Below are 144179 nucleotides of genomic sequence, written 5' to 3'. Positions count from 1 at the left end.
TGATGTAAAGAGAGGGGTGCGACAAGGTGATATCATTTCACCGAAACTCTTCAGTGCTACCCTTGAGAACATCATGTGACAACTGGAATGGGAAGAAATGGGAGTGAAGATAGATGGTCAGCAATTACACCACCTCCGCTTTGCTGATGACATCATTCTCATAACACCAAACATTAACCAAGCAGCACAAATGGTGGCCGACTTCGACCATCAGTGTGGAAAGGTCAGATTGCAGCTGAATCTCAACAAGACAATGTTCACTAAAAACAAACTGGTCCCTGAAGCTTGATTTACTCTCAATGGAACGAACATCTCTGAATGCAGCAGCTATGTGTACCTGGGTTGAGAAATCAACATGAGGAATGACTTTGTGCCAGAACTCACAGGAGGAAGAGAGCATCTTGCAGTGCCTTCAAGAGCATGGAAGAAGTATTAAGAGAACGAAGAAACTCCAACCCCGGGCACATCTTTTTGATTCCACCATTCTTCCTGCACTAACATATGCCTCAGAGACCTGGGCCCTACGCAAACAGGATGAGAACGGTATTAGGTTATCCCAAAGAGGAATCAAAAGAGCTCTTTTAGGAGTATCACTTCTCACTCAAGTGAGAGAAGGAATCTGAAGTTCTGACTTCTGTCAACAGTCAAGAATCAGGGATGCTGTCTCATTTGCCAAGGCATCAAAAATCAGATGGGCCAGTCATATAATGCGATTCAGAGATGACCACTGGTCTAGAGCTGTTACCAACTGGATTCCACAGGACGTCAGAAGACCTTGTGGCCAACCACCAACTAGATGGTATAATTTCTTCGTCAAATCCTTGAATGAACGATTCGAGGCTCTTTCTGTGCCTGGAGCAAGCAGATATCATTGGGCTGCACTATAATGCCACAGGGACAAATGGAGATGTTACTGGCACCCACTCGAGGAAATCGAAAATCAATGAGGTGACAAGTTATACAAGTGATATCAGAAGTTTTGACAATTGGCAAATGTGGGAAAGCATTGATGTAAGAAAAAAAAGAACAATAAATTAGCATCTTTAATTATGATAACTTTTTAATGTATAAATGCCTTATTCCTTTAACAATATCATTGATATCTCCATTTTCAAGCCGAATTTTAGAATGCTTATCTTCCTTATGATCACAAGTTAAATTAGTAAGAACAGTTTTGCCTATAAAACTCACACTTTTAAGTTTCATCATTGTGTATATCTTACTCTTTAGGAAACTGATTATCTGTTAATCATTATCAACATTTCAGAAACAAAGCAACAGTGAACTTTTATTCTATTTTAATTCATTTTTTGGTTTGACAGTGGTTAAGACTTACTCCTTTCTCTGTGATTTGGGATCACTCCTGGCAGGGCTCACGGGATATATGGAATCAAACTCAGATCAGCTACATAGAAAGCAGATACACTACCCACTGTAATATCTCCTAAGTCCAATAATGAGATTTTAATTCAACAGATTTTCAATTTAACATAAGTCTGAAATGTCTTTTCAGAATACATCATTTTTGAGGGTTACTAATTTGGACCAAATCTTATTCTACCTTCTCAAATTCAAAAATCTTAATGCTAAGCTTTATATTATTAATATATGGGAAATTTCACTTGTACCTGTAATGACTTTATTCTATTAAAGTATTTTAATACCAGATAATATAAATACGTTTTAACTATTGAAAGCAATTTTCTGTATGCAAAATATTTGATGTTGTCACTATCCTGTTAACAATGGAACATGGGGGAAACTAAAAACATATGCAATATTCAGAACTATGAGAAGTGTTCACAAAGAAAATGTTTACCCCCGCCCAAACTAAAAACAAACAAAAAACCAAATCCACTCTTTATGTGTCAACACATCAGCAGAAGGAGAATTTACTGAAAGATCATGTAGAATATATGCAGTATATGAATAATACAGAGTGAACTGCATCTTAATATTTTATAAAACCAGAGTTTTGCATTTTAAAAAGAGCATACATTATTACTTCTTTATATCTATTTTAAATATGAAATATCATCTTTAAAATTAAATGTAAAATACTTAGTAAAATAAAGCAGAAGAAGTAAAATAAAGTAAAATAAAGCAAAGACCTTAAGGTGTCAAGTTATTTGTGTGCTTTTTTATGAGTTCCTTTGGTGTTTATTTTTAGTATACTCTAAAGCAAGAATGCTTCATTGTACCCTTAATTTACAAAACACACAGATAATATAAACAATTTATAAAAATACAAAGAATATTTTCTTTCAATATCTACAGGCTATTGAACTCTCAAAGGATACTTTGAGTCAGACCATACAGCTATTAATGAAATAACTTGTTAAAAATTATTGATTTTCTTGAGATCACAGCATTATTACCCCAATTCTAAATTTAAAAGAAAAAAAGCTTGTTGGTTCTCATTCAGGTCATTGTTTGTGCACTTAATACTGTGAGAGCATAGATCTAACTATCTGAAGTATAATTCCTAGTATATTAGTAGATATTTTTGAAAAAAACAGTGTATGAATTTATGTAAGTCTTAATTTTAGAACTAATAATTTGTCAGGGATTTTTCCACTTAGAGATGTTTAGATATAATTACTTGTGAAAAGCAGAGGCATAGCAATTATTAGTTATTATAACTTCTTGCCACAAATATAAGGAATTATCAGAAATTTCTATTAAAACTGTGAGAGGAATAGTTGTAGTCATAAATCTTTATAAGCCATTTAAATTTTACTAAGAACTGAACTATGCAGAAAGAATTGCACGCAAAAAGTTTTCAAGGCAAATACTTTGAGTAATGCAATTTTAGAATAATGTTTTAAAATTAAGTCTAAAACTGTCCTATTTCTAATATTTGTAAATTATTGTTTCATGGTAACATTGTGTTTATATTCATGTGTTTCTAATCTTTGTTCCCTTAGGCAGCATTCAATGATTTAAACAGTTACTTAAAATATATTATTCATAACATAGTGAGATTATTAATAATTGATTCTCATTTCTTACCGAGTAGCACTCCGTGGTATGTTTGTACTGAGTTCTTTTATCACTTAATATATTGAAAAATATGGGGGATCTTTCCAGATTGGGATTATCTGGAAGAAGTTGCTGTTATGAATATCATATCCAGGAAAACGAGTGAACATAAATAGAGATTTCTTGACAAGTTGTGCAAATGCTGCTCTATTTATAATTAGAATTTCAGTTTTATAGGAATCTGACAAAGACTTTTCTGAAAAGGCTGCATCTCTTTGCTTCCTGGCCAGTAATAAGACAGCGAGGAAGTTTTGTAGATCTTTCCCACCACTTGCTGCTTTCCGTCCTTTTTAAACATTTTGAGAGGCAGCAGTAAAGAATCCTGGCTGGCAGGTACCACACACCGGAGAATGATCCGGACCCCAAACCAAACAGATTACACCAGGGTGCCCCAGATGGAGCATGTAATGTCTCCTTGCCTTCTCCAGATGGATTTCCGGCGACACTGTCTACGAACACGGCTCTGGCATGTGGGGACCAGGACTATTTTTCCAAACCTTTCCTGATATGCAAAAGACTGCTCAAGAATGGCTCCTCCGCCCCTGAACAGCCATGATCCCAGAGGCACACAAACCAATCTTGGAATGCAGCGGATGCTGGCAGAAATGCTCCTGGACTGTGAACTAAGCTAAGGTCCCGTGTCGCCTGGGGAGGGGAAGGGTTTTTGTCCCTCGGCCTTTTCCCCTTTGTGGCAGCATGGCGACCACCACCTTTCAGAAGCAATTGGACAGAGAGGTAGGAGTTTGCAGTGAAGGGGCTCGAGGGAAATCTCGCGATGGCGGGGGGCAAACCTGGCCCTGCTTCCCAACCAAACGAGACTCCAAGAAGCCACCCACGAACAGCTCCTCTGCTCCTAACAGCTATGATCCCAGAGGCACACAAACCAATCTCAGAACGTAGTGGCTACAGGCAGACATACATCAGGACTTAATTACTAAAGTACCAGAATTCCAAAACCGTGCAGTTGCTGTTGCGGCCGTGTGACATCATATGCTCTTCATTTTCAGCAATAGAAAACAAAATGATCTAATGATATCTTTTCGGCAGGTCTGATTGTTCGGGGAAAAATTCCTAATAATAATAGTGGGTTTTCTGTTGAAAATTGAATGTAATCAAAGTAAAGAGAGAGTCAAGTGAAAATCATCTGCCACACAGAGAAGGTGGGGGTATACTGGGGTCCTCAGTGGTGAAACATGTGTACTGGTGAAGGGATGGGTGTTTGATCATTGTATGACTGAGACTTAATCCTGAAAGCTTTGTAACTGTTCTCACAGTGATTCAATAAAAAAAAAAAATGAGAGGCATGCTAATGTATCATTGTGCTATTATTTAGCTTATTTTCCATAATGTCTAATGATATTGGATATTTTTCATATTTTATATGTCATGTTTCTATTCATCAGTTGAATGGCTATTTATGCCATTTGCCCATTTTCCAATTGGAGTCGATATTATCCCACATGTTTTATTATTGCTTTTCTGTTCTGTTTTAACTTGTTTCTCTTATAGTTAAAGTGTGGGTTGGAGCCATATCACAGTGGGTAGGACATTTGGCTTGCATGTGGCCGACCTGGGTTCAATTCCTTCGTCCCCCTCAGAGAACCAAGCAAGCTACCAAGAGTATCCCGCCCACACGGCAGAGCCTGGCAAGCTACCTGTGGCATATTTGATATGCCGAAAACAGTAACAAGTCTCACAAAGGAGACATTACTGGTACTTGCATGTGCAAATCGATGAGCAACAAAATGACAGTGACAGTGATACAGTAATTGTTAAAGTGCACACTCTCTATACTCTTTTTTAGATGGAATACTTTTAAAGTACTTTAAATAAAATACTTTCCTTTTTACAGGATGAAGCGATAGTACTGTAGTTATGATTCTTGCCTTGCATCTACCTTGCACCAAGTTCAGTTTCTGGCATGATATATTGATTCCCATAGCTTTGCCAGGAGTAATCCATGAAAGCAGAGCCAGGAGTTAGCTTTGAGCACTGCAGGATGTGACCCCCAAATAAACAAAATTTGTTAAATTGTGTTCTATTATTCAAAAATTTGTACTATATTAAACCAACCTCTCATTTAGAAAAAAAGAAGTAAGCTCAATTCTTTTCAAATCTGATTTCATTCTCTTTAAAATGGCATTCTGGAAAATCTGGAACAACCCAAGTGCTTTTCAATAGATGACTGGATAAAGAAACTATGGTACGTGTACAATGGAATACTATGTGGCAACTAGAAGATATGAAATCATGCAGTTTGCTGATACATAAATGGATCTGGAGAGTATCAAGCTGAACCAAATGAGTCAGAAGGAGAAGGACAGACAGAATGATTTTGCTTATTTGTATGATATAAAGAAAAATAGTATGGGAGTAACTAATGTGCCATGATGATGAGTAGAGAGAGCAGGAGAATGGTTCCGTAGTAGGTAGTTTGCCCGGTAGGTAGAGGTAGGGGTGATAGTCAGATAAAGGACACTGAGACAGAGATAGAGGGAAGTGGCCACTCTGAATTAGGACTGGGTGCTAAAAGGAGGTAAAGTGATATGCATGTCACTGCTTCCCTACCAGTGACAGTACTGTATGCCCTGGTGTCCAAAGAGAAAACAAAAGAAAAAGAAAAAGTACCTCTCTTAGAGGCAAGCTGAGCTATGGAACGGACACTGGGGACATTGGCGGGGGAGAGGACTCTGGTAAAGGGACTGATGCCTGAACATTATTGTAACTCTGGAACTCAATCAAGAATACATTTGGTAACTTTGTATTCAGGGTGATTCAACAATTTATAAATATAAATAAATTAATGGTAGCAATTTATAAATATAAATAAATAAATGGTAGGCTGCCATTAAATAGTATATATTACCAGGAGTAACACACACACACCTGCTTAAACATTATAAATAAAAATCAACAAATTTTTAAAAAACACCCAATGCAAATTTTAATATCAAAAACAGAGGAATGTACACAGGATCAAAATTTACTGATATAACATATTTATACCTCCTACAGTTTCTCTTATGTTTTCCTCCTGCTTTGTCTTAGCTATGTGACATCTCACTTGCCTCAGATGTGCTCATTAATTCTTATCAGGTTCATAAGCATACTAACTTCTCATGATTTACAGACATAGCCTTTGGTAAGATGAAAGCCATTGAAATGATGTGTTGCTTTCTTGATTGATTGTGCAATGCCAAACTGCTTTTCTACTGCTGCTCCTAGGTCAGAATATCTGCACTTTCCATTAAACTAAATTCAAAGGGTTTCTGTGATTGTAGAAAGAGAAATATACCAAAATAGAGATAGGTAAAGAGTAGAAGACTTCCCAAAGATCATACTCTTGCATAGATCAATCAAATAAATTAAAAACAGTGGTATTTTATTTAAACGAGGGAAGAAAACTGTACTAACAAAATATAATAGTTGATGTAGCAAAGCTGTATAAATGAGTTTTTATGTATTACTTAGTGTGTTCATAAAAATGGGTACAAATCAACATTGGACAAATATAGACGTGATATGATATAAGTATGATTAATAAAAAAGTTAATATAAAAATTGATAGGTCTCTTGATTCAAAAAGTTTTATACTCAACCTTTTAAATCTGATCAAGGCGCCATCTTGCCACATTCAACAGAGAAGCGGCCAGGCATTCTGGTGAACAACGCGGCCCGGAAAATGCTCCGGACCCGAATTGGGGCCAGCAACACTGGGGAGCCGGAAGGAGGAGGTGCAGCCTGCACACCTTCTCCAGATGGAGCCTTGGTGACACTGAGCAGCAACTAACACGGCTCCGGGTTGCGGGACTGGGACACATCCAAGCCGCGTGGCCACATTAGCGGCCGCGCGACCTTTTCTAAAACCTGAAAACATACAATCTTTTAATGGAAAACTAATTATCAAATGCTTCCTTAGTAGGGTTATCTTGTTTTGGGGTATAGCTCCCACAATAATAGTGAGTTTTGTGTTGAAATATGGAACGTAATCAAGGTGAAGAGAAAATGAAGTGAAATTCATCAGTTATACAGTTGGGGTGGGGGGCGGGGGGTATACCAGGGATTTTGGTGGTGGAATATGGGCACTGGTGAAGGGATGGTGTTCGAATACGGTATAACTGAGACATAAACATGAGAAATTTGTAACTTTCCACATGGTGATAAAATAAAAAAAAAATCTGATCAAGTACAGCATTCTAATTTTCATCAATGAATGTGGTTTTGTGAAGTCACTGAAACATAATTATTGGGAGAAATAATAAGATGGCGATTTTTCGTGTCTTTGCATTCATATAATATATTTATATCTAATTACTTAATATGCTAAAATATATTCAACTCTTAAATACATTAAATTTACTAGGGTTATGTGTAACTATTCCATCCACTAATTAAATGAGACCCATTGGCTTCTTCCGTTTCTTCTTTGACTTTCACTATTAGTACCTAGAATAACTAAATGAAATTACACTTTTAGCTTGTGTGTCAGTCAGCAATACTAGGTTAGTATAGGAGGGATTGTTCAGTACTCACAGAAATCCCATCACTTACGTGCCATAGCACCATAGACTTTCATACAGTTGTGATTTTTGAGCAGAAATTGAACACTACAGTGGTCACAAACACAATGAGAGTTGCTAGATAGGTGAGACCATCTTAAGAGGTTCTTGTAACTGTATTTTTGCATCTTCTGAACATATATAAATTTGTGTATATCCAAATAAAATAGGCACAATTAATCTATAAAATGCAGTTTGCAGCTAAATTGCTCCTTTTCTATCCCAGTCATATTTTCATATGAGAGTCAATTAAACAGGAGTGAGACAGGGTAGCTGAAAAGATATCAAGAGGAATGAGTACAATTAGTGTTGGAGATATTATGCGTTCTAAGACCTGCACACCTTTGCAGATGACATAAATAGAAAAAAAAGATGTTTTAAATTATTTTAAAAATTTAAAAAACTATTAAGAATTCTCAGGTTTAATAAAATATATTAAAAATAAAATCACATGCAAAGGAAAATTAGAAATGAAAGAATTTGCAAAAATTAGAGTAATTACTTTAGAGTCAGTTGATGTTTAAAAGCACATGCATGTGGGCAGGTGAGATAACTCACAGGGTTGGAGTGCATATATGCATTCAGGAGCTACCAGTTCAGTCTCCAAGGCTGCAGGGTCCCCAGCTACCACTGAGGTGACCCCTAAGCACCTAACCAAGCATAGTTCCTGAGCAGTGATGAAATAGCCCCACACCTCCAAACCCCCTTAGGAAAAAATATGCACTCTAAATTTATTTTTATTGATTAAAATTATTGACATTATTGGTATTTCCCATGCATATAATTCCAATATCATATATGTCACCACTGTACCCACCTCCCTTCCCCAAAGGACCTCAACATCCATTCCTTTCAACTCATATTCCCACAAACTCATTTCTGAATGTATATTCTTCTTTTGTATTGCTTTTGGCCCTTTGTTTTAAATATTTACATCCCATGCATGACTGAGATCATTCTCAGAATGATACATATCTAAATGTCTGGAGATAGCTAATGTTGGCAGCGTTGCGGTGGGGATGCCATATGGTTCAACCTTTAAGAAAAGCAACACACATATCTAATAAAACATAGGAATAGAACTTACACACACAGCGATAGCACTTCTAAGCATCTCTCTGCAAAGCAGAAACTCATTAATTCAAAAGAATATATGGACACCTGAATTAATCATTGCACTCAGTACAATAGACAACGTATGGAAACAATTCAAATGCTAGACTACAGATAAATGGATTAAGGGTTGTAGAATATATACATAATGGAATACTATACAGCTCTGAAGAAAAAATTATGAAATTTGTAGCAACATGATGAAAATAGAGGATATCAGGCTGAGTGAAGCCAGTCATAAGAAAGAAAGAAATACATCAGTGTTTTTAGCAATGGCAACCAATGGCCTGTCAAACAGTAAGAAAAGGGGGTGAAGAGTTACAGGGAAAAACTCTACATCAAGATGGAATAATTAAGTTTATGCCATCAATAAAATGCTGACCTAGATAAATTATTCTTGCTGTCAAAAAAGTCTATTGAAAACATCTTTGTCTACGGAAAACCAAGAGGAACAAATGATCCTTGAACAAATTAGTGTCTGGTCTGTGCTAAGGAATTATTTTAGGTACTTATGATGCATTGTGACACACCCTCAGGCAAATACTTCTGACACTGTAATACTTTAATTTTGTACGGGTTGTAATATAAATAAGACTTACTAGAACTCTCATGAGGATCAAGTTACTTTCTGGGACTGACGGTTGCCTGTTGGCTGTTCATCTAGAGCAACATTATGTGCTGTCAGCCAAAGGCATGTAAGGCATGGCTCTACTTCTGGACAGCTTTCAGCAAGTGCATGAATCATCGCAGGGGTACAAAATTTAGCTTTGTCTCAGTTGGAACAAAGCTAAAGGACCATCTCCTGAAATGAGTGTGTCTACGTTGAAATCTACCTCAAAATTACATTTCTGCACTCACAAGTAAATCTCAGAAGAGAACCACAAGCTACAGCAATGTCTCCAGACCCCCCTCCAGGTTTAGTCTCCTCCGGGACACCTGGGAAGGACAGATAAACCACACCACCCACCCAAACCACGCCCTGGCCACCGAAACCCTCCAGAACCCAATCATTGCCATGCTCAGCCCTGATCTTTCCTGGCTTGGGAAGAGCCTCACCATGAGAATGAATCTGCTGAAAAACTCAGGTATGCGGGTTTTGTGACCAAAATCTTCAGACTTTTATAGAGTCAAGAATAGGTGACCTTCCCCCATCTCCCCATTCTTCTGGAAGCCTGGCAGTCATGTCCACGAACTGCCTCTGACATCTTATTAGCTCATCAATGACCATGATCCAGAGACTCAAAAATAAGTCTCAGAAGAGAGTCACAAGCTGAAGAGATGTCTCCAGACCCTAAAGTCACCATCCGGTGAAATTAACTCTAGCTGTATCATCCTGTTTAAAATTTTACAATTCTTGGGTGGTGATGGGAAATTTGAAATAATAGCAGTGGGAAAGTGTAATGGCAGTGGAATTGGTGTTGGAATATTGAATGAAATAAATTATTGTGAAGAACTTTATAAAACCAAAATAAATTTTTTTTAAAAATTACTTTTTGTTTTTTCCCTCCATTCTTCTTTTCTCTTTTTTGCATGCGTTTTTCTTCCTGGCGAATGAATACGACTTTTCATTTCAATTGAAACTCTTCATTTCAGTTTGTATCTTAGGAACTGTGTTCCTAACACAGTTCCTAAGATGTGTTAGGTTGTTTCCAATTGAGTATCAAAGGTTTGTTCACTTTTCAGTTCGAGGGCAATGGGAAGCCCTTCATGATGTTCCTTAAGTTTGCAACATTCACACACATAGTTTTAAATCAATATTTTAAGTCAGCATATTTATATGCTACATATAGTTTTGTATAAATTTAGTTCTGGAAATTCCTGAATGTGCAAGGGCACTCAGTGAACATAGTGCTGTAAGGCTGGGGTCACCATTGTTACTGTGGGCAGGGCAACATGACAGAGAGAAGCAGTGTCTGGGATTTGACACAGAACTCCCTGATGTGTGGCATGTGCTCTACCATGGAAAACTTATGCTGAACCCAGAGAAAACTTCTCATAGTAACACGCACAAAATAAATGAAATTAGGTATCAATAAAAGATGGAGGGGAACATTGCAAAATGACACTAGTTTTACTTCAACTGAAGAATTAGCATATTATATTTTCATCAGCTTATCATTTTAATGAAAAAATCACCACCATATTTAACTAAAATGTCTAATTCAAGTTGCAAAATTTTATTACTAGTTTCACTATTTTTAACATTTTGCGTTGTGAATACTTTACCTGGCTTCTGCTGCACTGGCCAACACTGCTGCTCTTCTCTCTTTGAGGTCTTCCTTTATCGCATCTCTGCACAGCTTTGTGAGCTCAGACGGTAGCTTGTGGTTGCCTGAGACTCGCGCCAAACCACGTTGACGAATGAGCTCGAGAGTTTCCAAAGACAGGCGTCTGTTTGTGGCTTTCTCACTCTCGGCATTCTTCGAACAGTCATGGAGGTGCTGAACCAGTGGATCTTATTCCTCATTGATGTTGTCAAGGAGGGCATCTTCCCACATTGCTGCAATAGTGCCAAAGAGCTCCCAGCTGGTGGTCATTCTGGGAGTTGCCTTATTAGACTTAAATTTTGCAGACCTTTCTCCCTGCTCTGTGAAGTAGAATTTTGCACAAAGGAGACGGTGATCTGATCTTGTTAGGAATTTTGGGACAACAGCGACATTGGTCAGGCAAAACCTTTGATTGAATATGATGTAGTCAATGTCATTGTGGAACTGTCCATGGGGAGTCTCCCATGTCCAGCGTTTAGATTTGGCCTTCTGGAACTGTGAGTTATGATGGATGGTCTTGGTCACATGATGAATTCAGACAGTCTCTGATCGTTTCATTCTAGGCCATGGATCCCAATGTGGAGTTCTCCGAACGACCTTTTTGGACCTATCTTGGCATTAAAATCACCAACAATGATCTTGTAGAAGTCTTCTTTATAGAACTTCTCTAGTTACATGTAGAACCTCTCAATTTCTTCTGCATTGTAATTGGATGTTGGTATGTAGACACCAAAGATAGAAACTGCAGGCAGTGAGCAGCATTTATTCAAGCATAATTGTCCAATTCAGGTTGTTAGGCATTCGAATGAATTAATGCTCATGGCCAAGTTTGTGTTGACAAGGACACTGAGACCACCAATGCCTCCATTGTTGCATGTTCCAAGGACCACTTATTCTCCAGTGTCGAAAATGGTGTGAAGTAATTGATGTCTTCTCGTTTCGGTCAGACCAATGATGTCATACTTGATCTTCTGCGCTTGCACCATTAGGTCCTCGATGGATGCTTCTGATGCCAGCATACGTGTATTAAAAATACAGACAATCATTTTAGTCTTTCTTCATTTTGGCAGTCTAGTCGAGTGTGGAAAGGTTGGATTGTGGCTGAATTTCAACAAGATGATGCTCATGAAAAATGTACTAGTCCCTGAAGCTCCATTTGCTCTCAATGGAACGAACATCTCTGAATGCAGCAGCTATGTGTACCTGGGTCGAGAAATCAACATGAAGAACAACTTGGCACCAGAACTGCACAGGAGTAAGAGAGCAGTGTGGAACACCTTCAAGAGCGGCAAAGAAGTGGTTAAGAGTATGAAGAACCTCAACTCCAGGCACATCTTTTCGATTCCACTGTTCTTCCTGCACTAATATACGCCTCGGAGACCTGGGCCCTATGCAAACAGGTTGAGAACGCTATTCAGGTATCCCAAAGAGGAATCAAAAGAGCTGTGCTAGGAGTATCACATCTCACTCAAGTGAGAGAAGGAATCTGGAGTTCTGACCTCCCTCGACGGTCAAGAATCAGGGACTCTGTCTAGCTTGCCAAGGCATCAAAAATCAGATGGGCTGGTCATGTAATATGATTCAGAGAGGACCACTGGACTAGAGCTATTACCAACTGGATTCCACAGGACATCAGAAGACTGCATGACCACCCACCAACTAGATGGTCAGATTTCTTCATCAAATCCCTGAATGAACAATTTGAGGCTCTTCCTGTTCCTGGAGCGAGCAGATATCATTGGGCTGCACTAGGACGAGACAGGGACAAATGGTGACGTTACTGGTGCCTGCTCGAGAAAATCGAAGATCAACTGGATGACAAGTGATACAGAGTGATAAAAGTGACATTTTGGATTCTCAGTAGATACATTCTTCGGGTATTTGTGATGCCACTGTTCTGGAATTTTGCCATTTTAACAGATGTCCAGTGCTATCTGATCATTGATCAAATGTTTACTTTCATGATGAGCTATGGTATAGAACATCTTTTCATTTACCTATTTATAATCCATATAACTTCATTGTTGATGCATCTGTTAATATTTTGGTCCATTAATAAATGATTTATTTGTTTTAATATATAGAGTTTTTGCAGTCACTTTTATTTTTTATATTTGGGATAACAGCCCCCTTTATTTGATGTGTCGTTTAAATGACTTTCACTTGTATGTTTTTGCTACACTCAGTACTACTCGGACCTATTTACAGCGCCACGCTGAGGGATCACTTCCAGCAGTGCTCAGGGACCAGGCAGTCTTGGGGATCAGACTTCTGTCTCTGGCATGAGAAGCATGACCAAGATCCCTTGCAATCAGCTCCTTACCCCCTCACATTAGTTAATCTTTTTGCAGTTTATATCCTGCAATTTAGTACCAGATATTGCTTGACAGAAAGTGCTCAGTCAATGCTGGCTATGAATCACCGTCACAGTTTAAGACACTGACTCTTTTTTTGACTCTGGTTTGTGGGTTGCTTCTTGTTCTGCACTCAGGAATTACTCCTGAAAGGCTCAGGGGAGCATATGGGCAACCAGAGATACAACCCAGGTCGGTAACATGCAGGTCGAACACCCTACCTACTGTGTTATCTCTCCTGTCCCAACACTCTCCTTACTATTGTTATTTAATGATAAGACATATTGATTTTGCACCCTACCGATGACATAATTTGGAATAAACTGTGTGTTCAACTGTGTATGTAAATAGATTCAAATCTTAATTATTATTACAAATATTTGTGACAAAACAGGATGCACTAGAAAGACATAAATCATGCATCTGAATACTTCTGAGATGATAGGGATGATGATAAGATTTCATTCAAATTAAAATAGGGAAACAAAAGATTTTATCAAATTGACTAGTTACTTCACCATTGTGTCTGAGTGTAATAATTTGCATATTAAACTCTGCCCTTCTATTCAGTTTCAGTTAGAACAAAACACAAAGGAAATCTCTGATTTTCATTTGTTTCAGCGCCCTTTTCATATAATAATGGGCAAAATGAAGAATTAGTTTTTCTTTTATTGCATAGAAAAGAAAATACATCTCAAATGCTTATCTCCCTCAATATATAATACTCTAAAGTTATATTTGGCAGTTGTATACATTAGAGTTAGTAATAGCATGAGCTTCATTGTTTCAGGACAAAATATATCATGTGAATTATCTTTTTTTATGTATTGCTATGCATACAGGAGAGTCTCTTAAGCGCATGCCTGGCTGTCTTCCCCGGGGCCCCTCAGAGGGGATGGGCTCCAGCTTCCCTCCCCACCTCGAGCAGAGCTCCTGGAGGCCAAAAACCACCGGAACCTAGCCACAGCCATGCTCGAGGCCCCTCTCCACACATTCAGACAGGCCTCATGCACGAAGGTACTGGCAGAGGAACCCAGGTGTGTGTAATTCCATCAATGGCCAAGATCCAGAGACTTAAAAGCAAGCTCCAGATATCTTAGAACCTACTTCTCCCTCTGGGAGAAAGTAGCAAGCTACTGAGAGTTTCTTGCCCACATGGGACAGCCTTGCAAGCTTCCCATGGTGTATTCATATGCTAAAGCCAGTAACAAGCCAGATCTCATTCTCCTGACCCTGAGTCTCCAATGCGGCACTGTTAGGAAGGTCGAATGGAGAGAGCTTCTAAAATCTCAGGGATAGGACAGGACGAATGGAGAAGTTACTGAGCCCACTCGAGAAATTGACGAACAATAGGATTTTTTGATGGTGATCATGATGTATTGCTATTAGAAATTAATCCTATTTTATTCAGGCATTTCAGTTAAGGGCCAAGGAATTTCCACAAAAACACTAATATATACCATGGGTTTTTAGAAATGAAATTTTGAATCCTTTTATTTCAGGTATCATCTATGTTGTTTCCTCCAGCTTACATATAAAAATAAAACAGTGTAAAAAATTTTCATGTGAAAATGAGAGCATAATATATACAGTGAAAAAAAGCAGTGTTTTTTTTGGTTTGTTCTTTTTTAGTCTTTTTTAGGTCGTACTGCAGCTGAATCTCACCAAGACAATGTTCATGAAAAATGAACTAGTCCCTGATATTCCATTTGCTCTCAACAGGAAAAAAAATCTCTGAATGCAGCAGCTATGTGTACCTGGGTCGAGAAATCAGCATGAGGAACAACTTGGCGCAAGAACTGCGCAGGAGGAAGAGAGCAGCGTGGAATGCCTTCCAGGGCGTCGAAGAAGTGGTTAATAGGACAAAGAAACTCCAGCTCTGGGTACATCTTTTTGATTCCACCATTCTTCCTGCACTAACATACACCTCAGAGACCTGGGCCCTATGAAAACAGGATGAGAACGCTATTCAGGTCTCCCAAAGAGGAATCAAAAGAGCTGTGCTTGGAGTATCACGTTTCATTCAAGTGAGAAAAGAAATTGGAGTTCAGACCTCCATTGATGGTCAAGAATCAGGGACACTGTCTCATTTGACAAGGCATCAAAAATCAGATGGGCCTGTCATGTAATGCGATTCAGAGACTACCACTGGACTGGAGCTGTTACCGACTGGATTTCATGGGACATCAAAAGACCGCAAGGCCACTCACTTATGAGATGGTTAGACTTCTTCGTCAAAACCATGAACAAACTGTTTGAGGCTCTTCCTGTTCCTGGAGCAAGCAGATATCATTGGGCTACACTAGCAGGAGACAGGAAGGAATGGAGACGTTGTTGGCGCCCGCTCAAGCAAATCAAATATCAACGGGATGACAGGTGATACAAGTGATGCAACTAGGTACTGAGTTGTTGATCAATAAAAATAGACAAACTGCTTACTCTCCACTGTCATTTTGAACACATATTTTACATTTATAAAGTACTGGTTTAGAGGTTGGGGATGTAAAGGAGAGAGTAAGGCTTTGCCTCTGCACAACTGGCATGGATGTTACTGTCCTGAGCACTACATTTGGTTTCTGGAGCACTGCAAAGCAGGCCTTCTTAGCGGAGAGCCAGGAGTAAGCAGAGAGCACTGTTGGGCGGGGTCCTCAAGCCAAATAAATGCTATTTTAGAATACATCAACTCAACAATGAAACAAAAAATATTAAGTATATGTCTTGATTGTTTCCTAATGCTTCAAAGATGATTCTTTTAAATGACAAGTTCTTAAAGACACTAAGTTTTGAAGTTCTGAGAAATGAAGACTGAAAAATATGTCAAATTGATTTCTGTTGTATTTATATTTTAATGGAGAATATATATGTATATATGAAATATTGATTAGCACATCAAAATTTTAGTGGGTATTTAGAAACATGGAGAAAATAGATACAGTTAATTATTAACTCAAAAAGGTTTCAGGGGCTGGAGAAATAGCAAAGTGCAGGTGGGGCATTTGCCTTGCACCGGCCAACCCGGGTTCTAATCCCAGCATCCCATATGGTCCCCTGAGCACCGCCAGGGGTGATTCCTGAGTGAAGATCCAGGAGTAACCCCTGTGCTTCGCCGGGTGTGACCCAAAAACCAAAAAAAAAATTAAAAAAAAACTCAAAAAGGTTTCAGTCTATACATAGTAGACTTAGTTCAGTAGTGGGTTTAAGACACATACTTATAAGCATTGTAACTCAAGTTTATTATTAAAATTATTAAGCATCATAACATGAAGCCTGCCATAGCCATGCCTCCAGACTCTGCACCAGGCTGTTTCACTCAGTGCACCCCAGAGGAGGTGGATGAGAGCCTCCCAGCCTCAAGGGTCCCAGCCCCGGCAGCTGACAATCTCCAGAACCCAACCTCCGCACACTTGGGCCAAGCCTCATGCATTACTGAACATATTCTTGGACCACGCAGCTGCAAATGTGGCCACACGACACATCATAAATTCCCTACTCATTCTCCATAAGTACCACACCACATTTGATAGTAGGCAACACATCATAGAAGAAAATATATATAATATACAAATATATAATATATAAAATATAAATATAAAAATATATTTATATGTATAAATATATGTGCATATATACATTTTTTCATATATATACATATATACAAAAGCTCACATCACTCTACCTTTAACATGTTAGTGATATCCTAAAGAGTGTCTCAATGGCCCCTGCCAAAATAAAACAATCTTCACACTGTTTCCTATATGAATACTTTTTTGTAAGCATTTTCAATGGTTTTTCACAACAGACAATACAAAATATATTATTTTAATTGTGCTTTGGGTCAGGGATTGGGGCTTGAGATGAAAACATCCAAAATTTGGTAGTGGGAAGGTTTAATGGTGGTGAGATTAGTGTTTGAATATTAAATGTAATCAAATATTTTGTGAACTACATCATCAAACAAAAAATTTTAAAAAATAAAATAAAATTATTAAGCATTTACTTTTAATAAATGTTTTTTTATTCACAGTATTCAAGAAGTTTTTTTTTTTAAAAAGGGAAAAAATTCTAAGAAGTTCACATCCAGATACTGTTTTCCCTTGAAGAAAAAGTGAAATACACAGCAACGTTAAAAGAAAAAGGCCCTCTTGGAACAAGACTAGATACTACCTTGTCCTTCTTTATTGAAGAAATAGACCCTTAAAATAATTGAGTTTTACCAAAGATGTCCAGAACTTCCTCTAAATAAACTGGAGTGTGGCTATTCTGACAATAACATATGCTGCAAACTGCCAACAGCTGTAAAATGTGCTGCAAGTAAAAATTGTTTTAAAAACAGAGTTGGGCAAGCATTCGGAGAAAAGAAATATTGAAGGGCAAACCTGATAAATCAAAAGGAAGGGATGGGTAATAAATGCCACCCTATTGAGTTCCTGTAAGATTCACTGCAAATCTTTCCTGTTCAGGAGCCTCTATTTTTTTTTTCCTGTGAGGAAATGAAGTTACTATAAAGTATAATGCCAAATCTTATGAAACATCACAACAAAATACTCAGAAATAGTCCCTGACAACGTGCAGCTTCGGATGGTTTTGTAAGTAGCTGTAGCATTAAACATCCCAATAACTATGGCTGCCTTTAGAAAAAATAACATTGTTGAACGCTTTTAATTTTATTTAATTTTTTAATCAAGGATGTTTTATCACTTTATATTTTAGATTGATATTTATTAATATGATTTTCTCTAAAATGTAAGTCTGTTGAAATTAATATTAAAATGAAGACTAAATTGATTCTTTCCAGGATGCAATGTGTAGTTAACTTTGTTTTTTCTCATAAGAAGCATTTTATTTCCAGAAACTCTCTCTTGATTTATGTATGATTATATATACTTATTTCTATTGAATGGCATTTGATATTTATTCAACAGAATTTAAAGTGATACATAAACCAATATGGTTCAAGGCAAAATTGTTGTAAATGTTATATTATTATTTGGCTAAGAATGTTCTGTAAAATTCTGTGGGTATAAGTCTTACTTCTCAAAACTAAGTGTACTGCCCTATCAAGATGCAGTCATTATTTCCTCAGTTCTCTTCAAACATTAACCCAGAATTTGTTTTCAAGTAATAAGTATTAGAATCAAACTTAGCTCAATCGCTATAAACACTATAAATAAACATCCTGATCTATGCATATAATAATTCCACATATGGATTTTGGTTTATCTGGTACATTTGCATTTTTATTACAAACTTTAATTTTGAAAATTAATCTAAGTGTACAATTTTCTATAGTATTTTTGTCTTTTAAAAATGCATTAAATAAAAAATGATACAAATAACATTATGCCTCATGTGATTTTAAAATTATGGTTCATGCTTCTTTTATAAAGAGATAACTTTGAATAAGATATTGCATTTATTAAGCTTTAATTGCATTTGAATGATTTTATTTTATTTGTATATTTATTTATATGTATATTTAGAACCTATATGTACTCATTTTGCACTCTACGCTTCTGAATATAAAAAGTATTTAGGACAAACTGAAATTTCACCACTTTATCCAATTATTTCAAGCACTTTTTTTTTTCTATCTTATCTTTAAATTAACTTTCAGGATCTAAATCAATGTTTTTCCCAGACTTTTGTTTCCTTATCTTGATTTGGTTTTCTCGAACTAATGATGAAATTGCAGTTTATATTGAAGGTTTATCTTTTCGATTTGAACCTACTCTAAGGCAAAAAATTAGTTCTTGAAATTATTACTCTCACATAAATATATTTAATTTTTGTTTTAATATAGCAAAATTGCTGCTGGTGGTATTCTGTGTTCTCTTTCCTTCTCTTTTCCCCCTTTTCTTCATCTTTTTTTCCCACTTCCTCCTTCCTCTCCCGTTTCATCTCCCAGCTGCCCCTACACCTCTTCCTCTTTCTTTCTCTTCTTTAGAAATTTAATTCACGTCATTTACAATAGTTTTCCAGACCTATTATCTCCTTTGTATATTCTCCATTCAGGACATAAACATTAAAAAACAAATATCCCATAAATAGTTGAGGAATCTATCCTCATATTCTGTGTAATTCTCAGTGATTGTTTACATTAGACTCAGAAAGAACAAGAGGATTTCTTTTCAATTAAAAATTGTGCACTATTTTATATTTCGTACTCATGCATAATTAATATTATGTGAACAGTTATATATTTAAAGAACAATTATATTTATTTCAATTTTTCTTTTATTTTTTAAAAATTTTGGTCCACATCCAGCGTTCATTGTTTACTACTGAGTGGAGAGTCACTCAGGTAGGTATCGGGGAACCAGATACCTACCAGAGATGGTGGGATAAAACCAGAGATGGTGGGATAAAACCCTGGTTGACTGCGTGCAGAGCAAGGGGCCTGCCACTGTCCTATCTCTCGGAAGAATTGATTATGTTTATTTTTCATTGAAGTCTTTGCATTTGGGGTTTTGGAAAACTTTGAATTCTATACTAAATTAAACATTCATTTGTAACTGTTCTCCACACATTATTTTATCACACTCTGTCCTCTCTGAATTATGTTTCTGATTCATACATGATTTTTTGTATGTTTTTCTTTGGTCTCAGGGAACCATATTTAGTGCTAAAGCACAGTGAGGTATGTGTTTTTGCCCCTGTGCCATCTCACAAGCATCAAATTACATTTATTTACATTTATCTAGACCAATAATAAAAAGTGTCATGCAGCCGAACATTATTTTTCTAATAATTTAATAGTACAGAGTTGCGATGGAATGACCATACGTTAGGTTTAAACTAATATAACTTAAAATGATATTGATATTTGAACAAGTCATACTGAAAACTTTCTCAACTGACTTGAGAAATATTTAAAATATTTCATGCTTTATTCAAATACTGATCATCTAACTACCTTCTCGGACTCCTGTGCATCACCATTTTTGGTAAGTCTTAATACTCCTGTAACTTCTTGGTATTTGAAACTGTGTTTATGACACATCAACATGAGTATTTACTTTGCTTATTATTCTTTTCGTTTAATTTAATTTATTCCAAAAATGCTTATAAAGAATTTCAATATTTTACCATTAAATTGAAGCTGTCTATCCATGTATGTGGGGACAATATGGTAAATGGAGTTCACTTTCTTTTCTGAGAAAAGAAAAAAATAAAGTAGCAGGCATCACAATTTCTCCTAGTATAAGTGTTTTTTTATAATCTTTATATGAAATAAGTAGAAGGAAATAAAATTATTGCATGAGCTATGTCAAATAGAATCAGCCCATAGTTATGGAACATAACAAAGGTGTGGCTCAAAAAAACTTATGAATCGACAGGGAACATAATTGCATGAGCCTTGTCAACTATCATTAATTTACAGTGAAGACATTTTACAAAATTACCACCCCCCAAAAATATAAATTTTAAAAGCTGTGAAAATTCTCAAGATGTCGTTACATAGCATGGAAACTTTAAAAAAAAGAAAGCTTCATTCCATATAAGTGTTTTATTTAAGTAAATACAAGAGGGGCTGGAGATATAGCACAGAAAGTAAGGCACATACCTAGCTGACTTTAGTTTTATCTTTAGCATCATGCATAGTCCTTTGAGATGTGCCATGAATGATGTATGAGAATCAGGAGTAGGTGAACTAGGTGTGGCCCAAACTATCCCCCTAAATAAATAAAATTTATTAAATACTTTTATTAAATACTTTTTAAAAATGTAGTGCAAGAATATTTAGGAAAGATTATAATTACTTGAAGAATTGAAGCATATTTATATTATTATATGTAAGTATAAATACAGAAAATATAAATATTGTTATATGTTTTCTAAAGTTTATTTAATTATATTTAAAAATTCACTAATATTTTTAATATATGAAGGATAATACTGGTGCTGGAGAAATATCACAGCAGCTAGGGCATTTGCCTTGACGTGGCTGACCCGGGTTCGATTACCAACATCTCATATGGTTCCCTGAGCACCGCCAGGAGTAATTCCTGAGTGCATGATCCAGGAGAAACCCCTGTGCAATGCCAGTTGTGACCCAAAAAACAAAAGGAAAAAAAAGATAGGTAATGCTTTAGTATCAAACATGTTGGTATGTTGGTTTGTGGGATAGTACAGCAGATAAGGCATTTGTCTTGCATGTGGTTGACCTGGATTTGATCCCCAGCACCCTATATGGTCACCAGAGACCACCAGGAATGATCTCTGAGCACAGAACCAGGAGTAAGCCCTAAATATATATTTATGTGGCCCAGATACCTGCCCCCCAACCAATAAGTAAATAAAATTTGGCACGTTGGGGCTGGGGAGATGACACCAGGATTGATGTTTGGGGGTGACCCCTGGTTATATGCCAGCATCCTGTGCCCTCGACCAGTATCTTGTGGTGTAGCCTTGGAAAACCCCAAATCCCGCTGTAGTGGTCCCAGTAGTGACCTGCACTGCAGGGCCCACGCAGCATCAAAATCTCTGGATTGATAATCAAACCTCTGGCATGACCCAAGGTCATAAGCACTGATAGGGAGTACCTTCTGAAAAGAACAAAAGCTAGTCCTAAAGATACCTTAAACTGAGTCTAATGATTTGTTATGAGTTAGTTAAAGATGCGGTTACTGATGCATATCATTAGGACAGCAGAGATACTACAACAGGTAAAGGCCACACAGGTGACCCATGGTCCCTGAACTCCACCAGGAAGATACCTGAGCATACGATGTCCCTATTCACATCAACTTTAGATTCAAATCTGGTAGCTCTTCATATGAGTTGTTTATGTCCTTTTATTTATTTGTTTTCTTAGGCCACCTCTGGTGATACTCACTTCTGGACAGAGGTTAATAGGGGTTGAGGGATGTGCTCAGGATATCATATATGGGGTGTTGTGGATGGAACCATCAAACCCAAGTAGACCACAGCCAAGGCTGCCACTCTCTCTGCTGTACTGTTACTCTGACCCAGGATTAAGAAGACTTTCATATGCTTACTGGCAACTCACAAATCCTCTTCAAGAATACTGTCTGTTCACCAGTTCTCCCCAGTTCTTAGTGGGATGATTAATATTGTTGTTATCGAACTTTGCGTGTGATTTACCTGCCTAGCATATTGACACTTTATCTGATGGGTGTTGTGCAATCTACCCCTCCCACTCAGTAACGTTCTGAGTTTTTGTTTTTCATTTTAGCCTGGCTTTTTTTTTTTTGCTATGAGAAATATTTTTAGTTTGATATCACCCATTCTTTATTTTTGAAATATTTGCAATGGATTCAAATCCATTTTACTTCAATTCTAGACTAATGCAAAAAATATGTAGTGCAGAAAAAAGTAATTTTCCTTCCCCTACTATTTTCTTCTATTTATTATCTCAAACCTCACACATGCAAGGCACATTTTTTTATGGACATACATATGAAATATTTTCTAAACAGATACAAGACATTCTGAAACTATATAGCACACATAATAAGCAATATATTTTCACAAGTTTTATGTACAATGGAACAAAAATGATGAGCATATAATCACTACACTTTTTTTTTTGCTTTTTTTGGTCACACTGGCGATGCACAGGGGTCACTCCTGGCTCTGCACTCAGGAATTACCCCTGGCGGTGCTTAGGGGACCATATGGGATGTTGGGAATCGAACCCGGGTTGGCCGCGTGAAAGGCAAACGCCCTACCCGCTATGCTATTGTTCCAGCCCCAATATAATCACTACACTTAAATCCCCCTTCTACCCTTTCAATCATTGTTCCTAAAAGACTTGGTATCCAGGGGCTGGAACAATACCACAGTGGGTAGGGCATTTGCCTTGTACTCGGCGGACCCGGGTTCAATTCCAAGCATCCCATATGGTCCTCTGAGCACGACCAGGGATAATTCCTGAGTGCAGAGTCAGGAGTAACCCCCTGTTCATATTGGGTGTGATTCCCCCCCAAAAAATACTTGGCATCCTGACTTCTATCATCATTGTTTATGTTTTACAGTTTTTATTCTGTCTAAAGTTAAACTGAACTTTGAAGAATATATCTAAGTATTTCACTGTAAAAAATCATTTTGCTGAAGTATATAATTAGATTGGCTTGTTAATATCTTTTCAAGTATTGCTATTCTCTGAGAATGAAACATGCTATATTGTCTTATGTGACTCTCTGTTTTGAAAAATAAATGTAAGTTGATGAGAGAAATGCTTAGTTCTAATAATTTGAAAAAGACTCAAGCAAAATTGAGCCATCAAAAATTTATATGTTCTGAAAATGAACTAGGCATTTTTACATGTTTAAATTATTAGAATGCTGAGTTGGACTAGCTTTCATGAAATAAATTATGTGTGAACTCAAACAATTTACAATTAAACACTGTAATATTTGTTAACTAAAGAGGAGTCATGTGTAAAACAAAGCCATTTTATAAGTAAGTTAAAATTCTATTAATCATGAGATGTAATTGATTTTTGGCAAAGTATTAAGCAATTTTTATAGTTTAAGCTTTGCATAAATTTATTCCTAATGTACCCATACGTTGGGCTAGGGATGGACCTAAATATTTCTACTGAAAATATTGTCTTCATATTTTATAGAAAAATTTAAATTAATTCAAGAGGAAAAAACTGAACTGTACCTGCTGTTTAAATTTGAATTTTACTTCAGACTATCATATATAGTACTGGACAAACTGTAGTATTTTTTGCTTTAACATTTTGAACAAAATTTCTCACTGGTATTTTAGCTCCCTCCTTCCTTCCTTCCTTCCTTCCTTCCTTCCTTCCTTCCTTCCTTCCTTCCTTCCTTCCTTCCTTCCTTCCTTCCTTCCTTCCTTCCTTCCTTCCTTCCTTCCTTCTTTCCTTCCTTCCTTCCTTCTCATTCCCTCCCTCTCCTCCTACACCCTCTCTCTCACTGGCCCTGCTCTTTCTCTCTCTTTCTCTTTTTCTTTCTCTCTTCTTCTCTCTCGTCCTCTCTCTCGTTCTCTCTCTCGTCCTCTCTCTCGTTCTCTCTCTCTTTCTCTCTTTCTTTCTTTCTTTCTTTCTTTCTTTCTTTCTTTCTTTCTTTCTTTCTTTCTTTCTTTCTTTCTTTCTTTCTTTCTTTCTTTCTTTCTTTCTTTCATGTGACTTTGAATGTTGACATTATTTAGGGGTACAATGTAACAAACAAATCCACAAAACATGTCAATATTCCTACAACACAGTCCAGTAAATCTTTTCAATCTGCCTGGCAACCTTCTAAGATTTTATTTCTGTTCGACATTGTCTCTTTCCTGATTTTATTTTATTGTTTATCACCAAAGAGTGAGAATCGATCGTGTTGTTTGTGGTTGTTGACCTTTGTGAAAAAAAATCTCTATATAATGTGAATATATATGTGTGTATATATATGTGTGTATATATATCTATATATATTTGATATGCAAACAAGTCTCAAAATGGAGACAGTACTGGTGCCCATATGAACAAATCAATGAACAACAGAACAATGCTACAGTGCTACGTGTATATGTATATATATATATGCATGTATATGTATATAAACATATATGTATAATCTCTTTGAAGATAAAGGGTATGTAGTACTTTCTCTCACACTGAAGGATGTATTTTTGTTTGAATAATGGTTTAGTTTAGTCCTTCTGATTTTGGAGAACTGCACCCCGCATTGTATAGAGCTTACTCCCGGCTCTACGTTCAAAGATCACACCTGACAGGCCCATGTATAGGGCTGGGAGAGCCATTCTCCCACCACACTCTCTTTCCTTGACCCTCATAACCGTTTCTTTCACTGTGCAGAGGGTTTTTTGTTTTGTTTTGTTTGCTTTTTGGGTTACACCCGGCAATGCACAGGGGTTACTCCTGGCTTAGGCACTCAGGAACTCAGAAATTACTCCTGTGGGTGCTCAGGGGACCATATGGGATGCTGGGAATTGAACCCCGGTCGGGGTCTGCTGTGTGCAAAGCAAACACCCTACCCACTGTGCTATCGCTCCAGCCCCTGTGCGGAGATTTTCCATTTGTCATAATTTCATATATTATATTTTAAGTTTTGCTTTTGTTTCTCCTGCCAATAAAGCCCAAGTACACACATACACCACTGAAATCAAGAGCGTAGAACATTTTTGTTTTACAGGGTGAGAATTCAGCTTTGCTTGAAAGTGTCCAGGGTCACTTCTGTCAATGCTCCCAGGAGGATATGGTGCTGGGAATTAAACCCAGTTCTCCTGAATGCAAACTCCGGCCTCACCTCTTTGAGTGGTCTCTCTTTGCTGTATTTTATGGTTATAACTTATAGCAGTGCAATTCTTTCATTCATTTTGCGTGGTGTGAGAACACATGGTGTACTTCAGTTATATTCTCTGCATGTGGCTATTCACTTTACTCAACACTGTTAGTAAGGAGACATTCCTTTAAAACTTTATGCCTTTGTCTCCTTATTTATAGATTAAAGGTCCATATATTGGCAGTTATCATGGGTTCTATTCTATTGGATCAGATGTATGCTTTTAATCCAATATCAAATTTTTTCAACATTATAGCATCACTGCCTTCTATATTTTTTCTTAGAATTTTGTTCGAGGTCTTTATAGTTTTATTCAATTTTTAGTAATGCTATGATTAATTTAAAGTTTTCATAGGGGTTTCACTGAAATTCTATAATATTTTTAGGAAAGATGGTTCTTTTAACAAAGTTCATTCTTCTGACATATGAGCATGGAGTAACTTTCTCTTCCCTTGTGGATTCTATTTCTGGTAACAGTGGTACAGCTTTAGTGCTTGTATCATTCACCTCATTAATTAAGGTATTTAATTGTTTCTGGTGCAATTTTAAGTAGGATTGTTGTCTTGATTTATCTATTTTAGATTGTTTTCAATTTTGCACACAAAATTGATCCTTTTCAATTTTTTACACAAAAATTCAATCAATTTTCCTATAAGTATTTTGTGACCTCTTCCCCACTGTTGATTTCCAATCATTTTGGTGGGTTTTAAGATTGCCTATGATGGTGTCATGCTGCCTGCAACATGTGATCTTTTTGGCTTCTTTCCAATTTGAATCCATTTTATTTCTTTATATGCCTAATTCTTATGGTTAGAACTCTCAATACTGTTATGTATGTGTTTTTTTTTCTTTATTTTCATTTAAATATATTTATTTTTAATGTTTTCTCCTTTAGGTAGCACCAATGAATATTCCAGTATTTTCAGTGATGTTTCATTTATATATACAGACTACTTTTTAAATTTTTAATATTTGTACATTAATTTGTTTTCCTCCTATGTCACAAAGCTTTTTCATTATACTCTCAACTATTATCATTATAATTTAATGTACATTTAGATTTCTGGTTCTCCCAAATGTTTTCTGAGTAAAAAGCTTTATTTATATTTTACTTTTCCAATACTATCTACTATCTTAGTACTTCTATTTTGTTCTTTACTAAAAATAAATTTATGTTTTAATTAAGGCATCATGATTTACCGTTATTCATAGTTGAATGTAGGCCTACTATGTGCCAGCACCAGTCCCACTACCAGTGTCCCCTTTGCTCCACCAATGCTGCAGGTTCTTGCCCACCTCATTCTCCATCCCCAAATCCCAATCTGCCTCCTCTCTTTTTCCCCTTTCACTGTTTTTAATTGAATCATCATGAGCTAGAACATTACAAAGCTTCTCATGACTGGGTTTCAGTCCTACAATGTTCCAACACCCATCCCCTCACCACTGTAACCCAATACCCAACTGATAAGGGGACAATATAAAAAAATATTCAAGGCACTGGTCGAAGTTTACATGAAAAAATAATCCAACCCCATCAAAAATTAGGGAGAAGAAATGACAGAAACTTCCTCAAAGAAGAAATTTGAGTAGCCAAAAGGCACAGAAAAAGTGCTCTACATCACTAATCATCGGGGAGATGCAAATCTAAACAAAAATGACATATCATCTCATGCCACAGAAACTGGCACACATAAAAATGAATAAGAACAACCAGTGCTGACACAGATGTGGAGAGAAAGAGACCCTTATTCATTATTGGTGGGGGATGGCAGCTGGTTCAGCTTTTTTGGAAAACAATACCGACATTCCTCAAAACCTAGGAATTGAGATCCTATTTGACCCAGCAATACCACTTCTGGGAATATACTCTGAGGATTCAAAAACACAGCAGAAAGACCATCTGTACATCTATGTTCATTGCAGCGTTATTCACAATACCCAGAAACTGGAAATAACCTGAGTGGCCGAGAAGAGACAACCAGATAAATACACTATGATACATATACAAAATGTAATTCTACCTAGCTGTTAGGAAAAATGAAGTCATGAAATGGAGATTATCCTGCTGAGTAAAATGAACAGCAGGATAGGGACAGATATAGAATGCCTGTATTCATTCGTGAGATAAGAAAAAATATAGCATGAGACTATGAGACCAGGGAAAAAAGGAGCCAGGATGACTGGTTCATGGTTGGAAATTATCACATGTGTGTGTGCAGGGTGGATGGTAGTTAAGATAAAGGAGATCCAGTATGACAAAAATAGTTGGAATATTCACTCCGGACAGGAGTGTTGAAAGTAGTTAAAGGGATATACATGATAACCTTTTATCATAGGTACTGTAAATCATAATGCCTAAAATGAGAGAGAGAGACAGAGACAGAGACAGAGAGGTGTCTGCCCTAAAGGCATGCTGGAGTGCGGGGAGTTTGGATAGATGAGAGGGAAACTGGGAACATTGGTGCTGAATATTTCTTTATCACTGACACATAAATCTACTTGTATGTTTAAGAAGTTTTTTCAAATATATCAGTTTATTGAGATTTTTTGTAACAGTGATCAAGTATTTTATATGTACTTGCTAATTTTAATAATCAGTCATTGTTAAACATCCTTATATGTCATGAGGTGTGTTCCTCCTTCTATGGTTTTTACTTTTTCATGAAAAAAAAGTATTATATGACTTTTTTTTTTTGATGAATGGCTTTAACCCCAACCTGTGGGAACACACAAACCCTTTATTCTTCTGAGGCATGCTTACTGTTGCTGAGTTTACACCACAGAAATTCTCAGGACTGATTGCAAAATGCTGGCATCAACTGGCTTCACATAATTAATAAGGTGAAAATCACATATATGGGTATTATGAATTAATCCAAAATCAGTAACATGAGTGTGTCTGAACAGAAAGAAATCCAAAGTGAGAAATCTTTAAAAGACAACCATGTCCCTAAGAACACAAGAATATCCATAAAAGTCCTTTCTCTGTGTACACTGTTACACAAAGTGTATAGAACATCCATTTTCACATGCGTTTCAAAAACAGCACTTTCCCAATATTATATGCCTCTTTTCAAATAAACATATTAATGACTGAAAGAGAAACAGTCTGACTAAGTTCTCCAAAATGGCAGCTAATTCTCATCAGGCATCTCTGAGCCAGATGGAAGGCACCCATTTATTTAAATATTGAGGTTTTAATAATATTTTCTTTGTTTTAATTGGTTTTGTGTTTCAATTTTTATCTTCATTATTGGCTCAGTCTTTTTTTTTTGTCTAACCCCAAATGTCCTCACCAAGGTCCTTCTAGCCATTTCTTCATTGGACTCATCCAGTTCCACTATTTCATCTTCAACGTCTTATTTGTTCTTAGACTTGATCTGATGCATTAATTTCTCATTTTCAGTATTGAATCCTCTGAATGACATTCTTGCATAGAGACGGTCTTCGTATGATGAGAAAGTGCTCTTCAATTATGAAACTCTCTTTCCCTTTAAGCTCATGCAAATACAGACACAGTGCTCTTCACTAATTCTTTTCTTTTCTTCTTATGGTTGTTTCTTGGTTTCTGAGACCAATCCCCCTTGTATGAATTTCAAGTGTAGCAGGTTCTTGTACAACTTCGTCTTTTTAAAAAATATATTTATTATTTTAGAGCAATACAAAGCTGTTTATGATTGGATTTCATTCATACAGTGTTCCAACACCCACCCCCTCCTCCGTGTGCATTTTCCAGTGTCCCCAGGTTCCTTCCCATCATGACCCCCCACCTCCTGCCAACTACTCATCAGCTTCTCTGATTAGTGATTGATTTCCTTCTTCTTCTTCTTCTTCTTCTTCTTCTTCTTCTTCTTCTTCTTCTTCTTCTTCTTCTTCTTCTTCTTCTTCTTCTTCTTCTTCTTCTTCTTCTTCTTCTTCTTCTTCTTCTTCTTCTTCTTCTTCTTCTTCTTCTTCTTCTTCTTCTTCTTCTTCTTCTTCTTCTTCTTCTTCTTCTTCTTCTTCTTTCTTCTTCCTCTTCTTCTTCTTCCTCTTCTTCTTCCTCTTCTTCTTCTCCTCTCTCTCCCTCCCTCTCTCTCTGTCTCTCTGTCTCTCTCTCTCATTTTGGGCATTGTGGTTTGCAATATTGATACTAAAAGGTTATCAAGAAAATCCCTTTACCTACTTTTAATCCTCAGATCTTGTTCAGCATGACCATTCCCAGCTATTATTGTCATAGTGGTCTCTTCTCTATCTTACCTACACTCAGCCACACACATACAGTTGTTCCAACCCTTGACCAGTCATCCTAATCCCTGTTTGCCCTTGTCTTGGATATCATTCTTCTAATATACATACATATATATGTATACATATATATATGAATGCATTCAACTTCAGCAAACCCAGATTGTTAAAAAATGGGGAATTACAAAAAACCTACATTTGTTTAAGCAATTAAATATCTGTTTATATTATAATTCCTTTAAAAACATGACCTTTCTGAAATCTCTCAGATCATTTTGTGTTTTACTCATTTTAACTGTTCTCAATGAAGAGTTTGCACTATTGATGTTGATTTATACTCCAGGCCAATTGTTCTAATTCAAATGGGAAATTTTATTTCTTAGCTTTTATAGCATTATATGAAAATGCTAGAGATTTGATCACATATTGTCAATATCACTAAATAACAGAATTCAACTACTATTACTTTAACCATACATGTCTTCAAATATTTGATCATGCCACCTGAAAATAATGAGAAAGTTATCATTACTTATCCTTACAGCTCCTTTTGTTTCTCCTGAAAATGTTGCCTGTGAGACTTAGAGAACTATTTTTTTAATTAATTGTCATATTAAAAGTAATTCCTCATTACTATTAAATCAAACATAGTTACTTTTAATTCCTGCTACACTCAATATAGTTTTTCTTTTTTGACTAGCCCTTGCAAGAGTACTTTCAAAATATATTTGTATGGCAAACATTCTGAGGTCTGATTGATTGAGAATATTATGATAATAAAAATGTTAATGATATTTTTGACGGACATAAAATTTCAATAGTTTGCTCTTTCATATTTTAAAATGTTCATCCATGTTATTCTGCCTCTGGAATCTTATTTCTCATTTCATTTCAGGTTATGTTTCTCTGTCTGTCTCTCTGTCTCTTTCTCCGTCTCTCTCTGTCTTTCTCTGTCTCTCTCTCTGTGTTTCTCTCTCGCCTTCCCCACCACTCTCTCTAGCTTACTGGCTTAGAATCTAACCCAGAGATTCACATATACAAGCTATGTGCTTTGTTATTGGGCCACATATCCAGCTGAATACACATTTTATTGTTGACTTGTTTCCAACTTATTTTTATGTAACATGCATAATTTTTTAATTAATTATGTTTGTGGGGGTTAAGTTTATTTTATGTTTTAGGTTTGTTATATATGCATTTCTCCATTGATAATGACTTTTATGTCCAATGTGTTATTAGAGTATTCTGTTAAAATAACAATTTTTTAAAACAGTGTGATTCAGGATGTTTTCTGTGTTTATATTATATTTTATCACCATTACCTTATAAAGATACCAGAATGTCATCAGTACATTCTGGATTGAGAACAAATGTGCACAGTGGTTATCAGGAATAAGTACAAATTTGTTTTGACATACTACCAGATAACTGCTCCAACATACAGCAGGCCATAAAAAAACATCTAAACATAAATCTTAAAATTTATATTTGAGTTAGAAAGAAAGAGCAATGCCAGGGTGAAAATTTCCAACTAAAATATATACAATGAAGAAAACACTGATTTTATTTTGAAGGACACATTCCCTGTTTATGTGCATTATTAAATTTTTTGAAATGCAAAATATGATTAGAAAACAGTCGCCTTAGATTGTAAATTAATATTCCTTAAAGAAAAATAAAGATGATGTGTTTTTGGAATAGGAACTCGAGTCAGTTTGACAAATCATGGGGGGAATTAAATGGTGGATCTCATTGCTCATCGATATGTTCGAGCGGGCACCAGTAACGTCTCTCATTGAGAGACTTATTATTACTGTTTTTGGCAAAATGGTGGATAACAGATAACACTGAATATTTTGCATCTGATTTTCAAAACACATTAGTAATGCTTAAGGGGTGCTCTTTGTTTGATGTTCAGGTGTCAGGCTTACTGGTGTGGGGAACTATGGGATCAAACTTTACCTGAACACTGGCCCTGTATCTCATGACAGAGAGTCAGAGGTAATGTTGAATTTAGCACATATATATTAATTTTCAATGATGTGCACTGAAATGTAAAATGCAGTTTTAATCTAACTACTAATTAATGCATGAATTAAATGATATAGTTTATTTCAATTATTCCAGGAGGAATTTTTCTCTGCCTGAGAGGTTCTTTAGGAGAAATCTGGATAGCTGTTTTCAATTTCTGTGGTGATAAAACAGGGAATATTTGGAAGACAGTTATAGTATTGGAAATGTAGAAGAAATCTTCAAAGATTTCCTTAGTCCCAAATATTTTTCTCTCCAGGATTTAGCCAAAATCTCTCTCCATGAATGCGCTCTCTCTTTCTCTCTCTCTCTCTCTTCTCTGCCTGTCTGTCTCTCAGACACACAGAATTCTAATTGCTTTCATTTCCATAGAACTGTTGAAGATTTCAAATATTTTGTACTGTCTTGCATGCTTCTTTCTCAAATATTTAAATAAAGCTGAAGAAGTGAGCGTATTTCCTTCTAAAAATGTCTCCCCAAGGCATTCTATAAATTACACTGCTGTTAATTGCACCATGACATGAACTTGGAGAAGAGTACAAGTGTGGCAATTCTAGATCAATTTTTCTATGATAATTGTTTTCTACTCTGTGCATATTATGAGTTTAAAATTCAAAGTATACATGAAGTTATATGCAATTTTATTTTTAGTTAGCATTTAGAGCATCAATAGTTTGACTGCCACAAGGAAGGATAACAGATATTTCTTTGTATCCTTTTCCCATTACTTGTATGCCCTAAATTGGCTTGTGTATTAAAAAGGGCTAATTTATTCTAGACTGATATATAAGCCAAGATAATTTACAACATTATTTTACTGGTAGCTTCTATGTGAAAATCCCTTTAGCAATTTAACTAGACATCTAGTGATGTACGACTACTGAGAATGACAAGTTTTTACAAAACTGAAACATATAAGGAAGATAATTATGAAGCTTATATGCATGAAGAATCACAGTTCATCTTTTACTTGAAGGACAATTTACTAGAACTTCAAAGAATCTTGAGACTAAGTGCTAACAGCGCATATCATTATATGCAAAGGTTAGAATTTGAGGAGAGTGACTGAAATTCCTTACAAATTTGAAAAAGGAATGTTATCTTTTCTGTGATAACAAAATGATTCATCTCCCTGAGTGCATTGTGTGTAGAACTGCTGAAATTAATACCTGTGCATATCAGGTTTCTTTTTAGATTTTGTGAACAAAAACTATTTTTTAACCTAGCATAAAACTTTATTTCTCCTAAATAGTAAAAAAACAATACTTACCATTTATTAAACTTTCATACATATAAATTATCAAGTGTTATGTAAAATGAAAATTCTATATAATTATAAAATCAAAAAAGGTGACAAGTAGTACAGCTGGTAGGGAGTTTACCTTGAATGTAGTCAACTTAAATTTGATCCTTGACAACCCATACAATCCTCTGAGCCCCACCAGAAGTCATCCCTAACCACAGAGACTGGAAAAAGGCCTGAGCACTGCTATGTGTCACCCTAAGCGGGGGAAAAAAGAACAAAGAAACTCAAAAACATGAAAAATGAGAACTGGTCTACAAACTGAGCTTATGATGGTGGGGGTGAGAGCAAAGGATAAGTAGTCTGGTGAAAGAAACAGTGGTGGAACTTTGTCTCATGAAATCTATTATTAACAGCACTGTAAATCACTGTGCTGAAAGGAAAACAAGATGTTAGAGTTCCTAAAGGTATGTTTGCAACCTTAGCTTTTATAGCCCCAGCACCAGTCACAAATCTCCATGGACCCAGTAAGGACTTTTATGATTAAGTGATACCATCACTGATGAAAACTATTCTCCCACTGTTATACTTAAATATAAATATGCCCTGTTTTTCTGCACAGAAAATGGCAGCAGCAGCAACATCCACGTGGCGAGAGCCACCTTCTAAGACCCCCAAACAAGAGGTAGGACTTTTCAGTGACGTAGCTTGTAGGCGGTCCTGGGAGGGGGGGGCGTTACTGGCACACCTTCCACCCAGATAAGATCTGGAGCAGCGGCATGAGAAACGGACCCTCTGCAACTAAAGACTATGATCCGAGAGGTCTTCTAACCCATTTTGGCACCCAGAGCGGCTTCTTAAAGAAATGCATCTAGACTGTGAACTGAGCTAAAATATCAGAACTCCAAAACTGCGCGACCACGACACTCAAAGCAATGAAAAGGAATTATTAAATGATGCATTTTCAGCAGGCCTGATTGTTGGGGGGAAATTCCAAACAGTAGTAGTGAGTCATCTGTTGAAATAGTGAATGTATTCAAAGTATAGAGAAAATAAAGTGAAGATCATTAGCTACTTAGGTGGGGAGTGGGTGGAGGAGGGTATATTGGGGTTCTTGGTGGTGGAACATGTGCACTGGTGAAGGGATGGGGTTTAATCAGTATATGACTAAGAGTTAAACCTGAAAGTTTTGCATTTTTTTTCACTGTGATTCAATTAAATAAATAAATAAATATAGCTGGTCAAATACTAGAATATCATAAGCTATAGACTAAAGTTGCATTTGTTAGCAGATACTAAGGGAATATTTATTATTAACAAATTGAAGCTGTTATCATGGAGAGATCATCATAGATAGCTTGTCTTTCTTTAAGCCACACCCGTGTCCTCAGGGGTTATTTCTGGCTCTCTGCTCAAAAGTTAGTCCTATGGGCTCAGAGAACCAAGTGGGATGCCAGAGATATAACCCAGGTTTGCAGACTGCAAAGCAAATGCTGAACCTGCTGGACTGTTGCTCTGGCCCCAGATACATTTTCTTTAAGCAAAAATACCCTTATATTTCCAAAACAAAACAATTCATTAATATGATTCTTATATCATGAAAAATTTAAAAAGTTGTCAAATCACTCATTTACAAATAGTTGTATATTTACACTGAATTTCCTTAAACACATCAATTTTCTAAACCATATATAATGGAAATTAGGCTATAGAAGTATATAATTCATAGTTTAAAGAAATAATTCTTTTGGTTCGACATTAATAGAACTTTAATCACTATTGACATATGTGTTTTATAATTTATTAATTTTCTAAAGTTTTTAAAGGCATCATTTTAGACTAAATTCAACTATTTTATCATCAGAAGTGATTTACATATCAATTTTTATTCTAATATATTTTCACAAATCTTAAGTGATTATGTTATCACTGACATCCCATTGTTCATTGATTTACTCAAGTTGGCACCAGTAACGTCTCTATTACACTGAACCCTGTGATTTTAGCAGCCTCTCCTTACTCATCTTTTCCAATGATTGGAGGCTCTTTCAGGGACAGGGGAATGAGACCTATCGTTACTGTTTTTGGCATATCAAATACTCCACAGGTAGCTTGCCAGGCTCTGCCATGTGGGCAGGATGCTCTCGGTACTTTGCTGGGCTCTCCGAGAGGTATGTATATATCTTTTATTGTAGTTGAATATGAACGTGATATGGGATATGAATGGAATATAAATATGCCATGGGAAGATTGCAAGGCTCTCCTGTGCAGGCAATAGACTCTTACATTTTACAGGTTCTCCAAGAGGGAGAACGAGAACAAGGCTATAAGATGTTGCTTGGAGCTTGGTCTTATAGTCTCTGGATGTTGGCCAAAGGTGGAATTGCAAGTACTGGGGGCAGTTTGTGACTGTGGCTGTCAGGCTACTGGAAAATGTGGGGTCTGGGAGGAGAAGGCCCAGTCCTAATATGAGCAGGCTTGGAGATCTCAGGCCCAGGTCCCACACACCTGGGTTCCTCTTCTGGTCCCTTCATGCGTGAGGCTCATCTGAACATATGGAGAGTGGCCTTGAGCATGGCTCTGGCTGGGTTCTGGAGGTCTTCAGCTGTCAAGGTTCTGCTTAGGGAGAGGAGGGAAAGGCAACCCATCCCCTCTGAGGGGGCCTGGTAAAGACAGCCAGGCACAGGGGGCAAGAGACTCCGCGTCACTCTCTTCCAAAAGCTTGGTCTTATAGTCTCTGGATGTTATGTTATCACCCTAACAAGTGATCGTGTTAGGATACAATGTTCTAAAGACCACACAAAGCAATGAGCTTTGTAGTACAAGATTTTATTTGGCACAAGTCAAGCAAGAATCGAGTTCTTAAAAGCAAAGGATTGAGTATAGAATGCTGACGGGTCAGGGCCATCCCCTCTAGTAGTAGAGCAAGTTCCCCTTTATTCTCACACCCTTTTTATCCCCATTTTCTGCAAGGTACTCAATTATTGGTGATATAGCTAACTTCCTTGGTTGGCCATCTCCAGCTGGTTTGTGATGGGCAAGGGGCTTGTGAAACTCCTATTTGTTGTTAACATCTCTTTCTTAGGACTGATCCACTGCAGCTTTCAACATCTGCTGTGCGTCAGGGTTTTTACCTAACTCTGTAATCCTGACACATGCCTCAAGGCCATGGTCATGGCTGTACAAATTTTACACTAGATAATTTTTGGATGCAAAATGACTGCTACTTAGAAATGGTGGTGTTTATGGTATGCTTAATAATACTTGTCTTATATGGCAGTAGTGGGGAGGGCACCACAATCATATCAGCCATATGCTGGCTAATACATTTGAAATTGCTCTAAGTAAGACCATGCTAAATAATCTGTATGAGAAACACTGGTTGCTCATGTGGTTTATTGTAAAAAACTAAAGCTCGCCGAGGGGTGCGTGCACTCGTGGGCTCTCCGGGCGGTTCTGTCTCACCGCCCATGTTCGGTGCCCCGGAACCACTGTGTGTGCTGTCGGTCAAGGGCAGGCGATGGAAGGAAGAAGGCCAAATTGGTTGCTCTATCAGTTTAATTCATTCTCTCTCTCTGCTTCTCTCCCAGCTCTGGGTCTCTCTCTGGATCTGTGGATCTGGCCCCCCAACTGACTCTTAAAGCCTAGTTAAATCTCCCCAGCACTAGGGGGTTGGGGTGTACACATAGGTGTGGTCACAATCAATAGGGTAAGGTTCCTTTCCCTTAGGGGATGCTTCTCCTAGGACTTAATTCTTTCAGCAGGAGGATCCACCCAAGGGCGGAGTCCCATGAGTGTGTTTCTCTTCTCCTCAGCCAGCAAACATATAAGAATTCATAATATTAATCATTTTGTATGGACACAATAAGAGATGCATTAAAGCTTATGGAATTGCTCTCCTGGGGCCATCACAATCTCAGACTACAGTGCTCAGGCCAGATCAGTCTTTCCTATCCTTAGCAGGGTCCTAGTCTCATCATTACTTTTGGATCATGACAGCATTTGTCTATGATCAAGCTCTTAACTTATAGTTAAGAATTAGGCACTTTGGCCAGGCCCATCTCGATGCCAGGGTAGCACATAACTCACTGCTTGCCCTGGATCCTTCCCGTCCCTCGTGGGAACCCTGCTTTTAGGGTGCTAGGAACTGAGGGCAACTGAGGCTTAAGTGGAGAAAGCAGATGTCCGGAAGGGAATAATATTCGGGGCCAACTAAATCCTAAGTTATAAAAGCATAATATTATCTCTCGTGTCCGTACAAAAAGGACATTGCTTTAAAGTAAATTATTCAAAAGGCACAAGAAGAGGATAAAGGCAATATTAACATATATAATATAAATTCAGCATCCTAAGAAGGTCTGACCTTACAAATTAGCAAGTCAGATTAAGGGAAAGCCTCAGATTAACTCTTTTGGGGAAGAGAGCATAGAGAAGCGATTATAGCTAAACAAAGGGATGGGAGAGATTCGGGAACACCTTGATGGGTGTGACTGGGGTAAGCCTAAACTCCGGGAAAAACCAGGACAAGCTACTCATGGCAAGGGGAGAGGACAAAGTAAAGTCATCCTACAGTTTATATTTATTTACTTTTGGGAATATTATTTGTTGGAACTATTGCAGCAACATGGGAAGATGCCATCCTTGACAACATCGACGAGGAATACATTCGACTGGTTCTGCACCTTTATGACTGTACGAAGAATACTGAGAGAGAGAAAAGCACAGACACCTGTCTTCTAAAACTCTCAAGCTCATTTGTCAACGTGGTTAGGCGCGAGCCTCAGGTAACCACAAGCTACCGTCCAAACTCACAAAGTTATGCAGAGATGCGATAAAGGAAGGCCTCAAAGAGAGTAGAGGAGCAGTGTTGGCCAATGCAGCAGAAGCCGGGAAAAGTATTCACAACACTTTCCTTTCCTTTGCCAACTGCAAGACCAAGATACCTGCCCTGTGACATCCTGATGGATCTATCACATCCTCCAGAGAGGCAATGGAGAGGATTATTCACGACTTCTACTTGGATCTCTTTGAGAGCCATATCCACCTGCTGACATATCAAATTCCACAGGAGGATATGTTGTTCCCAACATTCTCCCTTCTTAAATCCGACATGCCATTTTGTTGGTAAAGACGCGTAACAGCACCTGGTCCGGACAAAGTCAGACCCGAACACCTGAAGAATCTGCTGCCAGTATTCATCAATACACTGGCTCGGCTCTTTACAAGCTACTTCTCTTAATGCAAGGTTCCATCTCAGTGGAAAACCAGTAAGACCATTCTATTGTACAAGAAGGGAGACTATCCACGACATTGGCAACTATCGTCCAATCAGCCTGCTGTCTGTCGTCTACAAGTTGTTCACTCGAATCATCCTGAATAGAATAGGCAGAACACTAGACGAAGGACAACCATGTGAGCAAGCTGGGTTCTGAAGGGGATTCAGCACGATAGACCATATCCACACAGTGACCAAACTCATTGAAGTTTCGTGAGAGTTCAGGATGCCACTCTGCCTAACATTCATCGACTTAAAGAAGGCCTTCGATTCTGTTGAGACTGAGGCGGTCATCAAAGCCGTGGCCAAACAAGGCATTCAAACTCAGTATAAGAAAATCCTCCGTGAGCTGTATTGTGGATTCACCACCAGGATCTCACCATTCTACAAGGAAGTGATCATTGATGTAAAGAGAGGGGTATGGCAGGATGATACCATTTCACCAAAACTCTTCAGTGCCACCCTCGAGAACATCATGCAATGACTGGAATGGGAAGAAATGGGAGTGAAGATAGACAGTTGGCAATTACACCACCTCCCCTTTGCTAATGGCATAGTTCTCATAATGCTAAACATTAGCCAAGCGGCACAAATGCTGGTCAACTTCGACCATGAGTGTGGAAAGGTCAGATTACAGCTGAATTCAACAAGATGATGCTCATGAAAATTGAACTACTCTCTGAAGCTCCATTTGCTCTCAATGGAACGAACATTTCCGAATGCAGCAGCTATGTGTACCTGGGTCGATAAATCAACATGAGGAATGACTTGGCGCCAGAACTGCACAGGGGGAAGAGAGCAGAGTGGAACGCCTTCAAGAGCGTTGAAGAAGTGGTTAAGAGGACGAAGAACCTCCGACTCTGGGCACATCTTTTTGATTCCACCGTTCTTCCTGCACTAACATATGCCTCAAAGACCTGGGCCCTAAGCAAACAGAATAAGAGCAGTATTCGGGTATCCCAAAGATTAATCAAAAGAGCTATGCTAGGAGTACCACATCTCACTCAAGTGAGAGAGGACACTGTAGTTCTGACCTCCATAGACGGTCAAGATTCAGGGACACTGTCTTGTTTGCCAAGGTATCAAAAATCAGATGGGCTGATCATGAAATGTGATTCTGAGATGACAACTGGACTAGAGCTGTTATCGACTGGATTTCAGGGGACATCAGAAGACCTCATGGCCACCCACCAACTAGATGGTAATATTTCTTCATCAAATCCTTGAATGAACAATTTGAGGCTCTTCCTGTGCCTGGAGCAAGCAGATATCATTAAGGTGCACTACCACGCAACAGGGACAAATGGGGACATTACAGGCGCCTGCTTGAGCAAATCAAAGATCAATGGGATGACAAGTGACACAAGTGATAATTGTGGAGATAATACTCAGTGGTATTAGTGGATCCTGCAGTTCTTGGTAATGAGCCTATTGTTTTCTACATGTGAAGCACATTTGAGCCACACCTCAGGCAACCTCAAATTTATATTTAACATATAAAAAATTGCCAGAAATTCAAAATATCATAATTATATCAACAATTTTGGTCATGTTCTATATAAAATAATGTTTAGTTAAAATGTTAGTATTTTAAAACTCATCATCATCATCCCATTGATTGTTGATTTGCTCTAGTGTTCTCAAATAGTCCTAGCCCTGAGATTTTAGTAGCCTCTCTTTACTCGTCCTCCCCAATGGTGCTGCATTGGAGGCACTTTCATGGTCAGGGGAATGAGACCCATCTTTGTTACTGTTTTTGGCATATGAATATGTCTCGGGGAGCTTGTCAGGCTCTCCCATGTGGGCAGGAAATTCTTGGTAGCTTGCTAGGTTCTTTGAGAGGGAGAACTAGGCTATAAGATGTTGTGGCCGTGCGTGTTGGGGAGCTTGCTTTTATAGTCTCTGGATGTTGGCCATTGATGGGATTACATGACGCCTGGGGGCAGTTTGTGGGTGTGACTGCCTAGCTACTAGAGAATGGGGATCTGGGCGGAAGAGGCCCAGACCCGATCTGAGCAGGCTTGGAGAGCTGAGCCCCAGGTCCCGCACACCTGGGTTCCATTGCCACTTCCTTCATGCATGAGGCTCATGCATGAGGCCTCGTGTGTGAAGTTTATATGCACAGGAGGGCAAAAGTCAGTGATAATAAATATGCAAAGAAAAAAAACAATAAAAAAAGTCTAATTCCAGACACAAGGAAGGATAGATACCACCTTGGCCCATAGACAGGAAGGTTCAATCTAAGATTTAAATTTCCCCACCCTTTAAAGTCCCTGAAGGTTGCAGGTCCATGCAAATATCACATAAGGCATACAAACATCACTTAAAAGCTGTGTTTGTAAGTGCCATGTGCATATAGAGGAGATGGTCTGGCTGCTGTACCAAAGTGACTGTGGTCCCCAGGCTAGGGGTTGTTCCCTCTCACTCTGGCATCTTCAAACATGGTCACCATATCCAGGGATGCTACAGAGCCTAACTTTGAAAGTATTTCTCTAGAGTATTAATTAGAGAAAAATATTTCTGTTGGAATATCCACAGTGAGCATGGATGAAACTCAATTTCATTCCACTGAAAATGAGGAAATAATGCTTTTCATAAACTATTTGTTTATTTCATAAACAAAAAATCTTATTCAGTACAACATAAAATTAGTTTTTAGAGTTTTGTCCACCATAAACATACTTTTATTCCAATGAGTAGGACAAAATCAAATTAGTATCAACAACAACATTAACCTTTTCTAAGAAGAGTGCCCCAACTTTTTTCTCTCATAGAAGAGTTTATTATCAAATCCACAACTTCGTAAAAATGAACAATTTTCCAGAATGAGTAATATCCATAAAAATGAAAAATATATATTTTCTTTATACCTCCTTCTCCTTCATAGGAGAGATTCTATTCAGAATTTTTACATAATTAAGCCTTGAGAAATGACAAAAGTATAACATCTTTTTCCATTGTGACACATTATATTATTTTGAAGCTGGCCAAACATATGCAGCAGAATGAGGGGAAGTATCCTTGGGAAGAGGAAGCCCCCGCTTAGTAGCAGAAACACTAGTATTTTGATGAATGATACATATAAACAAATGATATGGAGACTTAGTCAAATGAATAAATATGGAAAAAGATCACCCAACTGTGTCAAAATTGTTTTGTTCTTTGTTAATATGCATATTGAAGCAGCCTGCCTTGGTTGCCATGAAAAATCCCTGTGTGTGAGCCCCAGTGTATATAAAAAAGGAAGGCCTCATGGAAACAACTAAATACGCCCCAAACTGCTCAATGCCAGCTGTACCACACACTTCCTCCCGTCTCTACCTCCCTAAATGTGGATGTGGTTCTCTCTGTGATTTCCACACCTGTTCTCCTTAGCTGGGACACTCAATCCCTGTTTCATTCAATCAAGGTCTCAAGGTTCTTGATCCATAAGAACAAGAGTATGTCTCACCTCACCTCACTGCCTATTGGCCCGTTAGAGGAGAGCTAAAGAAAATAAAGGTTCCCTAAGCCTGTGCTGGGCAGACCTGACTCTACAGCCCAGTCTCTGTTGTGTCTCTTTGACTGGTGTACACCAAAGTAAGTACTTTTTTTGTGTTTTTCCAGACATCTGGTAATTTGCTAAATTTTTTTGCCAGGCCTTCATTTTAGGCCTTCAGGGCCCAGGTCCGTATTATCCCCTTCACCTAATATCATTAATTTCCACTGTTCTAATGTTCTAAAAAAGCAAAGATAAAAATTGGTCAAAATAAAGTTCAGTTAAGGAGAGGCAAGTTTTACTTTAAAATTGAGGGCTCATAGGAAGAGTCATAGCATGATTGCTGTCAGTCACGACACAGTGATATTATCAAATTATTGGGCAAGTGCGCCATAGACAGAAGAATTATATTGTCAGTGCTACATGGTGTTAAATTGAAAGTTTCAGCTGGAATCTGTGATATAATAGAGATAAGAGATCAAGGTGAAATGGTAGTTTATAGAGGAAGTAAGGTGGAACTATGAAATAACTCTCGAATCCTCTAATGTCTTGTATCAAAGATACAGAGAACATTTAAAACACATTTCATGGGAGAAAAGCAATATAAAATGAAACTCTTGAAAGAGTACTACTTTATTATGCATTTAAACATTCCAAGAAGAGATAGATTAGTAGGTGCCCATCACGTCAAATTTAGTGAGAAAGGTATCACTGAGTCAGTTCAAAAGGAGTACTCCTTATCTCCTACATTTTGTTGGGGCACATATGGCTGTGCTCAGAACTTCTGGTTCTGTGCTCAAGAATCACTCCTGGTGGTTCTCAGGAAACCTTATGGGGTTCCAGAGATTGAATCCTGGTCAGAAGAATGCAAGACAAACACCCTGCTGTCTGTTCAATCTATCCAGCCCTCTTTTGTTCTATGTTTAAAGGGACTTTGTGATCATAATGATTTGTAAGTCTGATTTGTAAATATGGAAAATTGAAAACCAGACCCTACCGCTATTGAAATATATTGATAAAGTGTAAGCAGATAGGTATATAGAGAAAACAGAAAGGAAAGCAAAAGAGAAACAAGAGAGAAATGAGAGATAAATGCTTTAGGAAACAGTACTATCAACCATCCAGCAAATTGAATTTATTTTGGACAAAAATGAGTCATTTAATATTTCATATTTGATCCCTAAAGGTCGCAGACAATAAGGAAACATGAAAGCAGACGCTAGAAGAAAATAATATTTATTGCCCATGAAGCAGAATTGCAGTTGGAATTGAATAGCAGACAATTCTACAAATTCCCAAAATATCTTGCATGACAATCAAGTTGAAGCCCTTCCTTAAGCCATAATAAGCTCATTTTATATTACTATACATCAAAGAATCCTTTAAATCTCCTTATATTCTATCCATGTTCTTAAACTCAGCAAGGTCCAAATTCATGATAAGGAAGTGAAAGGACAATAAAACTGCTCATAGATTTTATCACATCTCACCAGAGCAGAAAATATGTTTTATACAAATATGGCTGGCCAGGGACAATAGAAAAGACTAAATTCTAATCCAAGATCATGGTTATGGTTAATTAATAAAATCATGAATATTAATACTTAATTGACCTATTTCATTTTTTAAGGGGAAATATAAGATTCATAATTCATCCCAAAGCTTTCATACACTTCATTAAAAAAATATTCTCAGACTGAGAGCTAGTGCAGGACTTAAGGCATTTGCCTTGCGTGTAGCCAACTGGATCCAACTCCAATACCTCACACAGCTCGCAAAGCACTGCTAGGAGGAGTCCCTGAGCATCGAGTCTGGATTAAGTCCTAAGCACAACTAGGGTTGAAAAAACTAAAATCTATCTACCACTTTTTTCTACCAAAAGGTTAGTGAGAAACAATGATAAAGTTGTTTTCTGTTTATAATCATACTTATAAGTCATGCTTGTCCAACGTGTTGATTGAAATGGAAAATAAAATTCCTCCAGGGCATTGAAATTCACATTTAACTTTGCAAGTAAGAAGAAAACAAAATACAAAAAAAACCACCACATTTTAATAACAAAATAGTTTTTCTCACCATGGTTGATCTCTGATCTTTTCTTTTTTTTTTTTTTAATAAAACCCTGACTGACAAACATTGATAACAGAAAATTTAAATTCTTCAAACAAAACAATCCAAAGTCTACCAAGTACAACCATGGTGTTTGCAAAATCTCTGGTCATCAGGGATATTTAATAGAGAAGGAAATAAACTTAGAACAGGGGAACAGAACCTCATAGAAGCCTTCAGAATAAAATATTGTTTTTAGCAGGTATGTATCTATTGTATGGTTTCATAGCAATCATAAAATTTTGAAAAATGGTAAAGAACAGGTTTCACATGTGATTGTTAAAATAAAACCTTTGAATACTGATTGAAGCTCAGCTAATCATTCCTTCATATCTTAGAGGTTATAAGAACCAACAAACTTTTTGGCATCTCATTTCAAAAATAACAAATGTGTCATTAAAGCAGTGCTATAAATTCAAGTTTATTGATGGTTCTACCATACAGTGGTAAGAAAAACTATAAATATTACTTACATTCATATTGCTAACTTCAAAGTCCCACTCAGAAGAAAATAAATCACTCAGTTTGTAGATGATAATCAAGAATGGACAAGAGAATTACATTTCCTCTGAAATAAAACTTTAACTTAAAAAAGTTCTTCCAGCCTTTTCTGTAATTTACCTCCAGACCACCTCACCTCACTCTCCTTGCTTTTGATCAACTATTTTTCCTTTTCTAATTAATTTGTCATATTATCTTCTTTCCTCTAATTGTTGCTGTGTCATATTTTCTATAATCAGTATACTATCCCTTTATATTTTTTCATCAGGAATCTCATTCATTACTTTCGATTTTAGTATCTTCTATACTTTATCATCATCATTATCCCCCTGATTGTCGATTTTCTCAAGCGGTCTTAGTAACGTCTCCATTCGTCCTAGCCCTGAGATTTTAGTAGCCTCTCTTTACTCGTCCTTTCCAATGGTGCCACATTGGAGGCTCTTTCAGGGTCAAGGGAATGAGACCCATCATTGTTACTGTTTTTGGCATATGAATACTCCACAGCGACCTTCCCAGGCTCTCCTATGTGGGCAGGAAACTGTCAGTAGCTTGCCAGGTTCTCTGAGAGGGAAAACTAGATTATCAGATGTCGAGTGGTCACTTCTGGGGGTTTGGTTTTATAGTCTCTGGATGTTGGCCATCAGTGGGATTACAGGTTGCTGGGGTCAGTCCCTGGGTGTGACTGCCTAGCTACTGTAAAATAGGAAATCTGGGCTGGAGAAGGCCCAGTCCCGATCCTGGCAGGCTTGGAAAATTCAGCCCCGGGTCCCAAACATCTGGGATCCTCTTATAGTTCCTTCATGCATGACGCTCATCTGAACCTGTGGAAAGGGGCCTTGAGCATGGCTGTGGCTGGGTTCCGGAGGTCTTCGGGTCTTTGGCTTGGGATGGGGAGAGAAACTCAACGCACTCCCTCTGAGGGGCCCCGGTGAAGACAGCCAGGCGCAGGGGCAAAAGACTATGCTATCTTCTATACTTATCACTGTCAATTAGTTTACATTTTTGGCTGTGCTTCTGAAATATTATATTATTTATCTCAGGAGGTGTTTGACATTCTCAGATGAAAAACAATTTTCCAAATAAACTAATAAGGGCAAATATGCCTCTCTCTCCCCAAATACAGCCTTTCTACCTGGTGTCTCCCCTTACATAAATGCTCACTTAAAGCTTCCTGTCATCCTTGAAGCATTTCTGTGCTTGCATCAAGTGCATCAGTACAGTCTCCTGCCTTCCTGTTACAAGTTCCAATGATGTTCATTTGTTACCTGGACTACAGCTATGAATTACCCACCACTTATTTCAAATCTTTACTAGATATCATCTTTCTCTACATGAAATCTAAATAACAAATGCTAGGTGATAGCACAGCAGTTGGGCATTCGACTTTCATGAGGCTGACCCGAGTTCGATTCCTCTGCCCCTCCCACAGAGCCTGGCAAGCTACTGAGAGTATCGAGCCTTCGTGGCAGAACCTGGCAAGCTACTCGTGCGTATTGGATATGTCAAAAACAGTAACAATAAGTCTCTCAATGAGAGACATTACTGGTGCCCGCTCGAACAAATTGATGCGCAATGGGATGACAGTGACAGTAAAATGTGCACAAGCTAGAAAATTTCATATATAATCAAAATAATCGTGAAGAAAAAATGATGGAAAGTGGAACTTTTTATCATATTTCCCAGTATTTTATAATATAATAATATTATATAATATAAAATTGCTATATTAAAAATCTATAGCAATCAAAACACTGTGGTGCTGGAATAAAAGTAGACTCTCAGACCAAGGAAACAGAACTCAAAGCATTGGTTTAAGTCCTTAAATGTACGAACATTTAGTAACAACAAAGGAACTAGGAGCTAGTGGATTAAGGACTATTTCTTCAACAGATGGTGTTGAGAAAACACTATGTATGTGAAGCTATATTGCTGATTTACATAATCCAAAAGTTAATTAAAATGGACAAATACCTTAAAATTAGTCCAGATTCATAAAATATTTAAAGAAAAACTCATGGAGAATTTTTTGTGATACTGACTACAGTTGTCTCCAATTATTAGACTCTAGTGAAAGAGAAAAGCAAAAAGAAATTAATGAGCCTATATGAAATTACAATGATTTTGACTTCAAGATAATATATAACTAAAATTTTAAAAACTACTGCCCTAATGGGATAAATTACTTGGAAACAACAGAATAAGAATCAAGAAATACAAAGTGCCTACAAAGCTCAACACCAACAAAACCACACCCTATCAAATAATGGGTAGAGTACTGAATGGAAACTTTTCAAAGATGACATGCAGATTATTAACAGAAGAATAAATAGTTTATGGTAACTATATATCAGGAAAATGTACATAAAATTATAATAAAATATCAGTCTCACCACTTAGAAAAGGTCTATATTAAAATGGACTGGAAACAATGAGTTTTAGTGAATTTTTTTTTTAATTGAACCATCGTGAGAACAGTTACAAAGCTTTCACGTTTAAGTCTGAGGCATACAATGATCAAATACCCATCTCTTCACCAATGCACATGTTCCACCACCAAGAACCCCAAGATAGCCCCATCCCACCCCACCCTGCCTGTATAACAGATGATTTTCACTTTACTCTCTCTTTACTTTGATTACATTCAATTTTCGACAGAAAACCCACTATTATTTTTTTGAATTTTCCCCTAACAATCAGACCTACCGAAAGGCATCATTAGATCATTTGTTTTGTTTTTTATGTCTTTTTTAAAGATTTTATTAACTTATTTATGAAAATTGTATTGAATCACCATGAGATAGTTACTAACTTTCATGTTTGTTTTCTATTGGTGATAATGAAGAGTATATGATGTCACAGAACTGTGACAGCAGTTGTGTGGTTTTGGGATTCTGGTATTTTAGTAATTAAATCCAGAGGTATTTCTGCCAGCAGCCTCTGTGTTCCGAGATTGGTTTGTGTGCCTCTGGGATCATGGCTGTTCAGGAGCAGAGGAGCCATTTGTGGGAGGCCACTCAGTGTCTCGTCTGGGCAAGGAGCAGGGCTGGTTCCAGCACCCCCCCCCCATCGCGAGATTCCCCATGTGTCCCATCACTGAAAGTGTATTCATATCCAAAATACAGTAACAGATGTATACATACTCCTCAAAGAGCCCAGCAAGCTATCGAGAGTATCCGTGAGTATCCCTCCCATGGCAAGCTACCCGTGGCATTTTCAATATGCAAAAAACAGTAACAATAGTTTTCATTCCCCTGACTATGAAAGAGCCTCCAATCGTTGGGAAAGATGAGTAAGAAGAAGCTGCTAAAATCTCAGGGCTGGAAGGAATAAAGATGTTACTGGTGCCCGCTCAAGTAAATGGACAAACAATGGGATGACATTGATACAGTGACAATGAATATATTTTATGCTAATGATATATTGTACATCAATATGTGTGGTACTAGATTGAAAATATAATATGCAGTAGGGGACTGACCTATTTTTACTAATTTTTAAAGACATAATTTTATTTTGTTGTTTTTCATTTCACTAAATTAGTAATATAAAATCTGAATATTTCAAGTGACCTTTGTCAGTTTTCATCTACTAAACACATACCATCATTGAGTATATAGCTTTTGTACTACACACATCATCATCATCATCATCATCCCATTGATCGTTAATTTTCTTGAGCAATTAATGTCTCCATTCATCCTAGCTCTGAGATTTTAGAAGCCTCTGTTTACTTATCCTTCCCAATGGTGCCACAATGGGTTCAGAGGTCTTTGGCTGCAGGGGCTCTGCTCAGGGTGGGGAGGGAAACTCAACCCTTCCCCTCTGAGGGGCCCCGATAAGGACAGCCAGGTGTGGGGGCAAGAGACTCTGCATCGCTTTCTTCATACATACATACATACATACATACATACATACATACATACGTGCAAACAAATGAGATGATCTATAGAAGTTGACAATATACTATAAAATTTATTTTATCTCTCAGAAAATTATGTTGATATAAGTCAGCAAGCATCAAAAATATGATGAAATTTTCTAGTCTATAAACAATAAAGTAACTCCAAACTGCAATTTTTAGGAGCCACTAAATGAAACAAAAAATATATATACTCAACAGTAAACAATTTTATAAAGAACATGGAATACTTACATAAATGATGGAAAATAACTATGATTGTTTGGTTGATTTGACTGTCATGTCATAGAATGATTCCATGGTAATTTTATATAATTTTTGTTACCTGTGTCAGTCACTCTCTAAATGATTCACAAATAAAGTAATGCTTCTTAAATATAAGTCAGAGTTTTCAAAATATTAGATATTTTTGCCAATATTTTTTTCTATGAAGTTATTGTTGCTACTGCTGTGGCAATAGGCACCATGGCTTCCTTGGGGACTACAAAGTGCCAGGAATAGAATCCTGGCACACACGGGACATTAGCTGTCCCCAGCATGATTAATTTTACATAATAGGACATTTCCAGTAGAACATAATGGTAAAAACATATTCCATGAAATGGAAATGTACAATTGTGTATTCACAAAATAAATAAGTGAGCATGGCAGCAGTGGCGACCTCACTTGCCTGCCACATGCGTTTGGTGGCAATAAGCTGTGTCTCTGCCCCACCTGCAGCCACCACCAACAGACACTTGAACGAGGGAACAGGGATGCCAGCTGGTTGGTGACCATTTCTGTTTATTCCATTCTCCCCATGCTCGTGTCCCAGTCTCACTAAGCTCCCCGTTACAGTCTCACAATGCCCCTCGTTCTTGTCTCCTCCTGTCCCCTATCTTGTCTCTTGGTGCAACTTGTCACAGCCTTGGTCTTGTGCCCAACCTCCAAGCATTGGGGAAGCAACTACACCAGGTGAGGTAGCACAGTCGACATAAGAAAGCCTTCCTTCTGAAGGAAGGAAGCTTTTAAGACAAAGATCTCCTACACCTAGGAAATCTGCTCAAAGACAAAATACCACCTAGTGGTGTGTTTCTCCTTTCCTTGGTCAACAACCATGTTAGATTTACTTACCTTTAAATAATCTTTCTAGTCATTTTGTATGGACACAGTAAGAGATACATTAAGCTTGTAGGGTGGCTTTTCTGGGGACTATAGACCCCAGAGTACAGTGCTCAGGCCAGATTAGGCTTTCCTAAACCTAGCAGGGTCCTTTTTTTCAAATACCAAGCAATTATTTGGTACTTCTCAATATTCATCACCTATATCCCTGATTATCATCTCAGAGGGCCTTAAAATACTTCCTAAATAAGTTCCTAGCTAATTCCAAATTTCAAAAACTACCAATGAATAAAAGCAGCTATTCAAGCCAAAGCTAACGGACCTCACTCTCAAAAAGTATTGCTTGAACTTGCAAATAAATAATAGAGGAACATCAGAGAGGGACATGTTCTAGAGGCAGTAGAGAAGAAATTGATCACCACTGACCAAGCCCATTCCGAATCCTTTTTCACAACCAGAAGTGAACTTCAAGGCCCCTTTCCCATACTACCACAGCAATATGAAGAAACAGCGAAAATCCCGGCCACAAGGGGAGGACGAAGAAAAGAGTCTTGATGCATCAGTAGACCTTACCTACAAACTGGAGCTCTCCAATAAAGAATTCAGAGCTGAAATCCTCAAGATGTTCAATCAACTCAATCGAAAGTTTGACAAGGTATTCGTTACATTAAAGGAGGAACTCACAGAAACGATACAACAGACAGCTGAAAAATTACGGGAAGAAATGAGAACAGAAAGAAAAAACCTACAGAAGGAAATGTCACAAATAAAGGATTCGGTAGATGAATTAAAAAACTCAGTGGGTGCCCTCAACAATAGAATGACTACAGCAGAAAACAGAATCAGTGAGCTTGAAGATCAGCTCCAGGCAGCCTAAGGGCAACAACAATCAATGGGGAGAGACCTCAAAATAGCTCTAAGGAGAATTAGAGTACTAGGGGATGAATTCAAGAAGAACAACATTAGAATCATTGGACTACCAGAAGGACAGGGAACCAACCCCAATGAAAAAGCCACAGTCAAAAAAAATCATTGCTGAAAAGTTCCTAGAGCTGGACAATGTAGACATCCAGATTCAAGGAGCCAGAAGGGTACCAGCTAAAAGAGACCCTAACAGAAAAAGTCCAAGACATATCATAGTTAGGATGATGGACGTAACAGATAGAGACACATTACTGCAAGCCGCAAGATCGAAGAAGGAAATCACATACAATGGAGCACCCCTTAGGTTCACAGCAGACCTATCAGAGGAAACCCTTCAAGCTCGAAGGCAGTGGTGGGATATAGTGAAAAAACTCAATGAAATGAATGCCTCACCAAGAATACTTTATTCGGCCAAACTCTCATTCAAAATCGAAGGAATTATACACTATTTTGGGGATAAACAACAACTCAGGAACTTCATAGACTCTAAACCAAACCTAAAAGAAGGTCTAAAGGGGCTACTATAAGACAAGAAAAACCCTTACAAGCACAACAAACATTTATAGAAAGATGGCACAAAACCCTATGACAATAATCTCTCTCAAAGTCAATGGTCTTAATAAACCAATTAAGAGAAACAGACTGGCAAAATGGATTCAGAGACTCAACCCAACATTCTGCTGCCTGCAAGAAACACATCTGAATAGCCAGAACAAACACAGACTCAAAGTCAAAGGATGGAAAACAATTCTGCAAGAAAACAACTCCCTCAAGAAAGCTAGGGTGGCTTTACTAGTATCAGACAACATAGACTTCAGGTTGAAAAAGATTAGAAGGAATAGTGAAGGCCACATTTTATTAATCAAGGGATATGTACAGCAGGAAGAAATCATACTCTTAAACGTGTATGCACCCAATGAGGGGCTAGCTAAATACCTACAACAGCTGCTAACAGACCTTAAGAAGGACATTGTGGGCAACACAATAGTAGTTGGAGACTTCAACACCGCCCTATCACCTCTGGACAAATCAAGAAGATTAAAACTCACAAAGGAAATAATGGCTTTGAAGGAAAAAATAGAAGAGAGAGGGCTAATAGATCTATACAGGGCTCTATATCCAAAAAAAAAAAAGGGGAATACACATTCTTTTCCAGTGCACATGGAACATTTTCCAGAATAGACCATGCGCTAGGCCACGCAACATACCTCAAGAGAATCAACAAAATAGACATTGTACCAGCTATTTTTTCAGACCATTATGTACTGAAAATAGAAGTTAATCATGGACAGATGCAGAAAAATAAATCAAACTCCTGGAAATTAAATAGCTAGATGTTGAACAATGAGAGGGTCAGGAAGGAAATCAAAAGGTACCTGGAAACAAATGAGAATGAAGACACGAGCTACCAGAACCTGTGGGACTCAGCTAAAGCCATTTTAAGGGGAAAATTTATAGCTCTGCAAGCATATCTCAGGAAGGTAGAAAGGGCCCGCATAAATAACTTGACTTCACAGCTCAAGACCTTAGAAAAGGACCAACAAAAGGAGCTTAAACTGGGCAGAAGGAAAGAGATAATAAAACTTAGAGCAGAAATTAACAACATGGAAACCCAAAAGACAATTCTAAAGATCAATGAAACCAAGAGCTGGTTCTTTGAGAAAATAAATAACATTGATAAACCACTAGCAAGACTCACAATGAAAGAGAGAGAGAGAACACTTATAAGTCGAATCAAAAATGAAAAGGGTGACATCGCAAGAGAAACCAATGAAATTCAAAAGATCATCAGAGACTACTTTGAAAATCTGTATGCCATGAAACAAGATAACCTAGAAGAAATGGATAAATTCTTGGATTTCTATAATCTCCCAAGGATGAACCAAGAAGACCTGGAGTTCCTGAATAGTCATATTAACATCAAGGAAATTGAAACGGTAATCAAAAGTCTTCCCAAAAACAAAAGCCCAGGCCCAGACAGATTCACTAGCGAATTCTTCCAAACATTTAAAGAGGACCTATTGCCAATTCTTCTCAAGCTTTTCCAGAAAATTGAAGAAACAGAAACCCTTCCAAACAGTTTCTATGAGGCTCACATCTCCCTAATACCAAAAGCAAGCAATGACACCACAAAAAAAGAAAACTACAGGGCAATATTCCTGATGAAAACAGATGCGAAGATTCTCAACAAAATATTAGCAATCAGAATTCAACAACTCATCAAAAAGATCATACACCACGACCAAGTGGGATTTATCCCGGGGATGGAAGAATGGTTTAACATTCGGAAATCAATCAACACAATCCATCATATCAACCAAGGAAAAGATAAAAATCATATAATCATATCACTAGATGCAGAGAAAGCATTTGACAAGATCCAGCACCCGTTTATGCTTGCCAAAATGGGTATAGAAGGGACCTTCCTCAATATAGTCAAAGCCATCTACCAAAAGCCTACGGCAAGCATCATCCTCAATGGGGAAAAAATAAGACCCTTCCCTCTGAGAACAGGGACAAGACAAGGAAGCCCACTCTCTCCTCTTCTGTTCAATATAGTACTGGAAGTACTTGCAATAGCGATTAGGCAAGAAAAAGATATTAAGGGCATTCAGGTAGGAAAGGAAGAAATCAAGCTCTCACTATTCGCTGATGATATGATACTAAAACTAGAGAACCCTAAAACCTCTATCAAGAAACTCCTAGAAACAATAGACTAGTATAGTAAAGTTGCCAGCTATAAAATCAATACCCAAAAGTCCATGGCTCTCCTATATGCAAATAGTGAGAGAGAAGAAAGCAACATGATAAAAGCTATCCCGTTCACAATTGTGCCTCAAAAAAATCAAATACCTCGGAATCAGCTTAACTAAGGAGGTAAAGGACTTGTATAATGAAAACTACAAAACGCTACTTCAGGAAATAAAAGAAGAGGAAATGGAAAAATATCCCCTGCTCATGGATTGGAAGAATTAATATTGTCAAAATGGCAATTCTCCCCAAAGCATTGTACAAATTCAATGCGATCCCTATAAGGATACCCTTGTCATTCTTCAAAGAAATGGAGCAAGCACTCCTGAAATTCATATGGAGCAATAAGCCCCCACAAACAGCTAAAGCAATTCTTGGGAAAAAGAAAATGGGAGGAATCAACCTCCCCAACTTCCAACTCTACTACAAAGCGGTAGTCGCTAAAACAGCTTGGTACTAGAACAAAGGCAGAGCGGCAGACCAATGGAATAGGGTTGAATACTCTGACACATCCCCCCAAATATATGACCATCTAATCTTTAATATGGGAGCCAAAAAGGGGAAGTGGAGCAAGGAAAGCATGTTTAACAAATTGTGCTGGCAAAACTGGACAGCTACATGCAAAAAAATGGGCTTAGACCTCCACCTATCACCATGTACAAAAGTCAGATCAAAATGGATTAAGGACCTCAACATAAGACCAGAATCCCTAAGGTACATTGAAGACAAGGTCGGCAAAACCCTCCACGACATTGAAGCCAAAGGTATCTTCAAAGCTGACACGCCACTGGCCAAACAAGTGAAAAGAGAGATAAATAAATGGGACTATCTCAAACTAAGAAGCTTCTGCAGCTCAAGAGAAACAGTGACCAAAGTACAAAGACAATCTACAGAATAGGAAAGGATATTTACGCAGTACCCATCCAATAAAGGTTTGATAACAAGAATATACAATGCACTGGTTGAACACCACAAGAAGAAAACTGCCAACCCGGTCAAAAAATGGGGTTATGAAATGAACAGAAACTTTCCTAAAGAAGAAATCCAAATGGCTCAGAGGCACATGAGAAAATGTTCCACATCATGAATCATCAGGGAAATGCAGATCAAAACAACCATGAGATATCATCTCACACCACAGAGACTGGCCCACATCCCAAAAAACATAAACAACCGGTGTTGGCGTGGATGCAGGGAGAAAGGGACTCTTCTTCACTGCTGGTGGGAATGCCGACTGGTTCAGCCCTTTTGGCAAACAATATGGAAGATTCTAAAAAAATTAGAAATTGAGCTTCCATTTGACCCAGTAATACCACTCCTGGGAATATATCCCAGAGAGGCAAAAAGGTATAGTACAGATGGCATCTGTATTTCTATGTTCATTGCAGCACTGTTTACAGTAGCCAGAATCTGGAAAAAAACAGAGTGCCCGAAAACAGATGACTGGTTAAAGAAACTCTGGTACATCTACACAATGGAATACTATGTAGCTGTCAGAAAACATGAAGTCATGAAATTTGCATACAAGTGGATCAACATGGAAAGTATCATGCTGAGTGAAATGAGTCAGAAAGAAAGAGACAGACAGAAAGATTGCACTCATATGTGGAATATAATGTAACTGAGAAGTACAAGTTGGCAACGATGCAACTTCTGGCAGATATTTCTCTGGACTTAGTTACTAAAATACTAAAATACAGAAACCCAAAACCGAGAGGCCACTAAGTGTGTTCACTCGACCTCATACCTCTTCATCCTCAGCAATGGAAAACAAATTGTCTAATGTTTCCTTTTCAGCAGGCCTGACTTTAGGGGAGAGGCTCTCCAAACAATAATAGTGAGTTTTGTTGAAATATTGAATGCAATCAAAGTGAAAGTAAAGTGAAATTTATGAGTTACACAGGCGGGGGGCTAAGGGTGGGGGATCTAGGGCCGTGGGGGGGTGAGGGGTGTGGGGGTGCGGGGTGGAGCTATACTGGGATTCTTGGTGGTGGAATATGTGCACTGGTGAAGGGATGGGTATTCAAGCATTGTATAACTGAGATTTAAACCTGAAAACTTTGTAACTTTCCACATGGTGACTCAATAAAAAAATTTAAAAAAATTAAAAGTAAAAAATAAATAAAAATTACATCCTTAAATTTGACAAAGATTAAGTATCATGGCATGATTAAAGGGTTAATGAGGACAACACTTGGACACCAGAGTTACTTTGTGTAAAGCTTGTTTTAAGTGGTGATTGGTTAGAAAATACTTTATTATTATAGTAATATACCAAAGACCATTAAAATTAATGCAAAATGTATGGTCAAAATAGCACTGAAGTTTAATGGAGAAAGTCTTGAAAATATACTAAGTAATGCAGAGGTGTTCAAGAAAAATTAGATGTCTAATTTGCATAGACTACAATTCTTCCCCAAATCACCAATTAAAATGAGGAAAATATAAAACTTAGAAAATTTTTTTTTCTTAACACAAAATAAAGCAAGATAAATGATGATATAAACGCTGATAAAATGCATTTGTAATACATAGACTATAGAGGATATGTATTTGTAAAATATGAACATTGTGTAGTTGCCCTTATATAACTTGGAATGTTGTAAACCAATATTACATCAAAATTATATAAACTGCACTGTAGCACTGTTGTAGCACTGTCTCGAGTGGGCACCAGTAACGTATCCATTGTGAGACTTGTTACTGTTTTTGGCATATCACATATGCCACAGGTAGCTTGCCAGGCTCTGCCGTTTTGGCGGGATACTCTTGGTAGCTTGCCGGGCTCTCTGAAAGGGACAGAGGAATCAAACCTGGGTTGGCCATGAGCAAGGCAAACATCCTACCCACTGTCCTATCGCTCCAGTCCTATATAAACAATTTAAAAAATAAATACGTTTCAAAAATAAATGATATATATGTACAAATGCTAATAGTAATGGAAATAAACAAAGAATCTAATAGAGATAAACAAATATTTTGAAAACAGTAAGAAATAGAAAATGAAATGCCAGTGACTAAAGAAAAGAACATGATCAGACTATAGACCAGGAAAAAAGTTTAAAGAATCTTAAGTTGTCATTTGACATCTATCATTACATATTTAACATAGTTGATAACAAATCCAACCATCTACATCAACTGTTGGTAAGAGCTCATAGGACACAGGTAGGTGTGGGAATAAAACAATTTGAAAACAGTGATCAATCATCCTCTATTAATATTTAACAAATTAAATCCCTAAAGCTATAACAACTCTAATTTTGATGTATTCTTAGGGGAAAGGCAAACCTATGAACCTAATGGCATTTTTACAATTATTTATAGAAAAACTTGACTAATGGTAATATTGGATTTTTTTTAATATCAGATTTTTTTTTGCATTTAAATTTTGGGGGGCTTGAGTGATAGCACAGTGGGTAGGGCATTTGCCTTGAATGACGCCGACTCAGGTTTAGTTCCTCCACCCCTCTCGGAAAGCCCAGCAAGCTACCGAGAGTATCTCACCCTCAAGTCAGAGCCTGGAGAGGTACCCGTGGCATATTCGATATGACAAAAACAGTAGCAACAAGTTTCACAGTGGAGATGTTACTGGTGCCCGCTGGAGCAAATTGATGAGCAATGGGATACCAGTGACAGTGAACTTATATTTGCATCTATTCAATGGCTGCAATATGGGAATAATATTCTTAAATTTTAATTATTTAATAACCTATTATTCAATCTATAAACTGGTCCACCTGGCATATGCACCTAAGAAAATTATTACCTCCCAAAGTATAGAGAGACTATTTATTGATTTTCTCATAAATGTTTTTCCATGTTGTAATTTACTTAAATTTCTGCCTTAAAGAATCTAAAATATTTTAAATTTTTAATCTTCTAAGCTTTACTCTTCCATTTGACAATATTTAAAATAGTTGTGTCATGCTTATTTAACAATCATTATTTTATAATATAATATCATGCTTACTTAACAATCATTACTTTATAGTATAATATAAAACATGTTAATCTAGAGAGCCAAAAAGAGCAAGGTAGAAATCAGGATAAGTTCAACTGGATCTCCTACTGGGAAATACTTTGCATCAAATCTAGTCTGAATAGATTTCAAATCTGAGTGTTCAAAGTAAAGCAATATAGTAACTGCAATAACTTTGGCATGCGTTTGGAGTGAGAAAATCAATGTTGAAGTGAGAAAATAAATTTTCTACTAAGTTCATCAATACACTGAACAATATTAAAGGATAAAACATGTTTAAGACATCATAATGAGAAAAGTCTCGCCCAGTGTTTATTCTTATTTTAAATTAGGTAACCATAAATGACACATAAAAGTCCTGCACAAAGAATAACAAAAGTTGAATAAAAAAAATACTGATTGTAGAAAGAAAAATAGTCTGGAAATTGTTCAGAACGAGCAACTTTCACTTACACTGAAATAACCTCTTTCCTAAGATATTTAACAAGATATAACAAGATATTTCATTTACTTCACTATCACTATCACTATCATCTCATTGATCATTCATTTGCTCTAGCAGGCCCAGTAATGTCTCCATTCGTCCTAGCCCTGAGATTTTAGCAGCCTCTCTTTACTCATCCTTCCCAACAGTGCCTCGTGGGAGGCTCTTTCAGGGTCAGGGGAATGAGACCCATCATTGTTACTGGTTTGGGCATATGAATACCCCCAGGAGCTTTCCAGGCTCTCCTATGCGGGCAGGAAACTCTCTGTAGCTTGCCAGGTTCTCTGAGAGGGAGAACTAGGCTATCAGTTGTCGAAAAGTCGTGTGTTTTCGGGAGTGTGGTTTTATGGTCTGTGGATCTTGGCTGTTGATGAGATTACACTGTGCCAGGGGCATTTTCTGGGTGTGACTGCCCAGCTACTGGAAAATTGGGATCTGAGTAGAAGAGACCCAGTCCCCATCCAAGCAGGCTTGGAGATCTCAGCCCCAGGTCCCGCACACCTGGGTTCCTCTGCCAGTTCCTTTTTGCGTGAGGCTCATCCAAGGATGTGGAGAGTGGCTAGGTTCCAGAGGTCTTTGACTGCTGGGGCTCTGCTCAGGACGGAGAGAGAAACTCAACCTACTCTTCCGAGGGGCCCGGTGAAGACAGGGGGCTAGAGACTCTGTGTCGCTCTCTTCCTGGAGCTTTGTTTTATAGTCTCTGGATGTGGCCCTTGATGGGATTACACGGGCGCCAGGCGCAGTTTGTGGCTGTGACTGCCTAACTACTGGAAAATGGGGGATCTGGGTGAAATTTTATGTACTTAGTTTTATTTATCTTGCAGTTTGAGGTCATACCCATTCATGCCCATGACTCTATCTTTGCTCTATGCTCAGAGACCATCGCTGGCGAGGCTCTGCGCACCATATGTAGTGCTGGGGGTGAACCTGGATTGGCCACGTATAAGCAAGTGCATTACCCACTGTACTACCTCCAAACAACAGAATATTTCTTACAGTGGGATCTGAAATTAGCAGGTGTCAGTCCAAATCTTCTGGGACGGACAGAGGAGGAAGACAACAGGGTGAAAACACCATTCATCAAACTGGGCAGGGATGATGTCCATGGCAGCCCAAATGCTCACATGGTCCAGACTAACTAGACTTGAAGCAATCGTATAGGACAACTCCCATCTTTTAAAATCGTAGCTATCATGACAGGACAAGTGACCAGACTTCTTTTCTTTTTCCCTGCAATATCCTTTCAGTAGTGACCTTTCTTCTTTGTCAATGAAACCTTGGGTCTGGTTAGTTTCCTGACCAGATTACTATTTGAATGATCTTTTCAAGTAGATATGAACCACTGTTGGGTTGAAAGTGGTATATCTTCCCCATGACAGAGGAACAGAAATGCTGATCTTCTACTGAACAAAGTGGCAAATTGTGTAATAAACACTCTGAAAAGTAGAGAAAAGTTTTCAAATCAAAGATCTACAGACTTTTACATTTTAGTCTCAAGTTCATACACAGCAGAAAAGGTGTGCGTCAAAGAGACACAAGAATATTCAGGAGCCAGAGAGATGCTAGTCTTGCATGGGGCTGATCCATTTTGCTATTTAGTACTATATATACTCCCTAAGCACCACCAGAAGTGATCTATGAGCACTACAAAATGTGTCTCCCCAAAACAAAAGGCAAATTAAAGATAAACTATACATTAATATATATTCAGGGTTGAATGGTACAGTACAGTAGGTAAGGCACTTGTCTTGAATGCAGTTGTTCTGATTTTGGTTCTGGCAGCACAGACATTCCCTTTTACCCCACAGGAAGGCAAGCCTGAGAATAGAGTCAGGAGTAAGTCCTGAATGATTCTAAGTGTGTCTCCAAATCCAAGACATAACACAATGAAATGAATGTTCAGGAAATGACATGATTCACATATTTTAATATCTTATAAATTTGTGCCTCATATAATATTTCTACTGTAACTCTCTTATCTTGTACTTTCTTTCTTGAAAGTTATACCAATAGTCCCCAAGTCAAACTAGATAGCTTTGTTAACACTCTGATATCTGAGGGATTTCCCCAGAATAATGTATTTCCTGGCATGCTGACTACCTAAGAAAGTTTAACAGGTAGTCAGCATGCCAGGAAGTACATGCTATATTGTGAACTCATGCAAGAGAAATTTGACTGGTAAATTCACCACTGCCTCCCCAATACTAGGTTTTGCTTGAAATACAATATGAGCACAAAGGGTGCTGAAATAATTGATTGCAAAATCTCCTGAAGTTCAATTAGTATCAAAATACACAGGACATAGGCCCAGATTCAGTATAGCCCTGGAAAAAGAGAACAAGTTCAAAATGAGCAAGGCTAATTTGGTGGCCACTGAAGAATTTATTAGGAAGAGATTATTTTTGAGTCCTAGTATCGCCTAATATGTCCTCTTAAACCCAAGGAATAAATTCAGGATGAGGAAAGAGAGGAGCATCTGAACCTCCTTTTAATTAATTGATTATAAATGCATCGAAATTGAACTACTCAACAGGGAAAGTCATTCAGGTCAGCACTACCTTCCAATCCTTCCAATGTTTAGGGAAGTCTCCTTGACCTGTGTGTGACATGTATAAATAAATGTCAAAGGGATTTAAAACTCAGACTTAATTCAATCTTAAATAAGTGCCTATCCATTTGGGACAGTAATGATCAGAAATAGTTTATGCAGTCTGGTCCTACTACTTTCTCCTTGGCTATATCATAGATATATAGTACTCTAATGATCTAGGCAGATGGAATTGTTACGTGCCTGGAAACAGTAATGAGCACACCACAAATAGGTGGTGATCACAGATATAGAGTAGCATCTCACTCTTGGAAATGTGGATCTAAGACTGGGGCTACCCAGACAAGAGCAATGCCCCGTTGACAAAGACTCAGTAATTTAACACATGGAACAGAGCAGGGATGAATGAAACTTAAAGGTGCAAACTAAAACAGCAGGTGATGGATACCATATGTTTTAAATGAGGTATAGCTCTGGGACATTTAATTGGATTACACTGAGATGGCTTTGGATTCTACATCAGGGTAAGTCTTCCTTCAACAAGGACTCCTGAGGGGATGTGCTCAGTGCAGACATTGTTGGAATGATGCCTCCATTAGCCAGGATAATCTTCCTCTGAAACATCCATCCTGGTCCTTTGTATTTCTCCTCCACTCTACTTGCCATTCAATTCTCTGCTAGCAATGATGGAGGGTACATCCTTCCCATAAAATAATGTAATTATATTACAGTTAGCTTCCTTTGTGAGAGTAGCATCACTGAAAACCAGGTGCTACTTATTGCACAGGACAAAGATTCTGCAGAAGGCTTTTTGTCCATCTTTTCTATGTTAAACCCTCTCCTGAGGCCTTCCTCCTAAGGTCTGCTATACCATACCTGGGATGCGCTCCCAGACAAATGCTCTCCACACCAGTTTCTTTTTTTTTTTACACACCAGTTTCTTATTATTATGTTTACACTCTGCCAAGTTTTCTACAAGGATAAAGAAAAATTCTAAAATATCTGAGTATTTGCAATAACTGGCCAGAGAAAGAGAGTGAGAGAGAAAGAGAGAGAGAGAGAGAGAGAGAGAGAGAGAGAGAGAGAGAGAGAGAGAGAGAGAGAGAACCATAACACATCTGATTGTACTCAGAGCTTATATCTGGCTCTTTACTCAGGGATCATGCTATGCAGTGTATGAGGGATCACGTGAGGTGCTGGGGATGGAACTCGAGTTTAGCACGTGCAAGGCAAGCACCCTGCCCACTTTACCATCTCACTGGCTCTGTATATTTTAGAAGTATTCTTCACATATAAGTAAAATTATTTTTCTTTTGCATGTATCAATGGTATAATGAGTGCTTGAAGTGTAGATTGCTAGTTATTTGTTTCTCTCATTTATTTGTTTCTCTGAAGAGTGAATGCACTTCACTTCTATATGGAATATTTAAAACAGTTGTTCTCTGTATGAATTGTATCTTTTTTTCTGTGATAAGAAGGCAAATACCATTGTTTCCCCAAATATATAGTTTTATTCCACCAGCTTTACAGATTTTTGTTTTCCTTAGTTTTTATCTCCATGACTGTAATGGGCCAACGTGTGCATTTTTATACTTTTGCAATAGCACAGCGTGTAGTGTGTTTGCCTTGCACACAGCCGACCGGGTTCGATTCCTCCGTCCCTCTCAGAGAGCCCGGCAAGCTACAGAGAGTATCCCGCCTGCCCGCATGGCAGAGCCTGGCAAGCTACCCGTGGCATATTTGATATGCCAAAAACAGTAACAAGTCTCACAATGGAGATGTTACTAGTGCCCGCTCGAACAAATCGATGTACAATGGGAGGACAGTATTATTCTCCTTTGGAGGAGGAGGCTCTGATCCTTGTGTTTATGTTTTAATTTATGTTTCCTTTTGTTTTGTTTTGCTCAACACACTTTGAACAATTTTTCATCATTTTTATTTAGCCTCCCTTAATCTAGATTTTTAAGTCTGAAACTCTGATTGCTTATACATTGATCATTTGATATTTTTCCTCATTGTGCTAAATCTCTGTTAATTTATTCCTATTCCTCTCTCCTTTGTTTTGTTGAACATAAAATATTAACAGAAATTTTCTTTCAACATATCTTTGAGCTTTATGGACTTTTTTTTAACTTCCGGTATAATCTGCAAAATTTACCCATGAACATTTCATTCTCTTACTCAGTTCTAGAATTTTCATTTAGTTTTATGAGTTTGTTCAAGAAACCATAAATTTAGTTGGGTTTGGATTTTGTCTTTTTTATGCTGCTTTTCTCCCTTGCCTGAGAGTTTTTCAATGCTTTTGTCATCTTGAACTTGAGACATTTGTTAGTTGTCTGGGAAGAGGTGTGAGTGGGGAGTGACCCAGAGTCAGCCTCCCTCTGGGATAAAGATTTGTTTCAAACATGTGGATTCAGGAAGTTTTTCTCTCTGTGCTCTAAGAAGATTCTCTCTGTGCTTGTGCTCTGTGTCCCAACCCCAGAAATAGGCTGACATCACTCAGTCCTTCCCCTTCCGGTGGTCCGATGCTGAGAGATAGGCCCACCCTAGGTGTGGGAATGCGCCGTGCTCCTGGATCTCCAAGTCAGTATTTCAGTTATCCTGCCCACTTGCAAGCCACAAGATACGGTTCATGGGCTCAGTCATGAAGTTTTTCTGTCTCTTCCCTAGGATAGGTTTTCTTTCTTCTGTTGTTTCTCAAACTAAAGCTAGCCTTATTTACCAATGCTATTATCCCCTCACCACAAATAAATCAAAGCCATCTCTAAGAACCACATAGTGTTATTATATGGGGTTTTGTTGGTTTGTTGAGGTGCAGTGATGGCATTGGAGGCTGGGTTAAGATAAGAACCTAACCCACAGTCTCATAAATGCAACACATGAGTTCCGTCTCTTTAACACATCCATTTTCCCTGCATGTAAGTTTCTTTATACAATAGATTTGGGCAGGGAACTGTTTATTTTCAAAGGTGGCTTCCTCGTACCTGACTTCTGTATGCATGAGCCTTGACTCCTCCTGAGTTATGTATCTGGAGAAGAGTCTGATAATGGACTTCCATTCCTCCATCACTCCTAGATAGTCTGTACTTTACAGTAACCATAAGCTTTCAGCCATGTACTAAGATATTGTCACCGGTTAGCTATTTTCCCACTGCCTACTCCAGGAAAAGGCTGCCCATTCTCACCTCGCCATGAAGGCATCTCTCTCCCACCCTCTCTCCCCCAACCTCCACCCACTCTCTCTCTCTCTCTCTCTCTCTCTCTCTCTCTCTCTCTCTCTCTCTCTCCATAAACCACAGATCAAATTGTTGACTTGTGATTAGTTCTCCGACATCTTAAACAAATTTATATTTTATAGACCGTATATAGTCACATAATATAAAGATAAAAGGAGAGTTCTTTTTAGAATTTTCAGCCTTATTTATCTTAATATGAGGCTGGGAATTTATTCTACTATTTATTTCACTAGTTTTAAGTTGTTAAATATATTTTAATTGTTAATACAGGTAATTCTTTAGTTATAAAGTAGCATGAAAGATGAACTGTTAAATATGTTTTCCCCACCCCCACCTCAAGGCTCGTTCTTTCCTCTTGCACATGAAGATGAAGCTAATCATAGACCAGTAGAGCTGGGGTTGGTTGAGACTTTATGTCAGTTCAACTTCAAATTGAATTCCCGCTGTGCCCTTGAACCTAAGCTTCCTATAATGCTGTGACATCTCTCTCTGTTTTCCACTCTATACCCACGGATGCTTACTTAGCACATTCTTAGGAGTTATAACTGTCTCATCAAAAGATTTATTTTTATACTGAGGCTGTAAAAAAAGCAAAGTTTACCTTGCTTCCACTCAGAAAAGTCTTTTCCCTAAATGAACCCCCAGTTTCGATTTGACTTAATTTCCATCACCAAGACATTCTTCATTTAAGACAAAAAATTATTTGCAATCCCTTCGTATATTGCTTCATCTCATTCATTAGAATGGCTTTAAAGGAATCTATAACTTTGTTTTTCTTATTTAAGTTCTCTTGGCATATGATAAATGCCATCTTCTATCCTGCTCTGAATACGATAAATCAAGCACTATTTTTTCACTTTATGAACATAGAGCTTAAGTTTTCCTATTCTACTTTTTTGTTTGTTTCTTATTTTACTTTATTATTTTGCTTTATTTTTGGGGGGGTCACACCCAGCGATGCTCAGGGGTTACTCCTCTCTTAGCACTCAGGAATTACTCCTGGCGGTGCTTGGGGGACCATATGGGATGCAGGGATCAAACCCGGGTCGGCCGTGTGCAAGGCAAACGCCCTATCCACTGTGCTATCGCTCCGGCCCCTACTTTACTATTTTGTTTTGCTTTTATTTTATTTTTTTTAAATTTGGGGGCAACATTCTGTGGTGCTCAGGGCTTACTGCTATTTTCACACTCAATAATTAATCCAGGCAGGGCTCAGGAGGCCATATATATGGTGCCAGGGATTGAATCTAGGTTGGCTGCATGCAACACTAATGTCCTACCCACCATACTATCTACCAAGCCCCAATTAAAATATTTCTCTTTTAATTATCTCATTCTAAGTAAGAGGTTCTCTGTCTGGATATAAGGAAAACATAAAATATTATTTATTTATTATTGGAGGAAGTTATTACCCCCACCTCCATTATGTATAATCTAAATGTTTACGAATCAATACATCTTCACACAAATGAAATTTCCTTTGTAGCAATCACATGTGGTTCAGTAGAGGAATAGATGATAACATACAAGATAATATGTATCACATCTAAGTTGGAAATTCGGTTATCTCTATAAAAATGCTACAGTGAAGAGAGGAGGGACACAGGATAACTTAGCTCTAATTAGTCCTTTTTAATTGGTGGTTTTAAATCTCACCTTTATGATGGGCATCCAGTCCAAAAGATGATGGAAATAGCTACAGACTGGAATACTATCATTCAAATATCCAACATACGCAGGTAATTCTCTTCTTGGACGCCTTGCTTGCTCCCTGACTGATGACAGGATAGTCAGTGGCTAGAGAACAAAGAGAAGTCACCCGAGCATGAGAGCAATAAGAACGATCAAGGAGAAAGTGCAGCAGAGATGGCTCGCAGGTTTTCAGGGATGCTGTGATCATGGACAAAAAGTGACAACCAAGGGGAGGACCCCTGGGCACCAAGGAGCAAAACCACTGAAAGACCAGAATGAACCACTTACCGCACACATGGATTCAGCGAGGGACCAGGACAAAACCCAGACATAAAACAAGAGAAATGAAACTATCTTCTTAAAACTGTTTAAAAAAAGAACAATAAGCTAATAAAAATCTGGAGGCTTCTATGCTAATTTTATATGCAATATCTCAAGGGCTAACTCAGTAATTAGCTAGATTTGCAGCAATGAAAGGAAATGGAAGCATGTTTGCCAGGAGTCCCGAGGCTTCCCCAAGCAGTATTTGACCCACTAGGTGATAGCGTTTAATGATCAGGGTCTAGAGACCTTTACTCCTTAGGGCCTGAAGCCCTTGGTGGTCATCAGAACTATATTTTTCAATGCTATGGATAATTCTTGGTGGACCATGAGGTGCCTGGGACGAATCTCAGGCCTTTCACTTAAAAGGCATTCACTCCAGCCTATTAACGTACCTCTCTGAGATCACTAAAAAAATAAAAATAATAATGTTGACTTTATAAACAAAGTTTGGAAGAAGTAGCATGCGATAACAATGAGTCTTTTCTCTCTACATCACAGAAAACATAATAATCAAAAATCTTCCTAACCACCATCAAAGAACAATTAACATTTGTAATTAAAATTATACTATCCCTAAAATAAATACTCAGGTACTGATCTAGCGTAATAAGAGTTCCAGAAAAGATAGTAAAGAAGCTGGTCTTTCCTCCTTACCACAGATATAAACACCAAAAGGGTAAAACGTCTACGCAGAGCTCAGTTTAGCAGAGAAGAAGGGGAGGGGAAACGAAATTTTGAAAAGGACCATGGTGGCATGTGGTGTGGTGAGACACTCATGTTTATATACTTTATAGAAGGCTGATTGTTATTCAGCATTTTCTATTTCTTTTCAGTGGAATGGTAAAGCATTTCAACCAAAGTCTTTAATGTGGACAGAGAATATGGTTTACACCCATGTTGTTGCCTGTTAAACATTTTGGTCATGATGTCTTTTTCATTTGTTTGGGTGTTTGTTCTAACCCACACCCATATGTTCCTTAGGGATTTTTCCCAGCTCTGTGCTCAGGGTTTATTCATAGCTCTGAACTCAGGAATCACACCGATAGTGCTTGAAAGACTACATGTGGTGCTGAGGATAGAATCTGGGCGGCCAAAAGCAAGACTAGCACTTGCATCCAGTGCTATCACTTCTACTAACTAGAAGTAATAAGAGTAAGATAAGATTCTTAATCTTATCACAAGATAAGAAGTGATATTCCTTATATCTTATAAAAGGTAAAATAAACATGTAATCTGATTACAAATAAATGTGTCAATTGGATATATGTAATTTGGTTACTGTCACTGTCACTGTCATCCCAACACTCATTGATTTGCTGGAGTGGGTACCAGTAACATCTCCATAAAATTAGATTACAATAGCTTCTGTAAAAGCGTTGACTGAGGAGCAATATTCTCACCAGGAAAATGACAGAAAACATCAGAATATTGTGAGTGTTGTGACATAATTTTGCTAGGAATGCTGTCAGGGCACTGGCTGCAGAAAGAGGGAGGGTTGTGATATGATACAGAGCCAGTTTTGGTGTCTCAAGTACCCATGGTGGAATACACATAGCCCAATCTACACTAGGTGAGGAGAGAACCTTGCAGCTGTGGAAACAGCGCTTCCCCTGGGGAGCAGAGAGGCACAGGTAAAGGGCGACTGAGTAATGAACAAACACGTCCTCCCTGACAAGGAGGAGGGTGTGTAAAACACAAAAAGAAAGAAAAGGCAAAGGTGACACCGCACCGGACCGCGCCGGGCACTGGGCACAGAGCAGCCACTTCCCACACCCCAGGGAGGTTGATGGCGATGACGAGGCAGGTGAAGGAAGGAACGGAGCCAAGATGGTTGGTCTCACTTGCAGTTTATTCGTATCTTCCCTCTATACACTCTCTCCCTCTCTCCTTCTCTTGGAACCCCTTTTATTGATCATGGCACTTCCAAAGGGCGCAATACATTGACGTCACCAAAGGCACCGAAAGATGTTACAGGAAGAACATTGAGACAACATTATTCTCTTGTATCCGCAGGCCAGTAATCTAGCCCCCCACACCCCCTGGAAAGAAGATACAAAACCAAAACCGAAGCCTTCCTTGGGCTGAAAGCACTTGGATTTACATCCCAAAGATCAGGCTGGGCTGCCACAGGAAATCTACATGTCAATTACAAACTAGGCAGCACCTGAAATCTACATCCCAAAGACTAGGCTGGGCCAGAGCCTGGAATCTACAATGTCAAGTCAGGCCTGGCTAGCACCTAAGATCTGCATGTCAAAGACCAGCCAGGCTTCTGTGAGAAAAGGAAAACTGCCTCTGAAATTATTTCCAGAAGGCAGCTGAAAAAGGGAAAATATTCCTGTCTGCTGTACAGTGTCTCCAACATCTCCCCCCTTTCTGTTTAGGACAGAATTTAACCATCATTACAATTCAAGCTTAAAATAAAATGCTAGGCACAAAAAGTTCAATAACAACAGCAGAACACCTATTCTCTAGGACAGATACTCTATCAGCAGGACCCATCCAACGATGAAATCCCATGGTTGTGTTTCTCCTCTCCTTGTCCAACAAACATATAAGCATTCATAATATTAATCATTTTGTATGGGCATAGCAAGAGATGCATTAAGCTTTTAGAATTGCTCTCTGGGGGTCACCTCGATCTCAGACTACAGTGCTCAGGCCAGATTAGTCTTTCCTAGCCCTATCAGGGCCCTAGTATCGTCGTTGCTTTTGGATCATGAAATGACAGCCCATGACCAAGCTCTTAACATATAGTTAAGCATTAGGCGCTTTGGCCAGGCCCATCTCAATGCCAGGGTAGCACACAACTCACCACTTGCCCTGGGTCCGTCTCGTCCCCCGTTGGGACCCTGCTTTTGAGGGTGCTAGGAAGTAAGGCCAGCTGAGGCTTAAGTCAAGAAAGCAGATGCCCAGGAATGAATAATATTTGAAGCCAATTAAATCCCGTGTTACCAAAGCATATTAATAAATATCTTTCTTTGTCCATACAAAAAGGATATTGTTTAAGGTAAACTATTCAAAAGACATAAGAGAGGAAAAAGACAATATTAACTTACAATACACTTGTCCTAGCAAGGTCTGACCTTACAAATTAAGAGTTTGATTAGAGGAAGAGCAGATAAACTGGTAGAAGTGGTTACAGATAAACAAAGGAATGGGAGTGACTCGTGAGCACTTTGATGGGTGTGACTGATAAACCTAAGCTCCTAGTGGCAAGGGGGAAAGGACAAACCAATGATATCCAACAGGAGGGGTTTGTAAAATCTCTGTGAGACGACTTCAAAGAACCTTCCTTGAACCTTCAGAGCATTGGCCTTATCAAGACCTTCATTTTAGACTTAGACTTTAGAACTGCCCATTTTATGTTGTTTTAATCTACCCAATTGTAGTAAGTTATTATGGCAATCTTAGTAAGTAAATATGGTATCTATTATTCTTCAAAGAACCAAGATGGCCTATGTGTATACAGGAATTGTTCTACTAGAGTTTTTTCTCAAATGTCCTGTATCTTAATAAATAATTATGTGAAATGATTTAAAAAACAAACCAATAGAATTAAAATTAAATTTGAATGAATTGCATTTTAAAATATAAAATGGATATATTAAGGGCTGGAGTGATAGCACAGTGGGTAGAGTGTTTGCCTTGCATGCGGCCAACCTGGGTTCAATTCCCAGCATTCCCTGAGCACTGCCAGGGGTTAATTCCTGAGTGCATGAGCCAGAAGTAACCCCTGTGCAACACCGGGTGTGACCCAGAAAGCCAAAAGAAAAAAAAAGGATATTAAATTAAGCCTTATAATATAAATTGGCTATTGCACCTAATACTAAAGACATAAGATTTGAGCAAGAAGTCACACATTTACTCTTTTGTCACATATGATCCTCTCAGAGTTGTAATTTTCATGTCAAATGAAAATAGTGACCCATTGTATATTAGAATTTTCTTTCTATTATTTTGGTCAAATTAAAGACTTTACTTTGACTTCTCAAGATGTGATTATTAAAGCTCTTTATTTAAACAAATTTAAGGATGCTATGATAATGGCTAATTAGCTAATAAGCTTATATGATCAACTAATCCTTATAAAATGGTTATTTTACTAAATGCAATCATTTCACATATACGATCAAAATAGTGGATTTCGATATCATTGGTGTAAAGGAAGTTCTTAAACAATATTACATTTAAAGATTCTTATTAAAATGTTTTGGTATTTCACATGATTAATTAGACTACATTATTGCTGATGTTTTATCCCTTCAATTATTTAGGTAGCTGCTTTAATTGTGCTAGATTAGCTAGTGATTCTGAACCTAGCACATCATCTGTAATTTTTTTTGGCTTTTTTTGGGGGGGTCACACCTGGCGATGCACAGCGGTTTCTCATGGTTCTGCACTCAGAAATTACTCATGGCGGTGCTCAGGGGGCCATAGGAGATGCTGGGAATCAAAACCCAGGTTGTCCTCGTGCAAGGAAAAGGCCCTACCCACTGTATTATCACTCCAGCCCCTTATCTGTGATTCTTGATGAGTAAATACTGGGGTCATACATGCTGAAATGCTAAATATAGGAATAATAGAAAATTTACAAGCAGAGGCAAGAATTAAAAATCCTCACAACTTGAATAGATGGTATTGATAGTTAACCAGAATAAAAACAAATTCTGACTGATAATTTTCCAGAAATATGTTCAAAAAAGTATTTTCCCCCCTCTTGTACAGGGTACTCACCAAGAAGTGCTCACGATGCCAAAGGGTCAACTTCCAGCAATTCCCACTAATCAGGCCATTTGCCTAAATGCAAAGGCTGGAGGAGGCTGCACTGCTCTGGCCTCAAAATGGATTCCGTGCACGTCAAGTGAAGCACACTGACGCCAGTATTATTGACCTACCCCTCTATAGTTTAGCAAAATTATTTACAAAATATGGATTTATTTTATTTTATTCATTTATTTTTTTATTGAATCACCTTGAGAATAGCTACAAAGCTTTCAAGTTTAAGTCTCAGTCATATAATGATCAAACACTTCACCAGTGCACATGTTCCACAACCAAGAACCTCAGTATAGCTCCCCCCCGCCACCTTGCCTGTGTGGCAGATTATTTTCACTTTACTCTCTCTTTACTTTGATACATTCAATGTTTAGACAGAAAACCCACTATTGTTATTTGGAATTTCCCTCCAACAATCAGACCTGCCAAAAAGGCATCATTAGATCACTTGTTTTCTATTGCTGAGAATGAAGAGCATATGATGTAGCATGGCTGTGACAGCGGCCATGTGGTTTTGGATTTCTGGTATTTTAGTAATTAAGTCCAGAGGGATTTCTGCCAGAAACTGCTGGGTTCAGAAGTTGGTTTGTGTGCCTCTGGGATCATGGTGATTCAGCAGTGGAGGAAGCGTTCGTGGGCGCCTGCTTGGGGTCTTGATCAGGCAGGGATCAGCAAAAATATGGATTTATTTTAATAAATAATTGATGTACTTCAGTATTATCTGAACATTTTCATCTATATTTCCATAGTATATTCACATATGATTCTTACACCTGAAATGCTTAAACAGAAAATAATTTCCCAATGATTGAGTACAAGGAATAAAATACATCAAAATGGGTTATGAATTTAGTAACCTGTTTTGCTCTGATATATTCAATTATCAGTCTAATATAGCTAAATGATGTGCTTCATGTTAATTATTCATCAGTATTAGCATATTAGTCCAGTACAGACTTGAAAGACTACATGTAATATCAAAAGTAGCAAAGATAATCAAATTACATGTCTTATAACACAAACAGTACTTCTATACCTAATTATTTGTGGTCTGGTATAAATGGCAATTAAAATAAAAAATCAATGGAGTAGAGAAAGAGTAAAGGGGTAATAAGGAATTTTCCTTGCATTAGCTGACACGTGTTTTATCCCTAGTACCTCTGTGACCTCTCTTGTCTGTCAGGTGTGATCCCTGGACACAGACTCCGGAGTTATGACATAAAACCACTGTTTCCCAGAACCAAAAATACAAAATAAATCAATTTACTTCTTAGTCTCACTTTCCAGGAGATTGCTCTTTTTGTAATCATTCACAGTGTATTATTATTTCACTGAGAAATTTCTAAAACAGAAATTAAATATGGTCAGTAACAACCTTCCCAATGCCAGAATTTTTTTTTAAATGTTGATATGAAACATGAACAGTCACAGGCTGGAGACATAGTACATGGGTGGGGTGCTGATCTTGCACACAGCCAGCCCAGTTTGGATCCCTAGTAGTTGAAACGGTCTCTGGAACCCAATAGGATAAATCCCTGATTATTCATGGTATGACCACAAATGAAAAGCAAACTAACTAACAAAATGAACAAACATTTAATATACCTAGAATTTTTAAAGGTAAATAGGAATATAAATGTATATGACTATATACTGTATTTCAAATTAACTGCTAATTAAAAATATTAAGAAGAAAGGATAAGAAAACAATATACTTTAGAATTTTTATTTTACTAAAAAATCTAAAGTAAAATAGTAAACTTATAGTTTTTAAAAATCAATCCTGAATTAGAAGAAATTCTCTCCTATTGAAAAGAGCTTAAAATAGCCTCTAAATTCCCTTTGCTTCTTTAAAGGAAACACTTTAGATGTCAGTGTTAGAAGCTGAGGAAATAATATTTTGTTCACCTTGGCATGTGCAATTTGATTAATCGATGGCTACAGCTTATAAATTACTGTTGGTGAAGCACAGTGAAAAGAAAATTGGTCTACAAATATCTATTTAGCTACTCAGGTAGTAAATACCTGCTGTCATCTATCTATATTTCAAGAACACTGTCTTCCATTATCTTGCTTGAGACTTAGACAAGCCTGAAGTTCATTTCAGAAAGCAATGAACCCAAACATCTACCTCAAAAAATTTTGAATATGACAATTCTGAGTCTTCAAAACATCATTAGCTTTCACTTATTATGCCATGTTTTAAGAGTAAGTTAAACTAGATAGGAAAAGCAACAAAGGTTGAAACATTTGTTCAATAAAAGTGATGCTTTTTCTCTTTGAACCAATTTGAGCCACATAACTCAATTTGGTCTCCACTGAGTCAGATAATAATCCTCGTTTAATCTTTCCTTTGTAATTATAGTAACTGAGCTTACCGGTATCACCAAATGAACTGAACCAATAAATTGAATTGCCACCACAATATTTTATTCTTAGAGAAATATCTACTACTATTTGGCAATTTTATCAAAGATAGCATAAGCTGAAAAAGTTTCATATTACAGACGAAAGACTGAATTTAAAAGCTTCATTTTTTCGGATTTTTACAACATTTATTATATGTAGTTTTCCTAATACTACCATGAAAAGTCCTCTTGTCGTGTAAGCTCAGCGTGTGCATCACGAAAAGAATTGTGAATAGGAGTGTGAGAAATGTTGTTACTCTTTACTGCACTCCAAACCAAATACAAAAAGAAGGCATATTTAGTGCACCTTTTTCATTTTAATTTTTGTTTGGTGGCCATAACCAGCTTTGCTCAGCACAGCACTATACTTGGGGTCTCCCCTGGGTCTATTGGAAACCGCACATGGTCCTAGAGATCAAGCCAGGGCCAGCCATGTGCAAGGCAAGCACCCTCCCTGCTACACTATCTCTCCAACCCACATTTATGTAGGTTTTAAAACTGTTTTTTTTTGCTAAAAATAGTAATACGTATTTAGACTTCTTTAATATTTTGCATGTATTGATAAACTCATTTGTAATATAAAATAGTTTTTATAAATTACAAATATATTTTATCATATTTAGTTTAGGTACAAATTTGTATCAAAGTCCATATATATTTATGTGAATTTATAGGTTTTTGTTTTTGCTTACATTTGTAAAACCATCAGCATAATTTAATTCATCATCTCTAAAAGGTTTTCTTTAATGTTCATTTCTTTGCTTTGTATTTTAAAAAAAATATTTAACTTGAAAATTATCCTGTTGTTTCTTTCTTTTTTATACTAAAGTTATCAAGTGAAAGCTCTATGTCCATGTTGATTACATTGTTACTCACCCTGGCAAACATAAGGAAGTGACATCAATGAAATATATCAAGAAAAGTAGTCTGTACATACAATAGATTATTCTTTGGCTTTAAAAACTAATTTCTCCATGTTGGTAATAGAAACAGCAACAAGGACTAGAAATTTTTTTTTTATTTGAGTCCAATCTCTTGTCAAATATTACATAATTCCATAGACGATGCATCTAAAATAATCAAACTCATAGAAACTAAGACTTTAAACAAACTTTTCAGAGACTTATGGCTGATGGCGGGATTAGGGAGTTGTTCAAACTTTATAACATTTAAGTGATAAGGTTATGCTAATTTTATAATGACCAGCCAAAAAATTGCAATTTTTGAATGCATACTTTCTATTTTTCTCTTTGTAAGTCAAATTAATAATGCTTTAAATTTTAGTCTTGAAGTCTTGACAATACATTCTTTAATCATAGTTCTTACCTGATATCCACAGTTTTATAGAACAATATCCATGGAGAGATGCTTGTGAATGAACAAATACACATCCGAGAAGTAAAACACCTTATTTCAATTTTGTGAATTATCTTATTTAATAAAAATTAAATGTAACTCTACACAAATACAAAAACATTTAGTAAATTTCAGAAAAATGCTGTTCTATGCCTCCTCTTAAAAAATATTTACAAGTAGAGATCTATAAAACGATACAGATAAGATGAAAACTCTGTGAATGAGACTAATTATAATTCAATTTTCTTGCTTGCAAGTAACCCTAGAACCCAAGTTATGATATTGTAATGGGGAAGTAGGGAATATTTCTTAAGGGTGAATTTTGGGGGTGGTCTGTACACAATATTCAGGATTTTCAAATTTTTAAAGACTACAATTCAATTTAATGTGAAAGTGTATCCTGTAAGGCAAATTAATTAAATCTATATTTAATGATATTATAGTATAGTAAAGTTTCCCCCTCGAAGAAATTCCACAATTGAAGTTTCTTCTCACTATAGTCCTGCTCTCCTTTCCATTCTTAGATGTTCTCAGAGGCAGGATTCAGTAGTTCTGCAAGTTTATAAATATCCTGCCCAGAGCTGAATCTCGTTACTGTGCTTTAACCTTCACCAGGACCTAAGTTAACCTCACCCAATGCCCTTGTGAAACGTTAGAGCATGGAGAAGTAGAGATGAGGAAAACACCCCGAATTCAGGTGGGGTTCTTCCAACCTTGTGACCTCCAAATCCAAGACAAGCAATTTCCCCTGTAGCTTCAGTGGCCTCCCCTGCAAGACTAGAATAACAGTATCTATTGCAAGACTGGAATGATAGCACAGGGGGTAGGGTTTGATATCATTGGCTTATCCTGCTCCCCTTGCCACTAGGAGCTTAGGTTTATCAGTCACACCCATCAAAGTGCTCCCGAGTCACTGAGTCACTCCCATTCCTTTGTTTATCTGTAACCACTTCTATCAGTTTATCTGCTCTTCCTCTTATCAAACTCTCTTAATTTGTAAGGTCAGACCTTGCTAGGACAAGTGTATTGTAAGTTAATATTGTCTTTCTCCTCTCTTATGTCTTTTGAATAGTTTACTTTAAAACAATATCCTTTTTGTATGGACAAAGGAAGACATTTATTAATATGCTTTGGTATTCCCGGGCATCTGCCTTCTTGACTTAAGCCTCAACTGGCCTTACTTCCTAGCACCCTCAAAAGCAGTGTCCCAACGAGGGACAGGATGGACCCAGGGCAAGCGGTGAGTTATGTGCTACCCTGGCATCAAGATGGGCCTGGCCAAAGCGCCTAATGCTTAACTATATGTTAAGAGCTTGGTCATGGGCTTGTCATGTCATGATCCAAAAGCAACGACGAGACTAGTCCCTGATAGGGCTAGGAAAGACTAATCTGGCCTGAGCGCTGTAGTCTGAGATCGAGGTGACCCCCAGAAAGCAATTCTATAAGCTTAATGCGTCTCTTGCTATGTCCATACAAAATTATTTATAATATGAATACTTATATGCTAGTCAGACAAAGAGAGGAGAAACACACCCATGGGATTCCGATCTTGGGCGGATGCCCCGCTGAGAGAGATTCTGTCCTAGTGAAAGCATCCCCTAAGGGATAGAACTTTACCCCCTATGGATTGTAACCACACCTACGCATAGGCCCTGGCCCGCAGCATCCAGAGCAGATGTGGGGGATTTAAGGTAGCTGGATGAGGGGGCTGGGAGGGAATTCGAGAGGAGCAGAGAGAGAGAATGAAGTAGGCTGGGGGAGGAAGAAGCAGGAGGAGAATCAGAGGAGAATGGAGAAAGAAGTTTGGAATAAAATGGTTGCTGAGACCAATCATCTTGGCTCCGTTCCTTCCTTCGCCTGCCTCATCATTGCCATCAACCTCCCCGGGGTGGGGGAAGTGGCCGGAGACTACTGAACATGGGTGGCGGGAGAGGCAGCGCTGCTGCCCTAGGCCCTATGCCTGGCTCGGTGTGGTGTCGCCTTTGCCCTTTTCTTTTTATTTTTGTGTGATTTTACACACTCGGCCACCCAGGTTCGATTCCTCCATCCCTCTCGGACAGCCCAGCAAGTTACTGAGAATATCCCGCCTGAACGGCAGAGCCTGGCAAGCTCCCCGTGGCATATTCGATATGCCATAAACAGTAACAAGTCTCACAATGGAGACATTACTGGTTCCTGCTCGAGCAAATCAATGGACAATGGGATGACAGTGCTATAGTGCATAGTAAAGGGTAAAATTCTAGTGAATCTCTTTTCTCCCTCTTCATTGCCTATGCATTCTCTTTTACTTAAGTCTATTTATTTATAATGATTTCATTTCTTATCTTTTACAGCAACCATGGAGAATAAGCTTAGCATGTAAGACACATTAAATACTCATAGGTTTAGGAGCATTTCAGTGTATGTAAAGTCTTGAAAGAGGTCCTGCAAGTACAATTATTCTATCATCTTCACATTTTGAGTGGTATGTCATTGCTTAGGTATTCATTTTAAGAACAGGGAATAGAACTGCCTGAGTGACATTTGTGGAGGGCTTGGGGCATCTTAGTGGTGGGCTGTAGCATTTGCAAGGCAAAACCATAGCTGCTAATAGTTTTCTAATAATATTACCAAACTATGATAAAAATTAGAATAAGTCTCTATAAACAGTTATATCATATCATTTGCTGCTTATGCTGCATTATTTTTCACACTACAAAATTTAACAGAAATAGAACAAAATCATGTATTTACTTAAGATAATAATAGATCTCTGATGCAAACCTTTACCCCTTTTCATCTTGTGCATCTATCAAAAAGGATTGCCAAAAGCCCTAGAGTGAAAGACACTTGGAGCAAAGATCAGAAATGCAACATGATGGGGTTACATCAACAGACTAGTTTTACTGCTTCTTATTTCTCCACTGGTGACTAAGAAATCATAAAAATGTAATATATTCACCAAACCTTTACTGGAGAATATGAATCAGGACCCGAGCCTATGAGCAAGGTGCAGACCTCAAGTGAATTTTAACACAGCAGAATTTTTTTTTTTTTTTGCTTTATTTGGGTCACACCTGGTGATGCACAGGGGTTACTCCTGGATCTGCACTCAGAAATTACCCCTGGTGGTGCTCAGGGGACCATATGGGATGCTGGGAATTGAACCCGGGTCGCCCGCGTGCAAGGCAAATGTCCTACCCGCTGTGCTAAAGTTTGAAGAAGACTAGTGATCTTATTCCTGAATCCGAGTTTGGTCTTTTGCTGGAATATCAATCTCCAAGGACCAAAGATTGATGTGATAAAAGCATGTTTAGTTCGATTCCTCTGCCCCTCTCGGAGAGCCTGGCAAGCTACCAAGAATATCCAGTCCGCTCGGCAGAGCCTGGCAACCTACTCATGTGTATTGGATATGCCAAAAACAGTAACAATAAGTCTCTCAATGAGAGATGTTACTGGTACCCGCTTAAACAAATCAATGAGCAACAGGATGACAGACATTAAGAGAAGAGGTAGACTCATGCCCTCTTGCCACCCCACCCCGCCACACACACACACACACACACACACACACACACACACATCTTGTTTGTATAGTCACAGGAAGCAGTTTTTATAGAGAATTTGGAAGCACATTTTTAGGAGGGATGGATTACAGATTGGTAGCATCAATAAAAGGCGAGGGGTCAGTGCATTTCCTCATGAGCTGGCTAATCTCCTGGAACATGCTTCTAATGTAAATACAAATCAAGATTTCTGGTTAAGGTTCCTGCCTTCTACTCTTCTAGGAAAACAGAAGGGAGAAACGCTGAATGTTCCTGACCATCCCGCCCAGACAAGTGTTTGGGTGTCAATATTGACTTCAACTTTCCATTGCTTTGGGCTGGCTTCAGCTTAGGTTACATGCTCAGAAATATTTGGAATAGGGTCTCAAGTTCATTTGTCTTTTAATAATTGGTTGACAAGAATCTTGGGGCAGAAGGATTTGAAACGTGGCCTTTTGTCAAAAACAGCAGATGGTCTCTTTCACAGTGGGATATAATGAGTAAACAGAATTGCTGAGTCAGGCTATGTTCAACATATCTCTCTCCATGCTAAACATGGCGGTGACAAAGTAGAGTTGATTCAATTCACAAAAGATTCATCAGCACATTTATAACTTTAATTTCTTAAAAATGAACTGTAATTTGATGGGACAAAAATATCTGCTTTCACAGCATGAAATACTTTCACTTTTTCTCATTTAAAACTGAAAAAACCTAAATTATTTCTCTGTCTTATCATTTCTAATGGAACTGTAGTTATCTCTGAAATGTAATTTGTAAAGTAATCTTATAAGTACACTCTTGTTATTTCTGAGGCTCGTGTTAAATCTCCATCCCTAGATGAAGAGAAGAAAGCTAAAGGTCAGCACATACACAATTTATTGAAAGCCTGTTTAGACAAGTGAAGAACTCAACACAAATTCCTGATGTGTTGCTTTGACTTACTAGATGGAATTTTTAGGAGGCATTATCTTGGGAAGTAACTTCAGGAAGATTTCAAATCAGCCATCTGGAAAAAAAGATGTTTGTCCAAAGTAGTTGAAAAAAGGGGTTTATGAATATGAAACTAAGGAAACTAAAACTAAATGTCACACCAGAAAAAAAGCCTAACAAAATATTAATATAGTAGACAGGATTTCAAAATGACTTAAACAATATCCTTGCTCCCTCCCTCCTTCCCTCCTCCCTTCCTTCCTTCCCTCCCTCCCTCCCTCCCTTCCTCCCTCCCTCCCTTCCTCCCTCCCTCCCTTCCTCCCTCCCTCCTTTCCTCCCTCCCTCCCTCCCTCCCTCCCTCCCTCCCTCCTTTCCTCCCTCCCTCCCTCCCTCCCTCCCTCCCTTCCTCCCTCCCTCCCTCCCTCCCTCCCTTCCTCCCTCCCTCCCTCCCTTCCTCCCTCCCTCCCTTCCTCCCTCCCTCCCTTCCTTCCTTCCTCCCTCCCTCCCTTCCTTCCTTCCTCCCTCCCTCCCTTCCTTCCTTCCTCCCTCCCTCCCTTCCTTCCTTCCTTCCTCCCTCCCTCCCTTCCTTCCTTCCTTCCTTCCTCCCTTCCTTCCTTCCTTCCTCCCTCCCTCCCTTCCTTCCTTCCTTCCTTCCTTCCTTCCTTCCTTCCTTCCTTCCTTCCTTCCTTCCTTCCTTCCTTCCTTCCTTCCTTCCTTCCACCAAGGTGATCTATCAATCTAATAGTATTACAAACATTCTCTTTTATGTTATGTGTGAACATGCAAACTCACACACACATACACACATGCAAACATATAGAGTTGAATCTACACTGTGAGGAGTCAGAATTATAAGCTCTATGTGATTGAAAAATCAAAGAAAAGAAAAAGGTGGTATCCCTTATATTCTTATATAAGAGATAAGCACAGATAGATGGCAAGAATGAGACTGGGATGCTCTGGGAAAAACAGTTATTTTTTAGAGGAGAACTCTGCTCTGAGATGAACTGGGAAGCATCAGTAGGGGAAGAAGTGAAAGAGAGAAGCATTTTTGGAAATATTTTTCTTTTAGTATTGTGATTATAAGAATGTTTTATCATAAGAAAAAGCCCACAACATATATATTCTCTAATTTTTTTTTTAATTTTTATTAAATCACCATGTGGAAAGTTACAAAGTTCTCAGGTTTATATGTCAGTTATACAATATTCAAACACCCATCCCTTCACCAGTGCCCATATTCCACCACCAGAAACCCCAGTATACCCCCCGCCCCCACCCCCTACCCCCTACTGTATAACTAATGAATTTCACTTCATTTTTTCTTTACCTTGATTACATTCCATAATTCAACACAAAACTCACTATAGTTGACATAACTCTCTCTCTCTCTCTTTTTTTTTTCTCTTTTTCCTTTTCCCTTTTTTTTTTTTCTTTTTCCCCCTCATCCCCCTTCCTGCGCCTCATAGTATGGTGTACGCCACGCCACGTCGGCCAGCGTGGGGCTTTTGCTTAGTTCACAGTCCAGAGGTGGCTGCTACATTAAAAACCTTCAATATTTTCAACAAAAACTTACTGTTATTATTTGGAGTTTCCCCCCCAAGTCAGACCTGTTCAAATGGAACCAATTCACATTGCTGAACAATTATAAATGTTAAGTCGCGCAGACGCTGCCGCGTCCGCGCGGTTTTGGATTTCTGTATAAAGTCCAGGGAGAATTCTGCCAGAAATTACATAGCCCAGCTCACAGTTCCAGTGCATTGCTGTAAGAAGTCTCTGAATTCAAAGTCTTTAGGCGCAGAGGGTCCGATTCGCGCTCAGCGGCTCCGGGTTTATCTGGCCGAGGGCGTGCTGGTTACGCCCCCTTCCCATGAGTTCCTGGGAGCCCCCAAAGTAAAATCCGAATACCTGTGGGTCTGAAATCAGAAGATGGCGCCTGCCACATGGTGCCGCCAGCCCGCCGCTTTCCATGCAGGAAGACAGGGTGGGGAGGAAAAAAAAAATCCACCCCCAGCAGTACCGAGTTGTAGCCCAGTTTGGTGTCCCAATGCATTGCTCTCGGGTGCTGCGCTGGATGCCCGAATGTGTTACATCTTTGGAGTCAAAGTCTTTAAGCGCCGCAGAGGGTCCTATATTCTCTAATTTTTAAAGAATCCATTTCCACTGATAAACTCTGTAATGGAAAACAAAAGATAACTGTTAGATATTCTAAAAGTAATTGAAGAAGTGCTGATAAGACAGCGGCATGCAGTGAAGTAAACATGGCTCTTCCTTTACATTGTGGATATGAAAAGGGAGGGTCACACTGGATGACAGTCCAGGGAATTAGAGGTATAGAAGTTATAGAGGCACTTCTGATAGCTTGTTAATTACCAACAGTTTATTTGGACAGGTAGCGAGGAGCTGGCACCTTCCTGGACAAATCCATAAAATTTCCTCTCCTGTTATAAGACATGGCAAATAAATATCTTCTATAAATGTTGTTCCCTTTTTACAGGTGTTGTAAATAGTATGTTTTCATTTTCAATGTATTTTTCAACCATAGTATAAACAGCTTTTGCACTGAGACTTGTTTTTATACTCCACTCATTTATTTTCTCTCTTTTTCTAGTGTGTATAAATTCTATAGTTCTCTTGCATTTTTCCTTCTTTAAAATAAAAAAAAACAAGTCAATATTCACATGAATAAAAGTTGATTTATTTAAATAATAGCTTACAATCAAAATGAAGAGATAACACTGCCAAAGAGTTTTCCAATAAAAACTTCTTCATTTCTGTGGTCCTTTTCCTTACCTATGTAATTTACAGTCTTCAATTTTCATTTACAAATTACATTTTTTTTCTTCAAAAACAAAGAGAGAAAAATACATGTAAATAGCACTCTGTTGCTGATCGACCATGATCCGGAGGCCAGCTAGACTACTTTTGGTACCAGCAGCTGCTTGCAGAAATGTCTCTAGACTGTAAATAAGCCATAGCCCCATGCCAGCCGAGGAGGGGAAAGGTCTTTCTTTCTCGGCTTTTATTCCCTTTTCAGGGAAAGATAGCGTGGCGTCCGCCATTTTATAAGGACCATTAAGGAAGTACGAACTTGGAGGCTCCAAAGGAAAAAAAAAAGGTAGGAACTTGCCACAGCAGGACTTGTGAGTGATCTTGGGACGGGGGCGATACCAGCGCGATCTCTGCCGAGATGCGACCTGGGTGGCCGCACACTCTGCTGCTGATCGACCATGATCCAGAGGCCAACTAGACTACTTTTGGTACCAGAAGCTGCTTGCAGAAATTTCTCTAGACTGTGAAATAAGCCATAACCCCATGCTGCCCCAGGAAGGGAAATGATGCAATGTCTAACATAAATGTCTCTGGACATAGTTACTAAAATACTAAAATAAAGAAATCCCAAGTCATAGCGGCCACGTGACTTCATATCTCTTCATTCTCAGCAATGGAAAACTAATTATCAAATGCTTCCTTTTCAGCAGGGCTGTTTTTTAGGTGGAAACTCCAACAACAATAGTGAGTTTTGTGTTGAAATATGGAATGCAATCAATGTAAAGAGAAACTGAAGTGAAATTTATCAGCTACACAGGTGGGGGTGGGGAGTGGGGGGATGGGAGGCATACTGGGGTTTTTGGTGGTGGAATATATGCACTGGTGAAGGGACGGGTGTTCAAGCATTGTATAACTGAGACATAAGTCTGAAAGCTTTGTAACTTTCCACATGGTGATTCAATAAAATAAATAAATAAAAACAAAAACAAAAACAAAGAGCTTTACACCTAAACTCCTTGTGCTGGAAATGAAGTGTTTGTGCACCCCTTAGGATATTTTCATTCTTGATTGCCATCCTATCTGTCCAATTGTTCCACTATTAAGCTGTTGATTAGCATAATTGCCTTTCTGGAACTAGAGTTTGTTATTGTTTTGTAGAATAGAAGAGAATTAGAGTCTCTGTTAGGTTTCCAAGTTGCTGTAACCAACTTGGTGACTTAGTAGAGATATGCATTGCCTTGTGATTCTGGAGGCTAACCATCTGAAATAAAAGAATTATAAAAATAGCACTCCTTATCCAATATATAGAGGAATCCTCTACTTTATTCGACTCTCATTAATAGAGATGGTTTTGGCATTTCTTATTTTATTGCCTCACACCAATCTGTCTACAATTCCAGGAAAGGACTGTTTCTTTTCCCATGTGACTCTCTCTCCATGTCCTTTATGCTATGAAAGGCACTGTCATATTGTATTAGGGCCCACCAGTTTCCAATGTGAGCTCATCTTAGCTAACCATCTGCTAATGCCCTATTTCAAATAGGGTCTGACCCTGAGGTACCTCAGGGTAGGACTTCAACATCTAATTTATTTAGGCTGTAAACAACTCATCCTTATAGGATCTGCTCTCCGGCCCCCAAAAGTTCATTTTTTATGTCCCATGAAGAATGCATTCATTCTGTGCAGTGTCCCCCAAAGTTTTGGTCCATTTCAGCATCAACCCTAAACTCTATCTAAATATCAACCACGTCAGCTATGGATGAGATTCACCATCTATGTTCTATTCTGAGGCAAAATTCCACTCCACCTGTGATTCTGTGAAATCAGAAAACAAATAGTGTGCATCAACTAGATATTTCCTTTGCAAAAAGAAGAGATTAGAAGGGGCCAAAAAAAAAGTTACTAGTCTAAGTGGATAATGGACCAAACATGATAACGTCTCAGTGTCTGTATTGCAAGTCATAAAGCCCAAAATTAGAGAGAGTATGGGGCATATTGTCTGCCATAGAGGCAGGGGGAGGGTGGGAAAGGGGGTTATACCGGGGATATTGATGGTGGGGAATGTGCACTGGTGGAGGGATGGGTGTTAATCATTGTGTGATTGTGACCCAAACATGAAAGCTTGTAACTGTCTCATGGTGATTCAATACAATTAAAAAAAAAGTTACTATTCTAAAAGAAGTCTGAAATGCTGCAGGACAAAAAATCATTTAGTTTTCAGGCTTAAACTTATGCTGTGGATAGTATTTTAATAATCAAGAGCATAAAGTTATTTAAAAATGGGGCTGGAGTACTGTACTATCAGTACAGCGGGTAGGGCATTTGCCTTGCACGAGGCCAACACGGGTTCGATTCCTAGCATCTCATATGGTCCCCCAAGCACCACCAGGAGTAATTTCTGAGTGCAGCACCAGGAGTAACCCCTGTGCATCGCCAGGTGTGACCCAAAAAGAAAAAAAAATACTTAAAAATGCAATAATGAAGACATGAAGCAGCTCATATTCTGTACTCTAGTAGATCCAGATAGCCCAGGCTTCTGACTCTGCCTTGGATTTTATTCTTCCTTCATTTCTTCCCATCCTGTTTCTACCAGTCCTGACTAGCAGTGTTTCTGTTGGTGAAATGATTTCAAATTCTTCTGCCCAATTCTTTGTAGTTTAAGCCATCTCCCAGTGTTTTTCTTTTTTAAATAAGACAATTTAGTCGCTGCGGGTTACATAGGCATTCATGATTGGGTTTCAGATGCTCCAACACCAATCCCTTCACCAATGTCCCAAGTTTTCCTGCTGCCCACAAACCTGCCTCTATGATAGATATTTTTTTAATTTAATTTTAATTTGATTTTTAATTGATTCACCATGAGATACACAGTCACAAGTTGTTCATGACTGGATTTCAATCATGTAATATCTTAATACCTGTCCCTGCACCAATGTCCCCAGTGTACCTTCCACAGCCCCCCTCCCCCCCTTATCACCACCACCACCACTCACTCAGCTCTTTCTTTCCTTTTGGACATTATGGTTTGCAATGAACATTCTGCATGATTACACTTTTCAGTAACACATTGGACTGTGGTTTGAAGTACTGTAACTGACAGGGTTTCATGCATAACACTTCGCCAACTCTCAGCACCCCATCCTCCTCCCGTGGATCACTTCTCTCCACCATGTCTGTAGGTCGTATTCTCTTTTCTCCTTCCTGCATTCTTCCTACTGAAGACCAGATTTCATGCTCTTCATTTCTATTGCCCTTAGGAATCTGTTCCCTTGCTATGTTTTATATCCCACACCTGAGAGAGATCATGCTAAGTTGATTTCCCTCTGACTAATGTCTCTCATAGTTTTTGTATAACCAGAACTAATGTCCTTGACTTGAGTTGAGACGGATGACGGGTATGTAAGTTATCTTACTAGTGTCTTAAGGAAATTGCAACCCAGGCACACTATACTGTTTGCTGAGCGCACTCTCTGGATACAAAAAGAATTTTTTCTATCAGCAAGCACTGCTTTACTCTTGCTTAGCAGAATCTTCTTCAGCTTATCTTTACTTTTTTTTTTTGGCCCTTTCTTTCTTTTTTTATTTTTTAATTAGTGAGTCACAGTGAGGGTACAGTTACAGATTCAAACATTTCATGCTTATTTTTCCCTCATGCAGTGTTCGGGAGCCCATCCTTCCACCAGTGTCCATTCTCTACCACCAATGAGCCCAGTATCACTCCCACCCCCCAATCCCATCCCCCCACCCCACCCCACCTCTGTGGCAGGGCATTCCAATTTGTTCTCTCTCTCACTGTGGGTGTTGTGGTCTGCAATAAGCTATTGAGTGGCCATCATGTTAGGTCACTAGTTCACTTTCAGCGTACATAGCCCTTACCACGCGGGATCTCCACTCACAATTTACTTGGTGTTCCATTCTCCATTTGGTATGACTTTCCCGCAGCATGTGAGGTCAAGTTTCAAGCTATGGAGTCAACCTCCTGGTATTGTATATTACTATTCTTGGGTATTAGTCTCCTACTCTGTTATTTTATATTCCACAGATGAGTGCAATCTTTCTATGTCTCTCCCTCTATTTCTGTCTAATTTCACTTAGCATGATACTTTCCATGTTGATCCACTTATATACAAAGTTCATGACTTCATCTTTTCTAACAGCTGCATAGTATTCCATTGTATAAATGTACCAGAGTTTCTTTAACCAGTCATCTGTTCTTGAGCACTCGGGTTTTTTCAAGTTTCTGACTATTGTAAACAGTGCTGCGATGAACATATAATTGCAGATGTTCTTTTGACTATACTTCTTTGTTTCTCCAGAGTATATTCCCCTAAGTGGTATTGCTGGATCAAATGGAAGCTCAATTTCTAATTTTTTGAGAAGCGTCCATATTATTTTCCAAAGGGGCTGGACCAGTCGGCATTCCCACCATCAGAGCAGGAGGGTCCCTTTCTCCCCACATCCTCTCCAACAGCGGTTGCTTTTGTTCTTTCGGATGTATACCATTCTCTGTGGTGTGACGTGGTATCTCATAGTTGTTTTGATCTGCATCTCTCTGATGATTAATGATGAAGAGCATTTTTTCATGTGCCGTTGGCCATTGGTATCTCTTCCTTAGAAAAGTTTCTGTTCATTTCTTCGCCCCATTTTTTGATGGGGTTGGATGTTTTCTTCTTGTAGAGTTCAACCAGTGCTTTATATACCCTTGATATCAACCCCTTATTGGATGGGTATTGGGTGAATATCCTTTCCCATTCTGTAGATTGTCTTAGTATTTTGGTCACTATATCTTTTGCAGTGCAGAAGCTTCTTAGTTAAATATAGTACAATTTGTTTATTTCTGTATCCACTTGGTTAGTCAGTTGCATATCATCTTTGAAGATACCTTTAGCTTCAATATTGTGGAGGGTTTTGCTGACTTTGTCTTCAGTGTACCAAATGGATTGTGGTCTGATGTTGAGGTCTTTAATCCATTTTGATCTGATTTTTGTGCATGATGTCTAAGCCCATTCTTTTGCATGTGGTTGTCCAGTTATGCCAGCACCATTTGTTGAAGAGGCTTTCCTTGCTCCAATTACATTTCTTGCCCCCTTATCAAATATTAAGTGATCATACATTTGGTGTTGTTTGTAGAGATATTCCACTCTATTCCACTGTTCTGCGGTTCTGCCTTTTTTCCAGTAACATGCTGTTTTAATTGTTACCGCTTTGTAGTAAAGTTTAAGGTTGGGGAGGTTGATGCCTCCCATCATCTTTTTGCCAAGAATTGTTTTAGCTATCCGTGGGTGTTTGTTGTTCCATATGAATTTCAGGATTGCTTGATCCATTTTTTTGAAGAATGTCATGGGTATCCTTATAGGGATCACGCTATATCTGTATAATGCTTTGGGGAGTATTGCCATTTTGACAAAGTTGATTCTCCCTATCCATGAGCAGGGGATGTTTCCATTTCTTCATGTCCTCTTTTATTTCATGCAGTAGAGTTTTATAGTTTTCTTTGTAGAGGTCATTTACTTCTTTAGTTAAGCTGATTCTGAGGAATTTGATTTTCTGGGGCACGACTGTAAACAGGATTGCTTTTTTCATGTCCCTTTCCTCTGTCTCATTGTTTTCATATAGGAAGACCATGGTTTTGTGGGTATTGATTTTATAGCCTGCGACTTTACTGTACAGGTCAATTGTTTCTAAGAGTTTCTTAGTAGAGCTCTTAGGCTTCTTTTGATATAGTATCATATCGTCTGCGAATAGTGAGAGTTTAAATTCTTCCTTTTCTATCTGAATGCCCTTAATATTTTTTTCTTGTCTAATGGCTATTGCTAGTACTTCCAGTACTAAATTGAAGAGAAGAGTGCGCATCCTTGTCTTGTCCCCGATCTTAGAGGAAAGGCTCTTAGTTTTTTCCCCAGTGATGATAATGCTTGCCATATGTTCGTGGTAGATGTCTTTTACTATCTTGAGGAAAGTTCCGCTAAAACCCATTTTGGTGAGAGTTTTCATTATGAATGGATGATGGATCTTGTCAAATGCTTTCTTTGCATCTATTGATATGATCGTATGGTTTTTATCTTTGCTTTTGTTGATATGATGGATTATGTTGATTGATTTCCGAGTGTTAATCCATCTTTGCTTCCCTGGAGGAATACAACTTGATGATGGTGTATGATCTTTCTGATGAGTTGTTGGATTCTATTTGCTAGTATTTTGTTGAGGATCTTTGCATTGGTGTTCATCAGGGATATTGGTCTATAGTTTTCTTTCTTAGTGGTGTCTTTGTTTGCTTTTTGTATTACGGAGATATGTGCCTCATTTTTTTTCAATTTCCTGGAAAAGCTTGAAGAGAACTGGCAACAAGTCTTCTTTAAATGTTTGGAAGAATTCACAAATGAATCCGTCTGGACCTGGGCTTTTGTTTTTGGGGAGACTTTTGATTGCAGTTTTGATTTCTTTGATATTTATGGGCCTATTCAGGTACTTCAAGTCTTCTTGATTCAGTCTTGGGAGATTGTAAGAATCAAGGAAATCGTCCATTTCTTTTAGGTTCTCTTGTTTTGTGGCATACAGGCTTTCAAAGTACTTTCTGATGATCTTTTGAATCGCCTCCATTTCTCCTGTGATGTCCCCCTTTTCACATCTGATTCTGTTTATTAGGGTTCTCTCTCTCTTTCTTTGTGAGTCTTGCTAGTGGTTTATCGATCTTATTTATTTTCTCAATGAATCAGCTCTTTGTTTCATTGATCTTTTGGATGTTTTTTGGGATTCCATGTCATTAATTTCTGCTCTAAGTTTTATTATTTCTTTCCTTCGTTCTTGTTTGGGTTCCTTTTGCTGGTCCTCTTCTAAGATCTTGAGCTGCGAAGTCAAGCTATCTATATAGGCCCTTTCTTCCTTCCTGAGGAAAGCTTGCAGAGCTATAAATTTTCCCCTTAATACAACTTTAGTTGTGTCCCATAGGTTCTGGTACCTTCTGTCTTCATTCTCATTTGTTTCAAGGTATTTTTTAATTTCTTCCTTGATTTCCTTAGTGAGCCACTCATTGTTCAACAGTGAGGTGTTTAATTTCCAGGTGTTTGATTTGGTTCTCCACATCTGTGTGTGATTAACTTCTATCTTCAGTGCATCATGGTCTGAAAAGACAGTTGACACGATTTCTACCTTCCTGATTCTATTAACGTACAATTTGTGGCCCAGAATTTGGGCTATTTTGGAAAACGTTCCATGTGCGCTGGAAAAGAATCTATATTCTTTCTTTTAGGGTGTGTAGCCTTGTATAGGTCTATTAGCCCGGTCTCCTCCATTTCTTCCTTCAGAGTCATTTTTCCATTGCTGAGTGTTGTTCTTGTCGACCTTTCCAGAGGTTATAAGGTACTGTTGATATCTACAACTACTATCATGGTGCTAGTTATGTTCCCCTTAAATTTTGTTAGGAGTTCTTTTGAGTATTTTGCTGGTCATTCACTAGGTGCGTATATGTGTAAGCCTGTAATTACTTCCTGTTGTACATATCCCTTGATGTACAGAAAATGGCCTTCGTTGTCTCTTCTGATCTTTTTCAGCTTGAAATCTATGTTGTGGTATACTAGTATGGCCACCCCAGCTTTTTTGAGGGAGTTGTTTGCTTGCAGGATTGTTTTCCATCCTTTGACTTTGAGTCCATGTTTGTTCTGGCTAATCAGATGTGTTTCTTGTAGGCAGCAGAAAGTTGGGTTTAGTTTTCGAATCCATTTTGCCACTCTGTGCCATTTGTTTGGTGCATTTAAACTGTTAACATTGAGAGATATTATTGTCATGGGATTTTGTGCCATCTTTCTGTAGTGTTTGTTGTTCTTGTAGGGATTTTCCTTGTCTTATAATCGCCCTTTTAGTCCTTCTTTTAAGTTTGGTCTTGAGTCTATGAAGTTCCTGAGCTGTTGTTTCTCCATGAAATAGTGTATGATTCCTTCAATTTTAACTGAGAATTTAGCCGGGTAATGTATTCTTGGTGAGTGTTCATTTTGTTAAATTTTTACACTCTATCCCACCATTGTCTTTGGACTTAGAAGGTTTCTTCTGATAGGTCCGCCGTGAATCTAAGGGGTGCTCCTTTGTATGTGATTTCCTTCTTTGATCTTGCTGCTTGCAGTATTGTGTCTCTATCCACAGCATCCATCATTCTGACTATGATATGCCTTGGGGACTTTTTATTTCTGTCTCTTTTAGCTGGCACCCTTCAGACTCCTTGGATCTAGATGTCCGCATTCTCTGTCTCTGGGAATTTCTTAGCAATGATGTATCTAATTGTGTTTTTTTCGTTGGGATTGGATCCTTGTGCTTCTGGTACTCCAATGATTATTATGTTGTTTCTCTTGAGGTCATCCTTTAAGACTTTAATTTGTTCTAGAGCCATTTTGAGGTCTTTGCCAGTATTTGTTGTTGCCTATATGCTTTCTGCAGCTCATCTTCAAGATCACTGATTCTGTCTTCGACTGTAGTCAATCTACTATTGAGGGCTCCTACTGAGTTTTTTATTTCATCTACCAATTCTTTTTATTTTGTCACTTCTGTTCATAGCTTTGAAATTTCTGCTCTCAAATTTTGCTAGATTATCTTGGTAGACCATTCTAAAGCTGCATCCATATCCTCCCTTAATTTATTGGATGTTCGTTCCATAGTTGCTTTGAGTTCATCAACCATCTTAATGATTTCCTTTCTGAATCCTTTATCTGTGAGGAGGTTGTATTTCTGGGAAGTCCCTGTTGAGGTTTCTGAGATCCTCTCTTCCATTTCTCCTGGTGGTAGGGATTTACGCTGTTTCTTCATGTTGTAATGGGCTTTACTGTCAGGCAAACTTCTTTAGCTTGTGAGGAGACTCAGTTGAAGACATGGAGCTATGGTCTCTTTACAAAGGACTTTTTGTGCATCTTGATGTGTTCGCTGACTGTTTTTGTGACATTAGGCTAGGCTAGGCTAGTTGACTATTAACATGTAGTGACTAAGATGACCAGCGTATTCTTGACAGGAATAGGTTATACAGATTGTGGTCTAAGCGCGATGTATGGAATGGTAATAATAACTGCGGCCGCATAAGCAGCCACTGCTCCAATAGAAGGCCATGCCTCCTTTTGAGACCACACCCCCTAAAGTGAGGATACGGCCCCAACTACCAGAGGAAGAGGCGGGACTCAGGAAGGCTCCAAGAGGTGACTGAGAGCAGCGAGGCCGGGCTGGGGAGCATAAGCGCCCCAGACCCAGGCTGTGGGGGGTGGGCGATAGGAGAGCTCTTCTTTGTTGGGCAGGGTGGGAAGGGTCACCAAAGGGAAATCCTAATTGATTACCTGGGGGAAGAGGCGGGGCTCAGAATGATGCCAAGAGGTGATGGAGAGCAGTGAGGCAGGGCAGGGTAGAGTCAGAGCCCTATATCCAGGCGGGGGTGGGGCGCGATAGGAGAGCTCTTCTTTGTTGGGCAGGGTGGGGAGACTGAGAGCAGCAAAGCCGGGCTGGATTCAGCTTATCTTTTCATTTTTTTTTAAATTTTACTACAAGTAACATAAAAAAGCAGAACCTTCCGCACCTTGTTTGCAACCCCTTTATGAATTCATTTTTGTTTGTTTGATTTTTATAGACTTTACCAGTTTTGTATAAACAAGGATTAGGATAAGATCAAGGATCTTTTTGATTCCACAAACATTATCTTGATTTTTCTTAAACCTGACACTTGTCTTATTCAGAAATTATTCCTGGTAGATCAGAGAAATAGTCCAGCAGATAAGGCACTGATACCGAGTAGGGTTCAATTCCCAGCACCACATATGGTCCACTGATCCCTGCCAGAAGTGATCTGAGCATAGAGCCAGGAGTAAGCCCTAAGCACCACTGTGTGTGGCCCCAAAAGAAACAAAAATCAAAAAAGAAGAAGAAAATATATTATTCCCGTTAGTACTTTCCTGCATGCAAGGCACAAGAATGACCCCTGTACTCTCTCTCAGGTTCTCACGTTTATGTTTCTTTTCTGGTATCTTTAAGGATGTGCTCTATATCTTGTGATCAAAAGAGATTTAGATGATGGAATCTATATATATTCAGCAAGAAATGCACCAACAATTCCCCATGTTTATACATATACGTATTCATTTATATTCCAGTTCTAGTTAATTTTCATCACTAAGTAACCGCAAATACTAAATTTAATTTCAATTTCAGTTATGCTAATGAACATGAACATAATGTTCATGAAATGTTCATATGTTCATGAAAAACAAACTAGTCCCTGACATTCCATTTGCTCTCAATGGAACGAACATCCCCGAATGTAGCCGCTATGTGTACCTGGGTCTAGAACTCAACATGAGGAATGACTTGGCGCCAGAACTGCACAGGAGGAAGAGAGCAGCGTGGAATGCCTTCAAGAGCGTCGAAGAAGTGGCTAAGAGAATGAAGAACCTCCAGCTCCGGGCACATCATTTTGACTCCACTGTTCTTCCTGCACTAACATAGGCCTCAGAGACCTGGACCCTATGCAAACAGGATGAGAATGCTATTCGGGTCTCCCAAAGAGGAATCGAAAGAGCTATGCTTGGAGTATTATGTCTCATTCAAGTGAGAGAAAGAATCCAGAGTTCCAAGCTCTGTCGAAGATTAAGAATCAGGGATGCTGTCCTTTTGCTAAGGCATCAAAAATCAGATGGGCCGGACATGTAATGCGATTCAGAGACGATCACTGGACTAGAGCTTACTGGATCCCATGGGACATCAGAAGACCGCATGGCCGCCCACCAACGAGATGGTCAGACCTCTTCATTAAAACCCTAAATGAGAGTCTCGGACTGGGGACGGTGCCGGCTCCAGCTCCGCCGAGATTCGACCCGAGTGGCCATGCCTTTGCATAGCCGCTTTGATGCTGAACAAGCAGGATCCAAAGCCAGCTATATGACTTGGGGTCCCAGAGAGTGTTTGCAGCCATGTCTCCTGACTGTGAACTAAGCCTTTGCTCCATGCTGGTCAGGAAGGGAAATGATTCAATTTCCAACTTAAATCTCCCTGGATTTAATTACTAAAATACAGAAATCCTAAACTGTGTGGCCACTACTGCGGCCGCGCTACTTTATATCTCTTTATTCTCATCAGTGGAAAACTAATTATCAAATGTTTCCCTGTCAATAGGGCCATATTCTTGGGGGATAAATTCCAACAAGAATAGTGAGTTCTGTGTTGAAACTCCAACAATAATAGTGAGTTTTGTGTTGAAATATGGAATGTAATCAAGGTAAAGAGAAAAGGAGGTGAAATTTATCAGTTATGTGGGGGTGGTTGGGTGGTGGGTGGTGGGAGGTATACTTTTTTTTTTTGGTAGTGGAATATGGGCACTGGTGAAAGGATGGGTGTTTGAGCATTGTATAACTGAGACATAAGCCTGAGACATTTGTAACTTTCCACATGGTGATTCAATAAAATAAATTTTAAAAAATAAATAAATAAAATAAAACCTTAAATGAACGGTTTGAGGCTCTTCCTGTTCCTGGGGCGAGCAGATATCATTGGACTACACTAGCACGTGACAGGGTCAAATGGAGCGGAGTCGTTACTGGTGCCTGCTCGAGCAAATTGAAGATCAATGAGAAGGCAAGTGATTCAAGTGAAGTCATATGCTAATATGTTAAAAATGTAAGCACTGTTCCAAAAAGTATCTGCTTTAGGGAAATGTATATATGGCCTTCAGATTAAATCAATTAAGAAAACTTGAGTACAATTATGTTAATAGAAGAATTATAATAAACATATAGGTATTTTCTTACTCTAGAATTCCTCTAGAGATACTCGGTATCAGTTTTTTAAATGAGCATTTCGCTTTTCTAGTTAACATAAAATGTTTAAATTGCAAAAACAGGAATATATATATTTCACTGTAATGGAGAGTTTTAAATGTGAAACAAATCATGGAATTATATATTTGATTAGAATATATATATTAAAATCAGAACTATTTGACTTTTTTAATATCAGCAGCAATGAATACATTAATAAGTTCTGCTTCATGAACAATTTAACTTGTGGAAATATTCGTTGAATATATAATTATGATCAGTTTTATCAGAATCATTTCATTTTCTCACCAGCATTTTCTTTCTTGCTGTGATCATTATTACTGCACTTTCTGTGTTAGTTTTCCTCATGACCAAATATACTGATGGTCAATTAACATCAAGAATAATACTAAATTCGAGATGCTTCTTACGCCGACTTGCATATCCCATAATACAAACAAAATAGATCAGAAAGCAGTGAAAATGTAAAGTAATTAAAATTTAAGAACAGCTAAACTTGGGGAAATTACAACATTCTTGCATCCTTTACTCCAAAGAATATATCATTAAAATATATGGTTGAGGCACCTATTCGATTAAAATAAATAAGGACATTGAAGTATAAGTTCCTTTTATATTTCAAGGTATCAACTACTGAAATAACAATTCCAGGAGACATTAAATTAGACAGAGTCACTCTCCCATCCAGGCTCTGCTTTTGTTGATACTCTCCTTGAATCAACTACTTGCATTTTATCTACATACTCTTTACATAGACTCAACCAGAATCCCTTTGATTGTGCAGCAGGCGTGTTGGCTGAGAGCCTCCCCACCTAGCCCTTCGTGCTCTATCACCGCGGAATGTCCATGCTAGGCTGCCCTCGGGGGTCACCACTACACAGACTTTTGCCTTAAACCATCCCTCACAAATTGAAACAAATTTTGTCCAGCATATTTCTGACTTAATAAAAGTCTGTGTAAATTCTTCCAACTGCACTCATGTTAAAAAAAATGGAAGATTTCATTTTTATGTTTTACAGTAGCTCACTGGATGTGTGTGTGTTAAAATGTTGTTTCATTTTATCATAAACAAGTCAAGAAAACCACATCCTGACCATTTGTAGCTTATCAAATCAAAGTGTACTAGAATGTAACACTTGTCAAAGATATATTCAGTTCCTATAAGTTTGATTTGCGGCTGTGTGACACATCATAAGACACTCCCTACCCATTTTCCATAATTACCACACCATATTTGATGGTGTTCAGACAGTAAGCAAATAATCATAGAGGGAAACATATATATATATGTGTATATATACATATATATGTGTATATATACACATATATATATATATATGCCTCTCGGAGAGCCTGGCAGCTACCAAGAGTATCTCGCCTGCACGCCAGAGCCTGGCAAGCTCCCCGTGGTGTATTCGATATGCCAAAAACAGTAACAATAACAGTTCTCATTCATCTGACCCTGAAAGAGCTGGAGAAGCTTCTAAAATCTCAGGTCTGTGATTAATGAAGACGTTACTGGCCCGCTCGAGTGAATTGATACAGAACGGGATGACAGTGATATTGTGATACAAGTTCCTGTGAGATGTAGCAGCTTCATATCCTGGACAAGGGATTGGGCACTGCATATGTTACTCATATCAATTAGAAGATTCTGATGTCCTTTTAACAAATAACACAATTAATGCGATTAATGAGATTCAAGATTAGTCTCTACACAATGGGAGAACAAGCATCTAACTGTATTGTGCCTGATTAAGATGTCACCTCCTTTCTCAAGTACTGATTTTCCTGCACATCATTTGAATTCGTAAGCACTCTGTAGAAAAAAAGATTTTTCCGTTTAAAAACCGAAAATCTTGACAGTAAAAGAAAATATATAGTATAATTCAGACTGCAATAGTAATCTAACACTTTCTGCAAAATAGGAAAGGAAATAACTGAAGTCATAATTTCTAAGATCTCATAATATGATACAAAAAGTTTATTATCACTTCCCCTAAAAATAAATGTGCATTTATCTTAATAAATCAATTGTATTATTTTTGTAAGTCCAAAGTTTTTTAATATTGGCAGCTGTATACAACTTAATAAAAATAGGTTAATCACTTTTATTTTTACTGAGGGACAGCAATATCTTCAAAATACATTATACACTTAATTTATAACTTGTCAATGCTTTATATAATATACTAGGAAATATCACATACCCCATAGAAAATGAAAAAGTGAGTAAGATTTTTCACAGTCAAGTTTTAAATAAATATTTATCTTTTTTCTCAGAGGAATTTGTCATTTTTATCTATACTTGTTTCTTCATGTAAACTAATGATTTAAAAATACTACAAGTCAAGTGATATTTAGGGAGAATATTCAGGGATTTTCAACAGGAACGTAGTATTAGGTAATAATATGCAATGCAAAATGCAACATGCAATAAAATCATGTTGATTATTTTTCTACAAGTTGCTTTAATATATTATAATATTTCCTGTGATAAATGGAAATTTAAACATTATCAGTATTATGTTAAAAATGTGAATCTTAATAACAAAAATTATTACTAGTATATATATGACTCAAATTGTTGTGCTTACAAGGTTGTTGATCCTTCTATAAAAGCAGGCTAACATATATGTCACTGTCACTGTCACTGTCATTCTGTTGCTCATCTGTTTGCTCGAGCAGGCACCAGTAGTGTCTCCATTGTGAGACTTGTTAGTGTTTTTGGCATATTGAATAACCACGGGTAGCTTGCCAGACTCTACGGTGCTGGCGGGATACTCTCATTAGCTTGCCGGGCTCTTCGAGAGGGACAAAGGAATCCAACCCGGCATGTGCAAGGCAAACGCCCTACCCAATATGGTATCACTCCACCCCAACATGTATGTAGCATGGTTAAATAATTTTTGTTAGTGATCACAATGATGTTCATAGTAGTAGCACCAACATTAGTGTCATTGATTAAGGAATAAAGGAATAAATTCATTATTCAGTTTAATCTAGTTTGTTTAATATTAAAGGACAGTGAAAATTATACCTAAATTTATTGCACATTACACAAACTGAAGATATAAGCATTCTCTGGGGCACTCCATCCCATAGATTGATAATTTCTTCTGGCAGCAGAAAATTAGTTAGATTCTCCTAGAAATTGACCTCTCAATTCTGCCAGCAGGAACGCTATACATAGAAATGGCAAGGAATTAGAGATGTAAGCAGTCTATTTGTATTAGCTCTCCTTAATCAATGTGAAATTGAATTCTTCTGCACTCTTTCTCTCATAAGACTATTGTCATTCTCAAGAGTCTGGTGATTGCAGGAGGAACATCTCTGTCCCTAGTAAGTAATCAAGTGCTCGAAGATGGGACTGTAGTTGGGCTGACTCCCTTGAACTCCCTGAAAATCATTCTGTCACTTGTGGTTAAGATTCTCAGTTTAGCTATTGATTTTGAAATGCAGCAAAGCCTAAGTTAGGTGTGAATTTAGTCATACTTTCCCTTTATACTGATACATGAATTTGCCAGAGATGAAACTTAGACATTTGATTATAGATATTTATAAAGAAACAATGAAAATTCATACAATTTTATCTTGGTATCCTTATTTGTTAATTGGGGTATTTATGTTAAGATGATTCTGTGCATCAGAATCATTTGATTTTTCTCATTACATACACTGGCAAACTGATATGTATCAGTTGAATCTTGTAAATTATTTACAAGTTGAATCTTGTAAATTAAAATATGTATAACAGATTCATATTTGCCAAAGGACATACTCATTTCATTCTTCCTCACAGCTTTTCTATTGGGGGAGTGGGGGATGAACACTCAGCAGTGTTCAAGGGCTGTTCCTGCTCTATGCACAAGAAAGAACCCTGGGGAAGCTCAGAGAACCCTGTGTGGTCGCCAGGATTTGACCCAGGCAAAGTCAAAGCAAGTGATGTAAAGCAAGTGACTTAACCTCCATACTGTATATCCATTTACAAGTTTTTCATTCTTTTTTTTTTTAGTGTTTTTTTTAAATTTATTTTTTTTTTAATTTTTTATTGTGGAAAGTTACAAAGTTACAAAGTTTTCAGGTTTAAATCTCAGTTATACAATGCTCGAATACCCATCCCTTCACCAGTGCTCATATTCCACCACCAAGAATCCCAGTATAGCTCCACCCCGCCCCCTCACACCCCAAACCCCCCCACGTTCCTAGCCCCCCCACCCTAAGCCCCCCCACCTGTGTAACTAATAAATTTCACTTTACTTTCACTTTGATTGCATACAATATTTCAACAAAATTCACTATTATTGTTTGGAGAGTCTCTCCCCTAAAGTCAGACCTGCTGAAAAGGAAGCATTAGATAATTTGTTTTCCATTGCTGAGGATGAAGAAGTATGAGGTCGAGTGACCACACTTAGCGGCCTCTCAGTTTTGGGTTTCTGTAATTTAGTATTTTAGTAACTAAGTCCAGAGAGATATCTGCCAGAAGTTGCATCGTTGCCAACTTGTACTTCTCAGTTACATTATATTCCACATATGAGTGCAATCTTTCTATGTCTGTCTCTTTCTTTCTGACTCATTTCACTCAACATGATACTTTCCATGTTGATCCACTTGTATGCAAATTTCATGACTTCATGTTTCCTGACAGCTACATAGTATTCCATTGTGTAAATATACCAGAGTTTCTTTTAGACATTCTCAATGTCTAAAGACCATGTAACTTATTATACTCTTGATGTCTCCATTCAAGTGTTTCTTGGAAGCTCAAGGCCAGGAAATTAGCCTTGTAAACTCCACATGTCTGTTTAACAAAATGCATGTCAGCAAGTTAAATCCTTCAGTCAATGATGCAATGAGTGAAAAATCAAATATGAGATAAATAGCCAATTTAGGATGGAATAGCATGAGTTTGATATGTATCCTATAAATTGATAGGCCATTCCTAACATGAAGATGAAATGATATCAATGAGCTATTTCTTCACCTTTACTGAATGGAGAAAATAGAAAACAGGCTAATTTTTTATTTTCTGTAGTTGATGTTATTTAGAACTTTACATTTTATCCCAAAAGATGAGTCAGAAGGAGAAGGAGAAACATAGAATGATTGCCCTCATTTGTGGGATATAGAAGCAAACAAAATCATGGTATAAGACTTACACCCAAGGACAGTAAAAACCAGAGCTGGAAGCTTTCCTAAATGGTGGGGGGAGAGGACAGTTATGACAGAGAAGGAGCCTCTTTGACAGTAATCACTATCATCACTGTCTTCCCATTGCTCACTGATTTACTTGAGCGGGCACCAGTAATGTCTCCATTCATCCCAGCCTTTGACAATAATCACTGTCACTGTCACTTTCATCCCCTTGCTCATTGATTTGTTCAAGCGGGCACCAGTAACATCTTTCATTGAGAGACTAATTGTTACTGTTTTTGGCATATCCAATATGCACGGGTAGCTTACCAGGCTCTGCTGAGGAGGCTCCATACTCTCAGTAGCTTGCCAGGCTCTCCAAGAGGGGCAGAGGAATCGAACACAGGTTGGCCACATGAAAGGCGAAAGTTCAACCACTGTGTTATCACTCCAGCCCTTGACAATAATAGTTGGAAATATTCATTCTGGATAAGCACTGCATGCTGAAAGGAAAGGAACAAACATGATAACGTTTCAGTAACTATTTCAAACCATAATGCCCAAAAGGAAAGAGAGAGAGAGTGTGAGAATGAGAATAAAGAAAAGTCCTTGAGATAGAGACAGACTGAGGGTAGAGGGACAGTAACTGGTCGAGGGACGGATGTTGAAACATTGTATGACAGAAAACCAATCATGAACAGCTTTGAAAAAGATGTAGTCAAATATCGATGCTTATATAGCTATGTATATACATATATAGTCAAATATAAATGCATATATATACATATATGTTTGCCTCAAAATGTCAGTTAAGAATTTAAAGGAAATTAAAAGAAGTAAAATAATAATTAGTAATAAGATTCAATGGTTCTAAGCAAGAACTTAGAAGTTACATCAAAATTCCTGTTGACAAAATTATTCATTAGTTTATCATGATACCAACTAATTAAACATGGAGCTTTTAATTAATTGGGCTTATGTAATTATAAACATATGCATCTAATTTAAATAATAATTCAGCAAATATTCATGAAATAATAGTCACAACTTTCAGTATTAATTCAGCTGGAGTTTGTAGAAGTCTGAGGAGAACAAAAATAATCCAAAAATCTCTATTTCAAAAAATGCAGATAATTTTTAATTTTTTTCTATACATGTACAAATATGATTACTAACTAAATGAATAGTCAAGCAATAATCTAATTGGTAGGCAAAAATATTAGGCATAAAACTATGTTTAAATTAAGTAGCCAGAGAGATGCTACAGGGAATAGGCTCGTTGCCTTGCCTGCAACGGATCCCAGTTCAGTCCCCTGAGCACCACTCAAAGTGATCCCTGAGCACAGAGCAAAGAATATCCCTGAGTACAGAGAGGTGTGTCATAATACCTCAAGCCCTAAATATACATCAGATATTTACTTCAATGCATACTCATTATCCATTTGAGCATTCACGAGTAATATATTGAGTATCTGCCCTACTGTTTAATCAATATGGGAATGTAGAGAATAATTCTGAAGCTCGTAAGCCCTAAGTGTGATGGCAAGCAACCAAGACATTACATTTCAGAGGAAGTAGCTTAGTTGTTATCATGCATGGAGTGTTTTAAGACTCAGAGCCTGCTCATCAAATTCAGTTTGAGAAAGAACTTATTCTAGTATTTTACACTAATCTTAAACAAGAATAAGACCCGGGGTCCCTGAGTGGTCGTACAGTGGGCAGTGAGCTGCCCTTACAAGCACTCCATGCATTACCTTGAGCCCTGCCTGGTGATCCATGCGTGCAGCGCCAGGATTAAGCCAGGAGTACTGCTGGGTTTCAAAAGGTAAAAACAGAAAAACTTTCAAATATTGAAAAATAAGATCTGAGTGAAAAGGCAATACTTTTAATAGAAATAAGAATCTGCAATAAAGTTGTTCAAATTTTTATTCTTCCTTAGTTGAAAATTATCACTTGTATCACTTGTAGTCCCGTTGATCTTCGATTTGTTTGAGCGGGCACCAGTAAAGTCTCCATTTGTCCCTGTCTAGAGCTAGTGCAGCCCAATGATATCTGCTCCCTCCAGGAACAAGAAGAGCCTCAAATCGTTCATTCAGAGATTTGACGAAGAAATCTGACCATCTAGTTGTGGGCGGCCACGAGTTCTTTTGACATCCCATGGAATCCAGTCCATAACAGCTCTAGTAACTCTAGTAACTCTAATACCTCTAGTCCAGCAGTCATCTCTGAATCACATTACATGACCAGCCCATCTGATTTTTGATGCCTTGGCAAACGAGACAGCATCCCTGATTTTTGACCGTCTAAACGGAGGTCAGAAGATTTTTGACCGTCAACGGAGGTCAGAACTCCGGATTCCTTCTCTCACTTGAGTGAGACATGATATTCCCGGCATAGCTCTTTAGATTCTTTGTTGGGATACCCTAATAGCATTCTCATCCTGGTTGCTTAGGGCCCAGGTTTCTGAGGCATATGTTAGTGCAGGAAGAACGGTGCAGGAAGAATGGTGGAATCGAAAAGATGTGCCCAGAGTCAGAGGTTCTTCTTTCTCTTAACCACCTCTTCGACGCTCTTGAACACATTCCACGCTGCTCTCTTCCTCCTGGGCAATTCTGGTACCAAGTCATTCATCATGTTGATTTCTCAACCCAGGTACACACAGCTGCTGCATTCGGAGATGTTCATTCCATTGAGAGCAAATGGAGCTTCAGGGACCAGTTCGTTTTTCATGAACATTGCCTTGTTGAGATTCAGCTACAATCTGACCTTTCCACTCTCGTGGTTGAAGTTGGTCAGCATTTCTGCCGCTTGGCTAATGTTTGGTGTTATGAGAACAATGTCATCAGAGAAGCGAGGTGGTGTAATTGCCAACTGTCTATCTTCACTCCCATTCCTTCCCATTCCAGTCATCGCATGATGTTTTCAAGGGCAGCACTGAAAAGTTTCGGTGAAATAGTATCAACCTGCCACACCCCTCTCTTTACATCAATGATCACTTCCTTGTAAAATGGTGAGATCCTGGTGGTGAATCCATAATACAGATCATGGAGGATTTTGATATACTGAGTTTGAACACCCTGATTGGCCAGGGCTTCGATGACCGCCACAGTTTCAACAGAATCAAAGGCCTTCTTTAAGCTGATGAACGTTAGACTGAGCGGCATCTTGAACTCTCATGAAACTTCAATGAGTTTGGTCACTTGTGGATATGGTCTACCATGCTGAATCCCCTTCGGAACCCGGCTTGTTCACATGGTTGTCCTTCATCTAGTGTTCTGTCTATTCTATTCGGGATGACACGAGTGAACAACTTGTAGACGACAGACAGTAGGCAGATTGGGCGATTGTTGCCGATGTTGTGGATGTCTTCCTTCTTGTACAACAGAACGGTCCTACTGGTTTTCCACTGGGATGAAACCTTGCATTCAGACAGGTAGTGTGTGAAGAGTTCAGCCAGTGTATTGATGAGTACTGGTGGCAGATTCTTCAGGTGTTCAGGTCTGATCTTGTCCAGACCAGGTGCTGTAAACATCTTTACCAGTGAAATGGCATGTTGGATTTCAGAAGGGAGAATGTTGGGAATGACATATCCATCCTGAGGAATTTGGTATGTGGGCAGGTGGACATGGCTGTCAAAGAGATCCAAGTAGAAGTCGTGAATAATTTTCTCCATTGTCTTTCTGGAGGATGTGATAGATCCATAGGGATATCGGAGGGCAGTCATCTTGTAGTTGGAGAAGGACAGGCGAGCATTGCGAATACTTTACCTGGCTTCTGCTGCACTGGCCAACACTGCTGCTCTTCTCTCTTTGAGGTCTTCTTTTATCGCATCTCTGCACAGCTTTGTGAGCTTGGAGGTTGTGGTTGTTCAAAACCACGTTGATGAGTGAGCTTGAGAGTTCCGAAGACAGACGTCTGTTTGTGGCTTTCTCACTCTCGGCATTCTTCGCACAATCAGGGTGAGAGACTGTCTGAATTCATCATATCGACCAAGACCATCCATGGTAACTCACAGTTCCAGAAGGCCTAATTTAAACGCTGGACATGGGAGTCTCCCGGTGGACAGTTCCACAATGAAAATGACCACATCATATTCAATGGAAGGTTTTGCCTGACTGATGTTACTGTTGTCCCAAAATTCCAAACAGGCTCAGACCATGGTCTCCTTCGTGCAAAATTCTACTTCACAGAGCAGAGCGAAAAGTCTGCAAAATTTAAGTTTAAGAAGACAACTCCCAGAATGACCACCAACCGGGAGTTCTTTGGCACTATTGCAGCATCGTGGGAAGATGCCATCCTTGACAACATCGACAAAGAATACAATCGACTGGTTCAGCACCTCCATGTCTGTATGAAGAAATGTTAAAAATTAAGGTAATATTTTTGTCTTTTGACTTTTAATTTTGACTTTGGAGAATTATCATGAGTTGATATTTGATCAATACTATTAAATTAATTGGCATTAATACATTATTTTGATTTTTTTTTGCTTTTTTGGGTCACACCCAGAGATGCTCAAGGGTCACTCCTGACTCTGCACTCAGGAATTATTCTTGGCTGTGCTCAGGGAACCATATGGGATGCTGGGAATCAAACCCGGGTCGTCCACGTGCAAGACTAACGCCCTACGCGCTGTGCTATCACTCCAGCCCCACATTATTTTGATTTATTTGTCACTGAATGCAAGTACCAAGCACAGTTTCAATAAGGACATAATTAAATACAGGTGTGTTTTAAACCAAGCTAGTTAGTTGATGACTGGAAAGAAAGAATGTCCAGACTGATCATTTCTAACTATCTTTGTCATAATGTTCTGTAAAAAACTAAGGCACGGGAGGCTCTGTCTCACCGCCCGCGTTCGGTGCTCTGGAACCACTGTGTATGGGATGGATTGGGAAGGCCGTTGGCTGAGAACAGGCGAAGGAAGAACAAGGACCAAGCTGGATGCTGATTAGTTACGTTTATTCAATCTTCCATCTTTCTCCTATCCCGCACTCCCAGCTCAGTCCTCTCTGGATCTACCACAGCCTCTCTCATCTCTCTCCTCCCTTTTTCCTCTCTCACCCTTGCCCCTAGGTTACACACTGCCAGGTAGCAAAATCAACATAAGAAAGCCCTTCCTGAGGGCTGTCAGGTTCAAAGGGAACACAACCTGGGGGCATTCCAAAGCCCTTCCTGACTGCCAGTAGGCAAGATACCTCTTAAGGGGTTTTTCTCCTCTCCTCATTCCAAATACTCATTAACATCTTAATACTAGTTATTTTTGCATGGACATAGCAAGAGATACATTGAGGTTTGCAAGGCAGCTCTCCTGGCAACATCTTGCCACAGACTCAGACTACAGCACTCAGGCCAGATTCATCATTCCTCACCCTAGCAGGGTCCGAATCTAGTTATCACTGTTTGGATCATGACAACATTTGTCCACGATCAAGCTCTTAACTTAGAGTTAAGCATTAGACACTTTGGCCAGGCCCATCTCGATGTCAGGGTAGCACACAACTCACCACTTGCCCTGGGTCCATCTCCTCCCTCATCGAGACCCTGCTTTTGGGGGTGCTAGGAAGTAAGGGCAGCTGAGGCTTAGGTCAAGAGAACAGATGCCCTGGAGGAAAATATCATGTAGAGTCAAATGACTCCCAGGTCACAAAAGCATAGCATTTGCTAAGTGTTCCTGTGTCCATACAAAAAGAACATTGCTCTGAATAAACTATGCAAAGGACTCAAGGAGAAGAGAAAAACATTTACAAGTCAACAGAACACTAAGAAAGAAGTTACAAATAAGTACAGAGGAATGGGAGCACCATAACCGGAGTAACCCAATAAACCTAAACTACCTGAGGCTATGTTATCCTACAATGGTTCCTTCTCTATCTTAATTGCCTTTTCCCCCTAGCACTTGAGGCAGATTTCCAACTGTGGACCAATCATCTTTGCCCTTGTTTCTACTATCCTCGGGTAGCACTGTAACACTGTCATCCCTTTGGTCATTGATTGGCTCTAGCAGGCACCAGTAATGTCTCCATTGTGAGACTTGTTGCTACCGTTTTTGACAAATTGAATGCACTACGGGGAGCTTGCCAGGCTCTGCCATGAGGACGGGATACTCCCAGTAGCTTGCTGGGCTCTCCGAGAGAGAGACAGAGGAATCGAACTTGGGTCGGCTGCATGCAAGGCAAACGCCCCTTCCCGCTGTGTTATTACTCCAGTTCATCCTTGGGTAGTAGTCTCATATTATGTACTTTTATATTCCAAAATTGAGTTCAATCATTCTATGTCTGTTTTTCTCTTGACTCATTTCACCCAGCAAGATATTCTCCATGTCCATCCATTTATAAGCAAATTTCATTACTACCTTTTTCCTAACTGATACATAGTATTCTGTATGTAGTATTGTGTAGATATACACAACATGCTGAAAGTATGTAAAGGAACAAAAATAATAACCTCTCAGTATCTGTATTGCAAACTCTAATCTCCAAAAGAGAGAAACAGAGAAACAGAGAGAGAGAGAGAGAGAGAGAGAGAGAGAGAGAGAGAGAGAGAGCCTGTCATAGAGATAGGCTGGGGGAGGAGGATGGTGAGAGAGAAATTAAGGTCCCTGAACACTGGAGGAGAAATGGGTGTTGCATCATTGTAAGACTGAAACCCAATCATAAATAGCTTTTTGACTGCGTATCTCATGGTGGCTATATAAAAAGTAAATAAACAAAAATAAATAAAGAAAAAATGAAAGAATGTTAATATTTGGGAAGCTAAGTGAAATTAACTTATTAGTAAATATGTTTGCATATATTAGAAACAGAAATTTGGAGAATGCTGAAGAGCACTTGATTTGAGGGCAAATGAGAAAGGAAAGGAGAAGCAATATCACAATGCAGAGTTATACTTGATCTTCTAAATGTTATATAGATGCTATTGGTGAGGCCCTAAGTGAGAGAAAATGTCTTTTCAAGAAATAGAGAGAAGGATAGCTAAGTTCAAAAAAGCAAAACAGGATCATTATCATATGCAATGTACAAAATTTGACTACATGGATTGAAGATTTGGATCCAAGAACATAGAATAGATCCAAAACACAGAATGCATTATTAGATCCAAAACCATAGAGTACATTGAAGTTAGGCAAACCACTGCATGATGCCATTTCATCACGTTAGGGAATTCTACTCAAATGGTAAAGGGAAAATCCCGAAAAACAAATGGGAAGTGCCCCCATGGATAGTGATGAGGAGACATTAACAAATTGGTTGTGACCACAGTTTAGTGACATTGCACCCCAAATATAAATATATATACTCTTGTAAAACAGTTATCTCAGAAAATTTAAAATGTAAAAATAATATTACTTCAAAAGAAAAAATACAGAGAAAGACACTATCACTAAAATAGAGACATCGTACTAAACAGAAGTAAAAACTTGCACACCATAGATAAGAAAAGTAATAGCCATGATAGATGAAGGATTTAAACAACTCAGCAGACAAGACCAACCAAGGAATAGAAAAGAGGATTGAACAGCCACTTTACTAAAGAAGCCAATGGCCAACACAAATATGAAAAGCTGGTCTTTATCACCACTCTCAGGGCCAAACAAATCAAAAGGACACTGAGCCATCACCACACTTCTTTGAGAATATCTTATATCAAAAACTAGAGAACAGAAGATAGTACAGTGATTAAGATATTCACCTCAGTTTGCCTAATCCAAACTCAATTCCTGGCACCACTTTGTCCCCTCCAACATGACAAGGTGCAGCCATAAATTCCCCCATGCACAGCCCGGAATCTGGCTGGCCACGCTCGAACACTGCCCAAGTGAGAAATCCAAGCCACCACACTGCCCAAAGCAGCAACTCATCCTTTTAGTCAAGCACCCGCCCTTTTTATTGTGAATCTAGGTTGGACCCCAGGTCTTCTTAGCATCATCTATGAGCACTTCACCAAAATCAGACACTGCTAGGACAACATGTGGCAGAGGGCATTGAGAATAAAGAACCCTCATTCAATCTGGGACTGAAAGTCAATGTCAGTCACCTGGTGAATATAGATAAGTGAAACAAGAAGCAAACAAAGTCAAAAGAAAACAGGCACTCGTACTTAGGCTATCCAGTTGAGACGACCCAAGAAAGAAAGAACGGGGAGAAAGAGGGAAGGCAATGTGACAGAGGAACACTTCTACTTTCATCACTGGTGCAGTGCAGAGACATGAGTTTTAAAGGTGCGAAAATCACCCTACAAGATACAGTGGTGATAATTGTGTAAACCAAGATATCGATGAATTTTTGGTGAAGGACTTAAAAGTCAGTTTGGTTTTATCAGGTGGCCATGAAAACCAAATTTACTCTTTCAGTTTTTTTTTTCTTCTCTTCTCAGCATAACCATGTCCGTTGATGGCTTTCTGTGAGCAAGTATTAAATGTGTTCTTATAGAACAGAATTGTAATTTCTATAAAGAAACACATTGAAGTTGAGTCTATTCACTGGCAGCTCTATTTAGTTAAAGAAGAGATAACAGTAAAACGGACTGTTTTCTATGTACATGTCCAGAAAGAGACACTATACTGGGAAATAAATAAAACTTTCCTAATAGAGTTACTTGGTTGCTGTTTGCAATTTAGCCTGAAGAGAAGAGTCTGCAGTGGGGACCAGAAGCATCCTTAATTATGCAGAAACACTCCCTTGCTACAATGTTGCTTCTTGCCTTTTTTCTGGTGGACTTCTCCCAGGAGGTGCTTGGCCCACCCAGGAACTCCCACCCCCATTAATTCTCAGCCGGCTGGTCCGGTGGCTCAATAGCAGAGTTGGAGGTGGGAAGCCATAAGGAGGCATGGATCGAACCAGGTAAAGTTTCTTTGGTTCATTTGGAATTGATGATCCTTCATTGAACAATTCCTACAGAAGTCAGACTACGTATTGATCATGCATTCTCATGACTACCATAATTATTATTTGTGTTTATTTGGGAGTCTCAACAGTGCTGGGGCGGGATCTGGCAACGTCTCTCGGTCGCGCTCAGTGCTATACTAGAATCTGAGGGTGCAGATTTGCTGCAGTTCTGATGCAAGGGCGACGTCACGTGCTGCCAGGGTTCAAACCCAGCCTAGGTTACCCCTAGTCTGAGCTATCTTCCAGCCCCAATTGGTAGTGTTTTCGCAATAGTCTCAGGGTCAGGTGTCGTAGTCCTCTGAACATAACACTCTCAGTATCATTGCCCCTTCTTAGTCACTTGGTAGGAGAGTTATCTGTACAGAACCCTGAAAGTAAGAAGAATAACTCATGGTGTTTTTTTAAAAAAAAACTATTAAAAGTCAAATTAGATGTATATGGTCCAGAAAAGTGTAATCAGGAAACCAAATACTTGTCTCTAATGTTTAAATTATTGATTATAAAAGCAATGAGTGGTTGCTGGTCTTTCCTATACAATGGCTTTAAACAATAGAAACGGTGTGCACTAGAAGAAGCAAATACTTAGATTCTTATTAATTTATAAGGACCAGATAGACTGCAGGGAAACTTCTGAAAGTTTCATCACAGGGAATCCTTTATGAGAGTACAGTAGCTCTTCTGAATGTTTTAGAGAAAGTCACCTCACTACCCATGGCCCAAGCAGTGAACTGTTGTGTTTATCTTGATCCTACAGTATTTGAAAATTCTGCCCTATTATAATAGTTTCAGTTTCCTGGTGTTATTGGAATAGCTAATCCATTGACAAATAGAACTTGTTATAGTTGGATTTTAATGTTGATGGTTCTTTATTACTTATTTTCTATTAAGATCATTAGACTTTTTTCTTAAACATAGATATATAAATGGTGGGTCATTTTAATTAATCATTATGTGTTCATTTTATTATTTTCTACTAAGAATTTTATGCTATTTTTGATTTCAGTTATTAAAAGGTATTAATAATGTTTTCAAGAATAAAAAAGTATTGTTTGCTTATCACTAAATACCATAAAAGACAACTGGAAATATTTACTCAAGATAGTATCTTTATGAAGTAAGTAGGTTGACAGAAAAAAATGTAAATTGTTAAAAAGATTTTATAATTTTTCATTTTATTAAATGTGTTTGTTTATTATATATTTTTCTGTTTTATTTTTATCAAGATAAAAACATGCGTTTATTCCAATTGGACTTACTCAGCTTATAAAAAAATTGTTTAGAACAATGGAGGCATGACATAACAGCTTCATGATTCAGGCTTTCATTTTTTTATTTCAAAAATTTAACTATGAGAACTAAAAACTTAAATTGGCTATTCTATTTGGTTCTCTTCAGAATAAGTCATAGATCACTAATTAGCAACTACAGCTTACATAACATGTCACCAGGAGCTGCAGGAAAAGTGAGATCAGGAAACTTATCCTGCCACATTCCTGCCTTCTCCCGAAAATTTGTTCGTGTTAATAAGAAAAAATAAAATAAAAATCTCTGTGAATAATCACCTGTCATAAAATTGAAAAACTCGGCATTTCAAGGAAGGCAAGAGTTTGTAGCATTAGAATTTAGACTAGAAAGGAAAAGAACTAGAACCGTCTCAGATCTAATTCAGCTGTCAACTACTTCCTGCTTCATAATATTTTCTCAGCTAGAAACAATTGAGAAATATTAGTTGATTACCAATTATGAACAAAAAGTTTTTTAGAAAGATTGTTTGAAAATGTTCATTGATCAGGCAAAGCATCATTTATAGATGAATACAATAAATAAATTATACAAAATCCTTGACGTTAAAAAGTTGACCGCCAAGGGAAAAAAAAATTGTGTAACTAAGAACATGCTGACAGTATAAAAAAATGTACAAATTTTTATTTTAATTTAAATTAACAATTATTTTATAATTGACCTGGGGTGTGAGTTTGAATATATTCAGTAACATGAGGACCAAAGAGCATAAGAATTTCATAGAGATATCAAAGCTTTGCAAATTAATTAATAGAAATAATTTTCTAAAGAATATATATAGACATTAATTGCAAATTTTAAAAATAAATTCTAAGAGAATAATTTAAACAAATAGACTTTATGTTTGCATTTCATGGATCCGTTAAATCTAAATGTTTTCAATTTCCCACGTCCTAATCATAATTATAAATAAAAGAAATTTCTGTAAATTTATAGAAATTACAAGAGCACTAAAAATAACCCTATGGAGGAGATTCTAGCTTAAGGCTAGCTGACTGTCGAAGAATTGTGAACTGTGTTGAACGGTTTGTCCATTTTATATTGAAAGACTAATGATACTAAGTAAACCTGAAGGAGCATATAAAATCGCTAGATTATTTCCTTTACATGCACCCTATATCTTAGGGTCTCTGAAATAAAAGTCTACTTCATTAGCTATTGATATATAAGAAAGATCAGACAATTCTTCTCAACTTCCTATGACTGGTTTCAACGTCAATAGTTCAGGAAACACCACCTTGATTTTATTACTGAAAATTATTTTTAAGAATATTGACATCTCCACATCGCTAGTCATCAGGGAGATGCAAGTCAAAACAACAAGGAGATATCATCTCACAACACAGAGACTGGCACGCATTCAAAAGAACGAAAGCAACCAGTGCTGGCATGGATATGGGGGGGAAAGGGACGCTCCTTCACTGTTGGTAGGAATGCCGACTGATCCAACCTTTCTGGAACACAATATGGACAGTCCTTCAAAAGCTAGAAATTGAGCTTCCATATGACCCTACAATCCCACTTCTGGGAATATATCCCGATGGTGCAAATAAGCACAGTAGAAATGACATCTGTACCTATATGTTCATTACAGCACTGTTCACAATAGCCAAAATCTGGAAACAATCCAAGTGCCCGAGAACAGACAACTGGTTAAAAAAACTTTGGTACATATACACAAAGTATATGCAGATGTTAGGAGAGATGAAGTTATGAAATTTGCTTATAAGTGGATAGACATGGAGAGTATCATACTCAGTGAGATGAGTCAGAAAAAGAAGGAAAGACATAGAAGGACTGCACTCATTTGTGGAATATAAAAATAACATAATGAGACTGACACCCTAGCTAGTAGATATAAGGGTCAGGAATATTGCTCCATAGTTGGAAGTCTCCTTTATGAGTGGAGGGGAGAAGGCAGATGGAATAAAGAAGGGATAACTAAGAGAATGATGGCTGGAGGAATCAGTCAGGATGGGAGATGTATGCCAAAAGTAGATAATGGACCAAATGTGATGACCTCTCAGTTCTGTATTGCAATCCATAATGCCCAAAAGTAGAGAGATAGTATGGGGAATATTGTTTGCCATGGAGGCAGGGGGAGGGTGGGAAAGTGGGGTATACCAGGAATATTGGTGGTGGGGAATGTGCACTGGTAGAGGGATGGGTGTTTGATCATTGTGTGACTGTAACCCAAACATGAAAGCTTGTAACTATATCTTACTCTAAATCAATAAAATAAAAAATAAGAATATTGACATCTGCATAAAAATTAAGAAGAATATTATAGAACTTCACCTAGTGTTTAAAATATTCTTAGGGTATACTTCAAAAAATTTTGTAGAGAAAGAATAAAGTTAGGTAAAATAGCATAGAATGATATACTGATAAGTGAAAACAAAATAGTCAAATCTTAAGAGAAGTAAAAATTAATATATAAGTGATTATTTTATCAATGTATAAAGTCATCTAAGTTTGATTCATTTCCAGAAATTACATGACTTTTAACAACATGGAATTGACTTCATTTTTAAAAAATAATACTTCTAATAGTCAAGTAGATATGGAAATGAAAGTAGTATAACACTTACTTTAATTAAACTTTTGTTTGTTTATGCATTTGCAAATACTCAAAGAAAATAAAATACAGAAAATTTCATACTAGACATAATAAAAACATGCCACGGAATTATAAAGATGTGGTATATTTACACAATATAATACTACACTGGTATAAAAATGATGAAACCAGTGATATACTGCAGCTTGGATGGAACTGGAAACTGTCATGTTAAATGATGTAAGCTGGAAGAAGAATAAGCAGAATAATATCACTGCTTTGTGTTATTTAGAATTTCTGGATTGTGAAATGCAATGTTTTAAAGAGTGGGTAGAGAGAAGAGATAGATATGAAACAGTGGGGCCAGGTCAGGGGACTAAGGTGCAAAAGTGATGTTAAAGAATGATAGAGCCAAATATGCAAACCACAGCATCAGCAACACTGAAATCAAGAGACCAAACCTAAAAAGGGGTTTGTCAAGAGGGCAGACTGGGTGTATGTTGGGGGGGGGTGGAGGCACAGAGGGAGATGTGGGGGATGGGCAGGACATGGGAAAAAATCTGGGAACATTGGTGAAGGGAAGTTGGCATTGTTGGAGGGATCAGTGCTTCAATATCTAAATATTCAATATCAATTCAATATTCAATATCTAAAACTCAACTATGAATGACTTTGTAACTCATAATGCTTTAATAATTTATTTTAAATTCACAAAAAATAACTAAAACATAGAAACATTCCATGGAATCAATAAAGTAAGGTTTTTACAAAGTTAACTGTTCGATTCCTCCACTCTCTCGGAGAGCCCGGTAAGCTACGGAGAGTACCCGGCCCTCACAGTAGAGCTTGTCAAGCTACCCATGGTGTGTCTGATATGCCAAAAACATTAACAAGTCTCACAATGGAGACGTTACTGGTGCTCACTCAAGCAAATCGAAGAGCAATGGTATGACAGTGAGAGTAACAGTGTTTTAACATTGATAATTTAGAAGGGGAAAATAAAAAGGTAACTACCATTGACCAATACCATCCAGATTCCTTTTTTGCAACAAAATTAGGAACAGGGACAGTGAACTTGAAGGTCCCTCTTGCATACCACCACAATAACATGAAGAAAACAGCGCAAATCCCCATCACAAGGAGAGGACAATGAAAGGAGTCCAGAAGCCTCAATAGGCATTTCCTACAAACTTGAACTCTCCGATAAAGAATTCAGAGTTGAAGTGAAGAAGATGTTCAATGAACTCAGTGTAAAGATTGAAAAGGTATCCATTAAATTAAAGGAGGACCTGACAGAAACAATACAACAGACAGCCGAGAAAATACGGGGAGAAATGAGAGCAGAAATAAAAAAAAAAAAACTACAAAAAGAAATGTCATGAATGAAGGATTTCGTAGACAAAATAAAAAACTCAGTGGGTTCCCTCAACAATAGAATGACTACAGCAGAAAACAGAATCAGTGAGCTTGAAGATGAGCTGCATGCAGCCTACAGGCAACAACAAACAATGGGAAGAGACTTCAAAGTAGCTCTAAGACGAATCAGAGTCTTAGGGGATGATCTCAAGAGGAACAACATTACAAACATTGGAGTACCAGGACAGGGAACCAACCCTAATGAAAAGGCCACAGTCAAAGAAATTATTGCTGAAAAGTTCCCAGAGCTGGAGAACGCAGGCATCCAGATTCAAGGAGCCCGAAGGGTGCCAGCTAAAAGAGACCCTAACAGAAAAACTCCAAGACATATCACAGTTAGAATGATAGATGTCATGGATAGAGACACAATACTGCAAACAGCAAGGTCAAAGAAGGAAATCACATACAAAGGAGCACCCCTTAGATTCACAGCAGACCTATCAGAGGAAACCCTCCAAGCACGAAGGCAGTGGTGGGATATAGTGAAAAAACTCAATGAAGTGAACCCTTCACCAAGAATACTTTATTTGGCTAAACTCTCACTCAGACTCAAAGGAGCTATATACTATTTGGTGGACAAACAACTGCTCAGGAACTTCATTAACTCAAAACCAAACCTAAAAAAAAACTAAAGGGGCTATTGTAAAGCAATAAAAATCCCTACAAGCACAACAAACCCTTACAGAACAATGGCGCAAAACCCAAAAACAATAATCTCCCTCAATATCAATGGTCTAAATTCACCAATTAAGAAACACAGAGAGGCAAGATGGATTCAGAGACAGAACCCAACATTCTGCTGCCTGCAAGAAACACATCTGAACAGCCAGAACAAACACAGACTCAAAGTCAAAGGATAGAAAACAAACCTGCAAGCAAACAACTCCCTCAAAAAAGCTAGAGTAGCATTGCTAGTAATGGACAATATAGATTTCATGTTGAAAAATATTAGAAGGGATAGTGAAGGCCATTTTTTATTAATCAAGGGATATGTACAGCAGGAAGAAATCACACTCCTAAACGTGTATGCACCCAATGAGGGACCAGCTAAATACTTACAACAACTGCTAACAGACCTTAAGAAGGACACTTCTTAAGTCTGTATTCACACAATACCTACTTCTTAAGTAGGTATTGTGTGAATAACACAATAGTAGTTGGAGACTTCAATACCAGCCTATTTCCTCTGGATAGATCAAGAATATTAACTCACCAAGGAAATATTGGCCTTGAAGGAAGAAATAGAAGAGAGAAGGATAATACTTGTGTACTGGGCATTACATCCCCCCAAAATAGTACACATTCTTTTTCAGTACACATGGAACATTTTCCAGGGTAGACCATGTGCTGGGAACACAACATGCCTCAACAGAATCAGGAATATAGACATTGTATCTGTATCAGCTATCTTTTCAGACCATGATGCACTGAAGATAGAAGTGAACCATGTACAGACGCAGAAAACCAAATCAAACACCTGGAAATTAAAAAACTCTATGTTGAACAATGAGTGGGTCAGGAAGGAAATCAAGGAAGAAATCAAAAGGTATTTAGAAATAAATGATAATGAAGACATGAGCTACCAGAACCTGTGGGACACATCTAAAGCTGTGTTAAGGGGAAAATTTATAGCTCTTCAAGCATTTCTCATGAAGGAAGAAAGGGCCCATATAAATAACTTGACTTCACAGCTTAATATTTTATAAAAGGACCAAAGAAAGGAGCTCAAACCAGACAGAAGGAAAGAGATAGTAAAACTTAGGGCAGAAATCAACGACATGAAAACCCAGAAGACAATCTGAAATATCAATGAAACCAACAACTGGTTCTTTGAGAAAATAAATAAGATTGATAAACCACTAGCAAAACTCACAAAGAAAGAGAGAGAATCCTTATAAACATAATCAGAAATGAAAAGGGGGATATCACAACAGAAACTGAAGAAATTCAAAAGATCATCAGAGACTACTTTGAAAATCTGTATGCTAACAAACAAGATAACCTAGAAGAAATGAATAAATTCCTGGATTCCTGTAATCTCCCAAGGCTGAATCAAGAAGACCTGGAATACCTAAACAGTCCTATTAATATCAAGGAAATTGAATCGGTAATCAAAAATCTTCGCAAAAACAAAACCCCGGGTCCAGATGGATTCACTAGTGAATTCTTCCAAACATTGAAAGCGGACCTATTGCCAGTTCTTTTCAAGTTTTCCAGGAAATTGAAGAAACAAAAACCCTCCCAAACAGTTTATATGAGGCTTATATCTCCCTAATACCAAATGCAAACAAAGACACCTCAAAAAAGTAAACTATAGGCTAATATCCCTGATGAACATGGATGCGAAGATTCTCAAAAAATATTAGCGAACAGAGTTCAACAACTCATCAAAAAGATCATACACCATGACCAAGTGGGATTCATCCTGGGGATGCAAGGATGGTTTAACATTCAAAATCAATCAACATAATACATCATGTCAACAAAATAAAATATAAGAACCATATGATCATATCAATAGATGCAGAGAAAGCATTTGACAAGATCCAGAACCCCTTTATGATGAAAACTCTGGTCAAAATGGGTATAAAAGGGACTTTTCTCAATATAGTCAAAGCCATCTACTACAAGCCTATGGCAAGCATCATCCTCAATAGAGAAAAGCTAAGAACCTTCCCTATAAGATCAAAGACTGGACAAGGATACCCACTCTCTCCACTTCTTTTCAATGTAGTACTGAAAATACTTGCAATAGCTGTTAGACAAGAAAAAGGTATTAAGGGAATTCAAGTAGGAAAGGAAGAAATCAAGCTCTCACTATTTGCAGATGATATGATACTATACTTAGAGAACCCTAAAACCTCTACCAAGAAACTCTTAGAAACAATAGACTCGTATAGTAAAGTCGCAGGCTATAAAATCAATACCCAAAAGTCCATGGCTTTCCTATACGCAAATAATGAGAGAGAAGAAAGTGACATGAAAAAAGCAATCCCGTTCACAATCGTGCCTCAGAAAATCAAGCATTTTGGAATCAGATTAACTAAGGAGGTAAAGAACTTTTACAAAGAAAACTACAAAATGCTACTTCAAGAAATAATAGAGGACACGAGAAAATGGAAAGATATTCCCTGCTCATGCATTGGGAGAATTAACATTGTCAAAATGGCAATACTCCCCAAAACATTGTACATATTCAATGCTATCCCTATAAGGATACACATGACATTCTTCAAAGAAATGGAGTGAACATTTATGAAATTCATATGGAACAATAAGTCCCCACGAGTAACTAAAGCAACTCTTAAGAAAAAGAATATGGGAAGAATCACCCTCCCTAACCTCAATCTATAATACAAAGAGGTAATAATTAAAACAGCATCATACTGGAACAAAGGCAGAGCCACAGACCAATGGAACAGGGTTGAATATCCTGACACACACCCTCAAATACATGATCATCTAATCTTTGATAAGGGAGTAAAAAATGTGAATTGGAACAAGGAAAGCCTCTTCAAGAAATGCTGCTGGGAAAACTGGACAGCAACATACAAAAAAATGGGCTTAGATCTCTACTTAACACCATGTACAAAAATCAAGTCAAAGTGGATTAAAGATCTCAACATCAGACCAGAATCCATAAGGTACATGGAAAACGAGGTTGGCAAAACCCTGCACGACATTGAAGCTAAAGGTATTTTCAAAGATAACACACCGCTGGCCAAGCAATGAAAACAGAGATAAACAAATGGGACTAAACTAAGAGCTTCTGCACCTCAAAAGAAACAGTGACCAAAACACAAAGACAGTATACAGAATGGGAAAGGATATTCACCCAATACACATCTGATAAGGGGTTGATATCAAGGATATACAAGGCACTGTTGAACTCTACAAGAAAAAGACTCCGAACTCCATCAAAAAATCGGGAATGGAAATGAACAGAAATTTTCTCAAAGAAGAAATCTGAATGGCTAAAAGACACATGAGAAAATGCTCTACATTACTAATCATCAGGGAAATGCAGATTAAAACAACAATGAGATATCATTTTACACCACAGAGACTGGCCCACATCCAAAAGAACAAAAGCAACCGCTGTTGGCATGGATGTGGGGAGAAAGGGACTCTCCTTCACAGGTCATGGGAATACCGACTGGTTCAGCCCTTTTGGAAAACAATATGGACGATTCTCAAAAAATTAGAAATTGAGCTCTCATTTGACCCAGCAATACCACTCTTGGGAATATATCCTGGAGAGGCAAAAAGGTATAGTAGAAATAACATCTGCATTTCTATGTTCACTGAAACACTGTTTAAAATAGCCAAAATCTGGAAGAAACCGAGTACCCAAAAACAGATGACTGGTTAAAGAAACTTTGGTAAATCTACACAATGGAATACTATGCAGTTATTTGAAAATATGAAGTCATGAAATTTGTATATAAGTAGACCTACATGGAAAGTATCATGTTAAGTGAAATGAGTCAAAAAGAAAGGGACAGACATAGAATGATTGCACTCATCTGTGGAATCTAAAATAACATAGTGGGAGACTAACACCCAAAAGTTGTAGAGATAAGGATTAGGAGGTCTGCCCACAGCTTGGAAACTGACCTCACATGCTGGGGGAAAAGGTAGCTCAGATAGAGAAGAGAACACCAAGTAGAGGATGTCGGGAGGACCCATTCGGGTTGGAAGATGCGGGCTGAAAGTAGACTATAGACCGAACATGATGGCCACTCAATACCTCTATTGCAGGCGACTTCTAGCACGGCTGTGGTGGCAAAGCGTGGACCGAAACCCATCCCTGCCGCCGCCCAGTCAAGAGGAGTACGAGGCCTCGGGGGACTGCATAGGGGCCACAGTGTACAGCAAGCAGTGTCTCTTCGGCGTGCTCAGCGGACTCATCCAGCTTGTTAGCCCCAAAGACACCAAAACCATCTCAGATGATGAGGAGCAGCAGAAGGAACTGGATGAACTGGAGAATGAAATTTGCCGAGTCTGGGATGTATTGATGGATAAGGATGTCTCTCTATTTCTCCAAGAATTTAATGCCCCTGACATATTTATGGCCGTATTGGCCAAATCCAGGTGTCCTTGATTAAGGGAAATCTGTGTGGGAATTTTAGGTAATATGGCCTGTTTCCCGGTCATATGTGTGTCCATCAGCAATAATAAAAATCTAGGCCAGGTATTACTGCACTATTTGTACAACTCGGACCGCCCCCCCCCACCCCCCCGACCCTGCTCCAAACAAGCAGGTTCTTGCTTACTTGCCTTTCCCAGGCGGAAGTGGCCAACATCTGGGTGGAAAGGATCCGGGAACATCCAGCTATTTTTGATAGTATTTGCTTCATCTTGTCAAGTTCAACAGATGTTAATTTGCTGGGGAAAGTGGGGGAAGTTGTGGACAAGGTCTTTGATTTGTGTGAGAAGCTGATGTTGGAATGGATTAGAAAGGGGGCTGTGCCACCTCCGAATCCTCTCCGAGAAGATTCTGAAGAGCAGCCTGTGTTTAAAATTGTGCCCTGTGTGCTTGAAGCTGCCAAGCAAGTATGTTCCGAGCATCCTGAAGGACTTGATGTTTACATGCGCATCTTACAGCTGCTTACCACAGTGGGTGAAGGGATCCAAGCAATTGTACAGTGCCCCGACACCGGGAAAGACACTTGGGGTTTACTTTTTGACCTGGTTTTCCATGAATTCTGCCAGACTGATTATTTCCCCCCCCCTTTGTCCTGCAGGAGCACAAAACCGCGCTGGCCTTGATTTTCTCAGTGTTGTCTGCCGTCTGTGCCTCCCAGGTAGAGCAGGAGTATCTCAAGAAAGAAAAAGCTTTTCTATTTAGCAATAACTGTGCCTTGGAGAAACCAAAATCAACTGATTCCTTGCCTCCTGTGTGTGCAGTAGATCCCCCGCTAATTGACAGCTTGATTCATGTTTTACAAAATATGGAACATTGTCAGAAGAAGCCAGGAAGCCAGAGAACTCAGCAGACTCGGACACAGAAGAAACCACAAATTCTGATTCAAGCCAAGATGATTTCCACCTGAAAAAGAATATCTCGTGTGAATTTCTGTCTAATATTTTACAGGTATTAAGAAAGGAGATGGAGGCACAGGGACTGAAAAAAGGCCAGCTAAGCAAAAAGAAGTGTTCCTGTGCCTTTCAACACCTCCTTCCTCTCTACAGCCCAGTGTTGGAAGACTTTCTCAGAACCCTCTGTGAAGTGGATAAGACCTTGGCTGGCCACATGGAGGAAAGCTTTCCTAGCTTGAAGGTTCAAACTTGAGGGTTAAAAACTGAAGTGGAGTTTCTTCTTCCCAAGAAATAAGCTTTATGTTCTTCGCTGTTGAAATGGACCCAGAGGAAATAGGGAAAAGAGTTACATCGGACCTGGAGTGTCTTGGTAGCTCATTCCCTTGATCCTTTCCCAGCCTTACCTGACTTTGTTTAGCATTTGGGTCTGGAGTGGTCACCACAATCAAACTTCCCCCTTTAGTTTACATCATCATGTGGTTTTTGACATCTGCAGGTTAAAAAAAAATACGAGTTTTGAGGTTCTTTTTAGAATATTTAAGTGTTAGGTTATGAGAATTTTCTTTATAATTCATAATTTGATTTTGATGTGAGAATTTTGTATTTGATCTACTGCAAGCACATTCACTGGTAAGAACAGAAAACTCTTAAGGCAATAGGGTTTTTTTGTTTTGTTGGGTTTTTGGGCCACACCTTGTGGTGCTCAGGGTTTATTCCTGGCTCTGCATTCAGGAATTACTCTTGGTGGGCTCGGGAGACAATCTGGCTCAGGGTGCCGGGAATCGAGCCTGGGTTGGCCACATGCAAGGCGAGCACCCTATTCGCTGTACTATTGCCCCTAGCACAATAGCTTTCATGTATCTTATGCAATGAGAAGTCTAGAAGTGTTTGACTCAGATCTGCTAAGGTGGCTCAGGGACCCTGACTTCTTTTACCTCTACCATTAAGACCTTTTTTTTTCTGTTTTTTTTTTTTGTGTTCCTTCTATAACAAATTGGTTTTGTTGTTGTTGTTTCCGTGTCACATCTGGCGATGCATAAGGCTTAGTCCTGGCTCTTTACTGAGGAATTACTCCTGGTAGTGATTGGGGGACCAAATGGGATGCTGGGGTTTGAACCCTAGTGAGCTATGTGCAAGGCAAGCACCCTACCTGCTGTACTATCTCTCTGGCCCCTCTACGCCAAATTGTTAGTAACTTAAAAACTTATTAATAATATAGGTTTATATTCAGTTTATTTTCCAATGCATTGTGTATAAAGCTATTATGCTAGCATTTTGACAGAAGTGAATCAATCAAGATTTTCTGTTTCAGAATAAATTTTAAGTTTTTTTTACCTCTTACTGTTCATAAAATGTGCAGGGCATGATTTCTTTCATTTCTGTCATTTGTATAGTGCTTCCAAAAGAAATTTATTCTTTTTTTTATTATTATGTTTATGAAATATGTTCTTAACTAGGTATACTTTTGGAAGTACCCGGTTTGCATTATTTCATTTACTAAAAGATTTAAGTTTTTAACAGATTTTAGGAATATCTATTTTAATATTCTAACAGAATTTAGGAATTCTTAATAGATCTTAGGGATATTCAGTTATGAACAGCAACAGCAGCTTTTAAAATCTCTTTTACAGAAAAATAAATTAACTTTTTATGGCAAAATTTCTTCCCAATTTACTGTAGAATATTTTTCCTTTAAAGCATTGGTCTTCCATACTTTGTATTCTTTCCTTGTATGGCTTTTGCTGATAAAATACTGAGTTGCTGTTTCTGGTAAGTAACAAGAAATTTCCTGTTTGGAGGTAGTTTGTTGTATCAAGTGTTCTTGCTGAAAAGAATGGAACTATCAAATTAAAATCTTACTGATTAAACTCTTAAAAAATACCTCTATTGCAAACTACAACACCCAAAAGGAGAGAGAACAAAGGGGAATGCCTTGCCACAGAGGCAGGGTGGGGTGGTGGGGGATGGGGTGGGGGTGGTGGGAGGGATACTGGGATTATTGGTGGAGTGAATGGGTACTGGTGGAGGGATGGGTAAACGATCACTGTATGAGTAAAATGCAACACAAAATTTCATAAGTTTGTAACTGTACATCACAGTGATACTCTAGTAAAAATTTTTTAAAAAGCATTGATAATTTAATGAGTTATTGATTACAAAAACATTTTAATAAATAATAAGTTTATTAAAATGGTAAACATATTTACTATTGAAGGAGAGTTCTATTGCCACTTAATTTTCTTCCACAATTCTGAAAACAGCACACAATCCAGTGGGAACTATTCAATTTTCTGGCTCTGTTTATGTAATGAAATGGAGAATATAAAAACAATACTCAGAAAAGCTCCAATTTTGATTTATTTACAGGACTGGAGCCATAGCACAGAGGGTGAGGCGTTTGCCTTTCATGCGGCCGACCCAGGTTTGATTCTTCCATCCCTCTCGAGAGCCCACAAGCTACCGAGAGTATCCCGCCCAAATGCAGAGTTTGGCAAACTACCCATGGCGTATTCTATATGCCAAAAACAGTAACAACAAGTCTCACAATGGAGACGTTACTGGTGCCCGCTCAAACAAATCGATGAACAATGGGATGACAGTGCTACAGTGCTATAATTACTAATATAATAAACTATAATAAATAAAATAATTGCATATGTTATGTTTTTGTTATAATATGTATATATTGTAGTAAGCTACTGTGCATTTATGCAATGAATACTATTCTACATTTCTCAAACATTAAACTAATTTAAATAATTATTTTAACTTGAATTATTAGTCCAAATGAGCAATCATTGTTTGTCTTTGTGAAATTGTTTTTCTCCCTTTTTGATTTTTTTTAATGCTACATATTCAGTTACATATCTCATCAACTTTTGGCAGAGGTATGATTTCTTATAGTATATATTTGAAATCTAATAAAGCTACTTGTCTCTGTAACTTATCCTCTTTGTTTAATTTCAACTTCATCTTCTTGATCTTGAGAAATAGCATTTTTCTGCTACATATATAGGAGAAAATTAGGAAAATATTCAAATAAAAAAACTTCTTATCTTATTATTTGTGTATTATAACTCTAAAGAAATGGAATAGCTTATCTTGTGGTTTATGAAACTGTTTATGTACTGATAAGTCATTTATAAATATCATTTAAGGTGGAACAAAAAAATTAAAGGGATGAGACAATTCCCAATGCAAACATATCCTAAAACATGATTAGCAGAACTAAGAATTAAGATAATAAGGGAGGGAAAAATATAAATGATAATGGGGCACTATAAGTTTAATAATTAAATAAACTATGATACATATAAAAGAATATAATTAATAAATAAAATTATGTATATTTCAAAAAATAAATCAATAAAATATAACAAGTACAGTACACAATATATAAATTACAATTGTTGCTTAATTTATGTTGGAAATAATTGAATAAATTATTTGTTGCTTCTCTTGCTTTTTATTTTTATTTTATTAATTTATTTATTTTTAATTAGTGAACCACCATGAGGGTACAGTTACAGATTTATACACTTTTGTGCTTATGCTTCCCTCATACAAAGTTCGGGAACCCATCCCTCCACCAGTGCCCATTCTCCACCACCAGTAAACCCAGCATCCCTCCCACCCTCCCCAATCCCATCTCCCCCCACCCCACCCTGCCACTGTGGCAGGGCATTCCCTTCTGTTCTCTCTCTCTAATTAGCTGTTGAGTTTGCACTAAAGCTGTTGAGGGGCCACTGTGCTCAGTCTCTAGCCCTCATTCAGCCCACAACTCCCTTCCCCCACATGGCCTTCTATTACATTATAGTTGGTGATCCCTTCTCTGAGTTGCCTTTTCCCCAGAATGTGAGGTCAGCCTCCAAGCCATGGAGTCATCCTTCTGGTACTTATTTCTACAATTCTTGGGTGTTAGTCTCCCACTCTGTTATTCTATATGCCAAAGATGAGTGCAATCTATCTATGTCTGTCTGTCTCTTTCTGAATCATTTCACTTAGCATGAAACTTTTCATGCCGATCCACTTATGTACAAAATTCATGACCTCCTTTTTTCTAACAGCTGCATAGTATTCCATTATATAGATGTACCAAAGTTTCCTCAACCAGTCATCTGTTCTAGGGCATTCGGGGTTTTTTTCCAGATTCTAGCTATTGTAAACAGTGCTGCGATGAAAATATATGTGCAGATGTCATTTCGATTATACTTTTTTGCCTCTCTGGGATATATTCCCAGCAGTGGTATTGCTGGGTCAAATGGGAGCTCAATATCTAAATTTTTGAGAATAGTCCATATTGTTTTCCAGAAGGGCTAAACCAGTCGGCATTCCCACCAGCAGTGTAGAAGGGTCCCTTTCTCCCCACATCCTCTCCAACAGCGGTTGCTTTTGTTCTTTTGGATGTGTGCTAGTCTCTGTGGTGTGAGGTGGTATCTCATGGTTGTTTTGATCTGCATCTCTCTGATGATTAGTGATGTAGAGCACTTTCTCATGTGCCTTTTGGCCATTCGTATTTCTTCCTTGGTAAAGTTTCTGTTCATTTCTTCACCCCATTTTTTGATGGGGTTGGATGTTTTCTTCTTGTAGAGTTCAACCAGTACTTTATATACCATTGATATCAACCCCTTATCTGATGGGTATTGTGTAAATATCCTTTCCCATTCTGTGGATAGTCTTTGGATTCTGGTCACTGTATCTTTTGCGGTGCAGACGCTTTTTAGTTTAATGTAGTCCCATTTGTTGATCTCTGTTTTTACTAGATTGCTTAGTTCCGTGGCACCCTTGAAGATACCTTCATCTTCAATATCGTAGAGGGTTTTGCCGAACTTGTCTTCAATGTACATTATGGTTTGTGGTCTAATGTTGAGGTCTTTAATCCATTTTGATCTGACTTTTGTGCATGGTGTCAGGTCAAGGTCTAAGCCCATTTTTTTGCATGTGGTTGTCCAGTTGTGACAGCACCATTTGTTAAAGATGCTTTCCTCGCTCCACTTCACATCTCTTGCTCCCTTATCAAAGATTAGATGACCATACATTTGAGGTTGTGTGTAGGGATATTCCACCCCGTTCCATTGGTCTATGGCTCTGCCTTTGTTCCAGTACCATGCTGTTTTAATTGCTACTGCTTTGTAGTAAAGTATGAGGTTGGAGAGGGTGATGCCTCCCACCGTATTTTTCCCAATTATTGTTTTAGCTATCCGTGGACGTTTGTTGTTCCATATGAATTTTAGGATTGCTCGATCCATTTCTTTGAAGAATGTCATGGGTATACTTATAGGGATTTCGTTGAATCTGTATAATGCCTTGGGGAGTATTGCCATTTTGACGACATTGATTCTCCCTATCCACGAGCAGGGTATATGTTTCCATTTCCTCATGTCCTCTTTGATTTCATAGAGTAGCGTTTTATAGTTTTCTTTGTAGAGTTCTTTTACTTCATTGGTTAGGCTGATTCCGAGGTACTTGATTTTCTGGGGCACGATTGTGAATGGGATTGCTTTTTTCATGTCCCTTTCCTCTGCCTCATTGTTTGTGTATAGGAAGGCTTTGGATTTTTGGGTATTGATTTTGTAGCCTGAAACTTTACTGTATAAGTCTATTGTTTCTAAGAGTTTCTTAGTAGAGGCTTTAGGCTTCTCTAGATATAGTATCATATCATCTGCAAATAGTGAGAGTTTGATTTCTTCCTTTCCTATCTGGATGTCCTTAACCTGTTTTTCTTGTCTAATGGCTATCGCAAGTACTTCCATTACTATATTGAAGAGAAGTGGTGAGAGCGGGCATCCTTGTCTTGTGCCTGATCTTAGAGGAAAGGCCCTTAGTTTTTCCCTGTTGAGGATAATGCTTGCCATAGGCTTGTAGTAGATGGCTTTGACTATCTTGAGGAAAGTTCCTCCAAACCCCATTTTGGTGAGGGTTTTCATCATGAAAGGATGTTGGATCTTGTCAAATGCTTTCTCTGCATCTATTGATATGATCATATGGTTTTTATCTTTACTTTTGTTGATATGCTGGATTATGTTGATTGATTTCTGGATATTAAACCATCCTTGCATCTCCAGAATGAATCCCACTTGGTCATGATGTATGATCTTATTGATGAGTTGTTGGATCCTATTTGCTAATATTTTGTTGAGAATCTTTGCATCGGTGTTCATCACGGATATTGGTCTGTAATTTTCTTTCTTAGTGGTGTCTTTGTTTGCTTTTGGTATTAGGGAGATGTATGCTTCATAGAAACTGTTTGGGAGAGTTCCTTTTTTTCAATTTCCTGGAAGAGTTTGAGGAGAACTGGCAACAGGTCTTCTTGAAATGTTTGGAAGAATTCACCAGTGAAACCATCTGGGCCTGGGGTTTTGTTTTTGGGGAGATTTTTGATTACGGTTTCAATTTCCTTAATATTGATGGGTCTATTCAGGTATTCCAAGTCTTCTTTCTTCAGTCTTGGGAGATTGTAGGAGTCAAGGAATTCATCCATTTCTTTTAGGTTCTCCTGTTTTGTGGCGTATAGGCCTTCAAAGAAGTCTCTAATGATCTTTTGTATCTCACTGGTTTCTGTCATGATATCCCCCTTTTTATTTCTGATTCTATTTATTAGGGTTCTCTCTCTTTCTTTCTTTGTGAGTCTTGTTAGCGGTTTATTAATCTTATTTATTTTCTCGAAGTACCAGCTCTTTTTTTCATTGATCTTTTGGATTGTTTTTTTTGGTTTCAATGTCGTTAATTTCTGCTCTAATTTTTATTATTTCTTTCCTTCATTCTGGTTTGGGTTCCTTTTTCTGGTTCTTTTCTAAGGTCTTGAGTCGTGAAGTCAAGCTATCTATGTGGGCCCTTTCTTCCTTCCTGAGTAATGCTTGGAGAGCTATAAATTTCCCCCTTAACACAGCTTTAGCTGTGTCCCATAGGATTTGGTAGCTCCTGTCTTCATTCTCATTTGTTTCTAAGTATCTTTTCATTTCTTCCTTGATTTCCTTCCTGACCTACTCATTGTTCAACATTGAATTGTTTAATTTCCAGGTGTTTGATTTGGTTCTCCATGTCGGTGAGTGGTTAGCTTCTATCATCAGCGCATTGTGGTCTGAAAAGATGGTTGATACAATTTCTATTTTTCTGATTCTACTGAGGTATGTTCTGGGGCCCAGTACATGGTCTATTTTAGAAAATGTTCCATGTGCACTGGAAAAGAATGTGTATTCTTTCTTTTTGGGGTATAAGGCCCTGTATAGGTCTATTAGGCCTCTCTCTTCAATTTCTTCTTTCAGAGTCAGTGTTTCCTTGTTGAGTTTTGTTCTTGTGGATCTATCTAGAGGCGATAAGGCCGTATTGAAGTCTCTGACTACAATTGTGCTGGTAGTGATGTTCTCTTTGAAGTCTGTTAGGAGTTGTTTTAAATATTTAGCCGGTCGTTCGTTAGGAGCGTATATGTTTAAGAGTGTGATTTCTTCCTGTTGTACATATCCCTTGATAAATAGAAAATGACCTTCGCTGTCCCTTTTAATCGTTTTCAACCTGAAGTCTATGTTGTCGGATACCAGGATGGCCACTCCAGCTTTTTTAAGGGAGTTGTTTGCTTGCAGGATTGTTTTCCATCCTTTGACTTTGAGTCTATGTTTACTCTGTTTGTTCAGGTGTGTTTCTTGCAGGCAGCAGAATGTTGGGTTTAATTTCTGGATCCATTTTGCCACTCTGTGTCTCTTGATGGGTGCATTTAGGCCGTTGACATTGAGAGAGATTATTGTGATAGGATTTTGTGTCATATATCTGAGGTATTTGTTGTTTTTATGGGGCTCCTCCTTGTCTTACAGTAGCCCCTTTAGACCTTCTTTCAAGTTTGGTTTTGAGTCTACGAAGTTCCTGAGCTGTTCTTTATCCGAGAAATAGTGCATGGTTCCTTCGAGTTTGAGTGAGAGTTTAGCTGGATAAAGTATTCTTGGTGAGGCATTCATTTCGTTGAGTTTTTTCACTATGTTCCACCATTGTCTTCGGGCTCAGAGGGTTTCCTTTGACAGGTCTGCTGTAAATCTGAGGGGTGCTCCTTTGTATGTGATTTCCTTCTTTGACCTTACTGCTTGCAGAATTGTGTCTCTATCCATAGCATCCGTCATTCTGACTATGATATGCCTTGGAGTCTTTTTATTCGGGTCTCTTTTTGCTGGTACTCTTTGGACTCCTTGTATGTGGATGCCTGCCTTCTCCAGTTCTGGGAATTTCTTAGCAATGATGTCTTTGACTGTGTTTTTTTCATTGGGGTTGCTTCCCTGTGGTTCTGGTACTCCAAAGATTCTTATGTTGTTTCTCTTGAAGTCATCCCCCAGGGCTCTGATTCGCTCTATAGCCATTTTGAGTTCTTTGGCCAAGATTTGTTGTTGTCTATAAGCTTTCTGCAGCTCATCTTCCAGGTCGCTGATTCTGTCTTCGGCTGTAGTCATTCTACTGTTGAGGGCATCTAGTGAGATTTTTAAGTCATCTACGGATTCCTTTATTTGTGTGACTTCCGTTCGTAGGTTTGAGATTTCTGCTCTCATTTCTTCCTGGATTTTCTTGGTAGATCGTTGCAATGCTTCATTCATCTCCTCCCTTAATTTATTGGATGTCTGTTCCATGGTTGCTTGGAGTAGGTCGACTCTCCTACAGATCTCCTCTCTGAATTGTTTATCTGAGAGGTCGTAGATGTGAGTAGCCCCTGTTGATGTTTCTGGAATCTTTTCTTCTCCCTCTCTTCGTGGAGGGGATTTTCGCTTCTTCTTCATATTATTACGGAAGTATAGATTTGGAACTTTGTAGTTATCTATTCTTGTTCCCTCTTGCTGAGGAAAGGAGGGGCTCTGGTTGTGCTAAACTTCCCTTATTCACTGACAGTTTTTATAGTGTCAAACTAAGCTAATGGATATTTTGCATGAGTGTTTGAGATGGCTAAAGTGATTTTCAAAGAAATAGACAGTAACTATTATGCTGAGGTAACAAAGAATAACCGCGGTCGTGTTAGCGTTGGCCGCTCCGACTGGAGGCCACGCCCACTTAGAGACCACGCCCCCTAAGATGCAGGTCACGCCCCCGTGTCTTCTGTTAGACAGCCAGGCGGGACCGCAGGACATGGGGTGGGGCAGCTGCAGGAGGAGGTCGGGGACCCGTTCGGAGGGAAGCGGGGAATGGGAGGGCCTCTCAGTGCTTTTTAAATTAAATTACTACTATTGTTGTTTTATTATTTTGGTACTTAAAGTCATGTATTTAAAAACATGACTTTAGGGGCTGGAGCAATAGCACAGCGGGTAGGGCATTTGCCTTGCACGCGGCTGACCCGGGTTCGATTCCCAGCATCCCATATGGTCCCTTGAGCACTGCAAGGATTAACTCCTGAGAGCAAATCCAGGAGGTAACCCTTGTGCATTGCCAGGTGTGACTCAAAAAGCAAAAATAAATAAATAAATAATAAAAACATGACTTTAGGTACCCAAATAATAATTTTCTAAAAGTATTAAGAAGCTTCATCACATCAGAACATTAGTTCTTAATTATGCTGCTAAGAAAAGAGCCTAGCACTCCCAGTAATAGAAATATACTAGAGAATAAGAAATTTGGATATTCTATTTTTTAAACTTTTTTATTCTTTATTGAATCACTGTGAGAGAGAGCATTACAAAATTGTTAATTATTGCATTTCAGTCAGCAATGCAATTCTTCAACACCCATCCCTTCACTAGTGTAATTTTCCAGAACCAATGGAAAGGTCCTTAATTTCCTTCCCACTCCTTCAAGCCACCCCCCACCACAGCCTGACTCTATGAACCTCTCTTTTCTCTCTCTTTCTACTTCTCTCTCCTATTAGGCATTGTGGTTTGCAATACAGAGCTGCAAAGTTACCATGTATATCCGTTTACCTGTCTTCAACACTCAGTTCTTGTCCAGAGTGATCGTATCCAGCTAGTATTATTGTAATGGATCCTCCTCTATCTCAACTACCCTTCACCTCCCACACCATTGACCAGTCCTCCAGTCCATTTTCCCTGGCCTTGAATATTCGTTTCATAATATATATATATATATATATATATATATATATATATATATATATATATAGGCTGGAGCGAGAGTGCAGAGGGTAGGAGGGCGTTCATCTTGCATGCGGCCAACCCGGGGTTCGATTTTTCTACCCCTCTCGGAGAGCCTGGCAAGCTACCGAGAGTAGCTTGCCCACATGGATATGTATATGTATGCATATATATATATATCACAATAAATGCAGTTACTCTATATCTGTCCCTTTGCTTCTGACTCATTTCACTCAGCATGATACTCTGAAAGACTATCCATTTATAGGCAGATTTCTTGACCTCACTTTTCCTAACAGCTGTGTAGTATTCCATTGTGCATATGTACCATAGTTTCTTTTCCTGTGCTCCTGTCCTCGGGCGCTCAGGTTGTTTCCAGATTCTGGCTATTTTGAATAGTGCTTAAATGGGCATAGAAGTGCAGATGGTGTTTCTGCTTTGTGTTTTTGGACCCCCATGGTATTTTCCCAGAAGTGGTATTGCTGGGTAAAATGGGAGCTCAATTTCTAGTTTTTTGATTAATGTCTATATTGTTTGATTTGGATTTTTTAATTCTAATTTTTAATCTCAATCTGGGACTATAGCACTGTAGAACTGTCATCCTGGTGTTCATCAATTTGCTGGAGTGGGTGCCAGTAAGTCTCCATTGGGAGACTTGTTACTGTTTTTTGGCATATAGAATACGCCACGGGTAGCTTACTAGGCTCTGCTGTGCGGGCATGATACTCTCAGTAGCTTGCTAGGCTCTCCGAGAGGAACAGAGGAATCTATCCCGGGTCAGCCATGTGCAAGCAAATGCCCTACCTCTGTGCTGTATCACTGTATCACTGTCATCTCGTTGGTCATCAATTTGCTGGAGCAGGCACCAGTAATGTCTCTATTTGTCCTAGTCCTGAGATTTTAGCAAACTCTCTTTATTCATTCTTCCCAGTGGTGCCTCATTGGAGGCTCTTTCAGGGTCAGGGGAATGAGATCCATCATTGTTACTGTGTTTGGCATATGAATATGCCACAGGGAGTTTGCCAGGCTCTGCCGCGTGGGCAGGATGCTCTTGATATTTTGCAGGGTTCTCTGAGAGTGAGAATTGGGCTATAAGAGGTTCAGTCATATAAAATTCAGTTATGTAGAAACTATTTCTTTTTTTTTGCTTTTTGGGTCACACCCTTCTATGTCAGGGGTTACTCCTGACTCTGGAATTACTACTGGCAGTGCTTGGGGATGCTACAGGATGCTGAGAATCAAACCCAGATCGACTGCATGCAAGACAAACACCTTACCACTGTACTGTCACTGTGGCCCTATTTTAACTGATATTTTATATTTTAGTTTTAGAAGATTACCCTAGTAATTTTTCCATTTCTAAAATTTCACTTTTATTTACTCCTCATCCTATGTATAAATATTTACAGAATCCTCTTTTATTAAGCTACACTGAGCTCACATCAAATTAACCAAAGCTTTCCACCCCTCTGAAAAATCTGAGCAAAGTTTCTCAAACTTTAATGAGCCTCAAATGATCCAAAGAAATTGTTAAAACACAGACTTCTGGGCCTCATCACCACAGTTTCCTTCAGTATGTCTGGGATAAGACCAAAAATGCATAATTCTAATAAGTCTCAGATGAGGCTGACAACATTGTTGAAAGCTCACAATCACCTCTGCCCCTGTTGCATTGTCTTACCAAGCAGATGGAGTCCAGTCAAAATTGTTGATTACATTAGATAATTAAACATTACATAAATATATTTAAAAATCACTTTCAAATAACCTATTGAATTAGGCATAAGAATTCTCAAAAACTTTGGAAGTTTCATAAAAATTTAGAATTTTATATTTAGATTTTCTTTCCTCTAATTTTTCAGTCCAATTAAAAAACAAAAGAATTATGTTACTAATAAAATATGAATTACTGCTAATAAGCATTTCATGACTCAAAATGGTGACTGAATAAATCCGCATTGTGGTATTGCAATTTCTAGGCTGCATATGAAAATTATGCAGCCTAGAAATTGATATGAAAATTAATTTCTTCAATTTATTATCACTGTCACTGTCATCCCATTGCTCATCGATTTGTTCGAGCAGGCACCAGTAACGGTTCTCATTGTGAGACTTATTGTTACTGTTTCTGGCATATCCAATACGCTATGGGTAGCTTGCCAGGCTCTGTCGTGCGGGAGTGATACTCTCGGTAGCTTGCCGGGCTCTCCGAGAGGGGCGGAGGAATCAAACAAGGGTCAGCTGTGTGAAAGGCGAACGCCCTACTGCTGTGCTATCGCTTCAGCCCCAATTTATTATATGACAATTATATTTTAGCAAAATATATAGTCACAAAAATGCACAATCATATGCACAACTACTAAAATTAGACATCTTTTGTTGTATTTGGAGGAATATGGGAGGGGCCCATATTGGTGGTGCTCCAGGCTTACTCCTGGCTTTGTGCTCTGGGACCACACAGAATGCCAGAGTAATAAGGCAAGTGGTCTACCCACTATACTATCTCCCCAGTCCCTAAAATTAAGACTGAAAAAAAAATTGCACGTCTATGGAACAACCATTAGCACCTCACTCTCAGATGGACAGAGTAAACAAACAGGATATCAGTAAGGAAGCACCTTCTATAAACAGAATTTTGACCAAGTTGGCTTAATTGAGATTTACAGGTTCTTCACTCTCTCATTATTGAGAGAGGAATGAAAATTGAAATCACATATGTGTCTTTTTTGGATCACAATAGAATAGAGCTAAAAATCAACCATGAAGAAAAACTGGAAAAAAAGGTCAAACATTTGGAGACTAAACAACATGCTACTAAATCATTATAATGAAAATATATAGATGTATTACATATGAGTGTCTGTGATATTTATAAACATATTTTTATGTAATATAAAATTGTTGGTGGGTGATAATGGTGGTGGTGCAGATGACTCCATCATCTACACTGCAGAGGATCCTCTACATCCTCTGCAGTACTTGGGGGCTTCCTTGACTACCTCTGGATCCTTAAGGCCCAGGAATGGAACCCAGGACCACTTAGACGAAAGGCAGATGTAGTATGACTTGAGCCACATCCCTAATCCTTACATCTTATATTGGAAAGCAGTGTTGCCACTCTGTGGGAGATGGAGAGTAAGGGGGAAGGTGGCTGTAGAGCCTGTGGTAAAATAGTGATTTGGGAGGAAGCTGAAGTCGACATTTTAGGGAAGAGTTGGCAAACTGAAGCTATAAGCTCTTACCTGATGCTTGTTTTTGAAGGTCCTGTTAGAACATGGCCATGTCCACTTGTTAACATACTGCACTTATGTTTGTGTTCCGAGGCCTAGAGCACCACACGGCCAAAATCTGATGCTGCAGAAAAGTTTGTCAAAAGTTGTATTAGAGAGATGAGAGCATAGAAAAAAGTGATATATTTTTTGATGCAAAACAATTAGGGCATTTGGATGTAGAGAGTAATATAAAAAGAGCTGATGAGAAGTTTTCTATCTTAGAAAGTTAGATGAAGTTCAGAAAGGCTAGTTTGAGCAAGGTCTAATCACTATCGTTTTTACAATTGATTTCTTCATTTTATATTCATTGTATGGATATAAAAAAGCTACCAAAAGAACTGGTAAATAATTGAAATTGAGCCATGCATTGAATTATATGCCAAAAACAGTAACAATAACAGGTCTCATTCCCCTGACCCTGAAAGAGCCTCCAATCATTGGGGAAGACGAGTAAGGAGAGGCTGCTAAAATCTCAGGGCTGGGACGAATGGAGACATTACTGGTGCCTGCTCCAGCAAATTGATGAACAACGGGATGACAGTGATACAGTGAATTCTAAAAATTAGGAGATATTTGCTGAGTAGTAAATAAGTCACATGATAGAGAAAAACATATTAAGAATTTCTAGTGGGCGCCAGAGCAATAGTGCAGCAGGTAGTGCACATACTTTGCACGGGACCAACCTGGGTTTAATCTGCAGTTTCCCATATGGTTTACCCAGCACTGCCAGTAGTAATTCCCTAGTGCAGAGCCAGGAGTGACTCGAGAGTATTGCCGGGTGTGCCCTCTCTCCCAGTTTTCTAATAGTGGTTAATTTAGGTTTTATGTCAGACAGTATTATTAGGAAACTAGAGGCTGAGGCCAGTGACTTACCCACTACTCCTGTGTAGTGGATCAAAGGTTTATTTGCATATTTGAATTATTTTAGAATATTATAATTCTCAACAGCTCGAATCCAAAGTGTAGAGGCAATAAAATAGATTTTTCTCTGTGTACTTCTAATGTTAGTGATAATAATCTTACCAAAGTTAGTGGGAATAATGGTTTTACATTTTGAGCAATTGATAAGAAATAGCATAGTGAATATTTCTAACATTCAAAAACCTAAGTTGAGGGGCTGGAGAGATAGCACAGCGGGTAGGGCGTTTGCCTTGCACTCGGCCGACCCGGGTTCAAATCCCAGCATCCCATATGGTCCCCTGAGCACGGCCAGGGGTAATTCCTGAGTGCAGAGCCAGGAGTAACCCCTGTGCATCGCCAGGTGTGACCCAAAAAGCAAAAAAAAACCTAAGTTGAAATCATTTGGATGATCCTAACAAAAAAGCATTGGCTATTTGACCTCAATGAGAAATAAATAAGAATATAATAACTAGTATCCTTACAGCTATAGACGTATCCTGTAGGATAACATTAGCTGCTGGGAGCTTGTGTTTGTTGGTTGCCCCCCCCCTCCCCAACCTGTCAATTACCTTTGTCTTCTGATCAAACTCTGGCTTGTAAGTATTGTCTTTCTCTTCTCCTTAATGTCCTTTGCATGGTTGGCTATTTCAGAGCAATGGCTTTTGGTATGGACACAGAAAAGCAGTTGAAAACACAAGCTTATGGCTTAGGAGTTGATTGACTCCAGGTAATATACCTCCTGGACATCTGCTTTCTTGACTCAGTTGCCTTTACTTCCTCAGTTGCCTTTACTTCCTAGATCCCTAAAAGCAGGGGCCTGGCAAGGGACTGGATGGACCAAGGGCAGGTGCTGAACTATCCTGGCCTTGAAATGGGCCTGGTCAAAGTGCCATATTGTGTTATAGAGAGGGTTGGAGAGAGCTGGAGGTGACCCGCTGTGCTATCACTCTTATACCATTTTAAAAATTAAGATAATAAATGTAGAACACCATGAGGCCTAACTGACTAAACTTCAAAAATATATTCCTCTCTCATAGCTGTTAACATTTGTTGTATTTGTTAAAAATAACAATGAACAAAATTAAAAATTAACTTAAAATTATATATTTATGGTTCAATGAATGAATTTTATATCACCTTCAGGGGAAAATGCTAGATTCTTGATGGGATTACAGCAAGAGTCAGCAAATCCAAGATACTGATAATCCCTCATTAACTCTATTATCTATAGTCATTCTTCTACTGGTCCGCTTTAATAACTTGAAAAGTTATCATGATTAATAGAGCCCTTCTAAAATTTTCTATTTTGGTGTTTTCCTAAAATAATTACTTAAATAAGTACATACTTGGGGCTGGAGAGATAGCACAGCGGGTAGGGCGTTTGCCTTGCACGCGGCCGACCCGGGTTCAAATCCCAGCATCCCATATGGTCCCCTGAGCATGGCCAGGGGTAATTCCTGAGTGCAGAGCCAGGAGTAACCCCTGTGCATCGCCAGGTGTGACCCAAAAAGCAAAAAAAAAAAAAAAAATAAGTACATACTTGTTTAAGTACAGGGAAAGATGTATGGAATTTGTAGTTTTTATTTACTAGAAATGCATGAAATTGATTTTTTCTTTTGAAAATAAAAGAAAACATGTTTGAAGAAATTTAGAAAATAGTACTAGAAAGTTTTATTACAAGCATTACATATGTTTAAATAGTTCATACTTATGATAATGTCACGAAATTCTTAAATTATTTTGACTTAAATGTTAAAAAATTCTGGGGGTGTGGCAAGGGCAGAATTGAAGAAGTTCAGAGGTTACTCCTGACTCTGCACTCAATAATTTCTCTTGGTGCATTCAGGGAACCATACGGAATGCTAGGGTTTGAATTCTAACCTGGGTCAGCTGCATGTAAGGCAAATGCCCTACCCATTGTAATGATCTTCCAGACCCCTAAAGTTCTTTATTTGAAGGTAGTTCTCTACAATTAATCTCCCTGTCTCTTCCTTTTGTTTTTTATTTTGTTGGAAGGTGTGGGGGGTGCGTTTGGCAGTGCTCATGGCCTCCTCCTGGCTCTGCACTCAGGAATCACTCCTGGGAGTAGCCAGACGCCATGTGGTGCCAGAGGTCACATGTGGTGCTGGAGGTCAAGCCTTGTTGGGCCTGTACAAGGCAAGGGCACATCTCACTGTACTATCTCCCCAGCCCCTGTTTTCTATCATTATAAACACACATTTTCCTCTCAGTTTTTGTTTTTTGTGCATGGCAGAGGATGTTGGGGCCATACCCACTTGTGTTCGTGATTCACTCCTGACTCTGAACTCTAGGATCACTCCTGGTGTTGTTTAGGGACCATAAATGGAACCAGACAGTCAACTGAGGTCAGCCACAGGTAAGGTGAGTATTATATCCCCTGTATTATCTGTCTGGACTTTAAACAGTATTTTCTGTAGGATTCTCAAACCATACAAGTAACTAGAGGGGGACTGGAGCAATAGCACAGTGGGTAGGGTGTTTGCCTTGCACGTGGCCGATTCCCAGCATCCCATATGGTCCCCTGAGTACTGCCAAGGGTAGTTCCTGAGTGCAGAGTCAGGAGAAACCCCTGTGCATCACCGGATGTGACCCAAAAAGCAAATAAGAATTTTTTTAAAGTAATAGAATATGTAAGAGTTGAGGGATAAATAATTTTGCGAATACTTATGTATGCATATATACTCTGAATTATTTAGATAATATGTGCATACATGTGTGATACATGCACTGTGTATAAAGTATAGTACATAATTAAAGCTTTTCTTTTAGAGGGTCATGATTTGTAGGGGGAAGTCTGAGTTCTTTCTCCTTACTTCATGAGCCCCTGAGCACTTCCTTAAACCAACCCCCATGCACCACCTTGTGTGATCCCCAAACAAACAAATTGAATTGAATAGGTCATGCATAATTCATTATATTATTGCTAAGACTATTCAATCTTTTCACTTACCTAAGTTTCAAGGTGAGGTTCCAGGTGCTGTAATTCTTGTTCGGTTTAAAAGAATGTTTTAATCCTCCAGATCTTCTCTGCTATGCACTAATTCTATGCTGGAAATTGGTTAAACACGTCACTGTTTAGAAGTTTGGACAGTTTGGTTTGGACAGCTTGTGCCATCTAAGCTTGTATTACATTTGATTACTCATTAACATAGTGTCATTACCTGCAGGCACACTACACCAGCCAGCATCTGTCTTGTTTGCATCTTTGATCAGTAAAGTTACTAGGCTAGAGATATCATGCTATATCCAGTTAGCGCGGAACTGAACAAATTCTCTGCTATTTTCCAAACATTTTCAGTGAAGTAACAGCCTAATGCTGGCATTGTAGCATTACTGGGTTTCCCAGAAAAAAAAAAACTTCTGCTCTGGAGCTTGTGAAAACACATTAATTTATTTCTGTGTTCTTTGCGAAGATGCCTCCTTGCCAGAAAGGATGCTTCTACCCTGCTCACCACAACATAAGTGTAAGTCCCAGCACTTAAAATTCTGACTACTTCAAAGATGAGCAAATGGACACACTTTTTTAGAAATTATTTTGTGAAAATTGTCTGACTGATCCCAGCTCTCCACAGCATAGCACACATTGATTAGGCTACTCTATTTCAAGCCTATTCTGCAGGATCTATCTTCTCCATCCAGTGTACTTCCAGTGCCTTGAGGGAACACAGGAGGAGTTCTCCTGGACTGCAATAGTGAGCATCCATATATCCCTTTGATATGATCTCTTCTCACTGATGGTAGGGACGCTTAGTCAGGCCCGGTGCATACTCTGCACTCACTGTCAGTTGAATGTGAAACACTGATCAACTTCTCCTCATATTTGTTGTAATGAAAGGGTACCTTTAACACCCTTCAGATTCCACTCCAAACCTGAATCAAGGATTCCTTTAACCCTTCCTTCCCTGCTCCTCCTTTATTTCATAAGGTGAAGCATTTATGAGTTAACTAATGGTGGGCTGTTGAAGTCTGGAGTACACAGTTGAATAGATTTCTCTGCTGCTGTAATCAGAGTTATGGGCTTGATTATGGAACTCTGTGGAGCGATAGCACAGGAGGTAGGGCATTTGCCTTGCATGCAGCCAACCCGGGTTCGATTCCTCCATCCCTCTTGAGATCCTGGCAAGCTACCGAGAGTATCCTGCTCACACGGCAGATCCTGGCAAGCTACCCGTGGTGTATTCAATATGCCAAAAATAGCATCGACAAATCTCTCAATGGAGATGTTACTGGTGCCCGCTCGAGCAAATTGATGAACAACAGGATGACAGTAACAGTGACAGTTACCCTTTACCTCTGGTTGGAACCAGAAAGCTGCTGGGGAGAAGCAGGGAAATAAAGCGCATCAAGATTCTCTGCTGAGAAGATAGAAAATCTTTGAGTAATACTGGCCAAGCTAGAACAGAAGACTGATCTAAATAGATGAGCTGGAAATTTCTACAAAATGCTCATTTTTGTATGCATTATTTGTCTCACTGAATCTAAACTAAATAAATGAAATTGAAGCAAAGCCTTTTTAAAAAAAAATACTGAGGATAGGTGTTTTAGATAAACCTTAAAGTCAAGTAATTAGCCATATGTATTAAAACGTAGTTTAAAATAATAGTGTCTGTAGACATATGCACTAAATTTTATAAAATCTGGTTAGCAAATGAGGTATAATTTTTGGATGGTAGTGGTTTCTATTTTATTTGAGTTTGCAAACATTTTGTTGAATGTTTTGATTTGTAAATGTCCAAGATCTCCTTTAAAGATGTTATTTATAGAGTTCTAATTATTTTATTTTAGATGCTGGTAAGTGTAAACAAATCAGATTATGAGATAGGCCTCAATGCCCCAAAGAAATAAATTTAAACAAAAAGTGTATGAGTCTCTTTCAAAACAGTCTTAACTGAAGTTTTTGTTTTGTTTTGTTTGTTGTGTGTGTATGTGCATGTATGTGTGTGTGTAAAAGTAAAAGTAGTGTAATGAAAGAAGAGTCATTAGTGTGGGGACCAGAGTCCCACTCGGATGCCCTATGCCAATTTCAGGGCTGACGTTCTTTGGTTTCTGGGGCTGGAACAATAGTACAGCAGATAGGGTGTTTGTCTTACGGGAGACAGACCCAGGTTTGATCCCTGAGCCCTGTCAGGAGTGATCCTGGAGCCAGGAGCAAAAAGAAAAATTTAAAAAACGCATTTAATTTCTTCATTATAAACATTGCCGGATTATGTGTCTCTGACCAAATGAATCATGATCTGATTCTAGTAGTCCCGTGATACAATGGCTATTTATAGGACAAGCAATATGCTACTAATGGTTACTTGTTTTTATCTTTGTTATATATCTACAAGTGTAGTTTACCAATGCAATTTGGTATCAAAACGATTTTGAGAGGGCTTTTTCAGTGGGGAAAAAAGAAGAGGAGAGAAAAAGAGAGGAGTTCATAGGAACACAGGCTTGAAAAAATAATTCATTTTAATTAGTACCTTTATATTCATGACTATTACTGCTTTAGTCCCACATTATATTGCCTGCCTGTTATCAATACCTTATTTAAGTCTATAAATGATTATTCTTGTCAAAAATAATTTTAATGTAGTAATGCTGAATACTCATATGGACACACAATGATTACTGTTAATCACAAATATATCTGGGTGTGAAAAGAAAATAGAGTAAATGATTGGACTCTATTAATAAATTGAAATTCTAAGGGCATGATTATATCTGATATTCACATAGATTTTGAATATTTGTGTTCAACTACTCTTTATTAATCTATGTATGCATATATTTTTACACATTTATACACATATGCATGAATGCATGTACATGTTTGAAAAAAATAGGGACAGTTCTAATGAGTTCATACCAGCCTAATCCACAAAGTCCCTGCTTTAGTTACCACCTCAGAAGGAAAATATGTCCTACACATCCTTGAGTCACATGCCTAATAGGAATGTGGAAGGAGGATATTCATGTGACCATAGAAAACCATATTAATTTGATTTGTGCCAAATGAACCCCACTATTGACCTCACTAACCATGTCCCTCATTCTACACTAAAACTCATGCCTACATGTAGAGATTAAATTTGTTTCACATGTAGAAAACTATAGCATTAGCATATATAGGTGCCTGTATGTAGATAAACACATAAACACACATAAACAGAGAAAAGGAACATGCATTATTTAATCACTAATAATAATAATTATCAAGCCTCACAGAGGAATCCAGGTGTGTGGGACCCGGGACTGAGATCTCCAAGCCTGCTCAGATTGGGACTGAGCCTTCTCCATCCAAACCCCTCATTTTTCCAGTAGCCTGGCAGCCACACTCATAAACTTCCCCTGGTGCTATGTAATCCCACCAACAGCCAATATCCAGAGACTATAAGACCAAGCTCCTGGAAGAGAGTGACTCAGAGTCTCTAACCCCCCCACACACCTGGCTGTCTTCACCGGGGCCCCTCGGAGGGGACGGGTTGCCTTTCCCTCCCCGCCCCAAGCAGAGCCTTGACAGTTGAAGACCTCCGGAACCCAGCCACAGCCATGCTGAAGGCCACTCTCCACACATCCAGACAAGCCTCACGCATGAAGGGACCAGCAGAGGAACCCAGGTTTGCCGGACCCGGGGCTGAGATCTCCAGGCCTGCTCAGATTGGGACTGGGCCTCCTCCATCCAGACTCCCCATTTCCCAGTAGCTAGGCAGCCACACCCACAAACTACCCCCGTCGCCATGTAATCCCACGACAGCCAACATCCAGAGACTATAAACCAAAGCTCCGGGAAGTGCCCAGGCACAAAGTGGCTGCACAACATCTAATAGCCTTATTCTACTTCTTGGAGAACCTGACAAGCTACCAAGAATCTATTGTCTCCACTGGAGAGCCTTGCAAGCTCCCCATGGCGTATTCATATCCCAAATACAGTAAAAGATATATACATACATACCTCTTTGAGAGCCTGGCAAGCTACCGAGAGTATCCCGCCTGCACTGCAAAACCTGGCAAGCTATGTGTGATGTATTTGATATGCCAAAAACAGTAATGATAGGTCTCATTCCCCTGACTCTGAAAGAGCCTCCAATCCGCTGGGAAAGATGAGTAAAGAGAAGCTGCTAAAATCTCGGGGCTGAGTGTAATAGAGATGTTACTGGTGCCCGCTTGAGTAAATGGACAAACAATGGGATGACAGTGATACAGTGAATTATAATTAGAACCTAGAGTAGTATTCTCCATGCATGCTAGATCGTTATCTTGTTCTGCAAAGAAATATGCTGCAGACAGGAAGAGAAAGTCTTTACTAGTGATGAATGTTTAAAACACACAGCTGAGTGAATTCAGCGAAGCTAAATGGTTTTATTTCACCAATTTGAAGAGATACTTTATTTTACTCTCTCTTTTCTAAAAAAATATTGAATCACTGTGAGATAGTTACAAGCTTTTATGTTTGGGTTACAATCACACAATGATCAAACACCCATCCCTCCACCAGTACACATTCACCACCACCAATATCCTGGGTATACCTCCCCTTTCCCACCCTCCCCCTGCCTCCATGGCAGACAATATTCCCCATACTCTCTCTACTTTTGGGCATTATGGCTTACAACTCAGACACTGAGAGGTCATCATGTTTGGTCCATTATCTACTTTCAGCACACATCTCCCATCCTGATTGAATTGAGGAGATACTTTCACGTTAGCAAGCCTTATGAGTAAAGACTTTAGCTCTAAATAGCACATACGGTAATATAAAGTAAATTTGCACAGAACTTGTCGGGATTAAAAATCTATATGAAGAGAATAACTCTCCCTTTCACAGGGTAGTCTCTAAGTTTCATTGATGGACATGAGGCCTGCTGAGTATCCATCTTAGGTGCGCAGGATGAGTCACCTTGAAGAGTCTCAGGAGCCAGGGTGGACATAGAAAACGTTGGAAGAGAACTGAAAACTGAAATAGTGATGTTCACCTACACAGAGATGCAGCTTTCCTCAGCAGCCTTGAGTGCTTGACCGTGAGGCACCGTGGCTTACCCAGCCGAACCTTGTCCATTCTACACTAAGAAACATAGCCTTAGAGCCATGGAGCATCTACATCATGGCTCATAGGTTCTCTTTTCCTGTCCAGAGATGCAGTCCCAGGAGGAAATAGCCATGGTCAACACTAACCTCCTCACTGGATGTTCATGTTGTATATGTTTCATTTGTCTTAGTGTCCTTTGGGCTCTGGCAGTTTCAGACTCACAGCTGACTCACACTTTCCACTCACAGCTGGGTTGTCTATGACTGCCACAGCTCCCCCAGCCTGCCAGAGCCCATGACAGGGAAGCCTGAGCTAAGGACACTTGAACACTCCTGGTTGGCCAAGAATTGCCAGGAGGGGTCATGACACCTTCATTTGGGAGCCTTCCCCTTGCCCGCATGAAAAATAACCTTAAATTTGTTTCCCAATGAAGTATACGAGATTGAGAAACAATCATTATATGCTTGGTTGGTCCTTTCGTGTTCACAACCTTTCAGTGTGGAATTTGGATTTCAGTTGGAATTACTTTCCCATAGAAAATAAAAAAGAGGAAGCTGGATAAATATTACAGCCCATAGGGTGCTTGCTTTGCATGCACTGACCCAGGTTCCATCCCAGCATCCCATATGTTCCCCTGGGCACTGCCAGGAGTAATTCCTGAGTGAAGATTCAGAGTAAACCCCTGAGAACCACCAGGTGCTCTCCAACCCCCCAAATACACAAATAAATAAGAGAGTCCCATTAAAAAGTGAACTTTCTCCTATCATTTTCAGAATATGGGCAGATATGACTGGTTGGTCAATGGCATGTGCTCTAACAGAGAGTACACCAGCTCTGGACCTGGACCTGACACACTGCTACTCAGTTTCTGCATTCCTGCCAAATTGTGATGTAGACTAGGTCCAGCTGGACCCTGGAGGTCAGGAAAGACAATGGATATTGTAGAAAGCCCTGCTGAGATGTGCTGTAGCTGCAGGCCCAGCCACTTCCTTCGCAAAGGCCACATGCTGTGTGGACAGTGGCCTGACATATGAACTACATAGATGAGGCCAGTCCAGCTGCCAAATCACAGAATCAGGAGTATCTTTGAATTAGTTTTCTTTAGAATACAGGCAATATATTTCCATATTTCATAATTATTTATATATTTAGGTATACAAAGTTATTATGTGAATCCACTTTTTAATGAGATTGGATCAATAAGCATCAGCCATATACACAGGAAACTTCTCTTCCCTGAGTATGCTTCCTAATCTGTCTGCTTGCTTGTTTATTTTTTTTGTCAGGGTCAAAGGGATTGTTTTAATGTCTATGTCCTTGTTTTTTTTTTTTTGCTTTGGTCACACCCTGCAATGCACAGGAGTTACTCCTGGCTCATGCACTCAGGAATTACTCCTGGCAGTGCTTGGGGGGGGGACCATATGGGATGCTGGAAATTGAACCCGGGTTGGCCGCGTGCAAGGCAAACACCGTATCCACTGTGCTATCTCTGGAGCCCCCTGTGTCCTTGTTTTGATTGTTTGTATGACTACAGTAAGTGAAATCACCAAGTATTTATCTTTTTCCTTTACACCTACTTGAACATGGAACCTGCCATCCAATTTTGCCTTTATTGTAACATAAAGCAAGACTTAATTTTTCTCAGAGCTAAGTAACATTCTATTGTATAGAATGCTCATCTATTTATTTGTCTTTAGACAAAAACTTTCAGACATAATAGTTTTGTTAGGAGGAGCATATAATACGTATATTATATGTACCACTGTAGCACACTGTAGCACTGAACTCCATTTTCATCGATTTGCTTGAATGGCACCAGTAATGTCTCAATTGTGAGGCTTGTTGTTACTGTTTATGGCATATTGAATATGCCACAGGTTGCTTGCCAGGCAATGCTCAGGGGTTATTCCTGGTTCATGCACTCAGGAATTACTTCTTGTGGTGCTCAGGGGACCATATGGGATGCTGGGAATCAAACCTGGGTTGACTGTGTCCAAGGCAAACGCCCCACCTGCTGTGCTATTGCTCCAGCTTCACTCTGCCATCCGGGTGGGATACTCTTGATAGCTTACTGAACTCTTCAAGAGGGCCTGAGGATTCAAACCCCGGTCAGCCACATGCAAGGCAAATGCCCTACCTGCTGTGCTATAGAAACTATTATGTATATACGTAGAAATGACTAAAACAAACCTCAAATTGGTCCCTTGTTTACATACAGAGTCTAGTTGGTTGTCTCACAAACCCTCATTTACATATGGCACAGCTAATCAGAGGGCAGTATGTGCTACGGGACAAGGACATCTAAAATACATTAGTACAGGACCCTCTGCGCCTAAAGACTTTGATTCCAGAGACCTAACACATTTGGGCATCCAGCACAGCTTCTTACAGCAATGCACTGGGACTGTGAGCTGGGCTACAACTCTGAGCTACCCGGAGATGGATCTTTGCTCTGCACCCTGTCTTTCTGCATGGAAAATGGTGGCAGCAGCAACATCCACATGGCAGGAGCCACATTCTAAGACCCCTAACCCAGAAGTATACGGTTTTTACAATTAGGGCTCCTAGGGAATCATGGGAAGTGGGTGTAACCGGCACGCCCTCGGCCCAGATAAATCCAGAGCTGTTGAGAGCGAAATGGACCCTCTGCGCCTAAAGACTTTGATTCCAGAGACCTAGCACATTTGGGCATCCAGCGCAGCTTATTACAGCAATGCACTGGGACTGTGAGATGGCCTATGCAATTTCTGGCAGAATTTTCCCTGGACTTTATACAGAAATCCAAAACCGCGTGGAGGCTGCCGCATCCGCGCAACTTAACATCTCTTAATTGTCAGCAATGTGAAACGGTTCCTATTTAGCAGGTCTGACTTGGGGGGAAACTTCAAATGATAACAGTGAGTTTTTTGTTGAAATATTGAAGGTAATCAAGTAGCAGCAATTTCTCTGGACTGTGAACTAAGCAACAACCCCATGCTGGCTGAGAAGAGGAAATATCCCTCTTTCTCTGTTGTTTCCCATTTTCAGGGAGAAACCATACTATGAGGGGCAGGAAGGGTGATGAGGAAAAAAAAAGAAAAGGAAAAAAGGAAAAAAAAAGAGTTTTGTACTTGGAGTAGTGGGGCTACATATCTCCTCATTGTCAGCAATGGAAAACTAATTATCAAATGCTTCCTTGGTAGTAGGTCTGTCTTTCTTGGGGGGGAACTCCAGCAACAATAGTGAGTTTTGTGTTGAAATATGGAATGTAATCAAGGTAGAGATAAAATGAAGTGAAATTCATCAGTTATGCAGGCGGGGGTGGGGGGGTGGGGGGTGGGAGGTATACTGGGGGTTTTGGTGGTGGAATATGGGCACTGGTGAAGGGATGGGTGTTTGAATGTTATATAACTGAAACATAAGCCTGAGAACTTTGTAACTTTCCACATGGTGATTCAATAAAAAAGATAAAATATAAATTTTAAAAATAATTAAATAAATAAAAATAAAATAAAATACATTAGCACAAGCTAATAAAGAAAGGGAAACGTCACTGGGGCTATTGTGTAGGACATGGGATTTTCTGCTACTTCTGCTGATG

At 38.6% G+C, this 144179-nt stretch overlaps 2 pseudogenes; one reads left to right on the top strand and one right to left on the bottom strand.

The window, feature by feature from the left end:
- Positions 1 to 28757: 28757 nt before the first annotated feature.
- LOC129402067 (M-phase phosphoprotein 6-like) lies at positions 28758 to 106966 on the bottom strand (annotated as a pseudogene).
- LOC101556686 (protein SAAL1-like) lies at positions 106965 to 118596 on the top strand (annotated as a pseudogene).
- Positions 118597 to 144179: the final 25583 nt, after the last annotated feature.

This window comes from Sorex araneus, chromosome 1 (assembly GCF_027595985.1).
Source record: "Sorex araneus isolate mSorAra2 chromosome 1, mSorAra2.pri, whole genome shotgun sequence".
NCBI classification, from domain to species: domain Eukaryota; kingdom Metazoa; phylum Chordata; class Mammalia; order Eulipotyphla; family Soricidae; genus Sorex; species Sorex araneus.
Note: the sequence above shows the minus strand (reverse complement) of the source record. Positions and strands in the feature narration are given on the sequence as shown.